The sequence below is a fragment of the Cimex lectularius genome, unplaced genomic scaffold, assembly GCF_000648675.2.
Source record: "Cimex lectularius strain Harlan isolate CLEC.00 unplaced genomic scaffold, Clec_2.1 scaffold152, whole genome shotgun sequence".
Taxonomy (NCBI): Eukaryota; Metazoa; Arthropoda; class Insecta; order Hemiptera; family Cimicidae; genus Cimex; species Cimex lectularius.
This window is the reverse complement of record NW_019392749.1, coordinates 243303-365886: the sequence shown is the minus strand read 5'-3', so window position 1 is coordinate 365886 and position 122584 is coordinate 243303. Positions and strand designations below refer to the sequence as shown.

At 32.0% G+C, this 122584-nt stretch overlaps 6 protein-coding genes, 1 long non-coding RNA gene and 1 pseudogene across 26 annotated transcripts in view; 6 read left to right on the top strand and 2 right to left on the bottom strand.

Annotated features, from left to right (window-relative positions):
- The first annotated feature begins 2454 nt into the window (after window positions 1–2454).
- On the top strand, window positions 2455–4001 carry LOC106672652 (annotated as a pseudogene).
- A 1935-nt stretch (window positions 4002–5936) lies between these two features.
- On the bottom strand, window positions 5937–18085 carry LOC106672638 (wee1-like protein kinase). 3 transcript variants are annotated; one of them, XM_014404218.2, is made up of 11 exons: window positions 17457–18085; window positions 14097–14244; window positions 13920–14038; window positions 12401–12607; window positions 12190–12338; window positions 11870–11998; window positions 11673–11800; window positions 11449–11598; window positions 11243–11312; window positions 10859–10951; window positions 5937–6285 (listed from the first exon to the last, which is right to left on the bottom strand). In XM_014404218.2, exons 1-11 carry the CDS (start codon window positions 17927–17929, stop codon window positions 6221–6223), a joined length of 1731 nt encoding a protein of 576 aa, XP_014259704.1. In that variant the 5' UTR covers window positions 17930–18085; the 3' UTR covers window positions 5937–6220. The 3 variants fall into 3 exon arrangements, with proteins under 3 accessions (XP_014259704.1, XP_014259705.1, XP_014259706.1); XM_014404219.2 differs by lacking the exon at window positions 10859–10951 and having other exon boundaries at window positions 17457–18079; XM_014404220.2 differs by lacking the exons at window positions 10859–10951; window positions 11243–11312 and having other exon boundaries at window positions 17457–18081.
- Window positions 18086–18341: 256 nt separating this feature from the next.
- Window positions 18342–20529, top strand: LOC106672639. Of its 2 annotated transcripts, none has more exons than XR_001341288.2 (3): window positions 18342–18607; window positions 18665–18870; window positions 19955–20529. It is a non-coding gene; the product is annotated as an uncharacterized LOC106672639 (long non-coding RNA). The 2 variants fall into 2 exon arrangements; XR_001341289.2 differs by having other exon boundaries at window positions 18652–18870.
- Window positions 20530–21764: 1235 nt separating this feature from the next.
- LOC106672647 (CUE domain-containing protein 2) lies at window positions 21765–28039 on the top strand. Of its 2 annotated transcripts, none has more exons than XM_024227222.1 (7): window positions 21765–21954; window positions 22085–22198; window positions 22261–22472; window positions 22538–22722; window positions 26203–26376; window positions 26440–26562; window positions 26624–28039. In XM_024227222.1, the coding sequence occupies exons 2-7, from the start codon at window positions 22107–22109 to the stop codon at window positions 26768–26770; spliced, it is 933 nt and encodes a 310-aa protein (XP_024082990.1). In that variant the 5' UTR covers window positions 21765–21954; window positions 22085–22106; the 3' UTR covers window positions 26771–28039. The 2 variants fall into 2 exon arrangements, with proteins under 2 accessions (XP_024082990.1, XP_014259718.1); XM_014404232.2 differs by having other exon boundaries at window positions 22051–22198.
- A 1682-nt stretch (window positions 28040–29721) lies between these two features.
- LOC106672622 (protein PAT1 homolog 1) lies at window positions 29722–41563 on the bottom strand. Its single transcript, XM_014404185.2, has 13 exons — window positions 41310–41563; window positions 41119–41212; window positions 37188–37261; window positions 35774–35821; window positions 34891–35007; window positions 34735–34821; window positions 34499–34658; window positions 33455–33702; window positions 33253–33387; window positions 33065–33184; window positions 32827–32982; window positions 32542–32760; window positions 29722–30375 (listed from the first exon to the last, which is right to left on the bottom strand). Exons 1-13 carry the CDS (start codon window positions 41346–41348, stop codon window positions 30115–30117), a joined length of 1758 nt encoding a protein of 585 aa, XP_014259671.1. The 5' UTR covers window positions 41349–41563; the 3' UTR covers window positions 29722–30114.
- Window positions 41564–41655: 92 nt separating this feature from the next.
- LOC106672621 (RNA-binding protein 26) lies at window positions 41656–62558 on the top strand. 9 transcript variants are annotated; one of them, XM_014404177.1, is made up of 22 exons: window positions 41656–41822; window positions 41896–42004; window positions 46842–46960; window positions 47025–47221; window positions 48202–48306; window positions 50111–50280; window positions 50491–50606; window positions 50711–50857; window positions 52037–52243; window positions 52501–52572; window positions 52639–52781; window positions 52843–53031; window positions 55296–55448; window positions 55525–55644; window positions 58874–58975; window positions 59045–59392; window positions 60239–60414; window positions 60557–60695; window positions 60996–61156; window positions 61218–61329; window positions 61400–61444; window positions 62191–62558. In XM_014404177.1, the coding sequence occupies exons 2-22, from the start codon at window positions 41946–41948 to the stop codon at window positions 62275–62277; spliced, it is 2967 nt and encodes a 988-aa protein (XP_014259663.1). In that variant the 5' UTR covers window positions 41656–41822; window positions 41896–41945; the 3' UTR covers window positions 62278–62558. The 9 variants fall into 9 exon arrangements, with proteins under 9 accessions (XP_014259663.1, XP_014259665.1, XP_014259664.1 ...); XM_014404179.2 differs by having other exon boundaries at window positions 41730–41826; XM_014404178.2 differs by having other exon boundaries at window positions 41754–42004; window positions 62191–62292; window positions 62354–62558.
- A 1646-nt stretch (window positions 62559–64204) lies between these two features.
- Window positions 64205–104781, top strand: LOC106672628 (copper-transporting ATPase 1). Of its 7 annotated transcripts, none has more exons than XM_024227209.1 (25): window positions 64205–64461; window positions 79924–80044; window positions 81581–81793; window positions 81857–82034; window positions 82123–82308; window positions 82603–82743; window positions 82822–82988; window positions 83297–83526; window positions 84357–84546; window positions 84616–84990; window positions 85143–85251; window positions 85603–85856; window positions 86632–86829; window positions 87306–87465; window positions 87528–87690; window positions 87755–87893; window positions 88185–88305; window positions 88389–88531; window positions 88601–88804; window positions 90282–90431; window positions 90504–90574; window positions 91733–91885; window positions 94545–94636; window positions 103537–103628; window positions 104654–104781. In XM_024227209.1, the coding sequence occupies exons 1-25, from the start codon at window positions 64400–64402 to the stop codon at window positions 104687–104689; spliced, it is 3948 nt and encodes a 1315-aa protein (XP_024082977.1). In that variant the 5' UTR covers window positions 64205–64399; the 3' UTR covers window positions 104690–104781. The 7 variants fall into 7 exon arrangements, with proteins under 7 accessions (XP_024082977.1, XP_024082980.1, XP_024082976.1 ...); XM_024227212.1 differs by lacking the exon at window positions 64205–64461 and adding an exon at window positions 74490–74594; XM_024227208.1 differs by lacking the exon at window positions 64205–64461 and adding an exon at window positions 79692–79822.
- A 5477-nt stretch (window positions 104782–110258) lies between these two features.
- Window positions 110259–122584, top strand: part of LOC106672635 (protein abrupt) — a 12883-nt gene continuing 557 nt past the window's right edge. Inside the window, exons 1-6 of one of the 2 annotated variants that reach the window (XM_014404212.2) lie at window positions 110259–110440; window positions 114093–114719; window positions 114796–114861; window positions 119464–119545; window positions 120744–120773; window positions 121567–122584. The exon at window positions 121567–122584 is cut by the window's right edge and continues 557 nt beyond it. In XM_014404212.2, coding sequence (XP_014259698.1) covers window positions 114120–114719; window positions 114796–114861; window positions 119464–119545; window positions 120744–120773; window positions 121567–122033 — 1245 coding nt within the window. In that variant the 5' untranslated portion in view covers window positions 110259–110440; window positions 114093–114119 and the 3' untranslated portion in view covers window positions 122034–122584. The remainder of the gene's footprint in view (window positions 110441–114092; window positions 114720–114795; window positions 114862–119463; window positions 119546–120743; window positions 120774–121566) is intronic. The other variant, XM_014404214.2, reaches the window with a different exon arrangement.

Below are 122584 nucleotides of genomic sequence, written 5' to 3'. Positions count from 1 at the left end.
GCTCACTACGTTCTACGAAACTTGAGTAAGAGCAAACCAAAATGAAAAACTAGCATCGTCACTATGCAACTCAAAACTCTTCGTCACCAGTTTTGAACCCAACCGAGAACCTTTGTTAACCAATCCATAAAAAGAAAATATCTTTGAAAAAAAAAAAAAGCTCTGGTATATGAGACAACATATATCGACTGACATGAAAGATGGTGTATGAGAGACTGAGAGACTTTTGGAAGTAATAGTAAGCTAAGGAATGTACACAAAATACTAATTAGGTTTATAATTGGCATAAAGTATCAAATTAAACTTGTTATTTTGCATTAATAGAGCTACTGCTTATACGTTTTGAGCCACTGAACATTTTTATCTTCAACAGTGCGCATACAAACACCCAATTGATTACATTAAGTACAGTTTGAGTTAGTTGTCAAACATGGTGACATAATGAGGATGTGAAATTATCAATCGTCAGTATGTGTAAAAAACACAACAATCAAAGCATACACATAACGTGATTGGAATGCAAATTTATATTCAAAAATAGACCAACGACAAGAAGGGATTTACAGTGGTACATGCTGATTTATCTTACCTACGAGTTTCCAGCACTGTCATGTCTAGAACATTTCTTCCATTTCAAATAACGACGATTTCTGTCATAAATAAATCATAGAGAAATAATGGCATTATATACAATCCATGACACTCACATCACGTTGTATCCAGGTACTGGGCAATGTAGTTCGTACATATTAGTATGTGGTACGAGGAATGTAAACTTCGAATTCGTCGGGTTGTCGGAGGTTCTGAAATGGTTCAACTATGTAATTATCGAGCGGAATTACAGTCATCGATATTTTCCCGTTGAACGATCATTTTTAGAAGATGAAGTTTTATTTTTTTTATTTTTTTTTTTACTTTTTGCAAATAATGGTTCTACTCTCAGATTTGTTCTTTGCAACGATGAAGATTTCAAACATTAAACGCCCATCATCAGAGTGAAGGAGTTACAAACATGTCTCTCGACATGAATTGTAATAGTGAACCCGCCGCCGCCGCCGATCACCCGGCAACGCGACGTTCCAATGAGAAGTTGGTTTTTAATGTCGCTCAATTTTGAACGTTCTCAAAACTTTTATTAAAGCACAGATAAATATTATCCTAATAAATACTGTAAGAAATTAATTTTAAATTAGTGATTAATTTGTAAGCCAAATATTATTTAGGTACATGTTTAAAATAAAAGGTAATTCAAAATCTATTTTATTATTTATGCATTTCTCTCCATGTTTATTTTTACATTTTTTATTTCAAATTTCCCACAACAATCTACACAGTTCCCTCCCTTTGTAAAACTGTGTAACAATGTTGTATTTAAATTTAAATTACTTTTCAATAGATGTATATTGTAAATGTTTTTTATCCACTTCCTCCAAAAGTGGCTCCTTTCAGCCACACCCCAGCTCCCATCCCAGAAACATAAAAAAATTTCAATTCCACCCATAAAAGAATTCCTCCCATCATAGACATCAAAGAAAGTCCCATGAATAGGTTAATGCACACAGCCAATTCTTATCCACACCTCTCATACCAAGATAATATTAGCATTTTTAAAAATCAATTAATTTCTGTACTCAAGATATAAATGTCTAGATCACTATTTTCATATCCATTTTATGTATTTCATTATCGTCTGTATACACACATAGCTCTGTTTAATATTTACAATTACATATCACTACTGTTATGCTAGTTACCTTGGATATTACTAATAATTATCAGGGCAGTTAGTAAGAGAAGTTCCAGGGGACGATTATATTTCAAATATAAAATCAGAAATCTGGTATAGATGGGAAAAAGACTGGCACGATGTTGGGGAAAATAAGCTTAGAGAAATAAAACAAACAGTTAAACCTTGTCCCCTGTCTGTCCTTGTAGCAATGAGATTATTACAACAAAACACATTCTTCTGTACTGTCCAATCTACTCAGCCTACAGACACCACAACCCTCTATAACATACTAAAAGACGATCCAGATACCATAGATCAAATTTTCCAATATTTTAAGACTGTTGATTTAATGAACAGGATATAAATTAGTGTGGCCTTTGCCATTTGTGTGGGCGGGAGGGGGGGTCAAGCGCTTTGCATATGGATGAAAAAGAATACCCTGGCTCTTGAGGGATGTGTATGTTTACAGCCCATGCACATCCTTTCGGAAGAGCCGAAACAACTTTAGTTCAGCTTCAGCAATAACGTCACGCTGTTTATAGAGTGCTCATCCCTCTGCAATGCGGCTGGACCTCCAGGCCTCCTCCTCTCTAGGGCCGTGGCCCCTCTGGTTCGTGCGGTGCAGAGGCTGCATTGATGGATGCTTTAAGGCAGCTATGCCTTTTAAAAATTTATAAAAAAAAAATTATCTTTTTCAGTTGTTTTGTTTGTATCCTATCAATTATGTCAACTTCATATATTTACAGGTATCTTTTATTTAATAATTCATACTTCCAATTAATTGTTATCGTATTGTAATTCTAATTCAGTTGTTCTTTTCCCCATGCTATGATTTTCCAAATTTAAAGTTTAAAAAATGTTTTAAAGGAAAATATGTAATTAAAAACAGAGAAGTATATAAATAAGAACCAATGTATGAAGTTTTCTTCTTTCCTTTGACATCAGAGAACAACCATTTTAACAAGTTTTCAGTTTTATTACTATTACTAATAAATTAGCTGACTATATTTTTCCTTTTTCTGTAATTTTGTTTAAACCTAATTATATGGTATCATATTTTTTATTTACTTATGATTTTTCAAGTGACAATTCCACGATTATGAATAACATAAAACAGAAATTAACAAAGTGCACGCTGAATGTTGATAAACCTGTACACTTCTAAAATCATTGAAATGATTTTAAAAATTTTGAATAAATTGAAAGGTAAAATTTGATAGTTTTTAATTATGAGTGTAACATAGGGTTAGGAACTAGATCTCATCACTTAAACCAGGCTTATTGGCATGTACATAGTAGTACATGGCAAATGAAATACGTTGATTTAGGTATTGAAATTGTATTGAAATAAATAGAAAACAGATGATTTTAATACTGGAGTTGAAAATTTTTACAGAAAAAATATGCAAGACCCAAAGCACAATGGCCAGGAACAGACTGATCTAAAAGAAATACAATCCAGCAAGACACCATTTGTTGAGGTAGTTTGTGTCGTTCTGTCTATAATTTTGATAATAATTACATTTCCATTTTCTCTCTTACTTTCTGTAAAAATTGTAAATCAATATGAAAGAGCTGTAATATTCAGGTTAGGAAGAATGAGGACAAAGGGCGCAAGAGGACCAGGAATCTTCTTCATCATACCATGTGTAGATGTGTTTATAAATATTGATTTGAGAACTGTGTCTACTTCGATTCAACCTCAAGAAGTTCTAACTAAAGATTCTTGTACAGTTTTTGTCGACGCTATAGTGTTTTACAGAGTAAAAGACCCACTTTTAGCCTGTATTAAAATTAGTAATTACTCTTTTGCCACTCAGCTCCTGGCAGCAATAACTGTCAGAAATTCACTGGGGAAAAGGACATTGAATGAAATACTTCAATTCAGGGACCAGATTGCAGATGAAATAGAAAGTGAACTAGGCATTAGAACCGACGCCTGGGGAGTCATTGTTGAGATCGTTGAACTCAGTGATATATCTTTGCCAATCGTAATGCAAAGGGCGATGGCAGCTGAAGCAGAAGCTACGAGAGACGCTAGGGCAAAAGTTATAGGAGCTGAAGGGGAACTCAATGCATCACAAGCCCTGAGGAAAGCATCAGATATCATTTCAGAAAAGAAAGAAGCATTGCAATTAAGATATTTTCAAACTTTAAGCAGTATAGCTACTGAACAGGATTCTACTGTTGTTTTCCCAATTCCGATAGACGTTGGAGATGTCTAATTATACCTTCAATATAATTGGGTTAATAAAATCAATTATGATGGTCACACTTATTCATTATTAAAATGATAATATTCACTCAAGCAAGGGTGTTGTTAAAAGTGTGTTAAAAGAGAAAAAGTTATGAACAATTATTATAACAGCAATAGGTAAATCCAGGAAAACAAGAAATATTTTGGAATATTATTTTATACATTTTCATTTTTCCATATTGCTCTAATGTAATTTCATTTATGATTATATAAGGAGGAGGTATAATTAAAAAGAATGGGTGAAATTGCAAGATCAGAATTTGGATGAGTATAATTATGATTGTATTTAGCCTTCAAGCTTTCAAGGCTTGCAAATACACGTTTCATCCAAATTGTATTTTCATTTGTTATTAACCACGTTACTATGACAAGAATTATTTTCCAAAAATGAAAATAATTTTGTGGTAAACAGCCTGACAGAAACCAAACAAAGAATATATAATGAATAATCCAATATAAAATTATTCTCCATATGCCATTAGTAGTTACAATCTTTATCTATCATTACCTATTTATTAACCCTCGTCTTGATTTTAGTGAGCCCCTGGTACATGACCAGACATTTACAGTTACAAATAAGCCATTTTTGTGTTTACCACCTGTTTACCAACCACGCCATTTACTTTTCTGTGTACAAGTTTATTTTAATTACTTATCCACTTTGAATGATTACGTACAAAAAAAGGAAAAATTATAGTAGAAAGTAGAAATGACTTTTTTCAATTACACACCCAAATTGAACAGACATTCTGTGGGTTGCCTTCTTTATTTACATAGAGCTGTGGAGAAACAACTGTTGTGTCATATAATTTATATCATGTAGATAAAATACAAAAAAATCTTTAAATTATTTTTAAGTACCAGAGAGCTATTTTACGTGATAAATTGGGTTCTGCTGGGGCCAACCAAACTGACCAAGCATAGCATGCAGTCAACATGTTATTCTAAAATTAAATTATTTTGAGTTATCAGCCATGCCAATAAGAAATATGATTTAACTCTGTAATTAATAAAACTCACATGAAATGTTACATCAGTGTAATTGCCGATTAGTTTTGTTGTGTTATGATACAATAAAAAAAAATGCGTGCCTTGTTTTTATTATTTAATTAAATATACACTATATAAATACAAAATATATTTAATTATATGAAAAAATTGAGGATAGCACACAAAACCAGAAATATGTAATTCATTAGGAAGTCACAAATTAAAAGGTTAATTTTTGACTAACTAATAACATATATTACTGTTTTGAGCCGGTCCTGCTTTTAACACTACGTGTATTTCACAGATATTTGATCTTATAACAAAGTAAATCACAACAGGTGAAACCCGTTATTTGACATTGGTAAGTTAACAGGGTTATTGAGAAAATATGACAAAATAATCTAAAGAAATTACAGCTTAAAATAGTTTATGAATGCAGTTAGGCAAGAAAAATGTTAGCATTTTGGCAAGAAAAAAAATCATCAAAATGTTAACATTTAAATCTGAAATTAAAGCAATGTAAGTAGTCAGACAGGTAACAATTATTTGCATGTTGATGTTTATAATAATTTCAAAAAAGAAAAAGAAAAAGACAAGAAACATTTAATTTTTTAAATTATATATTGATAATTATCTCCCTTTTTTATATTTTGGAGACGATATGGTACAAAGTTTGATTATTTATTAATATATTCTTTAATCATAAATTTTGTAAAAGTAAAAAAATGAATAATTTTTCTTTTTAGTATAAACATATCCACAAAAAGGAACTAAGTTAAAACTTTTAAAAGTTAATAATGGAATCAATTCATTGAAACATATCCATAAAAAATCATTTACGCACAAAGTGAAGTTAAAACACATCAAAATAAAACTATCACTTTTCTATGTAAATAAATAAGTTCTTGGGAAATAATTTTGTGTATTCATTAAATCACATAAAATTCTGAACATAAGGTGTTATTCATGAATACCTTACATATTTCTAAAAGTTGTAAATATCAATTCAAAAATAAAAATAAAAATGTCACTTACATTTCAAATAAATTCATCACAACACTTTTTCATAGTTTAACACTAACTTCAAATATTATCACATCCACAGGCTAACAAAGACATAAAAGTAACAATAAAGGCAATAATAGAGCAAAAATAAAGAATGGTAGTTAAAATAGTGTTGTGCTCCGTGATCGTTTTTCTTTCCAACAAATGAACAAGGCCTTTACCCCTACAAATGTTTGGAGTCATGAGTTTGGGGATTTTCTGCTTTTGCTTGTGATCTCAGGACTTCTATGTATTTCATAACATCCTGAAAAAAGAAAAGAAAAATTTGAATGACAGCATGAAAAATTATTTATTTCAAAAAACATTTAGGAAACAAAAAGTCAAACGAGAGTAAAATTTACGTTTAAAAGCTGTCTTGCTTAAAACTTTGTCCATCTATTAGCATTCAATTGAAGTTACATACAGTAAAACAAAAACATATATTAACCAAGACTCGTGTGTATAGTTGGGAAAGGATTAGGTTTATGTTAAATAATTATAATAAATTATAGAATACTAAATTAAAATTTGGTAGGTACGGACACTGTTTATCCCCCACACTGATCAAACAAATAGGGGCTCTACTTATGTCAGTATGGGAAAAATAGGTAATGTTATCTTAGGAGCCTGATAAAACAGGAAGCAGCATAACTATTAAAATTAAGATCTCAATTTGATCATGATCATGTGATTCTATAGTTTGGCTGTCTATGATCGTGCTGACCTGTCAATCCTTACTGTACCACCTTGTGATGAATAATATCATTCATTTTCCCCCCCTTTGCCACAATATCCATCATTGGGAATTTCCTTTTTTTTGCCAACCTCTTGCCTCTGCCCATCCCTACTCTCTACACTCTATTGTCTTTCTGCCAAGTGCCCTCATTTTTAGTTTTACATCGTTTACATGTTTACATTCACAGTAATTTTCTAATTTTTTGTTGGTGTGGTCCTTATACATATTATTTAACTCTGTACTTGTGTAGGTGTACGTATGTAGATACATACATGTACAGAGTTGAGGAGTAATCAGTAGTTATTTTGTTTTTTTAGTTCTTACTTGTTAAAATATACATAATAAATGCTTTTTATGGAAAAAAACTGTTTCTTTTTCTCCTTTTATTTATTTACTTCCGTTGAAAACTATAACATGAGAAATGTACTGTCAAATTTTGAATGGAATTGGTGCACCTCAAAAGGAGTAAGAGTGATTTAGTGATTTGAAGCAAACCTTTCAAATTTTGATGCACGATGCAAAATAAATCAGGCTGGGGAGGCCACATAGCGGCCGAGAATATAGACAGGTGAGGATGCCTTTTAACCTTTTAAAATCGGCCCAGAAAAGTTTATTCATTTTTTATGTTAAATTCTTTTTATACATGATCATATTTTTTTTTCTTCTTACAGACATTTAATATATTTTTACTTTTTATGTCCATTTTAGAGGGGTTACTTTCTTTGGTGAGGACTAACAGCAGTGTCCTCAATTGGTATGAAGGGGTTTAAAAATGCGTAAAATCTTTTTTGCTAGAAATGCGAAAATTGTCTGTTAAGAGAGGTGGTCACTATAGAGGTTGCCAGATAAGAGGGTTTCTCTGTATACTGAATTAAGCTGGTAAGAGCATATTGTTTTGGATCAAATGCCTATAGAGTATTGAGCATTATTATTCTAGTTAAATTTATTAGGTTGGTGACAAGACAAGAAATGGGAAATTGTGGAAGAGCTTAATGTTGACCACTCAACCGTTGTTCACCAGCAGGACCAAATTGGTAAAGTAAAGAAGCTCGACAAGTGGCACGAACTAACCAAAGTCCAAACCATCCCTAACTATATAACAGGTGGACAGGTCAGTGGTTGGACTAGGTTGAAGCACCAAAACACTTCATGAAACCCAATCTGCACCCAAAAAAGGTTATAATGATTGGTGTACTGCTGGGGTTGTTCACTCTAATTTCCTGAATTATGATGAAAATATCACAACAGAGAATTGACAAAATGCACAGGAAACTGCGTCTGATCCAGCATTGGTAAATTGTAAGGGCTGATTTTTCTTCACAATTATGCCAGGCCACCATGTGGAAACTTAACTTAGGATATGAAACCTTACCGCACCCTCCACATTCACCCGACCTCTCGCCTACAGACTTCCATTTGTTTAGGTATTTTGATCACTTCTTGAGGAATAAAAGTTTTATAGAAACGCTGAAGCTAAAAACACCTTTCAAGACTTTATTCAAATCAATATAAAGATTTTTATGTCAGCAGAATAAAAGCACTTATTAAGACCCGTTTAAACGCTCATGTAATTTAAACAATGAGAAGCGGACGTATGTGGGGGTGCCCTTTGGCGGTGACCCGGGTCGGTTGGCATAGTCACCAACAAAATGACATTGACTGAATGTCGGTAGGGCAGTTATTTAAAAAAAATAAAAAAAAAAATAAAAAAAAAATAAAAAAAAAAAGCACAAGCCGATTTGTGCAAGCAAACTTGCGCAAATGAACTGAACTAAACAGGCCGTTCAAACTAGTTTGTGCAGTTCTTCATTGGCATTTTTTTTTAAGTCAATGCCAGACAATATGTTATGCGCATTCGTTTTGGGAGAAAGGGTATCGTGAAAAAAAGGCCAGAGGCATCGGTAGGAATTGAACCCACGACCACGGGGTCTATGAGCCGAGAATCTCTCTCACTAACCACTCGGCTAAGGTCCCCCCCCCCCCGAATCGGCATCAAGTGTTAACTTATCAATTGTCAAATATTACATTTATATTGATTGCCTTATTTATTGATTTACAAAAATGGAAAAGGTTGACGAATTAATTCTTGCGACAGTTGCGATATGCGTTATCAAGAAAAAACAAGAAGCGTTATTGAAGAAAAAAGAGAAGATAGTTTAAACCCTGGTTATTAAAAAGAAATTTGTTTTCACATACGAATTTAATTAACGAACTACGCAGTGAACCTGATGAGTTTTGAAATTATCTACATATGGATGAAACCAGTTACCAGCAATTACTCAATTTAGTTTCACCATTAATATCACAAGGAGACACTGTTACGAGACGTGCAATTACCCCTCAGGAACGACTCTCAGCTACATTGAGATTTTTGGCAACAGGGAGAAGTTACGGGGATGTGAAATTTTCCACATGTATTTCCAAATCAGCTCTTAGTGCTATAATGCTTAGTGTTAAGACTCAACACATTTTTAAAATTCTTTTCTGTATGTGGTGTGTAGCGAATTAATTTTTTTTACAACCGTATCTCTGGTGGTTTCAGGGTAAACGGTCAGGAGTTTTTCACCCACATTGTCGTAGGCTTGAGATTTCATATTCAGATCAGTATATTCTTTTCTTTCCACAAACACAGAAACGATTTACATAACTCTATAAATTCTCGGAGAAACTCATTCTCTTTTTTCGCCATTTCAGGAAAAAACAAAGCAGGGCATCAAAAATAACCAGTAACAACCATAAACTATAATAATTATTATAGACAAACAGCTGATAACAAATGTCTGCTGTCCTTTGAATGATTACAACTGTCATCAAAGCGCAGGCGCTAGACTGGAAGATTGGAGCAATCCCGTTCACACGCTCATGCACCAACATCATGCAATTTTTTTAGCAGGACAGATTTTATTCAAGCCAAACATTTCAGCTTACACAAACGTCACGCTTCTGTTTACACACAAGATTTACTTGTGCAAACGTATTTGCACAAGTCAATTGGTGCAAATTGCATGAACATGTAAACGTGCCCTTTACAAGTTGGCAAAGATGGAAAATATCTCGAATAAATTTTCTTTATTTAATAAAAATTAAAAATAGTTTTGACTGCCTTTTCAAAACCTGCATTATTTTTGCACCAGCCCAATAAAACAATTCAACAAGTTCCATTCCAGACTTAGTAAAGTCAAAGGTGCTTGTCCATTTCAAATTAAGAGGAAAAAAGCAATACGTCTGAAACTTGTATGCTACAAGAAATGTGAAAATAGTGTAAAAAAATCTATGATATAGTGTGATAATTTATTTTAAATTACAATGATATTAAGTAACCATTTCTCCTTCAGTGAATACTGTGAAAATACCGAGTGGTCAATCTGATGTCTTAAATTTTTAAATGTGACATATTATATGCACTAATGTTAAACTCTTTGAATGTAGTTGGGCTAGTGATTTGAATAATAAAAATAAATAAATAAAAATGAATCAGAAGATATTGTGAATTTGATTAGTTAAATCTAATAAAATGGTAAATAAAAATATAATTGAAGACAATAGATAACATAAAATACAATATAGTTTAAACTGCATAAAAAATTTCTCATCCTTTGGGAAATAATGGATGAAAAAACTTTCTATGAAGTTTGATTATCCCGTTACATTGTTTAAAACCAACATGCACACACCCAAAATACTTACAGTACCAAGTACTTACAGCTTGACAAGTTAAAGAAGTATACTTGAATACTATTTTCAATAATTGAATATTTTATGTGGGATCAGAATGTGATCAGTATATGTTTGGATATAATAAATGTATAATTGTTATGTACTTGAGTCATTAAACAAAATCTATCTGTGACATCAATAAAAATAAAAGTTAGTTTGTAACATCAATATTTTTTCAATAATTAATTACAATTTTCTATTGACACTAATTAGAAGGATTAGATTGAGAAATTAAAATGTTTTTAATCCCTAGTACTCCATATAGAAATCATATATTGGTTTTTGTAATAATAATTAAACAAAAACTATCAAGTGGACAATTAACAATACTGCTCAATCACAGTGAGACTATCTGGTTTGCCCTAATTTTTCCTTGTGCTCTTACCATCACGGATCTTCTTTAACTTATCGAGCGATATAAGTTTCAGGAACTTGGATAGTTTTGCTTTGACTTTCAATTCAATTAAACATCTCTGTTCTGAGAAAAACAAAATAAAATGCCCAATTAAAAACCAAAAGAAAATTAAAAAAATATTTTAAATTATAAATAATTTTTTGCTTAGTATGAAATGTTTTCCTTTTGAGAGTTTAAAATATACCTTTGCATTATTAAAATTAATCTATATATGTTACTTTGAATTAAAACTATTAGGATTATTTTAAAAAAATATTTTGGAGTTTATTAATTTAAAAAGACAGTAACAACACAGACTGCCAATTTTCAAAAACCTTTTAATTAAAACAAAAATTAATTAATTATAAAATGTACCTGGACTACCTCCGACTTTAGTTGCATGTTCAATTTGCCTTTGAATATATTTTGCACTGCCCCTTAAACACTGCCAAAGTCATGATTAGTACAGAAAAAAAGGGCAGTCCAAAAATCAGATTTTAATTATAAAAAAGGTTCTTTAGGTTTGGGTTGTACAATCTATAGAACCTTTTCAAGTTTTAAAGAATATAATTTACACTTACTGCTAATTGTTGTTCCAGAAGTTGTATTTTCTGTTTTGCCGCTTTCAGCTCATGTTTATCCTTCACAGTTTTGTATATAGGTGAACTTAAATTTTGCGAAAGGAGATCACTAGCAGTTGGCCTAGTATTTGGATCTGGGTGAATCATTCTCTAATGGTGGAAAGTAAAAAAAAAAAGAAAGGTAACTTACAAATAAAGTATTAAAGCAAACAGATTTATAATACCTTAATTAAGTCATTGAAGTCGTTACCAAGGTTGGGAAATTGTTTTATTCTTCCTGAACGGATATTATGCCATTCGTCGCCATTTTTTGGAAGAGGTCCCGCACCAGCTGCTTGATAAAGTGTCAAGCCTGTAATATATAAACAACAGTCAAATAATGGCATTTCTAATAATATTTGATAATTGAATGTGTAAATACCTAAAGCGAATATATCAACTTTGTCTAAATGAGAATAATCGTCTTGAAGGATCTCTTTTGGGAGGTAACGACAGTCTCCTTCTTCTAAATCTACAACCTCATCGAGCCTGGTTACATGCCCTAAATCACCTAAAATCAAATATGAACAAATGATAGACACATAGTAAAAATAAGATTTAATTACTTGCTATTTATTTAATATATTTTGAAAAATTATTATTGTATATTTTCAAAATGGTTTCAAATTAATATTATTCACATCACCAATCATTTTTCAAATGTTGTTCAATTATTGCATATTTATTAATATATAAACATACCGATCTTGTATATGGTTTCTTCGTTTGAATTTTCATCATCACAGAATTCATCAATTTCATAAGGCTTATAAAACATTTTGGCATCTCTGTGGAGAAGGATATTTCCTGGTTTAATGTCCATGTGTGCCAGATTTTTTGAATGGATGAATCTAAAAGTAAATATCAGAAGAAATTTATTATAAACAAATATTTTTAATAATAATAATAATACCTTAGCCCTTGGGCAATGTGCTCTAAGATCTTCCTGAGCGTCCTTTCCTCCAAAGGACCAGATGTAATCAAGTCTTCGAGGCTACCCCCGTTACAGTATTCATTTTGCATAAAAAGATAATCGTTTTCAGTCCAGCTTGAATAATTTCTAACTATATTAGGGTGCTCAAGAACAGCATGGGCATATATCTCATTATGAGCAACTTTCCTAGAAACAACATATCAATAAATAAAACAATACCACATTTTCATGTAAAAATGGGTGTGCTCATAAGTTTTTTTCAGTTTTTCAAATTTCAACTCACTTTTATAAAGGTAATCCTTTATTACCTGTTACCCACGAAAGGGGTAGTTGATCCCAAAAGTCAGTCTAGAATAAACTGCAACGATATGGAAGCAGATAAACAACTTCATTTGAGACATTGCTTGCTATAATAGTTCGATTTCGGGCATATTGACACATTCCTGTCAAAATGTATGTGGAATTTATGGTGAAAATGTAATACTGAACATGTGAGTCTACAGTTTTCATAATAGAGAAAGATAAATCAAATACAAGCCTCATTTTGGAACAGCTAACGTACTTATTAAAAGTAATGACTTATTGATGGCTTTAAAGGATGAGGAGAAATTCACTGTAGCAAAGCTTTCAAAGATATTTCAAGTACATCGTCCAACATTATAAAGAACCCAATTCTGGGTTACAATGCAAAACTCGACTTTTTGGGAACCCTTTAGAAGGAACAAGACTGCATGGCTTGTTGCAGTTCACATCTGAATAGGAATTAATGAAAAGGGTTTATTTCTTATTTGCTCAATGGATGAGAAGTGAGTCCTTTGCAAAAATGTTTAACTCTGAAGGACCATTTGCAAAAAGAATGAAATGTCACTTATCAACGTCAATGGCAAGACTGTCCCCTTGTGTAAGGTCTTATTTCTGTTTGGTGGGATATACGAGAGATCATTTATTAGGAACTGTTCCCACACAATCAAACCCTTACGACAGAAGTATACAGTGGCCTCTAACTAAAGTTCTTGGGCCAACATTAAAGGAAAACATCCAGCCCTGACAACACCATGCCTCGCACAGCTGCATTCATTCAGAGAAAAATCATCCAGTTAGACAACAGTTGTTTGCATCATCCAAGACTCCAGACCTTTGCCCCTTCTAATTTTTACTTGTTCCACTTCATCGACAACCACTTCAAAAGAAAAAAAAATCTTTTCTTCTCATCCAAGTCATCAGACTTAGGGATATTTCTGCTACCAGAATACATATCTTAAATGTATTTGTATAATTTAAACAATATTTATAAATCCCAGGCCCTGAAGATGATCACAATAAAGATTGAAACGCTGGTACGATAAAGAAAATGTTTTTCTAACACCTACATCATACAAGACCACAACTCATAATCTCTAAATAACCATAAATTTATATTTTGTAAATTTGATCTTTTTTTCTGAAAAACAAAAAAAACTTATGCACCCACCCAAGATGAATATTGTAATAATCATACTCATTATTTATAGGCCATATGCTGCGTTTCACAGCATACTCAACACCATTCAATCTATTAAGACATCTAAAGACACAGCCATGATCACCCGAACCAATGACCTCCAATTCCAAAAACTCCTAAAATACAAAAACATTATATTCACCGCGGCTAAATTAATTTATAAAAGTTTATTACCTGCTGATATCTAGGAACATTAAAGTCTGTTAACCTTGGTTTCTTGAAATCCAAATGTGATGAATCTCTGTGAGTGGGACTAACACTATCTTGATTTTCATCTGATTCAAATGTGAAACTTTGATTGGTTGACGTCCGAAAACATTTACTGAAAAGAAACATAAATTAAATATGGAATTCATGTAAACATTACATTTTTTACAACAAATCTTTATTGGTTACATCTTTTTTTAATTACAAGTGGGCTTTAAGTATAACAACTACAGTTCAGTGTTGAAATTTGTTGTTGAACTGATTTTTGCCTAATTCTCTTAAACCCAATCCAATAATGTGGAATTATACTAGAACTACAATTTGCTGCAAATTAATTTGTAATTTTTTGTAGTTCCTATCACAACTATTTTTTTTCCAACTAATTAAGTTGTTGTGCCATTCTCAATAAAGTGGAGAATTGTAATTACAATCACTTTTATTTTGGGTGGCAAATAGTAGCCAACTAGAGTAATCAGTTTAGGTTCATAAACCAATAATTAGAAATAGTAGTTATAGTTGCAACTATTTTCAAACTACTAAATTTGTAGCAGAATGTTTGGCCCAATCCAATTGTAATAGAAGACAAAAACAAACCAATAAATGTGGTTTGAGTGGTATTATTAAGCTTTTCCAATTTTATTTATAATGTTATCACCAAAATAAGTGAAAATAGATATTAAAAAAATTAATTTAAAAAAAAATTAAAAAATAGCATCTGTTAGTTGATTGTTGTTACCATAACAACTACTTTTTTTCAACTACATCAGTAGTGAACTACTGTAGTTGTAGTTCAGGTTAACAAACCAATAATTTAAAAAAAATTATAGTTGCGACTGTTATAATGTAAAGAAGGTTGAGATGTAAAATTAAGTGTCAAGAGGGTGACTTGAAATCAATAATATCTAGATCCAGGCACTCAACCACTTGAGCTATAGTGAAAAATAAATACAATTATAACTGTTAGTCAGTAGTTAACTAATTTTCCCAACCGTAGTTGTTGAATTTCATAACTTCAATTGTAGTTACATATAGAACTTAAAGATGCAATTGTATGCTAGGAAAATATTTAATTCAGTAACAAGTATTTCCTTCTCTTGCGTTGACCACCGCTTGCATTCGACGTGGCCTCGATTTTATGAGATTTTCAATGTAGTGCTGTAGAATATTTCCATACTCCTCCAACAGCTCCATTCTTAATTCCTGAAAATTCTCTGGCATCACTGGGCAACTTTTACCCTCTTTGACAATTGTCCCAAAGGTGTTTGATAGGGTTTGTCGGGACTACATGCTGACACTCCCAACATTGAATTGAACCAGACCATATATCACGATTTCTGAATAATCATCGACTAACTGTCACTAATCACCACACATTGAATTGAAGCCCATTTTAAGTAGTCAGTCACCAACAATCCTAGCTGTGTGGTGCCTTGCATTGTCATGCATGATACAACCGTGGCAAATTAGTGGCACATAAGGAACAACTTCTTGAAAACACATCTTCCATATATAGTGCAGCTGTTATAGAACCCTTGATGAAATCAAGTTTCAACTTTCCAAAGAAATGCCTGCCCATCACCTCCACAGCTTCTCCAGAGTGAAAATATGGCGGGGATTTACCCCTCTCCAAATCCTCTCTCGACCATCAGAAGACCTCAAACAAACCCTTGACTCATCCGAAAACAATTTTAGTTCAATCTTGCTCTGACCAATTGGTTTGATTTGCAAAACTTAACCGAGCTGTTCTGTGCCTTGCCAGAGGTTCTGGACCAGTGGCAGGCCTTCTCGAACGTAATCCAGCTTCTGAAAGTCTGCTTTAAGATGGCTCCAGACTTGCGGGATTCACAGAATGCTGAGCAAAGGTTTGTCGAATCCCAACTAGTTCGGATGGGTGCTCAGTTATTCACCAAGCAACAATATTCGATGCCCGCCATGCTCGGCTAATTGTCTGTTTCTTGTCCACTTCAAAACCCAAATATTCGGGAAGTAGTCTGTTAATTCCCAAATGTATGGATGCTTTGAGTTCGACTACTTCCCAAATATTTGGGTTTTGAAGTGGACTAATGAAAGAACATCATAGCACTGTTTTTGTCGATTAGGAATGGATTGGGCCAATATCTTTGACTTTCTCGATCTGTATCAAGCTGAACCAATAATTCGGAACGCTTCTCTTCCGAATCATCAAAATCAGAACAAGGTTTTTGATGCAGGGCAACAGTACAATGTGATTGACTTTGTAGCCACTACAAAAAACACTAACTGAGGTTGCAAAAATTACAGTTTCCAGAATCCGTCATGATTGGTAATAATATAAGTTGAGTATATATGATGGTAGTAATAAATTGAGGATTCGCACTGCCCTTGGCAAATGTTTGGCATCAACAGGCATTCGGTGAATACAATAAAAAAAATAATAATATAAAAGTAATCCGCTCAACTGGCAGACGGTTTTTTTTCATGCCTTATATTGGAATATGTATTTTATTTTTTGTATTAACTGTATACAAATGTATACATATTTTGTACCATATGATTTCTGGCCCTTTCAAAAAAAATGTAAAATAAAAAATAAACTATTTTTCTATTTAAATATTTTAGAGTCTAATTTTACCAATTCACAAGGAAAAAAAATTAATCTGAACATTACTGAGTTAAGTTTATAAAGCATGCTCAGGTGCTAGATCCCATCAAAAGCCTGTGCTACTTCTAGGAACGCTCCCAAGCAATACTCTTGATTCTCAAGGGCAGAAGGAATTTAAAAAAAACTATATATATATAATTCCCAATTTGTAGTTGAATTGCTTTCTCGCAAACAAGGTGAATTTAATTGGTGACAAGTTGGTGAACACGAGTATTGAAGTAATTGTCATACGTCAAATAATAAAATTAATGCTCAACCCTGGCAGTTTTTTACCATGCCAGTGAAATGTTTTTTTCTATTTTTCATATTAATTGTCCACGTGTATATATTTTGTATCATATTGATTTCTGACACAATTAAAAAAATACAATTAAGTATTTTAGAGTCCAATATTACCTATTTACAAGAAGAAAAAAATCTGAGCACTACTGGGTTAAGTTTATAAAGCATGCCGAGTGCCAGATCCCATCAAAAGCCTGTACTACATCTAGGAACGCACCCAATACTCTTGATTCTCAAGGGCAGAAGAAAATAAAAACATAAATTCCAAATTGGTAGTTGAATTGCTTTCTGGCAAACTCGAGGTGAATTTAATTGGTGACAAGTTGGTATTGTTGTTAACAACAGCATTGTAATAATTGTCAAACGTCAAATAATAAAATTAAATTCTTTATGAAATCGTTTACCTTTTGAGCCTCTTCTTTGATTTGATTTCGACGATTTTCGACGTACTGAGAGGGTTGATAAGAGAGCTCGGGGAGACGGAGTTGTCTGTGAACGTAGCTGACTTTTCTCTCGGTGACAGGAAATTCCTCGGCCGAGCCGATCTCGGAGCAGTCTTGACGATCCTCTTGTAGAAATGTTGAAGGCAAGGCGAAGACGCCGTCGGTGTAGAGGTGAAGACCGGCTGTAACCTGTTCTTGCCGAACTGTGCCGGCGACTCGATCAATTTCATCGACCTTATCCTACGGCAAGGAGGGCTGTGCGGCGAGAATATGAGACCCAGGGATTTGCTCAACTTGAGCGAGTCGTCCATCGGAGGTGTCGCGGGACGATTGACGTCCATCTCGTTTCCATCCCCTTCGCTCACGTTCCCAACGTATATCGGCGGCGGCCTTTTTATAAAGTCCAACTCTTCGTCGCTGCACGAAAGATCCATTTATGCTCTTCGGTCTTAAACATAAAATACTCGAAATCAAACCGGTCCGAGATGTTTTACACACTGATAAACGAAATAGGACGAGAAAAGAATACGTCGGCCTCAGTTACATGACTTGTCGGGACGGAAGCGGCCATTAACGTACCTTAAAAACGGAGAAGGGGTGAAAAGCGCGGTATTTCTCACAGACAGATGTTTCTTCTTTCCATCGTTGCCAGATAAGAGCCACAGTCACGAAACGACTCTATTTTCTCACCTGCACTTCCAAGACCTCACAGACTTTTAATTCCTTTACCCTTTCAACTCATAATAGCACATTTTCTATTATATTATTAACTAATATTTAACCGGACTTTACAAATGTTTAAACATTATTTCGTCATCGACAGTCACATTATATAAAACCGTTTCTAATTTATTACTACTTTATTTATCCGTTTAATTGATCGATTCTGCACGATAGACTATTAATATTTAAAATAATTACCTTCATTTCACTTCTCGTTATTTAAACTAACACCCAAGAGAAATTATTCCATCAGAATCGACTGTTAAACAAATTGCATCGAACTTATTTAACGAATATTTAAAAAAATAATACCAAGATATTCTTTAAAAAATAATTTAAACTGTGAAAAAACTTCGGTGTAATTTTTCCCCATTGTTACATTTTGTCAAGTAAGTTTTAATATAACATTTTGAGTCCTCGACGTACATGCTAGTTGCAATTTTCAGGGTTGCCGGATCTCTAGTTGAGTCCAAAAAGAAGGGAGGATTGACGAAAGAAAATTGTTTTTTTGAGGTCGGAGATTTTTTCTTTCTGATGCAGCCTACAACTTCGCCCCCTGGTGGTCGATCCAATTTTAACGAATATTCCTCAAAAATGCATTTCGTCCTTGGAAAAAAATTCATTTTGAATTGAACATAAAAAAATTTAGAAAGTACACAACGTTTATTTTTACTTTATAAATAGTATAACATAAAATTAAGACTAAAAAAATAAGGATAAATTCAGCAATACAAAATCATATCTGCGAATGTTATGACACAAAGACATACATTTTCCAATTTTAAAAAAACTAACTCCATGTGAAATAACACATATATTTAAATATATACCCAGTTTCTGCTTTGTGTTTTGAAACTTTTTAATATATTTATTTACTTCACAGGCAAAACATATTAAAATTATACGATAGTTACAAATATACTTAGGACTACTATAGAGATTCAATACAAAACACCAGAGAAATATACAACGCTCTGGGGTAGAGTGAATGAATGTGCGAATGTAATTTATTAACGTGAATGATGTTGTTAGGCCCCATTTACCCCCTATATAAAAATAGTTGTGTGAAGGTGACAACGCTTTCACACAAAACCAACATGACACCATAAGAATAGCACTTTATGCCCTGAAGATGAGCCGAATAAAGGTCGAAACGTAGGCAGAAAAATTGAAAAAGGTGTTTTTCTAAACAGCTCATTCTTGGCCGCTCCTTACAACTTCAACAAATTGATTTATTTGTTTTACAGGCAAAGCCTATTAAAATTATACAATAGTTACCAATATACTTGGGAGAGCTAATATAGAGATTCATTACAAAACATACTCTTGGAATATCAAACAGTCTGGACTAGAGTGAATGAATGTGCGAATGTAATTTATTAGCGTGAATGGAGAGATTTATCCCCAATTCCCCTAAGAAATGTTGAGTACTCTGGGATAGTGAGAATGACTACTTGAATTGAATGTATTGAAATGTTAAAAAATATAAAATGTTTATTTTTATATTGATTATATATAATATTGATTATAATATAAAATTAAGACTAAATGAAAAAATAAGGCATAAATTCAACGATACAAAATCATATCTGCAAATGTTTTGATACAAAGACATATATTTTCTATTTTTTTAAAACTAATTACATGTGAAATAACATATATATTTAAATATATATCCAGTTTCTGCTTTGTATGTTTTAAAAATTTTTAAATTTTTTTATTTATTTGTTTTATAGGCAAAGCAAAAGAAACTAGTAGGATTAAAACGCGAGAAAGATATGAAAAATGTAAAATAAGAAGAGAGGACTGGCGATGACCAATGCAGTTTGCCAATGTTAAAACTAATTAAAGCAACAACTGAACTAGAATTACAATACAACAAAAACAATATAACAAGTATGGACATTTTAAGTATAAATTATTAAATAAAACAGCTGTAAATATATGCAATTAAAATAATTCACATAATAGCATTTCATTCTTCTTCAGGTATACCTCAAGGCTCTCATATTGGTCCACTTTTGTTTCTTGACTTTATTAACGAATTTCAACTACTTTTTTTAATTACTAAACTTCTACTCTTTGCTGATGGATTTAAATATTTAAGTTCATTAAATCAAGATCTGATCAAGTCATACTTCAGACAACCTTACTTCTCTGGACACATGGTCCTTTGAATGATCTTTAACTTAATATCTCTAAATGCAATTATATTTCCTTTTCTAGAATTACCTGATTTATTGTCTTAAATTTCATCTTATATTAATAATGAAACTTTTACTTAAGATTTAGGCATCACTTTTACTATCAATTATCCTTCAGATACCATATTATATCTAAAATTTGCTATAAAGCTCTAAAAACACTTGCATTTTTGCTATTCAAAATCTTTTAAAAGTAGATTAGAAATATTACTTATTAACTTTACCTCTTTTGTTTGACCAACAAGTGAATTTTGTTCTATTGTCTCCTCACTACTCCCCTCAAATCAATACTATGGAAACGGTTCAACACTGCTTTCTTAGGTAGTGCAACTGGTTCAGGTATACCTGACATACTCATATACATTTGAACCCCAATTTTGATTGACTCATACAACTAGGATCTCACAATATCTGTTCTGAACATTGATATTCAAGGTGCAATGTACCTAAATACGAAACAACCACTCTGGTACAATGTATGGTCTTAAAGAAAAAAAAAAGAAGAAAAAAATTAGTTGTTACTGCCAAGCTTTTAACCTATTTTAAGACCATGATCATAGCAGTCTTAAATATATCTACCCATTGACATATTTAGGATTTTTACAGGCACCTCATATTTCTTTGAAGACTGACTCACTCCTAACATCAGTCATTTAATGTTAGGACTAGTCGGTATGTGTATGTGTACGTATATATATTTTATGTTTCCAACATTTTAATTTGGTTATGTGTAATTTTATAGTTTATATTTGTATATTTGATGTATTTTAGTAAATTATGCTATAAGCCTGTATATGTAAATAAATAAATAGATTGCCGTGACAGGTGGTTTTTTGTTTGTTTGAAAAAAGGGAATGACACTTGCTCAACAGTAGTAGCAGTTGTCATCGGTGGTTGTTGTCCGCATGTATTATATGTTCTTTTAGCAGGAAATATACTAAATATAGATTTATTTAATACTAGTCTTGTATATTAAAAAAAAGTTTTATAATGTAAAAAAAATTGCCCCTTTATATTTAACGTAATATTTTTTATGTATATATATATTTATTTTTTCCCATATTTTAATTATTTTATGTATACTTTTATAGTTTATGTATATAGTATGTATATATATTTTATATTTTCCCAATGTTTTAATTATTTTAATATACTTTATTGTTTATCTATCTATATGTTACATATTTTAGTAAATTAGGCTATTGGCCTCCACACGTAAATAAAAAATAAATAAATGGACTGTCGTTGTTGGTGGTTTTGTTTGTTTGAAAAAATTGAGAATGACACCGCACTCGGCGGTAGCAGTTGTCATCGGTTGTCGTTGTCAGCATGCGGGAATCAGCTGTGTTTGGTAAACTGACGGAATTTACAGGCGAACGCTCTCTTGACAAAACTCTTTGAAATAGCAGCCATTTTCCAGCTTAGAGTTTGTTTGTTTCAACTTTACGGATCCGAATCGGCGTTTCATCTCAGAGATCGTCGGATCGTGAGAATCCGTCTGAAAAAATAAAATTTCCTCCGATCTATTTAAGGTATATCATCGGCAAATCTCCGTTTCGCCGTTGCCACTCTGATATCTTGGTCTCTGAAAATATTGATTTTCCCCTTTTACCTTTCTTTTTTGTTAGGAATCCTTTTAGGTTCAAAATAAATGGTTTTCAGATCTACATTACCGATAAAAGAAATGAATAAAACGGCAACCGAGGAAAAAGAGGACATTGTAAAAGAATCTTTATTCAGATTTCTAATGGAGCATATACCAAGTGCACAGATCAGGTAATTGAAGTTTATTTATATTTAGGCTGTTCAAATTTTAACAAGTTTACTTATTATACTAGCACAATCGATGAAATAGTGCTAAGCTACGTTGTAAGCATTTTGGAAGACCTGGGAGAAGAAACGACCGGAGACATCGAAGAGGCTTTCGATGCCGAAGGATTCTGCGAAATGATGGCAGCTTATTTTCCTGAATTTTCCAAAATCAGCCTTCCTATAGTGTGTGAGTGGATGTTCGAACTTGAAGCAACCCTTCGCAGGACGAGACATAACGGTTAGAAAAAAAAGAAAAGACGTTAATGTGTGATAACTTGAAATCTACTCAACTTTATATTCCAGGCGATTCGTACATTGAACGGGACCTTTCAGAATTATTGATTCCCATCTCTTTAAGCAGAAATCGAAACTCATCTTCGGAATGCTCAAGTGGAGGCAAAGGAAAGTCTCATAGGAAACACCAGATTTCAGAAGCCAGCGATGGCAGTTGTAGTTCCGACAGTAGTGGTGAATATTATGCTCATGAGGTAACTTGGAATTTAATTTGATATATATTTACAAATAAAACTAAAACGATATCTGAATTGTGAATAAGTAAGGCGAATTTCGGGGTAGAATTAAATTAGTATCCTGAATTCAGCACGTTTAGCATATACCTAACTCATAAGATGAACCAGGAGAGCATGGAAGAGGGCCTTATTTCACTTCTTCAAATTGACAGTGTAAAACTGAATAAATCAGCCGTTGGCAAAGATGATCAGCCTTCAAAAATAATTAGTGGGGATTTAGGTAAGGGATGAAGGTACGAGGGAAAAAATTTAAAAAAACCAACTACTTCCTATGTCTTGAGCTTTTAACCATCTATGACACCTTACTCAGAATTTTTGAGCAAAGTTTACAAAAGTGTTAACTTAAGAATGTCCCCACAATGAATTCAGAATGAGCCCATCTACCAATTTCGTGTAGGTAACATTCTTAAATGAGTTCTTAAATTGTTACCTCTCAGAGAGAACAGTAGCCATGTTCATTCCGAATTCTGGTACCCAAAATATCTTGTGATTCCCCAGGTTTTGGAGATTTTGGATGCATTCTCTAATTAATTTTGATGTGATGGCTTGAAAGACTGGAGTATACTTCCCTAACGAGTATGATTGCTCATAGTTTGTGCTTGTACAGAAAATGCCCGATCCAGTTCCTTCATTTGTTTTCGAGCCATCTACCATTTAATTTATCTGAATTACTCCTTAATTTTTGTTCCTTTTGTAGTCTGTTGAGCCTTTATAGGCTGTTGTAAAGAGTGTTTCCGGGATCATGTAATTAGTCCCCATTTATAAGAATGGGTGCCTGATCTTAATTATTGTTGTGTGCCTGAAGAGTTGTTCCCATCCAATTTGATTATTTACAGAGCTTAAATGAACTTTTCCTCGCTTCACCTTCCGTAAAGATTTCCAATGGAGGAAGGTTTAGCAGTGTTTCTTGGGCAATTGACTGTTTTGTTTTCATTGCCCCTGTGATAATGGGTTTGCCAATCATTTTATGCTGTCTAATTTTTTGGGTAGCTTCTTTTGTTGAGCTTTGGTCCACCAGATTAGTGAACCATAGGATTTGGGTCTTATTACTGACATATATAGTCAAAAAGCCATATTTGGTTTTAGTCCGTAAGATTTGCGTAGAATTCTTGTCGTCATTTGTATTATTTTACTTTTTGTTATGAGGTGTTGCAGGTGAGAGTTACATTTAATTTCTTATCTATGATTATCCCTAGGCATTTAACCTCATTTTTTAACTGCAGCATTTCATTATAGAAGAATAGGCCTTGTGTTTCATTGTAGCGCCTGGAGAATGACTAACTATACCGTCCAAAGCTTGGCAATAAAACAAAACCTTGCTGTTTATCTTGACTACAAACCTGATAACTGAGATCATTGAATTAGCTGGTTGATAATCTCCATAGTTGATTTCTGGGTTTCTTTTCCAGGTAAATGCAATTAGTGTAGTTTTTCAGAGGTTTGCTGTAATTACCCGTTATAAGCACCATTGTTGTACCATCATGGTTAGAATTCTTTGGTTTAGCTCTTTTAATTTTGAAGCAAATTTTCCCCAGACTAGTAAATTCAGTATATTTAATATCATTTATTATTTTTAAAAACTTATAACATGGTAAAAGGGGATTTTTCAAACATTAGGATTGGGGAAATAATTGTAGATTAAAAGATCTACAGAAAAAAACTGTTTTTGTCAAGAGCGAATATGTCTTATATAAGGACTTTGTGGGAAAACAGGCTAAGTCCTATTTTTCCATATTTATAAATATATTGTATTTGGCTAATTATATTACACAAGCTTATTTGTATAGTAACTAGTCAAAGAAGATAAGACTGTGATATTGCTTATTTCTTTAGAATGGCATAATTTATTATTCCATTATCATTTGGTCAATTGTTGGATTGAGATAATAATTATCCTATACAAGATGAATATAACTTCTGTGACCCCTTCATATATTTTTGGGGCATTTTCAGGAAAACTAGACATGTTAAATTTTTATTTTTTGTCTAGGTTCTCATGAATCTAAAAGTTTCTACCATCTCTCCAGAATAGCAGGATATGAATAGAAGCTTAATTATTTTTTATGGCAAGATACTCGTCAGTTGTCATTTTTTAAAGGAGTTCTGACAATAAATTCAATGCTGTAAACAACTTTTAATTTGGAGCAATCATTATGAAGTTATTTGCAAAAAGCAACATTTTTTTTGAAAAAATTAAATCTCCCAACTTATTCAACCAAGAACCAATTTATATATTTATCATTTTAGTTGATAGTAAATTAATTGTTTTACGTGTTTGAAAATTTCACAATTTCCTCAAATATCATAAACTAACAGGACGCTCTGGATGTAGCTCATTAAAATGCGATTCAGCCTGGTGAAAATTTATTTTGATCAGTTTGGTAATTTCTTATTATGATACTCGGCTTAGCCTTGTTGTTTCAGCTTGTCAGACACACTTCAGCTTCTTGTCATTTTTAGTGTTGATTTTTTTGTCAGTCATGATCTATATGTACTTATTTTCCACTGTGGCATCCTGATCGAATCTTTTATCACTGGTACAATTGGAATGTATCATGAAAATTAAATTTTTGACCCCATAGAATAATGTGCTAATGTAATTAAATAACTTAGTAACATAAATAAATGTAAGACTTTATAGGCCCTAACATGTTAAGGTTAAAAGTAAAAAGTAAAAGTCGACTTCTTTATGACCTTTGCACCGCGACTGTACAAGTCTATTGTGCAACTCCATTATCTAAAGCTCCTCGTAAGCTTAAGGCTTTTTACCAGATCCAAAGCTTTGTTAAGGACTCCCGTGTGTAACTTTTTATCCCAGGCTTTTCCTCACCAGGAGTAGGAAACTCAGTCGGCACCAGCCTTTGCATGAACATAGGACAAATTCCTTCGTTTCTTCTTCTTCCTGTCAATATCTGCATATGCTTGTTTCTGCTGCTCTGGAGTCTTCAGTCTTCAGTTAGCAAATTATTATTCTACACCTAGATTTAGTACTTCTGATATTAGCTTCTCTAAGCCTTTGATAAACTTTTTCAAGTCCTGGACTGCAATCCCATTGAACAAGGACTTATTCTTAAGCCCCTCAACCCATATTTCACAATTCAATATTCTTTTTGATTAATTGATCATTGTTTGGATTATGTAAGAGCTAGCATGTTTTCAGGCAATGTTTTCTAGGAAAAATGATAAGCATACCTGAATGTTCGGAAATGACCAAATTACAGTTCACCAATAAGAAAAAAAAGAGTTCAATGGTTGTCTAATTTCTGAAAAGGAACCCAATAAATTTAACAAGTCAACAACCGAAAAATAAGAGTAAAAAATAAATAAGAAAAAAATAATGAACTGTTATATTTCCTGCATTTTTTAATATACTAGTTATAGTTTAGAAAATAAGTATTTCCAATAAATTGTACATTTTTCTTAATTTTATAAATTTAGGATATAGCGGATTATGAAAAGATCCAGATTTTACAAGAAATGTTTCCGGGCTTATCTGAAATAGAAGCAAGGCACTGCTTAACTGTCGCAGGCAGTGATGTCGCAACTGCGGCCCAGCTTGTGTTGCACAGACAAGAAGCTGGGCAAACGCTTAATCACAATTCTATTATTCAGGTAACAAATATAAAAGTGTATAAAATAAAATTGTCCAGATGTTTAGAATTTAAAATGTAATAGCATGGAGGACAACACAAATCGTTGGTTGATGATCAAGAGTTGAAATCTAGGATCATAGCTAGGTACAGTTTTGTCGATAAGGATGATGATACAAGGGAACATCGCCCTGTTGCTCCAAAATCGGTAAATAATTAATAATCCTGTCAATAACAAAATGTTTTATGATTTATTTTTCTTCCATTAGGAACCAAAGAAAATGGTTAGGTATAGAGATAACAAGATAGTCAGCTTGAAAGGTGAAAGATTCACAGAGATTAAGAGGGAAGATGAGGAGGATTCTAAGAAGTGTACTCCAGGTATAAAACCTCCTCGACAAAATAAGTATCATTGATTGGGATTTGTTGAGTATGTCTCTGTTTTAAAATTCTCCTGACAATGGTTTTCTGTAGCGTTATCTGCTACTAGGCATATATTATTCATTCTCATTGGGAGATTCTCTAAGTTCAAACCCAGTCCCACTACTTTAGGTACACTGTTGGAAGTTTTTAATATTTGTGGACAATTTTCAGTTAAATATTTTCTAATTATTTTTTACATTAGTTAATAAGACTGCATAGTTTTTCGTAATTTATTTTATTTTTAGAATTAATTTTAAACTGTATTTAAAATACTTAAAAACAATGTAATTTTATTAATTTAAAAAATAAAATTTTAAAAAGTTAGTCCAAATAGTATGTCATCTCAGGCCCTATTTATGTAATTTTTAAATTGTAAAAACACTGTATTTATTTAAAAGGAAGATAGAAGTAATTTGCTGAAATTTGATATTGGTTTACACAATATTGAGCTTAAAATATTGCTCAATGTTGCAGATTAACATTATTAAATTAGTAAAGAATAAAACAACTACAGATTAATGAAAGCATTGTTAAGTACTTACTTTGTTTTTAGTATTTATAAATGAAAATAAATAAAATATTGTATCTGGTGTTACCAAATTGATTGTTGGTATTTATAATTATATGCCATACACAATTGTGATGTTACTCCCGATATCAGGGATAGTTAAATTGATATTTTACTAATAAAAAGGGCAGATTGATGTATGAATAATTTTTTTACACAGGAATTTATTATGTGCAGCTAGAATTTTTGTTACTGGACAAATCTTGTTTTATTTAATTTTTCATTTGTCTAAAAAAAAAAGTTATTTAGTACAAGAAGAATATCGAGTGTTTTTTATTCGTGTTATTCGATTTTCACTTATTTTCCAAGAGAGAAGATTTGGTATGATTTTACACCAATTTTCCATTTAACCCTGTTGTGTAGATTTCTTCTTTGACTTTTCTGTCCTTCATTGCTCTCATTATTTATTAAGGGTACCGTGACAGCAGATACAGTTAGGGTGCCCAATCGTGTGTGTATGTGGTGCTGTGTTAGATACCTGACATTTCTTAAAAAGTTTTAATCGAGTGAGTGTTCTCTGGTCTGACCCTTTGTCTCGTTCGATAGGTAGTCAGACATAAGGTAGCAGCTATTAAACAAGTCATTATCATAAATCATAACATGTTTTCTAGTTAGATTTAATATTAATTTGTCTTGCCCTTATAGTTCATACTATTAGTTAACAATTTTCAGTGGTATTTTTAAAAGGGTGATTAATACAATGATTTTAGTGTTAATGGTTGATTGAAATATATAAAAAACATTACATATGAAACAATTAAGAATGAATTCAATTCATTTTGAATTTTTTGGAATGGAAGGATTTCAAATTTGACCATATTTCCAGCTCTGACATTTACTCGACCAATTAACTGAATTATTAAATTCAATTCTATGTGTAATTTGTTCAGTATAAACTGCAAGACTTATTTTTCTCTTTATATGTTATTTTGCCTTTTAAATAAAAATCTTTTTTACGATCTCTCATTTTCAGTGTATAAGAAATTTATAGTGATCAAATTTGTTTAAAAATAACCTTTAAAAAAAGGTTTATATTAGGATATAATTATATAAAATATAAGTATGTTTTGATTATGTTGGTAATTAAATTTCCAATAATAGATAAAGAATATAAATAATCTCCTTTTATTAATAATCATAATAAAGAATTGCAATACAATGCTTTTATAAATTTAATAATTAAATTATAACCTAATGAGGTTTTTATTTTAAATGCCACTTAAAAACCTTTCAAAATGATCATTGTTTGTTTTAATGTGGTGTCGTACCTTGGCAAAATGATTAAGTTACAAGCTTTACATTTTCATGTTACCCATGTACTTCATTTTGAAAACCAAAACAAACAATGGAATGAATTAGTTTTAATTCAAGATTTATTTAATTTTATAATTGTACAAATAGACTGTTTCTAAGAAAAAAATAAAATACATATTTAAAGCAAATACGAATTATATACTTTTACAAAGAAAAAGCATCAGTATGCTTTTATTTATTTATTTGATATAATTTATTTAGGCTCCAAAATTATTATTGTTTTCTGTCAAATTTTAACTTAAATTTTGTTCAAGCTTTTTATTGCAAATTTTGTTTTGCAGTTAATAAGTGTTAATAAAGTATATTTGAAAACATGACAATTATTACTTTCAACTGTATCTCCTTGTCAGTTTTTCTTTCCTAAAAAATATAGTGTAGATGTGATAAATAAAATTATTTTAAAAAAAATTTGTTTTATTATTGTTCAAACATAAAAATTGAGATATGTCAGGGACCGCAGTAGCTGAGTGATCAAAGTGATAGACTCGGCCCCATACATGGTGTGATTAACCTGTAGTTTGGTCAGTACCGATACCGACACTTGAGTCTGCCTATTCTTGCTGTTTCACCACTAATATATGACAGACCAAAATAGTTTGAAACTGCACAACTGCAACTTTATAACTGTCATACCGATTAATGGTGAAGTCCAACCCAGGACTCTTACAGTTACGAGTTGGAAAATCCGAAGGTCCATTAAATTTATTAAATCAAAAATAATAAAAATAAAACAAAGATTTAATACGGTTTTATTTTATTCTTGTATATACAGTTTTACTAGCAAAAATAATTAAATATCAATAATATTGGATAGCTTTATGAAAACAAACAACTATCTAATAAATAATAAATGTTCTGAAATAAGTTTAGTTAAGTGGTTTTAACAGCAATTTACAAAATACAAGACAGCAATTGTTTCATTTATATACACACCAAATTAAATCAATTTAAAATTAAATTAAATTTCTATAAAAAAAAAAAAAAAAAACAAACAAAGTAAAAAAAATATGAACAAATTATCTCGATGACTATGGAAGAGCCCTACTTACAACCTGTACAAAAATGTTTTTCTTATTAACAAAGAAAAATAAATGAATGAAAGAAAATAAAACTTAGATTTTATGATTAAGGACCGCAATATCTTGATCCCATGAGGGGTTACACACACTCACTCTCGCTCAAGCGAACCACTTTAATTTTGCAAACAAAAAATAATAACTTGTTTTTGTTTTGTCTTATCAATATAAAATATAAAATTAATTAATATGATTAAAAAATTAAGCAGTTTGAAATAAAAAAGAAAAACTATAGAAATGGTATTACATTAGTAAAATACCGAAGTCAAAGGCCTATCACACTTACATATTATGATACAATTATCTGGAATATAAATCAATATATACTTTTACTAAATTGTGTGATGGTATTCTAAATTTAGGGTAAGTTTTATTCTTATTAACCTTTTTCAATGGTACTTAGGTTAGAGAGTGCTTTTTGCAAGGTGGAAATACTACCCAATTGGGAACACCTAGAAAGGTGCTTTGCAAGGGTTGGACCATGAATACCTACAACAGGCCTCTCCAGTTCGCTGGTGCAGCAATTCATCACCAACAGGTTCATAAATGATATCCAGTTCCTTGCATCGTTACTGTTGGCACTATTTGCTATGAGAACTTCAGCTCTTTCTATCATGTTTGCAATGACTGATATTCCAAGCTGAAAGGAAATGTTAAAAAACATACAAGTTAGTTACAGTTTATGCTTGTAATAAATACAATTGTAACAATTGTTTTAGAAATTGGGTGTGTGCTTAAGTTTTTTCCTTCCAAAGGTGATCCTTTATTACAACCCTCATTAGTGCTGAAACTGTTAAGAAAGGGTTTGGAATAAACTGTGACATGTACGACAAGGAAACATAAAATTCATTTGATGTATTGCTTGCTATACGAGTTTGATCTCGGGCATAGAATGGCAAATTCCTGCTGAAAAAATAATGTAGAATTTATGGTGATAACATACTAAGTGATCATTTTCGTAATGTAGAGGGACAATACAAAGAACAGTATTGTTGTGGAATGTCCAACAAGCTTAAAAGCAACGACTTATTGCTTGACTGAGTATGAGGGCAAATTAGGTGTAATAGAACTATTAGATTTCAGCTCGATCGCACAACAATAGCAAGAAGAATCCAAACTCTACATTGAGAAAAATGTTGGAAGAAGCCATAACTGATCATCAGGAACAAGGAAAATCACATGGCTTGTTGCATAACAAACCTAGATAGAAATAAATCAGAAGGGTTTATTCACTATTTGGTTACTGGGAATGAGAAGTGTTCTTTACAAAAACGTTACATCAAGGCAAGACTGCACCCTCATAAGGTTTTACTGTTTGTTTGGTTGGATATTTGAGGCAAATTTAACGGGATCTGTTACAACCAAACCCTTACGACAGAGATATACTGTGGCCCAGTTAAAGCATCCATCTCGGGGTAGCTTTGAAGGAAAGCCCTGGTGAACAGACACATCGTGTTGCTCCGTAACAACACCAGGCCTCACACACTCAGAGTAAAATCGCAACAAAGCCCCCACCCGCCCCTTCTGATTTTTACTTGTTCCACTCCCTAGACAATCATTTAAAAGGTAGGGAAATTTTGATTGAAAACGCTCTGAAAATGGGACTTATACATTTCTTCACTTCTTACTCGTCAGACTTCTACAACAACAGTACATTTCTGCTAACATAACATAGGGAGTATGGTATAGAAAACGAAATAAATAATATTTTAGATTAAAAAAAATTAATGTATATTTTGCAAGTTAATTACTGTTATCTTATGAAAACCGAAAAACTTAGGCACATACCCTATATATATTTTTCTGAAACCTACATCACACCAGACCGCATCTCACGATTTCTAAATAAATATCGATTAACGGTCACTAATCACCCCACACATGTTATTAAATATTGTGAAATTTATTCATGGGCCAGTCAGTGGATGAGTGTGTATTTTGGTCATTTTGCACACTTATTTGGTATGTCACAACGGCTTACCAGCATATAAAAACCAACGACTGAAAATTACCAGCCAACCAAACTTGTCAAGCTGTGTATACTTTCTAGTTTTCGGCGCTAATGCCATGCCAGACTGTCAAGGCCCATTTAGGCATACCTGGTGCAGTGAGTGTGGGCACCTGGAGGTCTCTTTCCTTTTGTTGGACAAGAATCCACCGCCTTCAATACCGTTCTATAATCTACCCTTCTTTTCCACTAAATACATCTTTCCTCATGACAACTTGAACACTTAATCAAAGTCTAGCGATCGTGACGCACACTTTTACGAATTCAGATGACATTTGTCTCAGCATTAGCTCTCACGAAAGGTGCGGTCTGCCCAGGAGACCATTTTTTCATTTGTCACGATCACAAGACTAACTTGGAGTATACCACCTACAACACGAGTGTTTGACAAGCTAGCGTCACACGCACGGTATTATTCCAGTCTTTTAACGCCGCCGGTGACGATCCCCCCCTTGGGTGGAGAAGGTGACCTTCTCCCTTCGACCTAAAGAGTCACCTGTCTTTGCAACGCGAATCTTACGGGCATTCATGTAGGTGTGTCAACCTGTTCTTGGTCTTTAGCTCTTGTTTTAGAAATGCCAGTGAAGAAAGAGAAGTCCTTCCCTCTCTCACTTGTACTTAAGACTTGGTTCGCATTTTCCCTCATTTTAAGGAGAGGTCTTGATCCGTTTCTTAGGAAATTGAATTCAAAATTGAATGTTATTTATTTTCAATTTTGACAATTTTTTTTACCACTTGCAAACTATCTCATCAATTAAAGTGGAAGAATTAGTTTTTAATACAGACAGAAAATCTTACTTTATTCTGGAGAAGGAACGTAGCATCTTGTGTCAAACTTGTGCTCAATTCTACAAGAGATTGTAGACTACAGGTCGATAAATATTGCCTCACTGGTGGCAATGCACTTAGAAGACTTTGATCGGTGTCCTTCTTTGCAACTGCAGGGAGTATCGTGATGAACTTGTCAACGAGAGGTGCTGATATTTCAATGTGAGGTAATATTCTCAATACCAATGTCTGAAAAAAAGGTTTTTTTGTTCAATTATGTTCACTTCTGATGTTACATTGATGATAAAATATTACCTTTCCTTTTCTAATATTCAGTACAGCAACCAATTTGTCGTCTTTTAACAATGTGTTGACTGTTTTTTTAAACAATTCAACTGGGTTAACCATTTCTTCATTATGGTTCGCCAACGGTGATATTGCCTCTTCAGCTTGCAGGACTGTTGAAAACATCTGAAACACAAGAAAGGGGAAATCATAAAATGACTTCTTCTTAACTACTGAAGAAATCTTCACCTCAAATAAGATATTTTACATGTTCAATTTCCAGAAGAATCTGCTTGACTTTCTTCGACGTAGAGCTGATGCTTGCACAGTCAATGTTCTCCACGATGTCGGTGTCAATGATTTTTCTTGGCGCCATCACACTTCCTACCTAAATAATAAATTTAAATTAGCCAGTAACAATATTTGTATATATTTTAATGTAAATAGTTAACTTACTTGTAATTTTCCTAAAGAATTTTCAAACTGTAGTGGAGTATAAGTTGGTTTTATTAATAATGGAATTTCTCTGTTATTTTTCAGTGATGAGCCTAATTTTCTATTGTGATTTCCAGAATGTGTAGTCTGATACATCTGTTTGTTTGATTATAAGAAAAACAAATTAAAATCTTGCAACACAATTTACAATAAGTTTAATTACCATGAAATAATAGTCATCTTGAAATGGTTGGTTTGTGCTGATTTGCATCGTCTGCAGGGAAGCGAGCCAATTTCTTTCCCTAAGCGTCATAAGACCTGCATATTCATCATCAGACCGACTTCTCCTCTTCTGCTGCTGCTTATGTAGCTGTTGTTGAATGCTTGGGGATATAATACGATTAATGTCGAAAGGATGAGGAACTCTGACCATCGGACCTGACAGACGATTCCAAGGATTAGCATTCCAAGCTAGAAATAAATTATTTTTATTTTCTGAGATCAAAGAAAGAAAAAAGTACAGAAGACTATAGTTAAAAACTTGACCAAAAGAAATTTGAATGACCCTTTCATGAATACAATCCCCTCCAAAATTTGTTAATCTTTCCCTTAAGCATTCATTTCATTAATTTGACAATTATTTCTATTTTACAGCAGTTTAAAATTTTACAGAAGAGTTCAAGTCCGATTGGTACTACGTATTAGGCTCTTTCTACTTCTATACCTAAACTTTCTATCTTCATAGCACAAAATTCAATTACAAGTTTCTGCTAGTAAAATCTTGGAAAATTTTTTTTGGTGAGAAGACCAAACTATCTAGTCAGATCTCTTTATCTAATTTATTCCTTGTGAAAGTACCTGAGGCCTTTTTACATCACATTTTTTAAGGGTCAAGGCTCATGTATTGATCATAAGGATGCAGCATTCTGTGATAGTGTGAAGTGAACTACTGATCGGTTTGGAAAAACCATTCATTTGTAAGGATTCCAGTATTCTAGCAAAATAAGGAAAATAATGGACCTCAAGGTATAGAAACAATAATACAGCTATCTGCAAGCACACATAAAAATAAATAATATCTTGACCGCTCCTCACGACTTCAACAAATCATATAAATAACATGATAAATTATTTTGTGGTCTTTAAAATGGTCTAATTTACATATATTTACACCATTTGATGAACTGGGTGAAGAGTAAATGTAAGGAGGATTAAATCAACTTTAATTAGTAAATAACTAATGTAATAAAACAAATAATTAACTCACGTAAAACAAAAGAGAGATTTGGGATTTGAGGGGGTGCCACCTGGAAGGGTAGCAGCAATGATCCTTTGGACAGTTGATTGTTTAAGTTATGGCTGTGCGGTGGCTTAATAAAACCAGGGCTCCCTTGGTTTGATCGCAGCTGAAGAACATCTTGGTTGTTCTAATAGGACAAAAAGTTTGATTTATAAGTAATTTTTGTAAATATAAACATTAATACAAAAAAGCAAATAGCTTACCAGTATTATACGTCTTTCTAAATCTTCTAATCTCACACTACTAGGTTTTATTAAATTCCTTTCTATTTCTTCTACTGTACACATTGCCTAAAAATAGTTTCCACATACAATAAAAACAATAAATAAAAACATATAATAATATGATTATTTACTTACATTTACTCTCAAATTAGGCAGCATAATTTCATCATTAATATGGTTGGGTGTTGGGGCGCAAAAGCCTGGCGGTGGCCTCATTTTTGGCTTAATGGGTTCCAGTTTCTCGTCTTGTATCTAAAAAGAAAGAATAGTAGTTAAAAAAAAAAGTGGATGGGCTTCCTCACATATTGTGCATGTGCATATGTTAATCTGTATGGAATAAAATTCATAAGGGATCATATAGAAAGCAACCCACATAATCCTTGAAAATTGCACAGCAATCCAAAAAATGGTTTCAGAGGTATAACTGTGTAGTACACGATTTTATGTTTGTACATACACATGCGTTTATCTGATTGGTATAAAATCATAGGGGATCATCTAGAAAGCAACTTGCATAATCCCTGAAAGAATCTGAAAAATAGTTTCAGAGGTATAGCTGCTTATGCAGTCGATATCGTTGATATGGTTGCGATGAAATTTATAGGGGACTATCTGGAAACTAAGTCGCATGACCCCTGCAAATTTCATCAAAATCCGTGGAATGGTTTCAGAGATTGAGCTGAGTATGGGATTTTACGTTTGTGCATGTGTTAAGTGATACTGTTGATAAGATTGGGATGAAATTCAATGGGGTCCTTCTAGAAACCTGCACAATCTCTGAAAACTTCATAAAAATTGGTCTCATGGTCTCGGGGTTTTGCCGGTTACAAAAAATTGACCACAGACAGACAGTGGTTACAGTCATGTAACCAAATTTGTTTAGAAAGGTTTAACACACAAATGCTAATAGAAATTTTTATTTTGGAAGTTACAAATTTTTTCGACTTCCCGTTTGAATATAAGGCTTCCCTACTTTAGATAGTTGTACGGCAAAGTAATAGTCAAAAATCATTCTTACCTCATCATCCAAAATGAATGCAGCAATTTTTGCACTGAGATCTCCATTCTGAAAAGAAAAAATTTAATAGAACAAGAATTTATTTATGAATGAATTTTTGTCTGAGTTATGTAATGTTTACCATACGCTCTTGTATTATTCTGGCCACCTTTATTACAATATCGAATAAAAGATGGACAATTGAAATTAACAATGTTCAAAACTCGGTTTTAAGTTCCAACATGGACAAGTCTAGTAAAGATTCAAGAAAGTGAACGTAAGTTTCAAGCTCAAATTTTTTTGTAATGATCAAAATTGAGACTTGAAACAGAATTTCAAATTGAGACTAGTTACGATTAGAAAAGACATGTTAACTCCCATTTGTTATAAGATTTATGATTTATACAACTTAGTGCATGTTGCCTTTGGTGAACAATAAAAAAAATATGGTGTGAATTTTTAAAATGAAAGTATTGTATTCAATTAGGTAATAAAAGTAAAGTTTCCATTCATATGAGAGCTTAATGTCCAACTATCCATTGGGTATGGCTGGGGGCAAACTATTTTAAAATGATATTTCCAAATTATTTTCAATTAAAATTTCATGGGTTTGAACCCAGAACAGCTAATGTGGCAAATATGAGTTGTTTGCCCTGATCACTCGGCCACCATGGTCTACTAAAATCTAAAATTCTGTTTTGTGTACAATGATTTCAAGAATATTATCAATATGATACTTTTTACTCCAATTCACAATAATTGGTCAAATAACAACTAAATTTGTACTGTTGTTAAGAAAATAGAAGAGCAAAAATAATAGTAGCATGGCAATTTCCGATCATTTGGTCCTCACAGTTTTGGTCTGTCAGAAATATTTAAGCTTTTGCCATATTCAGAGGTGGGTTTATGTTATACAATGATATACATCCAACATGAATATGGCAAAAAGCTAAAACATGCCTGGCTGATAAAACCCAGAGGATAAGCAGGTCAAAATGATTGGAAATGACCCAAGTTGCAGGTTAAACTAGATCTCAGGAAGAAATGCTACAATTTAACAAAAAGTGTGCTGGTTTGTGCCTTAAAATGGTCGGCCTTAAATCTAGTCTGTATAACCCTCCTCCTCAATTAATTTATTATTGTTAAACTAAGAAAAAATAATAAAAAGAAACATTTTGTTTTTGTAAATCCGAATTTAATGTTTAATAAGCATTTCATTTTCATTCAACAAAAGAGTTCCATTAGCAGTTCAAGTCCGCGAGTGTCTTAAATGATTTATCTGAAACAATAATGTTAAAACTAATCACTTCTTTAAAAAACAAATAAAATAAAAGAGACTAAATGAAAAACAAGGTATAAAATGTTTATAAATAATACACAAGTAAATAAAGCATTGGACAATAAAACAAAATTAATAAAATTATTATTTATTCACCTCTGCTATAAGCGACCGTCTCGAAAGCTCAGCAATCTCTGCCAACTTTTCATGGTCCTGTTCCCAATCGCCAGCTGCAAAAATAACCGTTTATTAATTGAACAATATAGTGCATCATAAATCAATCGTATTGGACACTATACAGGCACTGTGAGTTTAATGAAGGATTATCACAACATGCTCTTTTGACCTATGATTTTATATGAAAATATTATGAATTTTTATAGACAACACCATAAAAAATATCCACACCTACATGTATTTGTAAAATTTAAACAATGTTTATAAATCCCAGGCCCCCTTATCTCAATAAAGATTGAAATGTTGGCACGATAAAGAAAATGTTTTTCTAAACCTACATCACGCCAGACCACATCTCATGATCTCCAAATAATAAAAAAATACTATTATGCTATCGGAGTTGCAAACCATTTTATTTATTTTTTAAAATATATATTCAAAGAAATATGCACAATTCATAAGCTGGTATCATCTTAAATCATTCTTTAGATAAAGTTTGGGTTCATCAATAAAAAAATGTCAAATTTGCAATACTGTAAGATATGGAAATATTTGATTTTATACAAATTGGTGAAAAGGTATTTAAAAATTAATTAAGGCTTTTAGTTGAGATAAAAAAGATTCGAACCCACGATCTTCGGCTTGATACGCTTTTTATCTCAACTAAAAACCTTAATTAATTGTAATATATTAATTGGTCAAGCGGACCACGAAATTAGTGAATTTGGTGTTTAAAAAGTTTACCAATTCTTCTTAAAAGCTACATAATTACTTGATTGACTCGTATGTTGGGTGGGAGGGGAAAATTACAAAAAGCATAACTATGTTCCCACAATTTGAGGCATCATTATTATTATATTATAAATTATATTTATATTTTAAAATTATATAAAGTTTTTGTAAACAGACACAATATTTATATACTTGGAAATTGTTCAAGGTTCTCTAAAAAGACCGGTTGTTTTTAAAATGATCTTGTTTGTTTGTGCTTCAGTTTTTTTGTTATTGGTTTGATTGTTACTCAACCTTTCTTAACGAAAACACTAATATCTAATCTTTATAAAGATTATAGTAAACCCTAATCAATTGGGGACAGATTGAAGTATTCAATCTGATAGTAAAAGTAACGTAATTACTGTCATTAACATCCTTCTACTGTTAGGTATTAAAATCAATGGAGTAAAACCACTTTACCATATTTTGTCTATATTATTCACAATTAAAACTCCATGGACTATAAACCCAGAACCATTAGTGTGGCATATGAATTTGACGATGTAACCACTTGGTCCCCTAAGTTCATTAGTAAGTAGGCTACTGCAGGATAGCTTTAATTTTTATGTAGCAAACTATATGTACCAGCAGCAAACTAACCAAGGTGACCCAACTATATTTGCACTTGGGCCGTTTAATCGCTAACTACGTTATTGCATCTGTGTAGTGTTGTGCTTCATTCTGTTGTTTCATGCCTGCCCCTTCCTTTAGGCAGAAAAATATTGACAAAATAGTGTCAAATTGTTGTACTAACTTAATTCTCTTTTCAAAACTTACAGAAATAAGAATTTTTCAGATTTTTGACTTTTCTTCTGTTTGGAGTAGCCTAATTTTGATTATTTCAATGAATAACATATTGTTTTCTATAGTAATTTCAATTATACTTTAGCAAAAAAACATTGAATTTACAGGAAACATTACCAACGTCACAAACAGATTACCATCCTTTTCTTAGCTCTTGACAATAGCCTCAAGCTGAAAAACTTTGAAACGACCAAGTCTTAAATTGAAGAATCATTTTAAAATTTTGAAAAATAAGGAGTTTTTATACCACAATGTGTGTGTGTTGCACTACACTGTTGCATGTCAGGACCCATCTTTACTCTTTAGTCGGGAAAATTTGTACTCTGTATTCTTTTCACAATAAAGATTCAATGAGTACAAATTAATCCCTTCATCATTCGAAACTTTAACGCATATTCCATACTCTCCAGACTTCCTTGCCAACATTTTGTCACCCTTTCAACAATAGCCTCCAGGATAAATTTTATTTCACAACATCAAAAATAAGCGTTGAAGCAGTATAAATGAGCCCTTCTTCTGTGGAAACTTTACTACAATTCCATAGTTTTCAGACCCTGCCAACAACACTTTAGCCCTTTTCTCAGTCCTTAACAGTAGCCTAAGCAGAAAAACTTTTAAAATAGAAAAAGTCTAACTTTAACTTAAGAACTTTCAAAAATAAGCATTTTTTTTTTAATATAAGGATGTTGAGATGAGCATTGGTGTTGTATTGCACAACATTACTGTATGTTTAATACCATCTGTAGGAGGTACCCATTTGTTCAGCTTCTTCCTTTTCCCAAGTCATTGTAAGCTAGTGTGAATTGTTTCAATGCTTACGTTGAGTACTCTGGTGAGCTCTTGACATGTTTGACTCAATTAAGTTCGAAAATTTCCCTTAAGTAGTCATTCAAGACAGAAAGTCTACCAGACTGTGGCTTATCTTCAATCCTCTCAATTAAGTTCCAGAAGCAAACTTTTTGACCCGGTTTTGGGCTTATTGTTTCATCACTGAAGTGCAAATTTTACATGCTGCTTTGGCTGCCCCAGTACTACTTAAATTTATAGGGTTTTGAAACCATAAGAAAGAAAATATTTTATAATTTACAGTGAACTGTTCAAGACAATTTTTCTTAATAAATTGAAACATTATCTTCTTGGTATTACATAAAGTAAATATAAATGTCGATCAACAGTATTAATAAACTTTTTTGGTTGTATGAAATGTGCATAAATATTGTGTTGCACTGTATGTTTGTATGTCGAAGCATCCTGGAACCATAGTCAAGAAAATTTGTAAAATCAGCAAAATCTCACATTGAAGTTGACTCTTTTTTCAAACTTTCTTTCAAAAATAAGGATTTTGTATATCACAAGTAAAAAAAAAATCATCTTGTCTACTACAATAGCCAAGCATTAACATAATGTATGTTGTTGAATTTTTGGGGGGTAGAGGTATGGTTCAAAAACTTCAGGGGCAACAGTGGGAATCGAACCCTTGACCGCAGGGTCCAAAAGCAGAAGTCTGGATTGCTAATCACTCAACAGCTATTGCAGTCTGCACAATAAGGATCAAATGAGTTAATCCTATACAATAATTAGTGAATACTAATTACTGAAACTTTCCTTAACTCTTGAAATTTTTTGAAAAACCAATGTTTCAAATCCCAGTGGAAACTTTTTACAACTTAAAAAATAAGCAATTTTTGTTTGTTTTGTTTTTGTCATGATTTTAAAATGCGTGTCGGTGTTGTCTTGCACTACATTGTTATATATCTGGAAGCATCTTTGTCTGTTAAATTTGGAAAATCGACAGTCTCGAATTAGAGTACTTTCACAATACACTTTTCACAACTTTCTACAATAAGATTTTTTTTAAATTGTGTTGTGTCTACCAATTTACCAAGCATTAATATAATGTATGTTGAATTTTTGGGGAATAGTATAAGGGTCAAAATCTCCAGTGGCAATGGTGGGAATTGAACCCACAACCACAGGGCATACAAACTGAAAGTCTGATGAGCTAACCACTCAATGGTTACTGCAGTCCGTAGAATAAGGATCAGATAAGTGAACCCTTCTTCAATTAAAACTTTACCACGTACTTCATACCCTCCAGACAGATTACCCAACTTACCTCAATCTTGAAAAACTTTGAAAACCAGCAAACTCTTTTAACTACTACAAATAAGGATTTTACGACCTTGCTTTTCGTTAGGAGAAGGCAAATTTAAATAATTTCAATGAATATACGTTTTTCTACTTCGAATGGACTGAGAGGAATTTATGGACCTCGGGTATCTGGTATGCGGAAGTGTTTTATCTATAAAATAATAAATAATAAAATACTTACTGATGACACTGTCTCCGAAAGTTTCGTCGTTGAGCGCATCGTAATCCTCCTCGTCCTCTTCCGACGGTATTCCGTCGTCCATGGCGTCTCCGCCCTTTGGATAAAAATAAAAATTGGAAAATTAATTAGAATCGTAGTCTGTTTTAAAATAATCCAAAAAGGGAGAAAAATGGAAAACAATTAATCCTCACCTCTAGAGTGGTATCGAAACCGAAGAAACTATCCGACATTTCGGACTTTCAATCGACTAAACTTTATAAAAAAACAAAACAAAAAAACAACGTATAAGCTGGTGTAAAAACGAGCCGGTGTATTATCATCCGATGGGACACTTTATTAATAAAAGCATAACAAAATTTAAATTAATACGACTATTTCGTACGGTTTAAAGAAATACAAGTCAGTAATCCTCCGAACCTCAAAAGGGACGAGAGTCGGAAAATCACAGATGTAGTGAAAACGGTGAGAGGTGATGCCTTCTGAACTGTGAGAATTTCCATCCAGAAGGCCGTGGCTCGGCGACGTTTTTTCCCGAGAAGAAACTCGTTTCCAATCCGGACGAGAGATAGCGGGCCGAGAAGCTCACAAGGCGAGCCGTTGTTCTGTGGAAAAGATCGAGACGTAGAAAAGGACGAGTCTCGAAAGTGTGTAGAAACGGCCGAAGGAAGGCAGTGGATGCAAGGATCTTCTTCGTTCATCGTTGTGTTGGTTATTTTAGTTTTAAAACTTGGGCTAAAAGAAATATTAAATACGCCTATTTTTTTCTTCTCGCTCCAGATTTGGTTTTTTTCCCCCCCAACGTTGAGTTTGGAAGGTCTCAATAAATAATGATCATCGAAGACCCGGAGGGTTTTAAGGCCTGGCTCACGTCAAAACTAGAACCACTGTGAGTTTTTTCCTATTTAGGACATTTAGTAGTCTTTAATTAACAAAAAGTACGTTTCTAGGAAGTGAGTGATACATTTTGCTTTGCGTTTGTTATCTAAGTTCTAAAGGGACTTTCCTGCTAACTTTCAAAATATCTTTTATTTATTATGTTCTTCTTTATTATTCTTTTTATCCTTATCAGTATTGTTACTGAAGGAGTGTTTTAGATTCTTTTCACTTTGCACTTTAACACCCGCGTTAACGTGTGTTACAATTCCACACTCGTTTACATTTCATTTTCAACAATGTTAAACTCAAAAAATCACATCGTCCACGCGTCCAAATAAACATTTAAAACAATCCAGGACATGCACACAACATAAATGCATAGATAGACCTGAAAACATTTCAGTCGTTGACACACGTATAGTTGTGGACAGGCATATGTTAAAAGTTTCTCGGTGTGCTATCACTAGCTTTTTACAGAAAGCGGATGAGAGGACCACCCTTGACGAGAACCATGTTTGCGAATTCTTACAAAACATGAATGTCCTGTATATCGTTAAACTGTAATTGATGTATTTTGTTTTCCATGTATTAAAAGATTGATAAGTGTTTCGCATGTATAGATGGTGATGGAATATTGAGTATGACATGGACCCACACATAGCTTAGTTGTGTAGCTTGTACATTGAGGTAGTCTATATTTAGAGTGTATCGCCCTACTTGTGTGAAAACGTTTTTATGTTGTAAACTGCATGTTAAAAAAGGGCTGAAATCACTGTTGATAGTCCTGGAGACTAATTTCATTGGGAAGGTCGGTTAATACCTTGTAACATCACTAATGCTCATATTAATCAAATGAAACTATTTGTTTGGATAAAAAAATGTTTCCTGATGTTTAAAGATTCTTGCGAAATTTGGAGATTGTGAGATGTGGTCTGGTGTGATGTAGGTTTAGAAAAACATTTTCTTTAAACTCACACTCACTGTTTCACGAAACACCATTCCTGTGAAATTTCATCTCATGATTGGGCATTCGTAGCAGGAGGGGAACATCAGAAATCATTTTTGTGCATTGGGGTATTGTAGGTCAGGTACATCATAAATTATTTCCTTATTTTAAAACGTTTTTATTTTTAAAATTCTTTATGAAATTTCACCGCAAGATTGAGCATTAGTAACAGGAGAGGAAAATCAGAGGTAGCATATGCCAGGTACTATAGCATATTTTTTTGTTTAAAATTATTTTAAGAGTTTGGGAGTTGATGCAGGATACAGTTCTTTCCTTCACTGTGGCCTAAGCAGGTCTATTGTGAAACCTATATAATACTATTGTGTGTAAAATAGTAATAAAGTGCACTTGTAGTATATTAGCGTAATATCTGTAAAATAAGAAAAGTAGTCTTTATTTAGAGTACCACATCACCCTATTTGTATGAAAACGTTTTTATGTTGTAAACTTCATGTTAAAAAAGTGCTGAAATCACTTTCGATAGTCCTAGAGAATAATTTCATTGGGCAGGTTGGTTAATACAACAATTGAAATATCACTAATGCTTACATTAATCAAGTAAAACTATTCATAAGGATAAAAAAAAATGTTTCCTGGCATTTAAAGATTCTTTTGAAATTGCATCCCATTGTTCTTTATTCTTCTCGTGTAGAATTGTGTGGTATTTATTGACAGTTAATTAATGATTATTTCATCCCAAGATTGAGCATTGGTAGCTGGAGAACATCAGAAATCATGTTTATGCACTGGTGTAGCATAGATCAGGTAGTACAGTAAATGATTTGCTTATTTTAAAACTGTCATAAATTACACTTGTGTTTCATCTATAAAATAAGAAAATAGTCTACTTAGAGAACATTTATGCATGTGGGGGAGCATAGGTCAGCATAGTACTTCGTTACAACTTATCCAGCTATCTAATGATGTCTCAAGTTTGTTATAGAGTGAAGTAGGTAGTCTTTATTTAGAGTATCACATTGCCCTACTTTTGTGCAAGTTGTTAATGTGTTTTACAAAAAAACTGCATATATTGGCCAAAATCGCTGTTGAAAATACTAGAAGTCTCCATTCAATCAATTTTGTTGGTTCCTTTGGCCAGGATGGAAAAACTATGTTTAATCGTACGTATTTACATAGAAAAAGAATGCATTTAAGTATGTGTGAAGGTTTGAGTCCTTAGATTATAAATTATGTTTAGGGTTGAAATGACCTAGTTTTCAACAGCCACTTGTCAGAACAGACAAGACCGAGGTCTAATCTTGTACTGCCAAAAACAGTATGGTAGGTGATTCTGGCAAGTAAATAATCAGATTAATTCCATTTTCAATCATAGTAATATAATAAGAGTATTAGTGAAATAAAATTATTGTAGGGATTAAAAAAAAATTACTCGCATTTAAAATAACTTATGAAATATCATCCCAAGAGTAACAATCCAGGAGGGTAGGCCAGGTACTACACATTTTTTCTTTTTTAAAGGGTTTAAGGGTGTTGCAGAACACAGTTCTTTCCTCCACTGCGACCTAAACAGATCATTTGTGGAACCTCTATAGCTTATAGCCAGCCATACCTTGAAAAGTATTCCTTATAAAACTAAGCACTTTCCTTGGTGCCTCTTCACAGATCCCCTTTCATATAAGAAATTTCCTGCCGAAATGGCTGTACACCACAAATGGGCTAACACTTTACATTCACGAAGGATATGTGCCTCCTGACATAGCCGGCATGTTTCCATCTCATACCTTATTAAGAGGGCAGTGGCCGTTGTAGAGGCCTATAATTCTTAAATCCTGCCTGCAGAGAGATATTTCCATGTTTTAAAACCATAATAAAGTACATTTGTATATGAGCGTTACATCCATAAAATAAGAAACATAGTCTTTATTTATAGTACCGCATCACCCTACTGGTGTGAAAAGTTTGCACATGTGTTTTATGGAAAAAAAACTGTACTGACTGAAATCACTGGAGAGTAATTTTGTTGGATCTTTGGGTAGGAAGAACAAAAACAAGGTCCTAATCTCATGTACTTCTTACATAGAAAATAATGTATTAAGTATGAGTGAATGTGTGATTTTGCTTAGATTACTATGTTAGGGATTGAAATGACCTAATTTTTTATAGAGTAGGACAGACAAGACCAAGTTATAATTCTCTAAAGCCAAAAACAGGGTTGGTGTATGACGTAATTTCACTTTCAGATATTGTAAAATCACTACTATTCATAATAATCAAAGTAAGACCACAAAGGTTTTTCCTGGAGCGAATAAGAAAACCACTCAATATGAGAATTATATCTGTGAGTCTCTTTGAATTATGTACAAAACACGAATGGTCCTAGTTATAGTTGTTAAATTGTAATATTATGTGCTTTGTGTTCAAATTTATTGCATTAAATATATTTACCATGAATATATGAGGATATAATATTGAGTACTATACAGATATACTGTTAGTCTAATTTTGCTGGGCAAGACGGATAAGACTCCCAAACAAATCCTAGAGTAGTGATTCTAGATCAAGCTGAAATACCTAATCTGTTACCCCTAAAGCCTCTTTCTAATTGTCAAGACAGATAAGTCTAACCCAAGATTACCGGTATCACTAATGATCATCAGATTGGAGTTGGTGATTCTCACAAGAAATCCGTGCATTAATTGCTAATATATTTAGTCAAGCTGAGTTCTCACTCTCTCAGACTTATTATTTTTTAAAATATTTGAAGAAAAAACTCAAATGCGGACCACAAGCATCATCACTTGTTTGCAAATAGTGTCAATACCAGCATAAAGTTAACTAATGTTGTAATACAATGAAATAGAATAGTTTCAATCAATAATATAGGACAATTTGAAGCCTGTTTTTAAATTCTATTAATAATTTTTTCACCATAAAAAATAAAAATTAATAAATACGTAAATAACTTGGAACTTGATAGTTGTCCATAATAACTAGAAAATGAATAAAAAAGAAATAGACAAGTACTACATTATGGGTCAAGGAAGGACTCCAGGATCCCTTTTAAAATTATTTTCAATTAAAAGTACACGGGCTATATTGGGATTCGAACTCAGAGCCACTAGCAATACAAGTCATTATCTACCAAAAAGTTAAGAAACTTTTAGCCTAAAAGAACAAAAAAAAAACAGTTAGATTCATTAGACTAGAACATTCCTGTATTAATTACTGCTTTTTGTATAGTTTTAATTGTAATTTATTTACTTTTATTTTAGATGTTTTCTCTGGAACAACATCAATATGTACTTTATGCTTAATTGGTTTTAGTAATAAATATTTTGTACTTACACTTATCGTTTTTATGTGCTCAAGCAAAATTGATTCAATTATTCAAATTTGTGTTGATTTTTCTTTCTATAAATTTCTTAATGCTCATCAACAGATAGTTTTATCGTACTAATTATTATTATGATATAATCATAAGATATTTATAGAACAAATCCTCTCTGAACTTGAAATAAGTAAGAATGATCACTCCTGTAAAAATTATGCCAATTTATATTTTAAAGGCTGAAATTTTGTATTTGCTATCTTCATATATTTTAAATTCAGAGATCAGATTTAAACTGACTTACATCTGATGATTGTAATTGATGATTAATTACTATGGCTGACATGGCTGTTCTGCACATGAAAATCTGGTGTAAATTACTATTATTAAATATAATAATAGTTTAATTATTAATGATATTATTTAAATGACTGTTATATTCCACAATTACGCAATTATTTAGAATTGGTCTATCTCGTAGATAAAATTTTAAATTAGCTTCAATTTATATAAAACAACAACACATTTTTAAAATTTGTCATTTCTTTGCAGTTGTGATGCGGATCCAGCAGCATTGGCAAAATATGTGTACGCACTTGTTAAAAAGGACAAACCCGTTGAAGAACTCCGGGCAAGCATGTTGGATCAGTTGGAAGTTTTTTTACAAAGAGGTCTGTTCTATATGACGTAGTTAATTTCTTCAAGAAAATATATAATTTTCTATGTTGTTTTCAGAAACACAAGGTTTTGTGAATCTTCTGTTTCGTACTTTGGAAACTCAATGTTTTGATCCATTGACGGATCAACAGACAAACAATGTTCTATCACCGATTGCATCCAAAACTTCAACAACTGATCTTGATCTGAGAGAAACATTCCCTTCTAATCAACAACAAGAAGAAATTGAAAGAAAAAGAGATAATAAAGAATCGGTAACTATTTATTTATTTTTACTTGTTAAGAGTATGATGAAATTTTTAATTAGGTGGTGTTGTATATTATAATTGTAGGGCTTATGCTGGTCGGCCTATAACAAAACCACCATATTTGTTCATTTCAACAAAGTTATAGCTTGGCAATTTTCTTCAGATCATTTTGGTTTAAAATACGTCATTACTGATCGTTTTGATCTGTCAGATGGGTTTCAGTATTTCGCCAACTTCAGTGTGCAAAAAAGATTTGACTTCACAGAATCACACAGACAAACTGAAGATGGCAAAATGCTGAAACACTTCTTGTCAGGCCAACCCAGTAAGTACAGTCAGACCAAAAAAACTAAAATCTATCAATCAATTTTATAAAATTTGTGTGAATCGGAATCAACTTTCTTGACTCTTGACAGCTAAGAATAATTTGTCTCATGAAAGAATTAATAATACAAATTAATAATTAATACAAAATTATTTGGAGATCATGAGATGCGGTCTGGTGTGACATAGGTTTTGAAAAACATTTTCTTTATCGTGCCAACTTTTCAATCTTTATTGAGATCATCTTCAGGGCCTGGGATTTATAAACCTTGTTTAAATTATACAAATTGTATAATACAATACTCCTTATGAGGTAAGGTCAAATTTTGAACACAATTGGTGCAACATAAGAATAAGAGCGATTCAAAGTGAAATAAATGAGGCTGGGGGTATCATGTAGTGGCCGAGGCTCTAAGGGTATGCGTTTTAGCATCTGCAAATCACTCCCAGAATAGTTGACTGCTTATAAGCTTAGAGGCTAAAATAAACAGTTTCAAAAGATTTTGTTAGTTGATCAAAGGTGGATATCACAATGGTGAACATAATCACACAGATAATATTACAAAACAATAGGTAATTTGTTTACTGGCTGTGTTATACAAGGGATTTTTATTTTATACATTGTAGCTGTAATTTAAATTGATATATTTTTTTTATTATAGAATACTGCTCTCATCACTGGCACACAAAACAGCTTTGGTGTAGCATTGCTTGCAACTGCTGCTGGCCGTCGTGATTCAGACAAACATTTACGAAAGAGCGAATCAGTAAGTAACGACATTTTTTTCCCTGCATAGTAATAGTAGAATAATTGTAAATTAGATCACCAAAATACTGTAAAACCTCCATTATCTGGGGTAAATTAATTGAAAGGCAAATTAATAAAACACGTTTACATATATTGCTATTATGAATATGTATTAAACAGAAAAAATTTCCAAAAAGGTAAAAAAAAAAAAAACGAAAAACGGTCTTCACAGTAACGTTACTTAAGCTGGGTTTCCATTGCTCAGAAAAATCACTTGCACAACTAAATGCGAAAATCACTCACGAAACACTGTCTCTGGTTTTTTACCATGAGATGGAACATTTTGCAACCTAGAGGCGAAACAAGGTGAGCCATCAGTTTGTGCAAGAGCAGCATGCTGTTTATAACTAAACCAATAACTGCATCAATGTTTACTATTATGGCAATATTTTTTGTTGTACTTTTTGCCTTTGTCCTATTTTGATGGTCATTTTCTTTTGCTTCCATGCATCTTCTATCTTATTCTTGTTATGAGGATGTGTATCTTTACCTTCTCACAAAACTTGGTAGCTGTGATACACTCAGATAAGTCCACCAACCGTCCTGGTTCAATCTTATTCTCGAGACATGGAGAGAAATAAACAATGTGAAACACTTGTGTGAGTGATTCTCATTAACTGGCCTGGGACACTGAATCAATTCCAAAAATACACCCAATACCCAACAACATGTTTTAAAAGAGGAGATTTCTTGAAGGTGTCGTTTTGGAACGATATTCGTAATGGAGAAGAATTAGTACATCGTTCTAGAATGACGGTCATAACGTTCAATGTAAACGGACCAGTGGAAGTTTTATAGGAACAAACAACAAAAGGAGGTGTTATTTGAATCAGAAGTGACTTGTTGCTATGCAAAATATGTACCTGCATGCATAGTATACATATATGGAGACCTGAGACCTGTATAATTGGATTCCAAGATAATCGAACCCTGGATAATGGAGGTTTACTGTACTCAGATACAAAATAACCTGGAATGAAGATTAAGCAACAATTATACAACTCAGTGTTCTTTTACCTTGTATGACTATTTAGAGATCATGAGGTGCGGTCTGGTGTGACCTACAGGTTTAGAAAAATATTTTCTTTATCATGCAAATTTTTCTATCTTTATTGATCATCTTCAGGATCTATATTGATTTATAGGATTTATAAACATTGTTTAAATTATACTTATAAGATAAGACTATGCATTTATGCAATGATGGGGAAATTTTATGTTAAATCAAAGTATATGTATTTCAAAGTGTGTTTTCTGTGTAGATGTATCACTGTTGTGTGTCTTGTTGAAAGTGTTAGTGACTTTACTTTTACTTTTAAGATTTAATTGTTTGGGGGACTATGGTAGTTGAGTGTTCAGTGTGATAGACCCCATGGCTGTGGGTTCACTTCCCACTGTCACTCCTTACCTTTTTGCGAGCTACCCTTCCTTTAATATACTACACTACTTATGCAAGAACATAAGGCATCCATTAAAATAAAAAAAAATAATAATAATATAAAAGAAATTACCACTGTTGTTTTTAAATTCCCTTCTTATTTATTTTCTGACAAATATCTGCTTGATTTAAATATACAAATATGTCAACCTAAAGTCATTATTCGACAAAGGAACTGTTAAACTTAACATTTATATTTCAAAGTTTTATCAATTATCTTGGATGTTATTAAAAATAAAAACGTAAAAGATTATAATGCACTAGGAGAACTAGTATTCCCATCACCAAAAATTAATTAATTTCCTGCTTTCTTCCGAAATAACAGGACAAAGAGGATAGAAACAGAAGATTGAGGAGAAGAGGATCGTCAGTAACGCCAGAAAGGAGGAGGTCACGTTCAAGGTCGTTTGAGAGGAGAAGGTCTCGTTCCCGTGAACGAGACAGGGGTAGAGCTTGGAGAAATAAGAGCCCTCCGCCTCGGAGATATGAACGAAGGTTTGTACATTTTACCTATTTTATCTGATCACACTCACTATGATTTATATATTCCTAATATTACATTTAATGTGCATTTCTCTTTCCGGTGATTTTTTAAACTAGCTTTCATATAATAATAATTGACTTTTTATTTGTTTTTATTATCTTTATTATTTCTTTCAAGTTTTTCTTTATGATATAATAAATTTTTTTTTCTTTTCTATTCAGACGGTCATATTCAAAGTCACCTACACGAAGGTTTTCAAAGTCTAGATCACCACAAAGCAAAAGGATCAGGTTTAGAAACCGTTCGCCACCAAGATCTCGTTCAAGAACACCTTTAGGTAAATATCATAACAACAATTATGTAATAAAATATGCTATATTTAAAAAAAATCTTTAAAATTGTAAAGGAAAGTTTTGTGCAATTTATTGACATCCTTTTTAGTAGAAAACCGTGAGCGCAAAGATGTAGCTGCGGGAGTTTCTCCTAGAGATAACAACCATGGTGATACAGACCTCAGAAATATCCAAAGCGTTGTTGCTGTTCCACCTGAATTGCAGGCATATCCAAGACGCTGTCGAGACTTTGATGGTATAACGAGATAAACCAGATTTTTATTAGGTTGCGTTAATGATAATACCGATATTCATGCATCGGTTAGATAAATGTAGAAAACACTTAACAGCAGAAACTCATTCACTGTGAAATACACTCAATCGCACTTACAGCTTTCAAGAAATGGTTCAAATTAAGTCAGTTAATAGGACATCAGTACTGATAATTAGTTACACTTCTCTACTTTTGTATTAAAGGGCATATTTCACAACCAGTAACAAACCTATTACATACCCATAATGATGACATTAAGTTTGATTTACATTAATGGCCAACAATTTTTATGCATATTTAGAACAACTAAATAATTTTATGTTTATCAATTGTAAGTAAGTGAATATAACAAGAAAATCTTACTAGATCACCTTATCATTAACAGATAACCATAAATTGTGACATATTTTAGAGAGGTCTGATAGGTGATTAACCTGTAGTTTGGTCATCTTTGATTGTGCTTGGCTGCCTGTCCTTGTATCCAAGTATTTGTATTGCAGACAAAACCCAGGTAATGAGATGATCAAACTATAGGATTATCATCTCATAGGCTCAAGAAGAAATCACACCTACAATAATTATGTTGTAAGGTAGTTACCATGTTAAAATTATCCATCTTGACAAACCAAAAAAATAATAATAATAATCATAAATAAATAAACCCACAAAAATGCATAATTGTATTACCTTAAATTTAAATTAAAAATTAATTTATGGCCATAATTGTTAATTAATGAACAGTGGGGCTACAAGATTGATATGCAAGTGAAAACCTATTTTGTATTAATGATATTAATCTTGCTGTAATATTTTTTAATGTGTGGAATGTTAAATTATAGTTATATATGAGTTAAATTTTGTCAGACTAATCCACTAACATAAAATCCATTAGTGAAATTTTTGTTAGAACTGTTACTGATATTCTCAACATAACAACTTATGTACTTAGGTTTTGCAATTTTTCATTTCTAAAAAGGCATAATTAAGCTTTACACTGACCACCTTATCCTCGAGGATGTCGGTGAACCCATTAATTTTCTGGAAATTTATTAAAATTTCTCTTGTCCCCTTCATAATGCATGATCCTAAAAAGAATAACAATATACTTTCAAAATTTTCTCAATTTGGCAGAAATGAACAAAAAATATATTTCTTTTTCAGAAAAAGGATTTTGCATGCGTGGAGACCTTTGCCCTTACGATCATGGGACGGACCCCGTGATCCTCGAGGATGTTGGTGTACCTATGTACAACGGCGGGCCTCCACAGCAACCACCAATAATTCCTCAGGTGCCACCTCCTAATTTAATGCACCATCCGACCCCACATCCACCGTTACAAGCTCCACCGCCAATTGGTGTTAACATTGGTAAAGGAAATACTTTATTTTGATGGGTGCATGAAAAATCTCCTTTTGTTTTTTGATGTTAAGTTATTTTTCTCTATATCATGCACACATAAACATTAACATGTGTACATGCATGGCATGTGCACAAGTTCACATACACCTACACACACATTATTTATATATTGAGAGAGAGAAAGTGAATCTGTATGTGGTTAGTCTTAATTTTATTTAACTATCTGCTGAATTTTAAATGATTATGCTTGTTTCATTACTTTTAGAATACAATCCTGATGCACCGAGTATGGAACCAAGAGTTTGGGGGAGACAACCACCTTTTCGTGGTGGACCAAGTATATATTTTCTTTACTTAAATAGTAATATTTACATTTTTATATTTTATTCTAAAAATTGCTTAGTGCTGAGAGGCATGACAAGAGGGACAATGGGACGAGGTGGTTTCCCTCTGCATCAGAGAGAACTAATAAACGTCGTTACAGCTGGAGGGCCACAGTTTCGGCACCAAAGACCAACACTTAATCAGACATCCGATTTTACAAATGTAGTGATTTTGGTTTAAATATTTTGAATTGTTACTAATTGACGTTTTAATTAATTTATAGGGTACAATGTCTGCCACCATGAATAATGGAAAATCTTTTGATTACAATCGTGTAGGAGGAAACAGAACCCAGTTTTCAGCTAAAGGTGGCAACACTACGCTTCAGTTGAAAAAAGTTCCATCTGGTGTTAATAATATAACGCATCTCAACAACCACTTTTCCAAATTTGGAAAGATAGTCAATATTCAAGTATGTCAATTTTTAATGTGTTTTAAGGCCAAGTAAGCAGGTAGTGTAGTAATTTCAATGTCTTTCTCATATACAGAGTAGTAGTGTCATGTACAAAAATTTGTCCAATTCTATTTATTTCCCCCCCCCCTAACTGAGATCTTTACTTTTAAATCTTTTCTTTTACAAAATCGTCATTCTAATTATAATGCCGTAATATAACAAATTAAACAGTATTCTTTTATAGAAAATAATCTATTTTAAGATTCAATCAATGTAATTGTATCATTTTGAGGCCTGCCTAGGGGATAATTAGATAAAAAACGGTCTTGTACAACAGGGTATATTTCACTTTCCTAATAAAAACATTAACAGCTAATAGCTAATGAATACATAATTATTGTCATGTAATAATATTTATAATGGATTATTACTAATACTATTAATGTGAGGAATCAGACTTTTCACGGCAAGCCATGATATTGTTGACCAGGTAGGGCATTGAAGGAATTAATATTTACCATTATTAATTATTGTTATTATACATAACAGAAGTAATATTCATATACACTACCATCCATAAATATTGGCCCATCTATAAATTTTGGTGGGGTTTACATTCCATGGCTAAAAAAGTACAACTAGACATATTCTTCAAACAACATATAATATAAAAACTCAAAGCAACATATTAAAAATCAGTCTCCTCAATACAGCCTCTCCAATTTTTTATTGCTACTTTATAAAGTTTAGGCAATGTTTGTGTTAGTTTTTGAGATTTTCTTCCATTTGTCCAGCAAAGGTTTCCAAAAATGGAAGTAAATTTCTTGCCTAAAAAATACAAATTTTAGAAATGTGTTTGGGATCGTTGTCATGCTGGAATGTAAATTTCTTGCCTAAAAAACTTGCCCCCACATGGCAACATTTCATTTTTAATGATAGTGAAGTATTGTTCTTTTTTCATTGTCCCCTGAACTCTGTAGATGTTCCCAACCTTGTAGCCACCAAAACATCACAGATCCATGTTTTAAACTGCCAAATTAAACATGCATCAGACATTCGCTCTCCTGATGTTTTGCGTACAAAGACACCCTTCACCTTGCAAAGCCAAAAACTTCAACTTTGATTCCTCACTCCAAAGGACATTCCCAGTTTTCAGTTATCCATTTTTGTGTATTTTATTATCCCATTCCATTAGATTATTTATTTATTTTATTGTTATTTTTCTTTTTTTCTCTTTTCTCTCCAATGAATACCAGGAAATGGAGGAGTTCCCCCTGTGCATTGCAGCTGTTTACTACAGCTTATTGTACTATATTACTGGCTCCTTTTTTTGGGGGGGGGGGGCTCGTAGAACATTTATGAATTGAGCCCCTAGTGTGCAGTGTTCTTCCACCGAAGAAACTAATTTTTGAAGGGGGTTGGGACCAATTCCAGTCGCTGAGATCCGATCCTGCCCCATACCTTCATTGATGAGTGCCGGGTCCATTTCTTTCATTTGCGGCTATCGTCCCCTTAGATATCGGAAAAAAAAGTACAGAGGCAACGGTGGGAATTGAACCCACAACCAAGGGATCTACTAGCTGAGAGTCTGATGCTTTAACCACTTGGATACCGCAGCTCCCTAGTTCTTTGGTTAGGGATGGATCTTTTGATTTTGGCATTGAGTGTTTTTTTACTGATACTTGTTCCATGAGATGTTATTCTGTCCAAGAAGTGAAGGAAAACTAAACTCTGAGAGTCCGAGAATGACAGCTTTTTTTCCTTATTAAAGTAAACAAATGAGATTGTTTAAGCCCAGAAAATACTCCATTTGTTATTCCTTTTGATTTCTTGATATTTTAAGTTTAAAAAAAATTATACATAATAATTATAATTATACATACCATAATTTCTTATAGTTGACTAACTTTTAAAATTTTATAAAAAATTGGGTTGGGGTGGGCAAATACTTAGGAATGGTAGTGTATGTAGAATAAAAATCAATTTTACACATTTTATTTTTGTTTCAACTTATAAATTTCAAAATAAATATTCTAGATAACATTTGTCTGAAGATATTTAGAACAGTATATTCAATTTTTTTGTTCTGGATTAATTCTTTACATTGAAAAGTAATGCTGAGTTGTAGTAATAAGTTTAATTAGTTATATTTATTGTATAAAAGGCTTTATTGCACGGTAGTTTCAAAATATCGTACAACTTTCACAAAATAGTATAACTCAAGTTTTTCCGTCTGATGTGGGGTATAATTACCTTTTATTTATGGACAATTTATTACTTAGGTTGGAGTTGATGGTGATCCAGAATCTGCTCTTATTACCTTTTCAAATCACACAGAAGCAAACATCGCCATCAAAAGCACTGAGGCAGTACTCAATAACAGGTTTATAAGAGTGTTTTGGTACAATTCAACAGTTAATGCCAACAGTGGTGAGGTGAGTAGTTTTTCTCTGTTAAACATTCTTTAACTATAACAAGTAGCTCCCCTATTATGTCTTGTAATGTGTACAGAGTAAACAGGAAAATATCCCTCCAGCAACTCGACCCTCTGTATTAGAAAGGCTTGGTGCTCCACCTTCCAAAGTATTGAACAACATCCAGCTTTCTGCTATACAGCAACAAGAAGAGAAGGTACAAAAAAGGGAGGAGGAAAATGCTTGTGTCTATTTACATATAATGCTTGTGAAAATGAATTTTTTTGAGTTGATTTAATTAAACTAGAAACTGCAAACGGTGAGCACAAGAATAAACAAAATAAATTCAGTCTCACTCATATTTTGACCCTATAATCAAGTATATTCGTTTCAAACAAAAGTTGTTACACATAATATTGTGAAAAATATCTATCATTGTTGCTAATACAACTAAAATATACTTATGAAAAATGATAATATTACTTAAAAGGTCTGATGTTATGAAAAAATGGAGCGTCAATTACATTAATAGCATAAACATTTGAATACCCAGGACTAACTCACATGTGAAGTTTAATTTATTTGGCTCAGATGAAATAGGAAGTTTCATTTTCGTTTTAAAATGTTTCATTTATGTAAACTAAACAAATAAAAAACAAATTAAAACTGCTTTGAAAATAGCACAGGATGCTGAAACGTTGCAGTAGATGGTAGATTGAATTATTTTTATTGAAGAATAAAATAGGAATCCTTATTTCTTAATGGAAAAATAAATCATTTGACTCACTTGTTCTGCTTCAGAAATTTCTGTATGTTAAAATTACTCCATAATTTAATTACGTTTAACATATAGATTATTATTATCTACTTAAAACAATTGTTTAATTAAAGCACATCAGAATGCTTAAAATTGTTTTATTTTTCTCATGCTTGGTCTCCCAGTCATTGTTCATATCATGGCAAAAGCCTCTTATTTTGCCATGTTGAATCCGGGGTAATTGAAACCCAAAACATTCTGCATTGCTTTCTTTGGTTCAATAATAATTTTTAAAAATTAGACTTGTAAAATGTACAAAGTAGTTGTAATGGCAAACTTGGGAAACTTATTATTTAATTGAAATTATTAAGGGCAATACCATATATTTAACAGATAATTTATTAAAAATCCAAAAATGTATGTACAGATATTACATGTACAAAGTTAAATTTCAATTTATTGGTTCCATAATGGCAAATCTAAATCTGGTGCATAAGTAACGAGATATGTTATATATTTTGATGAATTACCACATTATTCAATTTAGTTTTACCAGTTGTTAAATGCAATATTTTTCCAACAAGCATTTTGAGATCTTCCACACAAAGAGACATTACTACTTATTAAATATGGTTTCATTTTTTAAACGGTTATTTATTTCATACTGTCATATGGAAATATAGATATACAGGGTGAATTGCTACTCGTGCTACAAACTTCTCCAGTAGATTCTTCACCCTAAAATGAACAAAAAAGTTCATATTGTCCATGGTCCGATTCTCAACCATTTCAGAGTAATTTCGCTTTTTATCGATTTTGAAAGATATCACGTCCTGGCGTCGGAAAATCGTGATATCTTTTAATCTAAACATTTCTCTGAAAATCTAATAGCACCGTTGAAATTCCCGTTAATTTTTCAATAAGAAGATGACGGTGGCAAAATGTTTGGGCTAATTTTTTGTGTTTTATTTCAGCCAGAACTACAAAAAGAGTGGAAAATTGTGTAAATCGGAAAGTGTATAAAGTAATCCAGAGTTTCTAATTTTAGTCTCAGAAGGCAGCAAATTTGAGGAAAACTACCTGATTTAATAACGCTTCCAACGCACTCGTCATTTTCTTATTTAGTGGTTGTGAGACCAAGATGTTGATGACAAAAAGAGAAAAAATGGTGGTTCAAGGATTGCTAATGTTTGAGAGTGACTTGCTACTCGTGCTACAAACTTCACCAGTAGATTCTTGACCCTAAAATGAACAAAAAAGTTCATATTGACCATGGTCCGATTCTCAACCATTTCAGAGTAATTTCGCTTTTTATCGATTTTGAAAGATATCACGTCCTGGCGTCGGAAAATCGTGATATCTTTTAATCTAAACATTTCTCTTAAAATCTATAAGCACCGTTGAAATCCCCGTTAATTTTTAGAGAGAATCAAAATCATAATTCCATTGAAATTTTTTAATTTAATTTAATGCCCATTTAGTATGTAATGCTTAAGAAGTTTACAAACAGCTAGAAGGTCAAGGAAGAAAGACCCAAACGTTTTGCCACCTTCATCTTCTTATTGAAAAATTAACGGGGATTTCAACGGTGCTTATAGATTTTAAGAGAAATGTTTAGATTAAAAGATATCACGATTTTCCGACGCCAGGACGTGATATCTTTCAAAATCGATAAAAAGCGAAATTACTCTGAAATGGTTGAGAATCGGACCATGGACAATATGAACTTTTTTGTTCATTTTAGCGTGAAGAATCTACTGGAGAAGTTTGTAGCACGAGCAGCAATTCACCCTGTATATGGTATTGGTAGTAATGGAATTAATAATTTTATACTTTGCTTAGGTTGGATAATTATCGAGATCTAAATTTTTAAAGTGATTGATGACTCGTTTTTAATTAATATTGGTTTTGTTAATTAATATTAATTTTAACTATTCTTAGCTTTAAAAATAAGTTATATAACATGTACATATATAAAAAATTTTTATTTATTTTTTAACTATTCTTAATTGCATTTAAATATTTGAATATGCTTCATCAATTTCTTTAATTACATACCTTTTACAGCTCACAAATATCAAAAAGCTGATTTTTTATACAATAAAAACTAAATTTTATTAGACTACATTTAATTGGTTAAAAGGTTTTTTTCTTTGTTGGTATGCCACTGAATTTAATTATTGTTGTATGATTAAAAAAAAAAAACTACATTATATGCTTCAAGTTAACTTTAGTTCTATTTGACTTATACTGAGAAATATATTTTGTGGAGCTTTATTAAAAACTAGTTTCTTTTTGTTCTGACACAATGGCTGTTTAGTTTAAGCCTTATAATATGTAAATTAAATATTTAGTTATTTACTCCTTTAATATCCTAATTAGGTTGAGTGGATTTTTTTAAAATTATCTAACTAAATTTATAATTTTATTATTTATTAAATATTTCATACAAAATTAGTAAAAATATGGTTTAATTATTTTATCATTTAATTCAAACTGTTTTATTGATTGAGTGTTATATTTCGAACATCTAGAAAATTTGTTGCTTCAAACAAAAAATAATTCCATTCATTTTTATTGTTTTTATTATAATTTTTTTAAATCAATTGTCAGCATTGAATTGTTCCAATTGGCACACACATTCCTTTTCTAAATAATTTGTTTGTTTTTGTTTTCTTCAAAATTGTAGGTAACATTAGTTAACAACAGTTTGAGCAAGACACTTTATATACCATCAGCAATGAAAAAAGAACACGCAAACATGGATATCCAGACTGAAAATAAAGAACAAGTAACTTTTCTCAATTTTATTTTATGATGTTGTAATTTGTTGAATTAATCGATCGATTGATTTTTTAAGATAAACACAGAAGTAAAGAAGAAACTAGAAGAAATAACTGCGGCAAAGAAGAAACAAGAAGAAGCTAGAAAGGCAGGGATAAAACTGAATGCGGATTTGAGGAAAAGAAAGCAAGAACTTCTTGAAAAACAACTGAATCAACAAAAGCTACTTATCCAGAGAACGGAATCGCCAACGTTAGCTCCACAACAAAAGGCTATTTTAATTGAAACAATAAAAACTCTTCAGGAAAGCATCGAGAACATAAGGAAAGACTTGGCAAGCTCAGTAAAAAACAATTTAGTCAAGAGCTCCAAACGAAACACTATTAAAGAACAACTAGCTCAAATTAAAAAAACTAGAGAAGAGGTTAGAAAATAATAATTTATATCCAATATTTGAATGCCATGGTTAATTGCCCGTCCCATTAATTTACATTCACTAGAGGGAAAAAAAACTGACAACTGAACAGTTTGGAATCAAGTCTACTGAAATATATATGATATATGGAAATTTGTCATGATATATAGGGTAGAATATATCCTGCATAGTCTAGAATGTAAACTCTTAGTAAACAAAACTGGTTGGATGATAATATCTATAAAAAAAAATTGAGAAAAACACTTTAAAATCAAACAAATCCTTCAACCATATAGTTTTGGAATCTATTTAGATTTAAGCTTGTTTTTTAACAATTTATTATCTCACTCATCACACCCAATAAATCTTATTACATTTCTTAGTTTTAAAATATTTTGTGTAGTGAAGGGTCAGATTCAACTTTATTTTCACATAATACTACTGAAAACATTCAATATTTTCTTTTTACCATTAACATAAAACAAAAGTTCAAAATTTATAAAATTTTGTCACAATGGAATAATTAATAACTCCATTATGTTTAGTGGTCTAATTGATCACATTACTTCTTTCAATTAATTATTCTTTTTATGTAAGGTCTGTTGAGATGAAAAAGTTAGTGTCACGAACAGGATTTGAACCCACGACCTTCAGCTGGGGCTCGAATCCTACTCGTGACACTCACTTTTTCATCTCAACCAAGACCTTACATGAAAAGAATAATTAATTGAAAGAAATAATAACGTTGAGAGATAAACTTAGTTGAAATTTTCTATATTTTAATAAGTGCACCTATGAAAATTTTAACAATGAATGGTCTGCAGTTAAGTAATTATTTCATTCATTCTCACTTAGGTCCAAAGAGAACTTCTAGATGCAGAATTAGATTTAATTAACAGGCAGCATGAAGGAAAAAACACTGATGAGCTAAAGAAAAAAGTTGCTGATTTGAAATTGAGGGTAATAAATTTAGGCCTTTTCCCCAAAGGTCCTTACCGAGGTAGAAGTTCTTCTACACCCCACAGAATCAGGTACATAACAATTGCTAAATACATTTTATTTACTTGCTAATTATTTTTTATTTACATTGTACATACAAATTTACACAATGTTTAATAAACTTAAAAATACTTACAGTTTATAAATAATAATATTTTTTTTGTCAACTGATAGCCGAGGGAGAGGGCGAAGTGGAATAAAACATGGAACCAGTGTTTCTTTTGATCACAATGTAGTCGACCACAGGCCTACGAAACTTTTAGTATCAGGATATGAACAAGACGACAAGGCTGAAGTTATTAAACATTTCGAGGTGACAAAATCCCATCATATTATATTATTTATATTTGGGGGAGGGCATCGGTGGCCACAATGGTTTAGGCGTTGACACAGTGCTCATCACTGTTCCCGTTCTAATCCAGCAGCCCTGCATTCGAACCTGTCATACTTACAAATGGTCTTTTTTTCCAAAACACCGGCACACCGAGGGTCCATATAACCTCGTAGTTGAACTAGGGTAGTTAACAAGGGCAGTTTAAAAAAAATCATAATTTAACATTTATTTACTAATAACATTTCTTACATTATTTATAATTACAAATTAATTGTTTAGCAATATGGTGAGATTGTGGACTACATTTCTGATGATGCCACACCGTCTTTAGTCTTAAATTTCAAGTTAAGGAAAGATGCTGAAGTTGCATTAACCAAAGGGAGGAATTTCCATGATCGTTTGTTATCTGTAACATGGGCCACACATAATAATAACATTAGGTTTGTTAATCTTTATTCATACGTATAAATATTATTTTAATGTAATAAATTTATTGCATAGAAGTAATATGGTTTCTAAACCTGCTACACCAATCCATCGTTCTGTCATGGTCGTGGAAGAAGAAGAAGAACTGAGAACTGATCTTCTAGGAGTAGATGAGGAGGATGAAGAGGTACAATTTTAATCAAATTACTTTTAAAAATTTTCATTTAACAATTACTTATTTTTTGTGTTTTTCCTAGTTCAAATACTTACCATCACCTACATACTTATTCCAAGACGAAGAGGTACAATTTAATTATTTTATTTTTTCATTATTATTATCCATAATACTGTATAGTTTATACAGCCTACTCTTGATAATTCGAAACTCAAGGGATCTTAAAAATAATTTGAATTATAGAGAGGAAGGAAAATCAAATTATCAAAAGTTGATCAGCATTTTTACAACTTAAAACTTGAATTGTACATATATAAAACATCTTTTTTAAAAAAGGATTGAACTCCACACTCACCCCATCATTTATAATCTCTATATAAAACAGTAAAAATGATGAAAAAGTGGAAATAGATACCACCTGTAAAATTGAACATTGTTATGCATTATTACAAAAATTAATGCAGCAGTTTAGGTTTCAATGTGACCTGGCGGCATCCTTTGTGTAAATGATTTTCAAAAGACAACAGTACACAAATAATAAACAGAACACTGACCGCCGAGCATAACATACTAGAGAAAATTCAAAGAAACTTTAGGTTATAAGGAAGTAAATAATACATGGAAATTTAGAGGAATATTATAAAGAAAAAGTTAAAATTACAAAGTGGGAAAGTGCCTTCATTTCAATAACGATCTTTCTCCCCTCTTATGAAAAACATTCTGTCTTACTAAGTGTATCACAATACACAGATTGTTTTTATTTACAAAAGTGACTTATTGAAGAGTTCGTATTATCAAGAAATTCAATTATCAAATTTCTAATCAACAAAAATCCACTTTATTATGTACTATTATTATTTATTTATTTTTTAGTGCCAATACTCTGCCAAATCACCGACATACATAATGCAAAGCAAGGAAGAAGATGAGGAAGATGAAGATCGATCTTGGAGGCGATAGGTTTTATACTGAAAAGTAAGCAAATAAAATTATTTTGTTGACAATAAAGAAATGACAGTGACCTTCTTCATTGCAGTGTAAATTTTATCCTGCCTTTTGAAAACAAATTCAAAAAGCATATTCATTGGGTTAGAATTGGAAACTGAACGTGATTAAGTCTTAAAATATGTACTTTTTCATAGAGGAATGTGAATTTTCTAATGTAATATTACTTGTAATTTTTTTCTGTAATATAATATACATATTGATTTCAGTAAATTAAATATATATATTTTAGCACTTGCCATGTTGATGATGTACATAATTTGTGTATTGATATAATAAAGAGTATTAGATAATTTACAAGTGGACATTGCTAAGGGGATTTTTTTAGCTTTGAAAGAATAATTTTTTGTTTAAAAAAAACTGATTCATGATAAATAACATTTGTAAATGTTCAAGGACAGTTTTTAATGTTGTAATGTTTATATTTAACTCAAAGGGTAAAAATTTAATTATATTTTCCCCGAGTTATGTGAAGAATATTGTTTAAATCATTTATATTTGTATGAGATTTTTTTCTGGCAAGTCCAGACCCAATGAACTATTCTACAATTTATATGTATAACTAACCAATTCTTTGGTGCATTTTGGAAGACTTTTCCATTTATGTAAGACTTATTTCCTTTGTAAATAAAACACTTTTTTTTCTCGTAATGAAAATTTGTAGATTTGGTGTTACCTTAATTTTTAAGTGAAAGAGTATAATTTTGTACTTATATGAAATTTGAATAAATTCAATCATCGTATTGAAAGTAACAATTTCTCTACCACCACTACTCCACCTCATATTACAATGAGAACATTTACAGAAGAGGCAAAATAAAAATTTGAAATGTAAAGTAAGATGTGAAAGTAGTTAACAATATTTCAAGTAGAAAAAGTGAATGTGAAAAAAGTGTGAAACCTTCTACCAATCACAAGTTGTAAGCTTATTTAAATTGTAATTAGAAGGCAAGTATTTGTTGTCATCAATTGTGAGGCAAAACTGCTTAATTCGCCATTGCCACAATGTTAAATTTAATCCTTTAAAAATGCCTTTATTCACCATTGTGTTGATGATAATTTGGAGGTCGTGAGATGCGGTCTGGTGTGACATAGTTTTAGAAAAACATTTTCTTATCGTGCCAACGTTTCGATCATTATTGAGATCATCTTCAGGGCTCAAAGTGTTTGTTTTCCGTGTAGAGATCATTCTTGTCTGTCGTGTTGAGAGTGCCCAGTGGGCTAGCTGACCTGATCTGGCTTTGTGAACATTCGAGACAAACTTGGATGTTGGGGAAAAACGAAGAAATAACCCTCCTACGACTTTAGTGAGCTGAAAGTTAACGTTAGTTGAGATTTGGGATGAAATTGCTTGAGATTTGGTTAAACAATTATGAGCATGCCAAGAAGATAAGACGTGTAATAAGAGAGAGTAGGTAACACCCTATTAAAGATTTTCAAATTCAATTTATATTGTTTTATGTTCACCTTCACACGCAAAAGGGATTTTTTTAAATTATTCTTTTTGTTTTCACACCCCAAATCTTTTTATAAAAAATATAAACGTTAAAATTACTGAAAAGGCAAATACATAAAAAAAATATAAAACATTCAGTGTGCCAATTTTTTCTGGATTGTTTTATCCAAATTTTTAACATTTGCCACTAAAATAGTTCAGTGTAGTGAAACATTAATAAAACTCAAGAGAATATTTTTTTTAAATGATAGATTTATTTGCCTTGTTTGTAAAAAAAATGAATTAACGATAGATCACGTAATAAGCATGCTGTTTTTGCAAAACAAATTAAAAATATTTATTATGTAATAAAAGAATGTAAGATAATGATGCAGCCTTGCCAGTTAAAAGTTAGCCTTCTTTACCGCCATTACAATGCATACTTGTTATTGCTATGATAAGAGATAACAAAGCAGAGGTTAAATCATTGTTACATTAAGACAGAAATTTAAATAGTTGTAGTTTTTGTAAATCACAAATTTTCAGTAATAAATTTTAATTTCGAAATTAATTGATAATAATGATTAATTATAAGTAAATCGACTTGACTTTGAGCTAGTTGCTGAACCAATAACTGCGACAATGGCAACTGTTGATTCTTTTGATCTTCCTAATTTGTCTCCATGTCCAATTAAAAATGAAAGGTAAGATATATTTTTTTAATGATTATTATATTTGCAATTACTGTTTTTATTGTTATTGCATTAAGCAGTACAGCATATAAAAATAAGAAAGTATGATGTACTGTACTGTTAGGAATTCAATTGTATTTGGAAGTTTAATGAACTTATTTTGTTTTATCTTGTTTAGATAAGTAATTATTTCCCCTGATTTAATTTTTCGATTTGTACTTACTAATAATTTTTAAGATATGTTTTTAAAATTAAGTACATGTAAATGTACAACAGTACAAGGACAAGGAAGAAAAACAAGTTAGTAATCTGCCGGAATTAATACAGTTTAACAATGATAAGTAGTGTCTACCCAGTCAAGGGCGTAACTGTTAAGCAACAAAATATCATAAGCAACCTATTTTTATTGTCTTTCACATTTCTTATTTGGAACTTAAGATAATTGCCTTGTGTGTTGAAATAAATAATTTGGGTAGTTTAGTGGGTCGATATACAGGTGAGGTCCTCGCCAACCCCCTCGTATTTGTACTTCTTTTCCTGTCTTGGTCTTCACATGTATTTTTCAATCTGCATCCATTTAAGTGTCTTGATCTGTTACTGATTCTCTGCTTTTGTATGAAGACTAAGTCGATATGTTAAAATGCTAGGCTCTTGTTTGTACCTCAGGTTGTCAAGTATAGATTAGACACTGTACAAATAATACATATACATCATCACCCTATACAAACATAGAAGTCTGATCATAGTCACTCCCCCAGAGAATCAATATTCCTCAGAGCAGGGTTGACCCCACTTCATGGTCGCTAATACTTACTTTTCTTTCCAGACGTCACACACTCACCCCAAAGTACTCAATATTCTTTGGGGTGGCATTAGCACCTCTTCCTTTCATGCTAATAAATTATATTCATTCCAATAAATTAACATAAACACAACACAAATACACATAAACCTCTATGTACATTTAAAAATTCCTATAGCCCTGAAGTACCGGAACAACGATCTGTGACTGCTGCCGTACCTTAAGACCATGTATGTCAAGCCTTCTATAATTAAAAAGATGCTCAGCCATTATTTTATCCTTGTATAACACAGTGGCTTTCCTTCCACAAGGAGCCTGTGAATTATTCTTGTACGACCTATGCGCAGTGTTGTCAGTTTGGCCTTTTCTTTTTTAAAAAGCCCGTTCTCTGTGGTCCCGTCTTTCTTAATCTGCCACAGTTTTGCAGGGTTATTTTTATTTTTCGGGCCCAGTGGTTTTTCCATTCTTCTTTTGCCATGTTTGAAATTGATATTTTTAAATCTGCTGGGTATACAGGTTGGGAAACTATGTGGGGTCTTCTGGCGACATACTGTACTTCACTTTTCGAGATTTATTCAATTATTCAAAAAATAAAATAACGCCAGGGTTTTATTATTTATTAATTCTAATTATTAGATAATCTATATTTGTTTAGTGGCCATTCTTGACCATATTAATTATTCCAATTAAAAATTCAATTAAAAAAAGAACAAGATTTTATTAAAGATTCTTATATTTGCCATTGCCATTATTGTTTTATGCTGTTATTCCTATTTTATGTAAAGTAGAGAACATAAAAATGACCAAGTGTCATGCTTAACAGTATTAAAATGATGAAGAGTTGACTCATACGATCCGTTCATCATTAAGCAATGAACCTTTCATGGAAACATTTTTATTTATTGCACCATTAAAATTATTTTCCCTTGTATCAGGTTTCAAACTTTTTTCATATTTACTTATTTTTTAAAAAGGCCTAGAGTACAAAAGCAAAAGTAACAAATAAACAAGAAAGTGAAAATTCTCATTGAGTTTACAAGCTTATTTTACAAAGGAGTTATCAGCTATATGAATTCATTTAAATAATTACACATTCCAACTTTTATCGTAGGCATTTTTAACCCATTACATTGCCATGTCAGGGTGAAAATGTTCTCATTAGAACCAGTTTTTCAAAGAATAGTCTATTTCTGGATGAGTATAATGAGGGCCATTAGATTCCAACAGGATAAATACAACAATTTTAAATATTCGTTAATACCATTTCATTCAGTGAATATGTAAGTAAAGTTTTCTATTGGGTATTAGAAAAAATTAAATATTTTTTCTTTCAAAATCAATTATTATAGAACAAAAAACAAATTTTTTAGAAAGCGCATGATTCATAATCTGTTTACATGTCACTTTGTTATCTCACGTCGTGATATGTAAAAAAATGAACTCATCAGAAATTATTTTATCATTCCCCAAGGAAAAATTTTTGAATAAAACTTACTGTTTATTATTGCATTGTAGGAAAGCATTATTTGAGCGTTGCTTTGTATATTTTAGTTGATTTATTTATTTATGTTATCTTTATCATTTTGTATATCTATCCATATTTCAACCTACCTTGCAGTCCTCCGGGAATTCCAGTTTTTGTAATTTATAATAGGGTGTTGACAGTCCATATACTGAGGTAAGGCTCCCGGGGCTTCCAACAGTTATGTCATTTCACCTTCCAACATAATCAGTTCCTAAATCCATTCACATTCCCACTCACTCTTAAATATATTCAAAACAAACCCTGCATCCTCCAATAAATGGAACAGGGGACTCAGATATTTGCTTCTGTGCTCATGCACAATTCTGATATAGGGTGGCATTCCTAACCCTCTCTGTATGGAGCTAAGGAATTGCGTCCTTCAATTAAGTGGGACACATCAAGCAACCTTTCTCTGCATGCCGTACACATACGTGGGTTTTGGCCCAATAGTAAGTGTCCATGTACCAACCTGCACATTATATAGGTGAAGATGACCTTTTTTCTAAGAGAAGTCCTCCAAGGCCCACATATCGACTGTACTCTTGAAGCAGTGCTCTCCCTGCCCACCGACAATGCCACTTTATTTTAATCATGTTTTTTATTACTGGTTAAATAAAATAAAATTAACTGCGTAAAGTTATTTATGTCAATTTACATTGGTAAATGACTTCTATAGATTTGCTTTCATTAATTTCGAATTTTACCAACAGTTTTTTTTTCTCTCAGTAATAATTAGTAGAGTAGTTTATGTTATTTAAATTAAACCAATAAGCTATTTCTGTAAATGTATCATTCATATTGAAAATAGTTTAGATTTTTAAAATTAATTACTAAAGCATGATTATATAATATAATATATATAATAACAAATTTATTAATATTAAATAATTTGTAGCGAGGTTGTTTCCTATCAATTTGGTCTGCCTAAGCACTCTACTATGGTACCTTTTGCCGTAATCAGTGGTGGGCTAGTGTATTTTCATTTAAATTTGTAACACATTGGCAAGATAAAAATGTGGTGAAATTCTGACATGGGCTTCACACTTCTTTTTTTTTAACTTATTCAATTGTACAAAAACAACCAATAGGGTTCAATTCCCACTGTCGCCCCTGTCCTTTTTTTCCTACCCTTCCCTCACAACAGTATATCATAAAATATAAATCTAATATATTTCAAAGCTAAGGCCATTAAAAAGAAATTAACTAATTTAAAAACCTAGGATTTTATTATGTATGAGTAGAGCCCAGTTTATGAACATGGTGATCACATGTTTATCTGAATCATACCTTTGTGGTACAATGGTTCAGATTTTATTCTGTATCATTTTGCATTTTTGAAGAATATTGCATAAATTTGGATATTTGAAGGATATTACAATTTTGTTACATTTTTGGTTATTGAAAAAATAAAAATAAATTATGCTATTAAGAACATGAGAGGAAAAAACGAGAGCCTAAAATTTAATTAGGATTTTAGTTAACTTGCAGGAGCAAAAATGTAAACAATTATTCAAAAATTGTGAGATACGGTCTGGTGTGATGTAGGTCTCAGAAAAAAAAAAAAACCAGAAAAAAACAATGTAAACAATCTAACACAATTGTAGTGTCATGAAACGATTGGCATCTTTTTTAAGGCCCCTATTTCCAAATCTTCTAGGTGCAGTTTTTGCCTTTCCTGAAAAATTACTTCTAAAGCAGTCGGGTTGTGATATGTATATACCAATTATTACTTTTTTAAAAATTATTACTATTTTTTTTTAAATTAAGGCTTTTTCTTAAGATGTATTGATCTAAGATCTAAGATGCATACTGTTATTATAATACATATGGTAATAATATACCTAATTTAAAACTCAAAAATAATCAGTTTCAATCTTGTTTCATATTTTCAACTTTGTAAACCTAAAAGATGCCAAAAGTGGAAATTTTTCTCAAATAGTGTTGGATTTTTCCTTTCAAAGCAAAACAGAAATTAGTAAAATCCCCGGCAATGTAGGAATTATATTAAAAGATAAATTACAAAAAATCCCTGACAAAATCACCGGATTGACTGAGTTCGGGAAAATTAATTAAATCTTACATTCATTAAATATTAATAAAGTAAAAAGAATAATTGATTGAGAGGAGGAATTGGTGTCTCATGGACTAAAGTCACAATAGCTAAAGTGGCAGAGCACCAGGATATAAAGCCGGGGGGTCGGGGTCATGGGTTCAAGTTCTGTTCATGGCACTAACTTTTCATCTCAACCTACTTTACATAAAAATAGAAAAAATAATCAAAATGTTGTTGTTGAAAAAGTTAATTGTTAGTCGGGTGTTGTCTTTGACATTCATGCTATTCATGCTCTGTATTTTAATATTTTTACTGCATATAATATTGCTTATTTGAGATTTTATTAGTGCATATTTTTATTGAATATAAATCGAGGTTCTATTTATGACTAATTAAGGTCATTGACTTAACTGCTAAGATAATTACTGTGATAATGGTTAATTTTTAAAAAATCTTCCTAATGTGTTTCGGTACCCAATCAAAATGAATTTTTTTAATTATTTATTTATTTTTTAATAAAAATACAAATACAAACTTAAACTTTATACTGTACAAACTCATGTAAAACAAATATGACTGAACTACAGGTTCACCCTACAGCCCTCAAAAGGAAGTCACCACAATTGAAAAAAAAAAATATTTCAAATATGTAACATCATTGATTGCTGTTTGTTTGGCATTTTGCTCAATTCACGTTATTATGTTTTTAATTATTTTAACGGGGATTATAAATAATGAAATAATTTTCCCCATACATGTCTTCTGGCCATTCTAAACTTTCATGAAATTAATCCAGTTTAGTGGTCATAATTGACCATATTAATTGGACTATTTAATGAAATTGTTATTGTATATTTTTTTTAAACTAAAAAATGAACTAAACTATAGTTGGTGATATTTTTATTCACTAATAAAACTAAAATTGTAAAAAAAAGTCTGATCTTATCATTCACGTTCTTGACCTACAACTGCTTTGAGATTTTCTTTTTCTTTCAAGGCAAAATATTTTTACACCTGCATCTACGTGACAGTTTTAACTTTAATTAATAATTTTGTCTTACACTTAAAAGTTTAACAATCTTAAGTGTATGGTACAAAATTCAAAATGTAATGAGTCCTGCCTTAATTTAATAGATACAAGGAGTGGGAAGTGTGAAGATTGGTTATACAGAGATTTTCAAAAGTAATGACTCTATGACAATAGTAAAGAGTCACAAGCTAATTAAAGTACCTAGTTATAATTTTATGTAAAAAAATAAGGAGGCCAATTTGAAAGAAACAAAATCACTCAGTTCCTTCATTATGCTGTTGAAGAACATACACCCTTCATCAGGATTCTGAATTTTTTTTAAATCATTTACAAGGTTAACAAAAATGAACATTACTACAATCCATTATATTTAGTGGTCTGGTTGACCAAATTACTTGTTTCAATTAATTAATCTTTTTATGTAAGGTTTTGGTTGAAAAATGGCAAAAAGGAGGGAAAATTTGAAAGGTTGTAGATTGAGATGGGGAGTCAGTGTCTGAGTGGATCGAAGTCACGATAACTCAAGTGGTTAGAGCAGCGGTGTATTGAGCTGAAGGTCGTGGGCTTGAATTCCGCTCGTGACACTAACTTTTTCATTTCAACCCAAACCTTAAATGAAAAGATTAATCTACTAAAATATTGAAACTTATGGTTTTAAGTGTAATGAAATTAAGAATTGAGTTTACAGTGAACAAGATCAGCAACCTGTCCATTCTATGTTGTATTCACAGTATTACATTTCACTATTTTAAGCAGTATTCAGTATTAGTAGTAATTCTAAACAAATAATTATAAATGTATAAAGTAAACACAAATTACACTGTACTAGCCATTAATTTAAACACAAACAAATGTAAATTCAATATCTATACTACAAAATGTTAACATTTGTATTAGCCACCTGGCTCATCACCCACCCAGTTCATTCATAGATACATGATTCAACTACAAGTTTTCGGTATCATAGACTCTTTGGAAGCCTTTTATTCTTTACAATAATTTTCATATAAATTTACAATGCAATGTTGGGATTTGAACCCAGGACAACAAATATGACAAACAGATGCACTTACAACTCGGTCACCACCACCATCTACATAATATACTAAGAAGAAGAAGAAAAGAAATTGGACATTTGTTTTGTTGTTTATTTCAAACTATATGTATGCAGTTTTATTGTTATATTAAGTTTAATATACTTATTTTATTGAAAACCAAATTAAATGAGATCATAAATTCATGAGTTGTAATAAAAATTATTTAATTATGATGGTTTGAAAGAAAATTCACCAAAATATTGGAAAATCACTTAGTGATAGAATAAATTGTTAGTTAAATTTGGATCTAAATAGACACTAAAAGAGACTTCTGAATTTCTGATCTCATTTAATTTCGTGTACATTAAAATAATTACATTGTAATTAATACAACGATAAAAATATAGTTTGAAATAAACAACAAAATATGAGTGCCCTTTATGTGGATGCTTTATGGGATAATTTTTGTCTTTGAATTTATATGAAAATGTATTGTAAGGGGGATTATTAAATGGCGATTTGATGAATTTTATTAATTCAATTGTAACATTGCATTACTGATCCTACAGATTATGTTTAAATATGTTTAAATTCATTTAATTAGAAGAGCTTAATGATTGATAGAAAAATAAGTAGAAAATTGATAGGAATTATCCTACTTTATTGAATTATCTAAGACTTTCTTAGATAAGCTATTAATGTGGAAAACGGTAATTTTTTATGACAATAAAAATATTTTTAAAAAATTATAAAAAATGAACACTTCATTTTAACACATACATACTCATTCTTCCCACCTTCTTTCCTCAAGTGTGCCCTTCTCGATTGACAACACAGACACTTGACTGAACTTGTTCTTTTGCATATCTACAATAGGTCATAAATCTCATGACATAAAAATGGCAAAAAGAAGGGAAAATTCGAAAGGTGGGTTAGGATGGTAAGTTGGTGTCTGGGAGGATTGAAGTCACGATTGCTGAAGTGGTAGGGCAGCAGCGTATCTAGCCGAAGATCGTGGGTTCGAATCCTGCTCATGACACTGCCTTTTTTATCACAACCAATACCTTATATAAAGATTAATTAATTAAAATAAGTTATTTGGTCAATTGGACCACAAACTCTAATGGCTATTTTAATATTTGGATTAGATTATGGGCTTGAAAAAAAGTGGCTTTCTTTGAAATTATTAATTCAGTTATTTGATTATATAATAATTATTATATCTTATAAGGATGGATTAATATTATATTATTTTTCATATTTCACACATTTTATGTGTCAATCTAACAAATTTCATTTAAAAATAACACAAAACACATTATATAATTTGAAAAATTAATGGATAAGCAATTATTATAAAACTAATAAACATAGCACTTTATTATATGTGCATTCTAAAGAAATAAATATAAATAATAACTAAAATAGAAAAATAGACAACAAAAAGAAGGACAAGGCAGGTAAGGCCAAGATGTTCAATACTCCAGGCCAAATTACATTTATTGATGACACTAAAAATGCAATAAAAAATATGATTAAAAGGAAAGCATGATTGTCAGGACTTGTAGAGAAGCTCTGAATAATAGAAGAAGGATTATCTTCACTTGGCTAAAAATAGAACATATGAGATTGTCGCAGACACTTACTTTTGGCTCAAAGCCTGCAAATGTGACCACTATGGGACAAAGAAAGATTGCATGGCCAATTAAAGGATGTCATTCCTGGGCTCAATATAGAGACCTAGCAGGAATGCCACAAGATATGGGGATTATGTTGAGCTTGGCAATAAATATTTGGGTCCCCTGTTCTAATTTTGGGGGATACTGGTGTGAATTTTTAGTACTGCTAATGCTAGTAAATGTGTAACATAATTACAAGTTTACAGACCTTTGAAAAATCTCACAATTTAGAACACTTAAAGAGTTTGTTCATTTAATTAATTTCAATTAAAAATTAAATATAAGTTGGAGAAAAAAAATCAACAAGTTTCTGCTCTGTTCCAATAACATTCACCTAGAAAGCCTTTTCAAAAGGGAAAAAAAGGAAGACAAATGATAAGTGCTCTTCTTCAAGATACCGTTGGCTTTTTATAGAAGTTTTTTGACACTTTGACATTAAATTAAAATTTGACTCTCAAAAAGACATAAAATTTGTAGTTTTGTTGGACAAATAATGCTTTACCTTAAAAACATGCTAATTATTAAGACACGATAACTCAAATGGTTAGAGCAGTGGCATATTGAACCGAAGGTCGTTGGTTCGAATTCCGCTCGTGACACGAACATTTACTTTTCAACTAAAACCTTACTTAAAAATGCTAATTAATTGAAAAAACTAATTATTAAGGTTGAAAGAAGCCAGATATTTCATGGTAGTTTAATTTATTTGAAGATAGGGGGCTATAAAGACTATCTTCAGAATTCCAAGGGGTTTTTTATCTCAACCAATACCTTACATAAAGATTAATTAATATTAAAATAGCATAGAATATGTCCTAATTTTGTTTTAATAAAATACTGAATTAAAATTTTAAATAAAACTTTTTTTTTGAACATATTGTACAAAAAAATTATTCTTTGTATAAATATTAAAATAGCATAGAACTTGCTATTGTTTCGTTTTAATCAAACAACTGAATTAATAGCAATATTTTTTTAAAGAAAATTATATTATCCCTGGATTACTGCTAAGGCCCATATCTTAATGGAAATATTAAAATAACATAGAACATGTTATAATTTTGTTTTAATCAAATAACTGAATTAAAAATTACAAAGAAATCAACGTTTTTTAAAAAGAAAATTGTATTATCCCTGGATTACTACTATGCTCATATCTTAATGCAAATATTAAAATAGCATAGAACATGTTATCATTTCCTTTTAATCAAATAACTGAATTAAAAATTACAAAGAATTGAATTGATACAAAGAATTTTTTTTTTTTTTTTTTTTTTTTATTAAGAAAATTATATTACCTCTGGATTACTACTTAAGCACATATCTTAATACAAATATTAAAATAGCATAGAATATATTAAAATTATAAAGAAAGCTTTTTATTTATTTATTTTTTATTTGATTTTTTTTTATAAAGAAAATTATATTACCCTTGGATTACTTCTTAAGCACATATCACATATTTTAATACAAATATTACAATAGCAAAAAAAAAATGAATATGAAAATGAAATATTAAAATAGCATTATATTTTCGTTTTAGAACATGATAGATTAGTCAAGAGAATTATAATGCATTTTCCTTAGTAATGATGAGGATGAAATGTGTGTAGATCAAACAAACGGTTAAATCTGTCAATAAAACTTCGATAAGCAATTTGTTGTGAAATAACTCAACTTTTACCAACTTTAACGGGTAAATTACATTTGTTTTAAATAAAGCTTTTGAAGAATCTAGATTATTCGGTTTAAATAGGTGATTGTTCTTGCAGAATTAATGAATGTATCCGTGCGTGACTCTCACTCTCTCTTCCATTCTCCCCACTACGAATAGTGAAAGGTACCGAAAGTCTCTGAAAATTACACTCACCGTGTTCTAATAGTGTGTATAATTCTTAAAAATGTGGTAGTGTAATGTCATTTCTTAAGAGGAAGCGTGCCTCTATACGTTCGTGTATTTCGTTGTTTTAAAAGTCGGTAGGTCTTCAAAATGGTCCAGTGGCAACTTTTACCGCTCAGGTAGCAAAAAAAGCACACAATTCATAAACGAATGAACGAAAATAATAATAACATCTTTTATTGCAAAAAAAAGAAAAGTTATAAACATTACATAATATATAATTTAAAGTAAATTTACGGCATAGGGGTCCGACTGCTGGAAAACGATTTAAGCAATATATTGCCCGAATTATTTCGTTTTACTTAATCATGTAATATATTCTGCGTATTTTGTATATGATTCCATAGATCCGACAGAAGAAATCGTATTATTATTTGTTTTTGTATTTTATTTTATCTGTAACCGAACTAGAATAGGCTGACAATAATCAAAAGCAATTATATTTGAAGTGACTAACATATTTGTTAGGTTTATAGTACGAAAACACTTTTATTATGAGTACTTTTGCTTCATCACTAGTTTTATATAAAGCAAAAAAAAATCCAATTAAGATCACTCTTAATTTTTTAAAATTGTATAATTACAAATTAGTAAATGTAAATTCTAGGAAATAGAAAAATGTAGAGAAACAACAAATTTTTAAAATTATAATAACAATGCACATTATTTGTTATAATCCAATAATGTACAATTAAATACATACCATTACGGCATGGAAAATTCCGTCTGCCATTGGTGAATGAAAACATAAATGGGCAACAAAAGTGCAGAATAATACAAAATGTGGATTGGAAAAAAAACTACCTAAGAACTTAAATTAAGGAAAGAGAAAAAAAACTGAAAATGTGAATAAATAAAATAAGAACAATTATAAAGAAAACAAGTTGAAATTAAATTGTAAAAGCACTAAATATTCATTTCATTGATGTAAAAATATCTTGTATTGGCATGAGTGTCTACAAAATCCGACAAGTGAAGTTTGTCCTTTGTTTAACTTGTTAATTAATTGGTCTCGGGAAAGGGAACTGCTGCCTAGGTAGAGTATACGTATTTCATTTAAGATTGTACATTGTGCAATGAAATGGAACACATCCTCTCTGACCTTAGAGTTACATAAATACCAGGGGGTGTAATTTAGCCAAAGCAGTTCACATTTCATTTTAAATACCCACTGTAGGTCACTTAGGTGTGCGTACTGACTGGACTCAGTCAAGTTGTTGCCATTACCATTAGCAGTCCATTAGGCAAAGAGTTAGACTGAACAAGTAATTATAACTAACTTCAGACTTCATTGCTAAAAATGTTATAAAACTGAGCTTCACGGAATCTCCTTCACATAATCAATCAAATCTGAATAGATTATTTTCCAGCCAATATTTGTATATTCTTAATATCATACAGTGAGAAACAGAATTAACAAGAGCCCTGTATAACAAAAAACGCTAGTGGATACCAGAGCAAGCCTCACAGATTTCTCTCAATGTGAGTACTCATTGTTGTAAGGAGAAAGTAAAAAATAATATTCCATTTGGGTATACTATTTATGTTCACATTATGAGGGATGGAATATTTGAAAAATAGTGTGCCAGCAGGAGAACCAGAAAGTGTTGTGTTTGTAATAATTAATAATTATACTTTATAATAATTAATAAAGGCAACCAAACACCAGAACCCAGAAAACCTACACCTAAAGAATGAGATTTTCCCCTGATCTTGCTGAATTTCAGGTTAAGTAATGGAGAATCAGGAATTGATCAAACAAGTCACTGCAGTTGCAGAAACAATGAACTTGGCAAAAAAGGAAGACATTGAAGAACTAAAGAGTCACATTAAAGACTTAAAAGAAGAAAACAAAACATTAAAAGCAGATGTGGAAAAGCCTAAGGAAAGAGAACCAACAAAATAGCAGGAGGCTAGATCTTCTAGCAGTCACATTAGAAGAAACAATATAATAATTAAAGGTCCAAATGGAATAAATACTTCTCAAGATGGGGAAGACTTCTGTGAAGAAGCATTAAGCATTAACGTCCAAGGAAAAATTATTATTATTATTATTATTATTAAAGATTAAAGATAGAGATTAAAAAAATATTGTCATTAAAGCAACTTAGTTTGACTTTTGTTAAAAATCACAATAAAATAAACAATTAAAATAAAAAGGTCTAGAGGACAACCAAAAAGTGGATGTGGTGGCTAAGGCTGGATGTCTCAACCTCTGGATTTAAGCAATGTGATTTAACTGCCTGATGCTAAATATGCAATAAAATGATTTAAAGAAAGTAGCATCGGCGAGCCTAATCGACATAGAAGCTCTCACGTTTCAAGAGCATTGTCGATAAGTGGCCCCCTGTGGACCTGATTTGTACAAGAAGGATTTTCCTTACCCGATTAAGAATAGGCCATGCGAGGTAGACAGATACTTTTGGGCCAAAACCTGCAATATGTCCAGCATGTTGTTCAATGTGTCCTATGTAATTAAAGTGTGGAATTCCATGGCTCTACATAGGGAGCGCCTAGGAATGCCACCAAATTGAGAATTGTGCTTGAGCAAAGCAGCATATGTCTTGGTCCACTGTTCCAATTCTTGGAGAAAATAGTCGTTTTATTGTATATAGGGACAGGGTTAGGGATAAAAGGGGCAGCCTAAGGCCTTCTTCACCTCAACCTGAGTAGATCTAATGTGCTCCCCTGTGTTTTATAATTCACTGGCCAGCTTCAGGTTGTTAATCAACCTCCATAGCCTTGCCAGCGGCTACTTAGTAAGATCTTGCTTGTGGTTTTGTCCTGTCCTGCAAGAACCTGACCTACATAGTTTATTGTACATAGTAATGATAGTTTTATGTCCCTAGTGCATGTTGTGAATGGATGTATTTATTGAAAATATAATGTGAGAGGGCCGAAGGCGAAGGTATTCAGTACCCCATTGACCCTCATTAGGTTAGTTATATAATAGGTTTAATATTGACTACTCAACCATCTTAACTAAGCGAATGATATGTAAATAAGTATCTTAGAGTAATATCTCTCTGTGGCAAAGGTTTTACTGGTATGTATGATTGTCAAATTATTGAAGCCAAAACTATGTAGGACATTGTCAGTGTTGATGGTGTTTGCACCATTTTATTAATCATGTTGTTGGCAGTGTTAAAGGACCAGATAATGCAAGCAAGTTCAAATATGAAGTTTAGTTTGGTTTGGTTTTCAGTTATTCGATATTCTCAGAAGATATCAGAAAGGAAATGTGTCTGACCAAAGCATTCAAAAGATAATAATTGGGCTGAGATTATCGTGGTATAATTTAACCACTAGTGAGTAGTTATGCATTGGAAAATTATGTTCTGGATTTATTCTCTTGCATTTTCTTGTTTATAGATGTTTGAGTAAGGTACTAGTATACAATGCCAATAATTCCTTAAGACGTTTCTCATTACCTAATGATTATTCTCCTTTATTCCTATATTTATACAGTTTATCTCCAGGAATTGACCTTGATTGATAAATTATTTTATAGCCCATGTTTTTCATTGTTTACAGGGCCTTCAATAAAACGTAAATATGATGTACCTTAGAATATATCAGAGGAAATTTTAAAATAATGATAAAATTATTAATATTATACATACATTTTTGTATTATAATATAAAAAAAGTAAAGCAATTCTTGACAGGCAAGATGATTTAACATCCAACACCAATTGGCTGTTGCAGGAAGAGGAGTGAAACCAATGTACAATAATTTTTTTATGCTATTATCAATTAAAAAGCCATAGACTAGAATTCAAACCTAGAACTGCTAGCGTGGCAAATACCCCTTGTATACCCTAACCACATGGCCACCAGTCTCCTGATTTTTTTTTTAAATTTCATTATTATTATTATTTTGCGATCAACCACTAGGGTCGTAAATTTTTTTTTCCTATCAATACTTATAGTTGTCATGCTGAACAGTTCAATAATATACTAGAGCCCTTGAAATTTATTGCATATAAATTGATGGAAAAGCATTTTGATAATTGAAGTACCACTTCTTTTGATAAAGTACTGTTTTGTATAAGTACTTAATATATATATTAAGTACTTATACAAAACAGTACCATATATATATATATTCCACAGCATTTGATTAAATTTTGAGAATTCTTCCCTGAACACTGAAGATGACGAAATATAGAAATGGTAGACCGAACTAGCAAGTTTAAGCAGACCAAAATATTTGTTACTAACGACTAAATTGTAGGTTTTACTAAATATAATTGTGAGATTTCCTTATTTGGATCTGCAGAGTGATGAACAGTTTGATCATTTCCGATCATTTAGTCTGCCTATCCTCACTGTGTTTACCCAAGTGTTCCTTGGTAAAGAATTTTTTTTTGTTTATTAGGTTCTGTTAAAAAAAAAAGATTGGTTGGATCACGCTAATTGTTTGATTTGCACATACACATTCGTAAATGCTTATTTTGTTGTGTTGATTTTTTAAGGTTCTGAGGATGGGCCAACCAACATGAAATGTACAAAATAAATAAAAAGGTTTTTTGTCAAGGAAACTTTAAAAACTTAAAATTTAAAAGTCACTTTTCCACCAACCATCTGAATTTGAAAAAGTGAAACATTCAACAATAAAATAACAATTGTTTAATATCGTGTTGGTGGTGACATTTTTATGCTTTGTAAGATTCAATTCTTATAATATCTATCTATCCTTTGTACAGCAGTACAACAGCTTGGTATTTACAAAGTAATTATTTGTGTTTGAAATTCACAGATCTAATTAATATTTATTCGACTGCCGTTATCAGTCCAGTTTTTCATGTTTACAAATTATTTGTTTTATTAACAAAAATAATGTTCTTTGCTACCGGTTTTCCTTAATAGTTTTATCTCTTGCACGTAGGAGTTGGTTATTGAGTTAATAACAAGTAATTTCAACACAATTGCACTATATTGTGTTTTATGAACTTTTTCCCTATGTTAACTTACATAATAAAAGTTTTTGTACACATCTATTCTCTATTGCAGATTAAACTCTAACAGTGAAAGCATCATTGAATAGCACTTCTCAAAACATTGTTTAATGATAAGAAATAATCTCCGACTGTTCAATACAATTTTTAGGGAATAACAGTTTTATTGACAATATTAAGAAATTTGATATCAGCTTCTGAGACAATTTTAATCTTTTATCTGACTAAGGCCATTATCTATGTTTTATCCCTACCGAACGGTTGTGTAATATAATTCATATTTTCTTTCTCATTGATCTTTTTAACTTTAAGTAGACAATCCACAATGGAAGAAAATAAACCATTACTGGATGACTTAAGTATTTATTCTAGTTCTTACTTTGACAGGTAAACTAACACGTTACCACTATTATTTTCCTCCCACATTTACCATTAGTTAAAAAATTAAAATTAAACACAATTAATTATTTTTTGCTTCTGTGTTTTAGTGATGAGCAGGATGAGGAAGAAATGGAAATTGTTATTCTGGTTGAGGGAATGACTTGCCACTCTTGTGTCAAAAGTATAGAAGGAACAATTGGAAAAAAGAATGGTGTAATATCTATTAAGGTACTATTTCATTCTAATGCAAATAATAATAATAATTATAATTCACTAAATAATATAATAACCATAATTTTTAACAAAACTTATTTTGTAATTGAACCATGAACTTATTCTGTGATCACACTAGGGGTAAAATATTTTTGATTCTGAAATTATATCTGGACACGAGGTAGGCAACAGAAAGACAAATAAATGTACAAATAATATTCAGGCAACAAATTGGAGAATAATGTCTCCCATTGGAGTTGGAGGACTAGAAATGGTGGCTTTGCAGTATTACTATATTTTAGTGTGAACGTATTGTATACAGACCAATTTTTTTTTCAAAATGGCTGGAGGTTTTCCAGACCTTATGGAACATTTGATAGTTTCGAAGATTATCATACGGAAATTTGTTTAAAAGGCATGTGAAAAAAGTCAATGACCACAATCCAATGAAATATGGCAACCGATACCTTCCTTCATTCTCAATTTTAACAATTCAAACTGTTAAATTACTACAAATTAATGGGACCATATAAAAAAATATATATCATTAATAACAATAGCTGCATAACCACCTTACTTCACTAGCCATCTGTAAATGTAATAAATTGTGATGTGTTCATGCATCAAAGTGTCTAGACCATCGCAATAAAAAGTCTCTGAACAAAACAAGAAATTCTTTAGTTTAATTAATAATATAGATAATTATTATATATAAACTCCTGCTCAAAATTAACGCACCACCTTAATTTTTAAACAGAAATTCTTTTTAGAGAAATCCAGCTAAATCTCTTCATGTTTATTCTCTTTTTTATGCTTCACAATCCCACAAAAGTAAACAAGAATTGTTTACAATCGTGTTAATCCGCTTTGAAATGGATTTGGTAAGATACACAAGAGTTTCCTCCTGGTTTATTCCTCAGTTTCACTGCATCTGCTTAACAGACACCATTTCTTTTGGAAGTTTAAACNTGAAAATTTTTGACCTTTTCAGTCTTTTTTATGGAATATTTTTTAATAAAGTTTACCGTCCTTTTCTGCTTTTCATTTTCATTTGTAATGTTTTATTATTAATAACCTACAATACTAAAAATAAAAATAACGTTCAAAAAACACCTGAGAAAAACATATGGTGAAATATTGAAGTGGTGCGTTAATTTTGAGCAGGAGTGTATATCTACAATAGTAGTTTATCTCTTAGTGTCATTATTGCAAGAACATACCTAAGAATATTTAATTTATACATACCTACACAAAAATTCCTGAATCATTACTTTATTATTCATCATCAGATTCAACACCACAAATGATGTCACACTGTATCATTTCTATCAGTGGAGTTTACTTTAAAATCCTTACTCATCGCTAATGTACACTTAAATTAGTTAGATATAACTTTCCGTAGAGTTCTGTATTTATTTTGTCATACAATTTTATTTATTAACCCCTAGCTACTCGTTAATGAGTTAGGGATGGTTAGGGTTAATGAGTGAAAGTGAAATATGCATAACAACAATTTTTATTGCCTTCCTTTAAAAAAAATTTTTTTTCTAGGTTTCCCTTGAAAATAAAAGGGCTTATATTAAGTACAACCCACTTTTCACATCACCAGAAGAATTGAGAGAAGCAATTGATGACATGGGTTTCGATGCTTTTCTCCCGCAAAAAAAGCAGCATGTTGTGTTCAAAATTGACAATTCTAGTTCTGACTTGGAAAACTCTATTAAAGATGAATTTTCCCTCCAAAATGGCATCAACTCTGTTGAGGTAAAATATAATCTATTACCTTCAAAGAAATTTGTTTAAAGACAAAATTTTATTTCTGTTTAGGTTTTTTCTGACCCAATGTTTGCCCAAATTTCATACGATAGTTCAATAATAACAGTAGATCAATTACAAAGCAAGTTACAGAGTTTGGGTGTTCCAGTAAACATTGATAATAACGCTTATTCATGTGATATATCTACTACTAAAATGAAATGTAATTCATGTGTTAATAAAATAACTGGTAGGTGCATTGGGAAAAATAATAATTATTATTATTATTATTAATATATAGCCATTATTGTTATTATTATTTTTTATTGTTTTTTAAGGTGTGTTATTAGGTAAAGAAGGTATCAAATCAATTGTTACAAGTCTTGAAAGACAAATAGTTTCTATTATATATCATCCATCAAAAGTTGAACCTGAAGATATAGCTAAAGAAATTGCCAGCCTGGGTTTCACAACTCAAGTTTACCAGGTTAATGGAGAAAAAATTGATTCACAAATGTCTAAAGGTATACCACATACAGGATATTGAATTACATAAATATGACCATCAAATTTTCTCCAGTTTAGTTTCAATGTGTGGTGTTTAGTGACCGTTAATTAATAATTGTTTGGAGATCGTGAGATGCGGTCTGGTGTGTTTAGTTTTAATGTTTTATTTAACTATACCTTTTTGGTTTAATGTTTTATTAATAGGTGTAGTTTAATTGAACTAGAACACTTTTTTTTGCAAATAAAAAGCCTTATATTATTTATAAAATTTATAACTATAATGCTATTTGCCTATAAGAAAACTATTTTAGTTAAAGAAATCGCTGGTAATAATGATGAGAAATTACAAATCGATGACTTAGCAGACATTAAAAGGTGTAAGTTACACATTAAAGGAATGACATGTGCCAGTTGTGTTGCAGCAATTGAAAAACATTGTCAAAAGGTTAACGGTTAGTTATTATTAAATTTATTATTAATATTACAAATAAATTGTAAAGATAATTATTTTAAAAAATATAAGTTTACAGGGATTCAAAGCATCCTAATCGCTCTCCTTCCTGCCAATGCTGAAGTCAAGTATAATCCCTCAGTAATTGACCCACAAAAGATTGCTGATTCCATAACTGAGTTAGGCTTCCCATCTGAAGTTTTAGAAAATGGTAACTTGCCAAATGAAAAAGTTATTGAAATAGTGGTGAGTATTTTGTTTTTTCAAATTTATTTGTTTACCCTTTGTTACATTGGACATTCTGAAAAAATTCAGTAGAAAATTTAGTTTCTTTTGTTTCTCTTCCGTTTTATAAATAATTACAATGGCATATCTGCTAAGGAAAATGTTTTAATTCATCATAGGCAAACAAGAATGCCCTAGTGATTAACTGGAATAGAAGTTAGTTAGAATCACTCACGATTTAAAAATAAATAAATTAAAAAAACTATTAATTACAAATAAGGCATGCTGTTCATTTGTAATTACATTTGTATTTAAAAACATTGTTGTAGATTAATGGGATGTCATGCGCATCGTGTGTAAATAAAATTGAAACTGGTGTGAAGAAACTGAAAGGAGTGTATTCAGCCTGTGTAGCACTTACAACAAAATTAGGCAAATTTACTTATAATCCAAATGAAACTGGTCCAAGAAGTATTTTAGAAGCAATTGAAGGCATGGGATTTAATGGAAATATTATTTCAAATAAAGACAAAGATTCACGAAGATACTTTGATCATAGGTAATTGTTTCAGCCCTGACTTATTACAATGTAGAAAAAAAAAGGAAAATTTCAATAATAATGCAATTTTTTAACAGAAATTTACTGCATTTTATCTAAGAAATAGAATAAATATGTCATTTTCTCGAGCTTTTTAAAACCATAAATAAAGCTTGTATGTTTAATATTAATAATTTTTTATTGATTTATTAAAATATTTGAGTTTAGAGTCTTTATCTTTATATTTTTTTAATGTTGCATCAAATACTTGAATAAAAAACAAAATGAGATATTTTTTACTAATCTTTTTCAGTTTCTTGGGTTTCTTTTCAGAAACTAGACAACCATAAAACAATTTTTTTTTATACTGATTTCGGGAGCATCAACCTCCCCTCATCAGGCTATATAATAAAAAATATATATATTCATATTGTTTTTTATTATGTAGACTGATGAGGGGAGGCTGAGGCTCCCAAAATTGATATCATTAAAAAGAAAACAAATTTTATTCCTGAAAAGAAACCCAAGAAATATAAAACGAGATCTGATTATACAAAATATGCAGATAGTAGAAGATAGAAATATGTAATTAGATCGCAACCAATATATCAAATTTTTATGGCAAATTTCAGTATATTCTTTTTTAGGGGAACTTGTGTAAACAATTTGTTCATATATTCTGTAAAGTTATCATAAATACATAATTAAAATTGCATTATTATTCAGTGGACACAATTTAATGTAATTCAACATGACATGTTCCTTTTATTCAAATAAGTCATATCAGTCAGTATGTGTAGTCATAATTACCTGATTTATTAATTTTTCTTTTTTTAACACCTGATTTGCAGCGATGAAATAAAACGTTGGCGAAAGTCGTTCCTAATATCCCTTATCTTTGGTGGGCCTTGCATGATAGTTATGCTGTATTTCATGATTGAAATGACATTCAAACATAAAGGTCATGACCAAATGATCTATATAATGCCAGGATTATCTCTTGAAAATCTATTGCTTTTTAGTCTTTCAACCCCTGTGCAGGTATATTTGAGAGGAAAAAAATATATATATCCCTGAACAATATTAATATATGTTTATCTTCATTTATAGTTTATCGGTGGAATGAACATGCACAAGGCTGCAATAAGGGCTATAAAGCATGGTACAACAAACATGGATGTTCTTGTTTCTCTAGCTACAACTATTGCGTACGTTTATTCTGTCATCGTCCTTGCCTTCGCCATAATTTTTCAACATAAACTCAGTCCACAAACTTTCTTTGATACTCCCCCCATGCTGTTCGTTTTCATCACAGCCGGACGTTGGCTGGAAAGTATTGCCAAAGGAAAAACATCAGAAGCATTATCTAAACTTCTGTCACTAAAACCAACTGAAGCAGTGTTAGTAACTGTCGGTTCTAACATGGAAGTCCTCAGTGAAAAAATAATTTCTGCTGATTTAGTTCAATCAGGAGATATTTTAAAAGTGAGTGAATTTTTACTATGTACTATTTATTTAGCTCATAATAATACAACTCATTATTAATTAATCTTATTTCAACAATTTTACAAGTCTTTGTGTGAATTTTGGTTTATCCCGTTATATTTCTTAAATTAGTTAGGACATTCATTTTACAGGTTTTGCCTGGTACAAAAGTGCCAGCAGATGGGAAAGTAATATTCGGACAATCTGCATGTGATGAATCGCTGATAACAGGCGAATCCATGCCAGTAGTTAAACAAAAAGGTAAGTTAAATTCAAATTATTTTTGTGTCAGGGATCAAAACAAGCAACGCTATATAGAAATTTGTTTCTTTATTGACTTACAATATTAATATTAGTTATTTTATCAATCATTACAATTGTTCTAGTGAAAGTTAGTAATGACGAAATAAATTTTAAATATACATAGTTAACTTCACTTTTGTTGATTACCCTGCATTTTTTTTTTTTTTTTTTTTAGAAAAATATTGTCTATTAACTTTAATAATTAGTATAAATGAATCTTAACTCTAAATTGTGCTTAAGACTTACTTGATGTTTGTCTCTATTTTTTTATTTTACATGTACGTTTACATCTATGTTTTTGTTTTACAGGAAATTTAGTAATTGGTGGAGCAGTGAATCAAAACGGGCTTCTTCTCATTTCTGCGACTCATACAGGCGAGGCTTCAACTCTTGCACAGATTGTAAAACTGGTAGAAGAAGCACAAACAAGCAAAGCTCCAATTCAGCAGTTAGCTGATAAAATAGCTGGTTTCTTTGTGCCTTTTGTCTTATTGTCTTCTTCTTTAACAGCAGTTATTTGGATCATCCTTGGCTACATCAACATTAATTACCTTCATTTTAGGGTATTACTTAATAATATTAATAAATAATCAGTTAATTACTAGAGATTTAGAGACACGAACACAGAACAAACTTTGTATACTTATTCAATTCACTAGTTTTCGTGGTCCGCTTGACCAATTAATATCTTTCAATCCCGCCCGTGACATTGACTTTTTTATCGCAACTAAAAACCTTAATTAATTGAAAGATATTAATTGGTCAAGCGGACCACGAAAACTAGTGAATTGAATAAGTTAAAATGAAGTATATCTTCACTAAAGCTCTCCGTGGCCATTTCAATTGTCGCCGAGAATCAAATAGATTACACGACATTTGAAAAATGGCAAAAAGGAGGGAAAATTCAAACAGTGGGGTTGAGATGGGAGGTTAGTGTCCGAGTGGATCGAAGTCACGATAGCTCAGGTGGTAGAGTAGCGGCATATCTAACTGAAGGTCGTGGGTTCGAATCCCGCTTGTGACATTGACTCTTTTATCGCAACTAAAAACCTTAATTAATTGAAAGATTTGTATACTTATTTGATTTAAGCATTATCGGTTACAAATTACATCAGGTTTCTTGATCTGTGTTTTTATTGAAATAAATAAAATAAGTTTTATTCTTCAGGATATTTTCTTAGTTGTTCTTAAATTTAGAAACTGTTTACTCTCGACAGTTTAAAACTAAATGATTAATTTTTATGCAAAGTTTTTATATGTGATAACCCCTCATATTTTTAAGTCCTATTATATTCATTTATTGTGAATAATATTGTTGTTTACTGTTGTTAAATCAAGCCCGAAGAATTGGAGGGATTTTCAGAGAGTGAACTAATCTTCCAATTTGCATTTCGCTGCGCTTTAAATGTTCTTGCAATTGCTTGTCCTTGTGCTCTTGGACTTGCTACACCAACAGCTGTGATGGTTGGAACAGGTGTGGGTGCTCTTAATGGTATCCTTATCAAAGGAGCAGTTGCTCTCGAAAATGCACATAAGGTATTTGAAATTTTTCAGACTTGGAAATGTTTTTTTTAATAATTTTATTAAGACCACCTGCATACTTCTGACTTTTATCTAATATCTGTTGGATCCAAAAATTTGATGTTCGCTTAATTATACAGTGAGAATTCTTCATATTCCTAACCATAATGTTCTTCCTATCCTTGCTGTTTTGGTCTTTCAGTGAATCTCAGTATTTCATAATATTCAGTGGTGGGTCATGGTAATGTCAAACACACCTAGGATAGCAAGGGTAGGCAAAGTGGAATAATTGGAAATGACCGAACTACATTAATAAATTTAAACACTAGTACCACATATCCTATTTAATTTTAAGCCCAGGATCTAGCGAAGGAATAGTAGGAGTCGTATAACTGCAAGATAGTCAGAAGTGTGCAGCATGCCTTAAACTCAGAATGCCTTACCCAACATACAATAATTAAAACTTACTTTAATAATTTGTGTTATTCAAGGTTAAATGTGTTGTTTTTGACAAAACTGGAACAATAACCCGAGGGATTCCGTCTGTTTCAAAAATTTGCTTGTTCATATCAGATGTAGAATTTTCTATAGAAAAACTTCTCTGTTTGGTTGGAATTGCCGAATCCAACAGCAAGCATCCAATAGCTGGAGGTAAGCCATTTTAAAATTTAAAAAAATATATATGTTAACATAACTCTGACATTTATTTACAGCCATCGTTGAATTTGTTAAAAGCACGATTGAATCAGACATAAATGGAAAATCGAATAGTTTCAAGACTGTATCAGGTTGTGGTTTAAAATGTGTTGTCTCTCATTTTGAGAGTATGATGGAAACCGCACGGTCTTCAGAAAATATAAAAAATTACAGAAATTTGTAAGGGCCTTTCGCATATTTATTAGAAGTAAACATATATTAATTTTTAAGTAACTTTTTATAGACCAGTCAATGAAAATTTGATGCTGAATGGTGCTCATGTAGATCCAGTATATATGAGTGGTAACACATCGGTATGTAATATACCTGAAGGAAGATTGCTCAATATTCAGCAGCCGGGGGAGTTCCAAGATTCTTACGAGGCATGCATTTTTGTATGATTGTGTTACCCTATTGTATTCAGTCCCTTCAAACAGTTTGAAGAATAAAGGATGTTGGTTATTTACCTTTCTTTTATATAATATTATGATCAATAATATTTTTATGGTTTCACTCAATTTAAACCAAATTTTTAAACCAATTTTTACTTATCATAAGACTTAAACATTCAATTTCTTATTAGTTAACCAGTTTTCCTCTTTTTCCTCAATACTATACATATTTATATATTTCAAAATATATATTAATATTCATAGAAATAAATATCTAAACAGGTATTGATTGGAAACCGAGATTGGATGAAACAAAATAATGTTATAATTTCATCAGTTTCTGACTATTTAATGTCTGTTGAAGAAGATTTAGGACGTACTGCAGTTCTTTGTGCTGTCAATGGTACTGATCATTAATTATTTTATCAAATTCATATAAACTATAAATTATATGTACCAATGCATTGTTCTTTCTTTTACATTCAGGCGTCATCACCTCTATGTGGAGTGTTACTGACACTGTGAAACCAGAAGCACATTTAGCTGTTTACACATTAAAGAAGAAAGGGATCAATGTTATTTTATTGACTGGTGACAATAAAAAGACTGCTGTTGCAATCGCAAGACAGGTTGATATTCGTCTTATAAACAACAAATTAATAATTTTTCGTTTTTACCTCATTTTTAATTATGTCTAGGTCGGGATTCACAGGGTATTTGCTGAAGTTCTTCCGTCTCATAAAGTTGCCAAAATTCAACAGTTGCAAAATCAAGGATATAGAGTCGCTATGGTTGGCGATGGAGTAAATGATTCTCCGGCTTTGGCCCAGTCTGATGTCGGAATTGCTTTCGCCTCAGGAACTGAAATAGCCGCTGAAGCTGCTAATGTTGTGTTAATGAGGGTATGTCTATAATAGATTATAATTGTTTAGATTAAGTATTTTTCCTGTGTAATATTACTGCGAGAATTATTCCTTCTGAGAGGGGATGAACTTGTTTACAATCATAATGGTCTGGCTATCGTTCCTTTGGTGTGCCAAATTCATTTCAGCTTTACACTATTTTCTGTGGTGAGTAAATTTTAAAGTTGAAATCATTTGAAGGATAAGCAGACTGGGATGATTATAAATGACCAAAGATAGCTCATCACCCCCCAGAGCTAAAAAATACAGTGAAACCCCTCTTAACGGGCACCTTTCTTAATAGACAATTTTTGCATTCCCAGCAAAAAAGATAGCATTTGTACATATTTTAAATCTCACTATAACGGAATTCGTACATAATATCAGTTATGGACAGTGCCCATTAGAGTAATTCACTCCTCTAGTATGGGCCTAAACAGCGAAAAATATTTTTTTAAATTAATTACGATCATTTTAAATTATTTGAAGTCAAAAATGTTTCAGTAAGGAAGGCTAAATATGGGCTATAATATTTTTCTGAGTAATATCAAAGACCGAGTTGTTTAAAATTGTTATTAAAAACTGTTAGGAAATTCTACATACTTTACTTTTGCACATTTATAAGTGGTACTTTTTTCTTTGTTCATTTGAATATGTCCTGGTAATCCCTTTTTGGGAATTACATAGCTACATTTTCGATAGCTTCTTTTTTGCGCTGGAATATTCAGTTTCAGACATTGACATTTTTTTTTATTTTCTTCCTATTTTTCCAGAAACAACTTTGTGTTTGTATGTCCTGTTTCTTCTTGAAAGCTTCTCTTTCATGGCAGAGCCCAAAATTCTTGTCTCTCTGCTCTAACATGGTTGTCTCTGATTGGTGAAAATTAGATTACCTCCTTTTTTGGTTCATTATTAGCCACATGGTGCATTTTGGCTCTCAAGTCTCAACTGTACTTTGTGCTACTCCACTTTTTGCAACTTGTGTAAAACAAAAAGAGCTATTTGTTGTATTTTTGTTTGTTGTATTTTTAAACATAAATTAGATGAAAAATTAATTGCCAAGGTGAACAAATTAAGATTGAATCATGAGGATGAACTATCTTTATTTATTAATTTAAAAAACAAACTAAAATTTATTTATTTTTAATTGTAAAATTATTTTTATTTATTTATAAGATATAATGTTATGTAAAATAATATTGTGAAACATGCACAGTATGATATTTAACTTGATTTTTAAAAAAAATTAAATTAAGCCCTTCTTGAATGGGCAACCTTCAATAACAGACAAAATCACCTATTTCTTGCAGGTTCATTATACAGGGGTTTCACTGTACAGATTGTACTTTTTTTATAAACATTGCAAAAAGAAGTTTTCAAAAATCAATTTTAGAACAAACTTTAATTTTGAGTTGTCATTTTATTGCAATATATGTACTTGATATTGGTGTATTTTTTATGTGTTTATTTATTGTAGAATGATTTACTAGATGTCATTGCTTGCCTTGATCTTTCAAAAAAAACTGTCTACAGGATAAGAGCTAATTTTATTTTTGCAAGCGTATATAATATTGTCGGCATACCTCTTGCTGCAGGGGCGTTAAGCAGCTTTGGATTTACATTAGTCGTAAGAATAACAAAATACTTTTTAGAAGCATCAAAATGATTTCTGTTTAATAAAATTATTTATATTTTTTAGCCTTGGATGTCTTCCGCTGCTATGGCTTGTAGCTCAGTGTCAGTGCTGTGTTCTTCCCTTCTACTTAAACTGTAAGAATGTTATATTTGAAAAAAAAAACTCCGTTATTAAATATTTAAATATAATTATTTAAAAAACTTACATTAGGTAAAAAGAAATATATCATGATTAGCATTAAAATATTTATTTAAAAATATGCAAGCAGAAAAGTATAGTTAATAACAGACTTTTCTGCTTTTATTATAAGAGACATTTTATAAACATTACCAATCATTTTATAAACAAATATTTAGAGTTTTAACCCATAAGAATAAATAATTTCTTGGTCCCTTTTGATTTATTATGACTTAGAAAAAAAGTAATATCATATAGGGGGCCGGTGATGATCTCAGCTGTTTGTCAGTCTCTAAACTTAATTGCAGAATTTGAATTTCTTCCATAATTCTGTTGTTGGTCTTAAAACATTTTCTCTCGCCACAGTCTTTCAGCAAATGTGTTGGGATTTCCTCTGCCTCTTTTAAAACTATACCTGCTTATACTGATCTTTCCCAGTCCATTGCAACACTGCCTTGCAAAAAAAGAGTTAATATTCTAAGCCTAATCCTAATACTTTCTGCAATGTTTTCTTACCTTACAATATTTTTTGATTGATTGTATTTAGTGAGATATCTTACCTTATCCTTATTCAGAATAGGTATTTTATAGTTGATTTCCTATTTTTCAAAGGGATTCCTATCAGCAAATACCAGCTCCTATTTTTGCACTAACATCTAACCCAATATAATTTGACTATGTTTTATATTTCCAACTTATTTAATTTTGTCTTATTTAAACCATCACCAACCTGATGACTTGATTTAATTTAGTCTTATTGCCATTGAATCAGATAGTGTTGAAGTCATTGGTGCCGAGCAGTTGCTCTGATTTCTCTCTCTAACTTGTATTTTTCATGTCAGAGTTCATAGTACCTCTTCTCTTGCATATTTATTTTTACTCCCTTATTGTGTTGATGTTATATTGCTTATAGTTTTCCTTGTTAATCTACCTGGCATTTAATCCAATAATAAAATTTTGCGCGTGTGCCATTTTAATATATTTAGAATTTATAGTGTCTTGTCTTCAAAGATTATAGAATTATAAATTAAAAAAAAAAAAAAAATTACAATGAAATGTTACAGGAAAAAACAAGAACTTACTTATTGTACTTCTTTTTTTGTTTTTACTTTAAGATACAAAAAGCCAACTGCTGAATCCTTGATGACGGCAGAATATAGGCAAGCAATGGCTGCTCAAGAAGAATTGGATTCAATTTCAGTTCATAGGGGAATAGATGGAATTGAAAAACCATCATTTATGAATGCCAGCATGTCCAGCATCAGCAGGTATGATATTTATATGTTAATAATGAATTAAACAGCAAGCAATGTAGTTGCATGTATTCAATAATCCAAGTAGAATGTAGATGTCAGAGGGTGCTTTGTGTATCAATAAGTCCTATAATCTATGAACTTGTTATTGCTTAGGTAGCAATGGTTGTGTAGTAGGTCCTAAAATATTTTCGCTTGCATAAAATGTGAACAATTCTCGTATTAAGTCGCATTCCGTACCTGCTCTCTGTCCAGAGCCGACTATTATACCCTTCCATTAAATGGAAACATTTCTAGCTATATTTTTTTATATGCTGGATTTTGGTACCATATTGGCTTTCGTTCAGCAGTAAGTGTCAACTGTTTATGGACGATTAGGATAATCAGTATTGTCCTAGAGAAATTACAGTCACTTTGCCAGAAGATATTTCCGGGAGTCTAGTTATATTGACAAATAGTAATCACACCTGTGAGACGAAGTCCAGGTTTGGCCAAAGTGGCAGCACAGGCTGGACAATGGGCTCATTCTGACCTCAATAGTCAGGTAAAAGTACAGAAAAATAAAGTCCAACAGCAACGAATTAAATAATTTCAAGGGGACTCCACAAAGGGTTTCAACCCAATGTGACTGTGACTTTCGGTGAGCAATAGTTTTTCTTCCTTTTATTGCATAAATGGCAGTTCATAATTCATCTTTAATTTATGCAATAATTGTGGACTCAGTACTCTTGGGTAGTTTTGATTTGGAACTCTTATCTTCTAAAGAAAGATTCAAATAAGTGCCATGTGTCTCAAGTCCAATGCTTAATACATTATCAAAGTTTATTATACAACTTTTAATAATAAATGAGTGTAAATAATTAAGCAAGATATCAATAAAATGTCTGTCATTAAACATTTTAGTCTGATTTAACCAGATATTTTTATTCTTATCTATAAAATTAGCATAGCTATTAAATGTTTGATTTATCAAAAATAATGAGGTCAGATATGTTAGGTTTATACATTTTATTTACTAATTTATTTATTTTGTACATTATGTTATAAGCATGCACTTTATTTTTAAAAAAAAATTATCTTCCAACAAAGTTGATAATTAGCAAGTTTTATTTATATTCCACATCCAAAATCCAATGCTTAATATATACAGGGTGAATTGCTACTCGTGCTACAAACTTCTCCAGTAGATTCTTCACCCTAAAATGAACAAAAAAGTTCATATTGTCCATGGTCCGATTCTCAACCATTTCAGAGTAATTTCGCTTTTTATCGATTTTGAAAGATATCACGTCCTGGCGTCGGAAAATCGTGATATCTTTTAATCTAAACATTTCTCTTAAAATCTATAAGCACCGTTGAAATCCCCGTTAATTTTTAGAGAGAATCAAAATCATAATTCCATTGAAATTTTTTAATTTAATTTAATGCCCATTTAGTATGTAATGCTTAAGAAGTTTACAAACAGCTAGAAGGTCAAGGAAGAAAGACCCAAACGTTTTGCCACCTTCATCTTCTTATTGAAAAATTAACGGGGATTTCAACGGTGCTTATAGATTTTAAGAGAAATGTTTAGATTAAAAGATATCACGATTTTCCGACGCCAGGACGTGATATCTTTCAAAATCGATAAAAAGCGAAATTACTCTGAAATGGTTGAGAATCGGACCATGGTCAATATGAACTTTTTTGTTCATTTTAGGGTCAAGAATCTACTGGTGAAGTTTGTAGCACGAGTAGCAAGTCACTCTCAAACATTAGCAATCCTTGAACCACCATTTTTTCTCTTTTTGTCATCAACATCTTGGTCTCACAACCACTAAATAAGAAAATGACGAGTGCGTTGGAAGCGTTATTAAATCAGGTAGTTTTCCTCAAATTTGCTGCCTTCTGAGACTAAAATTAGAAACTCTGGATTACTTTATACACTTTCCGATTTACACAATTTTCCACTCTTTTTGTAGTTCTGGCTGAAATAAAACACAAAAAATTAGCCCAAACATTTTGCCACCGTCATCTTCTTATTGAAAAATTAACGGGAATTTCAACGGTGCTATTAGATTTTCAGAGAAATGTTTAGATTAAAAGATATCACGATTTTCCGACGCCAGGACGTGATATCTTTCAAAATCGATAAAAAGCGAAATTACTCTGAAATGGTTGAGAATCGGACCATGGACAATATGAACTTTTTTGTTCATTTTAGGGTGAAGAATCTACTGGAGAAGTTTGTAGCACGAGTAGCAATTCACCCTGTATATTATAGAAGTTTATTCAACACTTTTAATAATATGTTTATTTAATCTTTGTATTAAAAAAAATTTCTTCTTCTACAATTCTTTATTGAAAAAAATTCATGGTCCATTAATTAAACATAACTAAATAATTTTAGACTGATTTTATCAAATATTTTGGTTTGTATCTGTAAAATTAATATAGCAATTTTTTTTTTAAATCAAAGATTTTATAAAGGTTTATAAACTTTATTTATCAATTTCTTTATTCTGTACATCTATGTTACAAGCATGCGTACTTACTTCGTTTAAAAAAGTAATCTTCTTATAAAGTTAAGTTTTATTTATTTTACCAAATCCTGGCAAAACCTTGGAACAAAAGAAAGGTCACACAACACATTGTACAGAATGCTTTAATCATACAACAAAAATAATTTTTGTAGGTTCTTCAATCGCCCGAAAGAAAATAAAGAAGGGAAACTCCTTGATAATATTAACGATAATGATGAAGAAGTTGACTATGTGCGAAATAAAGGTAATGAACTTTTAGATTAGCCGATTACTATAATTTTATAAATGGGTATAATATGTAGTAGACAGTGACAGTCGATTCTTACATTTTAAAAAAATGTTAAATTAAATTATCATTATAATTTCAGTACTACTAATTATTATTTAACTTAAATTGTTTTGTCTCATAGATACCTAATTTTAATGTTTTTGTTTTTTTAATTACTACTGTTATTTATTTAGAATGAATGATTTTGGTTCTCACAGGGGATCTTATAGAACGAATATAAACTGCTCCTATTCATCCAAGGAAGCAGTTTCCTGTCATTTAGGATGTTTGCTGTCCACTTTATATCGGACTGATCAGCATCTTAAGGACAAAAACATAGATAAAATTAGTAGTTGTTTTTTTGACCAAGAAAATGCTATTCACTCCTGTTACAAATTGTATTATAAATATTTTATTTGTAAATGTAATATTTTATATTTGTACAAAATGATAACATATTTTTATATTAAAAAATAGTAGAATTTCTTTATATTTACACTCTTTTAATCATATTTTTATAATGAAATGTAATGTATGATTTTTCATTGTATTTTTATTTGATTTTTAATGAGTACTTATCACAAATAACATTACATTTTATATTATATGATTTAGAACAAAACTCATTCCAATGTGCAGTTAATTTTGTTATTAATTTTTTTCAGTTGTATCAAACTATTACTTTTGTTTTTAAATAAATGTTATGTTAATTTTTACATATTTTATTTATTTACATTTTCAACTACAATATTACAACAGGTGCTGATTATGTTCTGCCATTAACAAAGGTATTTCAGGCAATAGTCATTTTTTAATTTTATATATTTTCTTTTTTATATATACATAGATGTTTTATTTTTTATTTGTCTAGAAATGCATTAGGCTATGTTATTAATGATTACCATGATTGTGCAAATAAAATGAACTAAATAAGATCCTGTTTGTACCCCCCAACTGATAATATTGATATAATATTGAAAATATTTCATTTCCATGTTTTCATTACTACCATTTTTGGAAGTAGTAGAGATAATAATTCAAATAAACATAAGTTCACTTTTAATTAGCTACAAAATATACAGTTAAAATCAAAATTTAACTGGGCATTTCTATGCCACTCAAACCCTTGGCATTCATCCATTTTCCACAACCTCACTCTGGGAAGATTCGTAGGTATACCAGCCGAATGTGCCATCCTTGACCATGGTTTTTTTTTTTTTTTTTTTTTTCCAACTTTCCAACTCTCTTTTGGATATATATCTGGATCATGAGATAACTCGTTGAACTTTGAGCATCTAGAGAAAGAAAAAGTGGAGTGAGAGAAGAAGAGTGAGAAAAAAAGAAATATATAATTTATTTAAACATTATTGCATATATAGTTGTTAAATATTTAATGTAATTATTCAGAAATCGTGAAATGCGGTCTGGTGTGATGTAGGTTTCAGAAAAACATTTTCTTTATTGTGCCAACGTTTCGATCTTTATTGAGATCATCTTCAGTGCCATTCTTGTTGAGAGTGCCCACACAACACGCAAGAATGGCACAATTACACAGAAGACAAACACTTTGAGCTCTGAAGATGATCTCAATAAAGATTGAACGTTGGCACAATAAAGAAAATGTTTTTCTGAAACCTACATCACACCAGACCACATCTCACGATTTCTGAATAATTATCGATTAACGGTCACTAATCACCAAATATTTAAAGTATTTAAAAACTTGTGATTTTAAAGTTTATGATGCACGTAACATAACAAAAAGTTGAAATAGATAAAATCTTAGTTACCTGAATAACTTAATTTAACAAACAATTAAAATAACATCTACCTAATATCAAAATTAAAAACAAATAATAATAAGTGTAACAAATAATAAAAGCAGTAATAAGAAAAGAATTAACTCTCCTGCGGATAGACCGAGTTGCTTTTTCGCGGAGCACAAGTTAAGAATCCTTAGCCAGCAACCAATAATTATATAAAAGTACTATTTATTTAACGTCTAAAGTCTACTTCAGATCACTGGTAAACTGATATACAGCAATTATGTTGATTTTGAATTGTGTGAACAAGTACTCAGAGGCCCCTTTCAAGTTAAAAAAAATATATGTATATATAGTTTCGGTCTATAATTCCTCGCTTATTGAGGGTTTGTAATTCTTTTACTGATAAATATACATAAATAATTTATTTAAACTTCTTCTAAATTCTGCATCATTTTGTTTTGCAGATTATACTGCCCTTAAATTTATTTGATAATAATCTCTCGAAATTCTATACAGTAACCTTAAACAGAACTCTAACTTAATATAAAACTGGTTTGCATCAAATTTGTTGTTAATTAATATGACTAAAATATTGTTAATACAATTTTTCCATTATAAGTCATATAATTAATAAATTAAATCTAGGTGAATTATATAATGTTTCACTTTAAATTTTATATAAAACAGATAAAAAATGTGCCCGTAAAATTTGCTAACCCACATTATTTTCTAGGCATCAGCTTGATAATAATTTAAATTTTGAAACTCGTATATCACAACCTTTAATTGAAATTAGAAAACTATGCTTTAATTTTAATTTAATTCAAATCAACGTTTTAAAAATTTTTTCGTTATTTTTATACTGATTGTTATTCAGATATCATGAGAGTGCCCCACACACTCAACACGACATGCAAGGATGGCACAATTACACAGAAGACAAACACTTTGAGCCCTGAAGATGATCTCAATAAAAATCAAAATGTTGGCAAGATAAAGAAAATGTTTTTCTGAAACCTACATCACTACCGACCGCATCTCACGATTTCTGAATAACTATCGATTAACGGTCACTAATCTCTACACATTTCTACTGATTACTAATTTATATAAGCTCAATTATCTCCAGAGAAGACAATCTATGGATGGTTATTAAATGGATCATTCCTCCTCCCGGGCATGAGGGTAAACTGCGTCCACCCACACATATTACACTTACACTGACATAAGGGCTACCATCCCTAGGCAGGTTCTTGAGATGAACTAAAAATCTCACGTTCTGGGATTGGCGACCCAGTATGTACATAACTCCGCCACACCTAACACTTGGAGGGGTGAAGGTGGGGGACTTGGACGGTGTCTGGGCCTCCGTCAGCATGCCACCACTGAAACACAGGCCGATGCTCGCGGCCAAGGGCCTCGGAACCCGAATATAACAAACGCACATTACCATGCACAAAACACAACAAATACAACATACAATTCTCATCTGGAGGGGGGGTCTCCTGGTCTCTTTGGGTGTCAGTGAAACCTGCTCCTGTGAGGGTACCGGAGGAAAACTGGGTTATGGCACTCCCGGGCCGCGAGGTAGTACAGGGACCCGAACCCCGGACTAGCCACCGGGGAGGTTGTCCTATCACCTCGTGTATAATGTTGTGGTGCCTAGTACCGTCAGCTGGCGACTGGATGGTTACCGTGCTGGGCACTGCAGTGGGCCCTCCTGAGGCCACGCAGGGTGCGGGCAGATCGGAGAAGCACCCGAATGGTCCGGGGGATCACCTTCAAAGGCCGAGGATTACACTCACATGGTACACATACAATCTTACAGACAAAACACAAAACCAATGAAGATGAAAATGGTGAAAAAAAAGGAACAAGGAGTAAAAGTGCCTACTCTGCCAATGCGGGCCCGACCAGCCCAACACCCCCTCCCATCTCAACACTCCCACCTCTCCCCAGGCCTTTCCCAATCCCCCTGAAGGATTTGCCTCATGGGAATCCAGAAGACCCCTCTGCCACCCAGACCCATATCCCTCCATCCCTTGCACTCCCTTCAACCCCCCCACCACAACCATCCACTCCTCCTGCCATGATAGAGGATGACCATTTCGTTGCCGCAGCTGGGAAAAGGAAAAGTGTCCCCAACAACTCACCGAAAGGGACGACAGAAAAGAAAGCAGAGAAACATGTGCCTGTGACTCCCGAGTCACCGGAACATAAAAAGAGAAAAGAAGGTAACATGGACACAAAGGAAAAAAAAAGAAATCGCGGAGTGGTGCCTCGTCGCTGGGTCTCGGCATAATGGGGATTACACCCCTCTCTGAGACGTACCAAACAAGATACTACAACATAACAAGGAAAGAAGGAGACTTCAAGTCCACATGCCCTTTCCTTCTGGAAATAAAAAAGACCGTAGGAGTTACAAACTCCATCACAAAGAGCAGAGAGGGCAAGCTCTGCATTGGTATGATAGGAAAAGAAATGGAAGAAAGACTATTGTCATTAAAGACGCTTGCTGGCAATGAGGTCGAGGTTGCCCCTCACCAAAGGTTGAATACCTCCAGAGGGGTGGTAGTATGCCATGACCTCATGAACAGCACCGTCAATGATATTCAAGAAGGCCTTGGGGACCAGGGTGTGTTGGAGGTGAGGAGAATGAACACTCACCGGAAAGGACAAATTGTCCCGTCGGCGGGTCTAATCCTCACCTTGTACCGAGGTGCCCAGATGAAATAAGGGCGGCTTTCTACAAATTGAAAATCCACCCTTACATCCACCTTCGCAAAGATTCTACCGTTGCCAGAAGTTTGGCCATATCTCCCTGCGGTGTAAGTCCCAGCAGGAAGTTTGCACTTGCATGAACTGCAGGGGGATGCCATACGGCTCGATCCGCCAGCTGCCCTGTTCTCTCCAAAGAACGAGAAATTTCAAAAACTCAAAGTATTAGACAAAATGAGCTTCCGAGAGGCCAGGGCAGTGGTCGAAAGTAGAGGCACTGTGGGGACATACACCCAAGCTGCAGCTCGTCCCGCTCCTGGGCTGAGGGTCCCGGAGCAAACCCTGGCGGCTGCTCCTCCAAAAGGAAAAGCCGCCAAAGCCCCCCCCCCCCAATGATGGTGGGGGCAATAGAAAGGGTGGCTGATGCCACCCTCCCCCAGAAGAGGATGGTAACGTTCTTCGACGGAGAAGAACCTTGCAAATTTTAAAGTAAATGGGTTAGAGAGAGGCGTATCTTGTCCTAAGCCAAAAAGTATGTCTCTGAAATGACTTGCCAGACCTCCGCCAAAGAAGTATGGGACAGGGTCAGAGCACTCTCTGGCCGATCCAGACCTCCGTCGGTACCGATATTGACCACCGATCGCGGGAGTGTGACGGAAGCCTCGGAGGTTGCCGAAGAACTGGCGCGGCATTTCGCCGCGGTGTCCAGTTCCGAGGCATATTCCAATACCTTCCAACAAAGGAAAACCGAGACGGAACGCACTGAGATCGATTTCGGCGGCAGAACCAGTGAAGCATATAATATGCCTCTGACGATGGGAGAGTTCGAGTCGGCGTTGGGGCGCGCCCAGAATTCAAGCCCCGGATGTGACCATATCCCATATGAGATGCTTTGCCACCTTCCTCAGAGTGCGAAACAGCGCTTGTTGGACCTGTTCAACAAAATATGGGATTCAGGCTCTTACCCCGATAGTTGGCGAGAAGCTCTTATTATACCTATCCTTAAAGAGGGCAAGAACCCAAGCCTGGCTACGAGTTACAGATCGATTTCCTTGACAACCTGCTTGAGCAAAGTACTGGAGTCTATGGTGAACGGCCGTCTGACCTGGCACCTGGAGACAAAGTGATTTTACAGCCAGTATCAGGCGGGATTCCGTAGGAGTCGCTCTGCGGTGGATCATGCATGTCTTCTCGAGGGACCTTCAGGACACGTTCTTGAACAGAGAGCATGCTCTGGCCGTGTTCTTCGACCTCAAGAAGGCGTATGATACAGCGTGGAGATACGCGATTCTACGGAAATGTCACGATTTCGGTCTAAGAAGCAAATTACCACGGTTCCTCCAGAGTTTCCTGGAGAACCATAGGTTCCGAGTCAGGGTGGGAACTGTGCTCTACATAAGGAGAACGGTATCCCTCAGGGTTCGGTGATGAGGGTTGCACTTTTCTTGGTGGTTGTGAACGGTATCACTGACGGCGTCCCCCCGCAGATAAAGAAAATGCTCTTTGTAGACGACCTCTTCTTCTACTATTCGGGTAAGGATCTGGCGGAGGTCGGCGGTAGGATGCAGTCGGCGATAAACGATGTGGCTGTCATAGCCGAGGAAACCGGGTTTACCTTTAACACTTCAAAAACGGTGTGGGTTCACTTTTGCATATTGAGGAGGGCTCATAGCCCCCCTCAACTCTGCCTGAGGGGCACACCTGTGAGGTACGTGGAGAAGGTGTGGTTCCAGTTTGATCAGAAGTTGAGATGGCAGGCACACATCGACGCCATCGAGGTCCAGAGCAGGAAAACCCTCTCACTGTTGAGATTTTTTTGTCACTTTAGGTGGGGAGCGGACAGGGAGATTCTGCTAAAAAAATTTGACTCGCTGGTTTGTGCGAGGATCTTTAATGGAGGTATGGCTTATTCCTCGGCCCGAAAAATGCCCCTGAGAAAGCTCGACAGGCTCTATTATCAGGGTCTCAGAGTAATCTTGGGAGCATTCAGGACCAGCCCCTTGGCCAGTCTGTGCTGCGAGCTGGGGGTCTTGCCTCCCGATTCGGAGAGAGCAACTCACCCTCCATTACGGGGCCAGGTTCTCGGCCAAGCCGGAGCACCCCCTGGCTATGAAGATCCTCCACTGGCCGTACAGAGTAGTTTACGACAGGCTTCGCTCGCGGACGCGACCCCTTGGGATTCACTTCGGTGAGTCCTTAGGGAGGGCCGGATTGGCGCTAGGGACGGTGTTTCGGTTGGGCCACTGGCCGACACCCCCTGGACCTTTCTGGCTATACTCGTCTGCGACGATCTGGCGAACTTGCCCAAATCGTATACACCGCCATACCTCTACAAGGCTAAGTTCCTAACTTAGCTTCTAATTTAGAAATAGATATGCCGGTTTCCGTCTGATTTTTACAGAGGGTCCAAGACCGGCGATGGTGTGTCGTGTGCTGTGTATAGCGAGGGAGTGGCCACCTTTTGGTCGTTGCCCCCTCATTGCAGCGTATACACGGCAGAGCTGTATGCAATTTGGCACACTCTCGAGGTAGTGCAGACCGGGGAGGGCTCAGCCTTCCTTGTATGTACCGACTCTCTGAGCGCTATCTGGGCTATACGCGACAGGTTCACTGTGGACCCTCTCGTCGTGCTCTTGTTAGAGAAATACGCGGAGCTGGAGCCTCTCGGAAAAACGGTGGTTGTTGTCTGGATTCCCGGACACGTCGGCCTGGAAGGAAACAAACACGCGGACAAGGCGGTGAAAGCCGGTACGTCCCACCCTCTGGATCAGACCATCGTGATCAGGCCCCCTGATGCTAAACACGCAGTAAAAAAATATAATAAAAGAAAGATGGCAGCATCAGTGGGCGGGGTCGTCGGAGAGGCTCTTGCGAGTCAAGAGCATGACCGGTAGATGGCCCTCAGAGAACCTGAGCAGGAGACGAGGGATTGCCCTCACCCGACTGAGGATTGGCCATACGCGGTTGACACATGGACACCTACCAAAGCTCACGCAGATGCCCCTTATGCAGAGAAAGGTTGCTCGATGTGTCCCACATAATAGAGGCATGTCATGCCTTGGCTCCATACAGAGAGCATGTAGGCATGCCACCGGACTTAAGAAGAGTTCTCGAGCACGGTAGCGAATTTCAGAGTCCCCTATTCCGCTTTTTAGGGGAAATTAATTTTTTTTATTGTATATAATATGACTTATGTGTTGTGTCTATATGTTTTGTCTGAGTGCATGTATTTATTAGCATGAATGGCGAGGGGTGAGGGTGAATATAACATCATCATCACCCCTCGAACGATGAAAGCGTATAAGTGTGTGTTCGGGGTCGATGGCGGAATATTTATAAAAGTACTCCACGGACCCCAATCAAGATTAGTTTGAGTGTAGGTCGGTGGAGGAATATCAAGTACTCCACCGAGCAAACAGAATGAGTGTATTGTATGGATGTATTTATGTGTATGAATGTATTTATTTGTATGAATGTAGTGTTTGAAAGTGTAAATAGAATATTGACATATTGACTTAGTTTGGGGCTGAAATGACCTAGATGTCGGAAGCCCCAGTTTAAAATAATAATAATTATTATTATTCAGATATCGTGAGATGCAGTCGGGTCTCACGATATCTGAATAACTATCGATTAACGGTCACTAATCTCTACACAATAATAATAATAAATGAGTGTAAATCATTAAACAAGATATCAATAAAATGTCAGTCATTAAACATTATTTTAGTCTGATTTAACCAGATATTTTTATTCTTATCTATAAAATTAGCATAGCTGTTGTTTGATTGATCAAAAATAATGAGGTCAGATATGTTAGGTTTATAAATTTTATTTACTAATTTATTTATTTTTTACATTATGTTATAAGCATGCACTTTATTAAAAAAAAAAAAAAAATTATCTTCCAACAAAGTTGATAATTAGCAAGTTTTATTTATATTCCAAATCCAAAATCCAATGCTTAATATGTGTTATATTATAGAAGTTTATTCAACACTTTTAATGATATATTTTTTTAATCTGTGTATTAAAAAAAATTTCTTCTTCTTCTAAAATTCTTTATTGAAAAAAATTCATAGTCCATTAATTAAACATAACTAAATAATTTTAGACTGATTTTATCAAATATTTTGATTTGTATCTGTAAAATTAATATAGCTACTTTTTTTAAATCAAAGGTTTTATAAAGATTTATAAACTTTATTTATCAATTTCTTTATTCTGTACATCTATGTTACAAGCATGCTTACTTCATTTAAAAAAGTAATCTTTTATAAAGTTAAGTTTTATTTATTTTACCAAATCCTGGGAAAACCTTGAAACAAAAGAAAGATCACTCAACACATTGTACAGAATGCTTTAATCATACAACAAAAATAATTTTTGTAGGTTCTTCAATCGTCCGAAAGAAAATAAAGAAGGGAAACTCCTTGATAATATTAACGATAATGAAGAAGAAGTTGACTATGTGCGAAATAAAGGTAATGAACTTTTAGATTTGCTGAATACTATAATTTAATGGGTATAGTATGTAGTAGACAGTGACAGTCGATTCTTACATTTTTAAAAATGCAAAATTAAATTATCATTACACTTTCAGTACTACTAATTATGATTTAAGTTAAATTGTTTTGTCTCATAGATACCTAATTTTAATTTTTTTGTTTTTTTAATTATTACTGTTATTTATTTAGAATGAATGATTTTGGTTCTCACAGGGGATCTTATAGAACGAATATAAACTGCTCCTATTCATCCAAGGAAGCAGTTTCCTGTCATTTAGGATGTTTGCTGTCCACTTTATATCGGACTGATCAGCATCTTAAGGACAAAAACATAGATAAAATTAGTAGTTGTTTTTTTGACCAAGAAAATGCTATTCACTCCTGTTACAAATTGTATTATAAATATTTTATTTGTAAATGTAATATTTTATATTTGTACAAAATGATAACATATTTTTATATTAAAAAATAGTAGAATTTCTTTATATTTACACTCTTTTAATCATATTTTTATAATGAAATGTAATGTATGATTTTTCATTGTATTTTTATTTGATTTTTAATGAGTACTTATCACAAATAACATTACATTTTATATTATATGATTTAGAACAAAACTCATTCCAATGTGCAGTTAATTTTGTTATTAATTTTTTTCAGTTGTATCAAACTATTACTTTTGTTTTTAAATAAATGTTATGTTAATTTTTACATATTTTATTTATTTACATTTTCAACTACAATATTACAACAGGTGCTGATTATGTTCTGCCATTAACAAAGGTATTTCAGGCAATAGTTATTTTTTATTTGTCTAGAAATGCATTAGGCTATGTTATTAATGATTACCATGATTGTGCAAATAAAATGAACTAAATAAGATCCTGTTTGTACCCTTGAACTGATAATATTGATATAATATTGAAAATATTTCATTTCCATGTTTTCATTACTACCATTTTTGGTAGTAGTAGAGATAATAATTTTATTTTTTTTTCAAGTTTCCAACTCTCTTTTGGTGTCACGATCAGCCTTGAAGTTTGTAAATATCTGGACCATGAGATAACTCGTTGAACTTTGAGCATCTAGAGAAAGAAAAAGTAGAGCAAGAGAAGAAGAGTGAGAAAGAAAGAAATATATAATTTATTTAAACATTATTGCATTATTGCATATACAGTTGTTACAATATTTAATGTAATTATTCAGAAATCGAGAGATGCGGTCTGGTGTGATGTAGGTTTCAGAAAAACGTTTTCTTTATTGTGCCAACGTTTCAATCTTTATTGAGATCATCTTCAGGGCTCAAAGTGTTTGTCTTCTGTGTAATTGTGTCATTCTTGCGTGTTGTGTGGGCACTCTCAAATGCTGGAAAGAATGACAGAACTGCCAGACCATCATGCCAAACATATTGTATGCAATAAAACCATTGGTCAAATAGTTGGTCACAGAAGAAACATGGAAAAAAGAAAGGGTCATAATGACTCACCTGCGGATAGACCGAGTTGCTTTTTCGCGGAGCACAAGTTAAGAATCCTTAGCCAGCAACCAATAATTATATAAAAGTACTATTTATTTAACGTCTAAAGTCTACTTCAGATCACTGGTAAACTGATATACAGCAATTTATGTTGATTTTGAATTGTATGAACAAATACTCAGAGGCCCCTTTCCAGTTAAAAAAAAATATATGTATATATAGTTTCGGTCTATAATTCCTCGCTTATTGAGTGTTTGTAATTCTTTTACTGATAAATATACATAAATAATTTATTTAAACTTCTTCTAAATTCTGCATCATTTTGTTTTGCAGATTATACTGCCCTTAAATTTATTTGATAATAATCTCTCGAAATTCTATACAGTAACCTTAAACAGAACTCTAACTTAATATAAAACTGGTTTGCATCAAATTTGTTGTCAATATGACTAAAATATTGTTAATACATTTTCCATTATAAGTCATATAATTAATAAAGTAAATCTAGGTGAATTATATAATGTTTCACTCTAAATTTTATATAAAACAAACAGATAAAAAATGTGCCCGTAAAATTTGCTAACCCACATAATTTTCTAGGCATCAGCTTGATAATAATTTAAATTTTGAAACTCATATATCACAACTTATAATTTAAATTAGAAAACTATACTTTAATTTTAATTTAATTCAAATCAATGTTTTAAAGATTTTTTCATTATTTTTATACTGATTACTAATTTATATAAACTCAATTATCTCCAGAGAAAACAATCTACAGATGGTTATTAAATGGATCGGTGGCAATAGGTCGATGCAGTTGGTTCCTAAAAGAATGATAATATGGGAGTGCTTCAGGGGAGGATATTAGGCCCATTACTAGTCCTGCTCTACGTTGCTCTAGCTTGCTGCCTACTTTACTGCCCCTGATTGCTTTTTAACTAATTGTGCTGATCATTCCAACTTTGTGGTAAAGCCCATTTTCTCTACACTACTTTATATCCAACGATTGCAATATTTGATAAAGCAAGCCAGTGGTGTATTATTAACAAGATTGATTTGAATCATTCTAAGTACTCATGTGTAATATTCAGCGAGACAAGAACCCGAATCCTCTCTCCCTTTAATGTTTCAGAATGGGGGGAGCATGAGGTTTGTGTTGCATTAAACTTAGTCAACCACACATGGCCTATTCTTAATCGGGTGAGGATGATCGCTCTTGTACAGTTTAGATTCTCCAAAGGCCACCTATTGACAGTGCTCCTGATACATATGTGAGTGCTTTTCTGCTCCCATTTCTTTTAATCATGTTTTCCGGAGATTGGGACGTTCTTTTTGTTACCCTTTAGACCTATGTCTCTTGAGACCCAAACAGCAACCACGTTTTGCTGGGATACTCCAGTTCTTGGTATCTTTACAACAGAGAGCACCACGAGATTGTGATGGAGGATTTGTCATGTACAGCAAATTTTATACTTTTCATTTTTATATTTATGTAAAATATAAAACAAATAATTTTCCACCATCTGAAAATAAATAACATTTGACTATATTTATCATTTAAATATTAATTATTAATACTTAATTATTAATTAATTTTTAACTAGCTATTATAAACTGATTACCTATTATAAATTATTTATGTTTCAAGTCTTTTTTTTTTTTTTTAAACCATAAAACCACTAAGGGTCATAGCTGTCTTAAAGCATCAACCAATGCAGCCTCCCCACTGCACGAACCAGAGGGGCCATGGCCCCAGGAAGGAGGAGGCCCGGAGGGCCAGCCGCATTGCAGAGGGACGAGCACTATATAAACAGCGTGATGTTATCACTGAAGCTGAACTAATGTTGTTTCGGCTCCTCCAGAAGGATGTGCATGGGCTGTGGACATCCACATCCTTCAAGAGCCGGGGTATTCTTTTTCACCCATTTCAAGTCATTACAAATTTAAAAAAAAAATATTTCTAAAAAGTGGACATTTTCATTATATTAATTTTAATTATTTCAACAAATGTTTATAGCCACTCAAAAATATTGATTAATTTAATTTGTATTCCTTTTTATTATTATAATATATTGCATTTCTTTTTTTTATTTGTTGGTATGCTTTGATATAAAAAATTAAATTTCATCTGCAGAGTGATGAACCTATTATTAAAATAAATCCATATTTGCTTAGTTGTAGTAGGTCATAATTAACCATATTAATTATGCTTTTTATCTAAGGTTTTTGACTGATATGAAAAGTTGGATTCGAACCCACAACCTTTGGCCCCGAGGGGATTGAAGTCACGATAGCTGGTGGTTGGAACAGCAGCGTATTCAGCTGAAGGTCGTGGGTTCAAATCCCACTCGTCATACTAACTTTTTCATCTCGGCCAAAACATTAGATAAAAGAATAAATAATTGAAAAATTGGTTTGGTTGTTATTTAAATTATTTAACTTGCACTTCTGTACATGTATAATAATACTGTATAGCTTTAATATAATATGTATAATATAATATACTATATAATAATACAAACATTTATATTCAACATATAATAATATATATAATATAATATGCTGTATAATAATACAAACATTTAAATTCAACATATAATAATATATATAACATAATATGCTGTATAATAATACAAACATTTATATTTAAACATATAATAGTATGTATAATATAATATACTGCGTAATAATACAAACATTAATATTTAAAAATTTTTGTAAATTGGATTTTTTTGTGCTCTTTTTTCAACCAAACTAACTTAGAAAAATAAAATTAATTTCCAATTATTAAAATTGTTTAAATAATTACTAGGTCAATTATGACTACTAAATAAACATATGGATCAATAATAATAATAATATGTTCCTAGTCTGACTCCATTATTATTATTATTATTAGCCATACAAGCCTACGGGGAACTTTTAAATTATGGAACAAAATTCACAATTCTAATTAAAAAAAGAAACAGAAATAAATTTTATAATTTTATTAAATTTTATGCAATTTAAAATGGGAATTTTGTATGCATTTGGCCTTCCGAATTAAGAATTTTAAAAAGAAAAATTAAAGCTTGGATGGCAATAGGATAAATAAGATTACGAGTGAATGTTTGGAGTCAGAGCTTTATAGCACTCAGAAGGGATATAGCTAACCTAAGATAGAAGGTTTGGATGTTAGGGCGTGAAATGACCTTAGCCGTTAAAACGCCCTTAAAAATTAATAATAATAATAATATAATGACCTGTTGATAATTTGTTGAAGTCGTGAGGAGCGGTCAAGAATGAGGTAGTTTAGAAAAACACCTTTTTCATTTTTTTGCCATTTCGACCTTTATTCTGGTCATCTTCAGGACCTGGGTAAATTACAAAACATATCTTGATTGGGAAAAATACAATTTGAGATGTAAATATAAATTTTGAACCAATTATTTCATACTCACATAAAGTGTGGTACTATCTTGTGGTGTCATATTGCTACTTTTACACAAAACCAATATTATACCACTAGAATAGCACCACACGTAATGTGAGTATGAAATACTTGGTTCAAAATTTATATTTACACCTCAAATTGTATTTTTTTCCAATCAACATATAGTTTGTAATTTACCCAGGCCCTGAAGATAAAGGTTGAAATGCCCAAATAAAGGTTGAAACGCCAACAAAAACATTAAAAAGGTGTTTTTCTAAACTACCTCATTCTTGACCACTCATAACGACTTCAACAAAATAATAATAAACTTAATTTGCCTTTTTAGGCTAGCCCATATATATGCATAATTAACATATATAATTTTTTTTTAATTAAAAAACTGAAAAAGCTATATAACTACCTCCCTACACAGGGTATTGGGTATTACCCTTTTGAGGGCTGACCTAAAAAGGCAAAAATAAAGCTCATTATTATTATTAATTTTTAAGGGCGTTTTCTCGGCTACGGTCATTTCACACCCTAATGTTTAAACCTTTTATCTTAGCCATATCCCTTCTGAGTGCTATAAAGCTCTGACTCCAAACATTCACTCATAAATTAATCTATCCTATTGCCATCCAAAGCTTTAATTTATTCTTTTAAAATACTTTGTATGGCCAAATGTATACAAAAACTCATTTTAAATTATACAATTTATTCCTGTTCTTTGCTTAGAATTTGGCATTTTTGTTCCAAAATTTAAACATTTCCCATAAGTTTGTATGGTCAATAATAATAATAATAATGGAGTGACTTGAAAGCTCATTATTATTATTTTTTAAGGGTATTTTATCAGCTAAGGTCATTTCACACCCTAACGTTTAAACCTTTTATCTTAGTCATTTAAGGTTTTAAGTTGAGATAAAAAGTCAGCTATCGTAACAATAGCTCAAGTGGTAGAGTAGCGGCGTATCATGCTGAAGGTCGTGGGTTCAAATCCTGCTCGTGACACTGACTTTTTTGTCTCAACTTAAAACCTTAAATAATTGAATGATATTAATTGGTCAAGCGGAAAAACTAATGAATGGTCTTTTATCTTAGGTTAGCTATATTCTGAGTGCTATAAAGCTATGACTCCTAACATTCACTTATAAACTAATCTATCCTATTGACATTGAAAGCTTTAATTTATTCTTTTAAAATACTTAATTTGGAAGGGCAAATGTATGCAAAAACCCATTTTAAATTATAAAATGTATTCACTATTTTTCGTGGTCCGCTTGACCAATTAATTGAATAAAATTTATTCCTGTTCTTTAATTAGAATATTGAATTTTTTTCCAAAATTTAAACATTTCCCATAGGCTTGTATGGTCAATAATAATAACAGTCCATTTATGTTTAGTGGTCTCATTGGCCATGTTAATTATTTCAATTAATTGTTCTTTTTGTCTAAGGTCTTGGTTGAGATGAAAAAGCTAGTGTCCCGAGCGGGATTCTAACCAATATAATAATAATATTGAAGTCACTTGAAAGCTCATTATTATCGTCATTATTATTAATCTAGTTGAAAATGATCTCTAGTTTGAGTGGAATGTTCGATTTAGAAGTTAGTTTGGTTGAAAAAAGAGGGAAAAAATGCTGCCGCTTCTGTTGTAGATGTCGTTGGGGGTCGTCCTTTGTCAAGTCCCTCCCCACACGCCACCCGACCCTCTCTCCGTTTCTCCCATCTCTACTCGAGAAGAGAAAAGCTTCCCCTAGTTTTGACGCTACCGACCCTTGGGGTGAATCCGTATTTATTTATCCCGACGTCTGAATAAAGGTATTTTAATGTTATTCACCATCGGAACTCAGCCCACCACCGGAAACGACGGCGTTTAATCCATTGGAGCCCGTGTAAGTGCCAACTTTTCATCCACAGAACCATTTTATTATTATTTCTTAACAAATTACAGGAATTTGTCTCTTGTGCAAAGATTGTCGCCATCTTAACTTATTGATGCTTAATAGTTTATATCCGACTTATCAACATATATTCACTCCCTATAAGAATATATGCCCCCTTTCTTTAATTATAAAACATATTTTATATTACTATAAATTAATTAGTCGGATCGATTGTTTTTAATTTTTTTTTCCATTCGTTTACCAACTTTTTGTTTAAAGTTTAGCTTTGTATTGTTTAATATTTCTACACCGATGTCGGTCTAATTGTGTTATTTCCAGTTATGTTCCACCTTCGTCCTTGTTGGATAAGTCGTGTTATGTATATATTATACATATATAATACACATTTTTTTTGTGTAGCACCCATATATGTATATTTGTTGTTTAGCTACTAACATAACTATGACGGAAGCTATTTCGACTTACTTCCTAAACTAGCAGGCTCTAGTGTACCTGTACTGTAAGTAGATATTAATAGAGGCTGTTCGCATATTTGTATTATTTAAAAAAATCCCATTTTCAAAATAATTAACAATTTATTAAATATTTTAGTCTAAAAATGATAAATTAATGTAAAAAATATTATTCGCCTTTGTCCTACTAAAAGTATTTTGGTAATACAACAGTAAAAAAATGCAATGTTTTTAATTTTTATTAGGAATTACTTAAAACTATTAACTTGGAATTATTATTTATTTCCCCTTAAAAAATAACATATATATACGTGGGGTCAAAAATTATCTCTTTTTGTTTAATATCAGACTGAAGAAAATTATTTACTAAAACAATGAAGTCGAAATTTAAAGTTTATTTGAAAACTTAATATAGTGAGATTTCTTTTTGGGGTCTGCGGGATGATGAACCAGTAGTTTGGTCATTTCTGATCATTTCGGTCTGTCAGACACTACAAAACCTTTGCTCTAAAATCATTTCATAAACTTTAAACAATTGCCCTTTTTAAATTTTAAGAAAGACATATATCAGTATATGCCAAGGGGGACAAAAATTATTTAGACTTATTAATTATTTTTTACTTTACAAGGTTATTTGAAAACTTAATATAGTGAGATTTCTTCTTGAGGTTTGCGGGATGATGAACTCATAGTTTGGTCGTTTCCGATCATTTCGGTCTGTCAGGCACTACAAAAGTTTTGCTCTAAAATCACTGAACTTTAAACAATTGTCCTTTTTATATATAAAAAAGACATATATCAATATATGTAGGGGGGACAAAAATTATTAACACTTGTTATTTATTATTTCCTCTTGGGGTCTGCGGTGTGATGTATCTGTAGTTTGATCATTTCCAATCATTTGGCCTGTCAGACGCTATAAAAATTATGCTCTAAAATCATATCATAAACTTTAAACAATTGTTATTTTTACATTTAAAAATACATGTATCAATGTATGCAAAGGGGAACAAAAATTATTATCACTTGTTATTTATTATTTTTACTTTACAAGACTGTCTGAAAACTTAATACAGTGAGATTTCCTCTCGAGGTCTGCGGGATGATGAACTCATAGTTTAGCCGTTTCCGATCATTTCGGTCTGTCAAGTGCTACAAAAGTTTTGGTTTAAAATCATTTCATAAACTTAAACCAATTGTACTTTTTATATTTACAAAAATACATATATCAATATATGTAGGGGGGGACAAAAATTAGTAACACTTGTTATTTATTATTACCTCTTGGGGTCTGTGGTGTGATGTATCTATAGCTTGATTATTACCAATCGTTTGGCCTGTCAGATGCTATAAAAATTATGTTCTAAAATCATTTATCTATAAAAATATTTCTATATCTCTTATCAATTGTATACTAAATTGTATTTTATAATTTAAATTTTACTATTAACATTAAACCATTTTCCTTTTAACAAAAATTATGTCTATGTATATAATACACAAAGCATTCACACAATTATTATTTATACTTCAAAAGTATATTTGAAATCTTAATATTGCGATATTTCCTCTTTAGTTCTGTGGTACGATGAGTGTCGTTTCTGATCATTTTGGTCTGTCAGACACTACATAAGTGACCTAAAATTATTTATTCACCAGTAAAAAATATATATTCGAATTTTTATTCTAATTTATATAGAACTATTAACTTCAAACAATTGTCCTTTTTTATTTACTATTTAAAAAAATGTATATATCATATATTCAATAGAAAATATAATTTATGCTAAATTTATTTAAAACTTAACATAGTGAGTTTTTCTCTTTAGTTCTGCAGCATGATGAATGTAGTTTGGTCATTACTGATCATTTTGGCCTGTCAGAAACTATAAAAATTTTGCTGTAAAATAATTTATCAACCTGTAAAAGAAATTGTTTATGTTATCTAATTTTAAACATATTCTAGTAAAAATTTAATTAAACTTTTAGTCAATACATCTGCTAATATTAATTTTCACCAATAGGTCACCCAGAACAACACAACCACTACAAAAATCCATCCACTGTACATGGTGAAATGGAGAAACACATCTGACGGACCAAAATATTGAAGATACGCAGACCAATATGGTCTGAAATGATCAAGTTTCATAATATAGAATATAGAAATTTACTGCAAAATATTCTGATTGCTAGAATGGATGGTTAAAAAAATTCAGATTGATAGTTTTAAAAAGGATTTGCAGACTTGTTATATGTATTAAAAATAATTATGTCAAATTGACTACATTAAACCTTTTAGAATTTTGTAAAGAGCCTATTAGCTATATGTTATTTCTTGCAACTTAATCTGCATAGATCTCTCAAATTTCAAATATAAAAAATTGTCAATTATGTGATATTTTTTCTTATTTTTAGATCAAACAAATATCTTAGGTTTTCTACGTTTAATCCCTGTAAATTCATTATCAATCAATCAATCACCCCTTGGATCCGTTGCCCTGATGGAACAAATTCTCACTTCATATTTTGGCTATGTTAGATATGTTGCGGCACAGTATGTTTACATATCAATTAGCATTCGTGACAATCTCAACTGGAGGGGGATCATGTGATAGTTTATCCATCAACTGAGACATTTTGATATTTAATTTCTGAACAAGTTAAACTCAGAGATAACATTCTCCCAAAAAGAAGGTGGTTTGGTAATTAACATGCATTAGGTATAGGTTCACTGAAAGGCTGATATGAATGGAACAATTTTTTTTATTGTTCCTCTACTTACATTCCCTGTATTATATAGCCTGTATTATATATTAATGCCAAGTCACAGTACTCAATCCCCTTGGTATCAATATGATGAGGTTTTTGTCACAATCAGACTTCAAACTAAAACTGATAAATGCATTAATCGGATTAAATAAACTAATAAGAAGTGAAAACAATAAAAAAACTAATGTTTTTAAACCTATTAGAATTGAATTTATGTATAATAATTATGAATTTTCTATTAATGTTAAAGGTGTTAGTATTTGTTGATATAGAATTTAAATTTTAGTACATCTTTTGATAAATGTACTGATAATTTCTCTTTTGCTAAAAAAATTAATGATGGATGAAAGTTACACCAACATTTGATTATTAAATATATGAACATGTATAGTTACAATATTTTCTTGCTGTTGCAGTCTTGTTGGATTTGCGTGACTAACAAAATGGCGTCCAGTAAGGAGACCCAACAGTTTTGTGTTCGTTGGAACAGTTACCAGAGTAATCTCCAGTCGGCATTTCCTAAATTGTTGACAAACGAACATTTTGTCGATGTGACACTGGCATGTGAATCGAGAATGGTTAAGTGCCATAAAGTTGTATTGAGTGCTTGCAGTGCCTATTTCGAAAAGCTTCTTGTCCAGAATCCTTGTCAACATCCTATTATATTTATGAAAGACATGAAATATTGGGAGGTTCAGGCTTTGGTCGATTTTATGTACAAGGGAGAGGTGAATGTTACACAAGACGAGCTTGCCTCCCTACTGAAAGCAGCTGAAGCCTTGGAAGTTCGAGGTCTTTGCGGACAACACGAACAAGGAGGGAACAAACTCTCCCTCCCCAGGGGAATCGAGGCTGCTGCTGAAGGCATGATTAAGAAAAGAAGAATGGAAAGTGAAGTCAAAGATTTAAATAGCGTGTCAGGAAATAACGATGAATATTCAAACGGAAATCACCAACAATCACCTGTAAACAAACCAGCCAACACTCTGGAACCTCCAAAGACTGAAGCATCTCAAACTCCTACAAGCTCTGGAAGCACATGTGTATGTATTTATATACTTTAATACAGTAGAGTTTTATAAGACAATGTTCTGAAATTAATAATTTTTGCTCTTGTAGGTGAAACAAGAAATGAGCGTAAATGATAGTAATTTATTTGAGGATTTGGATGATGACTTTTATCAGGTAAGTACAGTTGATTTATCATCATACATTTAAGAATGCAATTTATCCCAGTTTTAGGTTTATATTGGGTGAGTGCAAAAGTTTTTTTTTTAGTTTTCTCAAAAAAAGTTAAACTTCCAAAATATTAATGAATTTTATTTTTAATTCAAAACATAATTTTCTTCATTGTCTATGACATACTGCCAATATTCTGGGAGCAGAATGATGACAGACGAGAAGAAATCTGTAAGTCAATTTTCAGAGTGTTTTTGTTCAAAAATTCCTTACCTTTTCAGAGTTTGTCAAGGGAGTAGAACAGGTAAAAATCAGATGAGGCATTGTCTCGAGAGTACGGTGGGTGGGGTGATTGTTACTCACCTAATTTAGCTCATTATTTACTCTGTGTGAGGCCTGGTGTTGTCAGGACAAGCAGTTTTCCTTTTAAACTGCTCCAAAGTCACTATAGCTGGGCACAGTATACCTCTGCCAGAAGGGTTTGGTTGTGTGGTAACACCAACAAATTATTCCTTGAATATTCACCATATAATACGACCTTTTTACGACTGTTTTTAGTTTCACAACGTAATCCAGAGATCAGATTTTTCTTTCTATTGTTTTTCAATGTATTTTAAATCTCTCTTAATAGCTCTAGTAGAGTTAATTTGCACTTTTTCTCCAATGCTACTAATAAGTTGTCACTTTTAAGCTCGTTAGGCCTTCCACATCGAGGCTGGTCTTTGATTCATATCTTTCCATTAAGAAACCATCAGAACCATTGTTGACACACATTCGGTTACTATGTTATCACCTTAAATTCAGTATACCTTTCAGCAGGCATAATGCCAAGTTTGACTAATAAAGCAAGTTACTGCCTCAACTGAATTTTATCAGCTTTCATGTCGTACGCATCGCAGTTTATTGTAGACTGTTTTTGGTATCACCTACCCCGTTAAAGTCCCCCCTTAGAGCAAGGAGGCTAGCAGATAATAAAGGATCACCTTTATAAGGGAGAAATTTGAAATTTGAAAAAACCGAAAAAACTTATGCCCACACCCAATATATGCATAATAATTTAGTTTAAAGTATTTTGACCTTGTGTCGTTTCTAATATAAATAAAGTAAAGAAGAAAATCACTTGAGATTATTAATAATAATATAATTCAGAAAATATTTACTTGCTGTCATAAAAATTGAAACTTTCATTAAGGCCACAAGATAAATGTCCAAGTGATGATTACGACTTGATTTACCTGTTTAAGTATGAGTGCTTGTACATATAATCTTTAATATAGGAGTACTATGAGTATGTTACATATCACGTGTTTTGAATAAATGTCTGGGTTATTACTTTATCACTCAACCTGTGGAATTAATTTCAAAAAATTCCTTCACATCAAAGTCATATTTTACATTCAATTCATAATGCTTTGTTAGATTTATTTCTAAATAAATATCGATTAACAGTCACTAATCACCACACATTTATTTCATATGTTAACATTGTTATAAACCCACTGGTAAATTCTTATAATAGTAATGTTTTTATATCTCATCTGCAAAATTTTGTCTATTGTAAACTGGAATAATTTCTGATGCCCTGTGACATTATTTGGGTAATTAGTTGAAGAATGATATAATGTAAAGTTAATAAAATGACAAATTAAAATTACATTAATAAATAGTTATGCTTAAACATATATGAATAATGTAAAAAAAAAAAAAAAACCGTGGTTTTTAGTGACATTAGTTAATGATTATTTGGAGGTCGTGAGATGTGGTCTGGTGTGATGTAGGTTTAGAAAAACATTATCTTGCCAACGTTTTGATTTTTACCGAGATCATCTTCAGGGCCTGGGAATTATAAACATTGCTTGAAATATACAAATACATATAGGATGTGAAAAAATGAATCTATACAATGCTAGAAATTTTAGACTCAATCAAAGTATTTGTACTCCCTCAAAGTGTTTTTCTGTGTAAACACTGAGTGAGTACAAATACTTTGATTGAGTCTAAAATTTCTCGTGCCAATGTTTCGATCATTATTGAGATCATCTTCAGGGCCTGGGATTTACATTGTTTACATTTAACAAATACATGTAGGATGTGGAACAAAGTGAATTTATACAATGAAATTTTTTTTTTAATTTAATCAAAGTATTTCTACTCACTCAAAGTGTTTCTCTTCTATGTAATTGTGCCATTCTTGCGTGTCGTGTCGAGAGTGCCAGTGAGATATTGCTGTTTTATGTTTATATATGTTGGATTTTGAAGGGGTGGAGAAAGAAGTCGGTATAGAAAAGACATTTTTGTATAAGGCGTCGGCTTCTTTGAGGTGAAAATTAGGCCAGATTATCCTTTCAGGATTATATGGAAGGGGATAAATAGGAAAAGGAAAGCTAAATTGTTGAAAAATTAGACTATGTGAAAAATGTTTGATGTGTGGAATGTGATGTGATGATATATGTACATTATATTTATTTGAATTCGAAACGTTGGCATGATAAAGAAAATGTTTTTCTGAAACCTACATCACACCAGACCGCATCTCATGATTTCTGAATAATCACTTGATATAATTTTACAACTGTTAAAAACTGGATGGCTTAAGAATAATATATAAGTTAACTAATTTCTTTTATCAAATCTGTTTTTAAAAAACTTTTAGTCAATAAATTACAAAATAGTACTGATATACATTCAGTTTCTTAATTTACTAAATCTAAATTTCTCCGATATGCCTTCAGGAAAATCTAACTTAAGACTACGTTGTTCATTAATAAAAATGCTTACAAAATTTCTGGAGTGGGAGAGAGTGCTGATGACAATTCTAATAGCAACACCTGCTTCCTAGCATTGTCATCACCTTATTTATTTAATAAAATAGTTATACTCGTATATAACTTATATGAATATATGGGAAATTTGTATATTGTAAATGTTAAATTTACAAAAAATAAAAAAAGTGTACAGCCAAACTTCCTATAAGCAGACACCACTCTTAAATGTCTGCTTATTTGAAGAGTTCACATTTAAAAAATTATTAAGTTCATTAACAGAATCAGAATGACAATGTTTTACGGCCTTCACTTTTTGTAAATGATGGTTCTACTCACAGATACGCTTTTTTACAATGATATTACTTGAATTACAATGATAGTTGTTTCAAGCATTAAAAATTCTTCATCAGATTGAAGGAGTTACATCGACATGAATTGTAATAGAAAACCTGCCAATGAGACATTCCAATGAGAAGCTGGTTTTTAATACTCCTCAATTTTGAATGTATTAAAAATGTGAATTACAACAAACTAAGTATTATCGTAATAAATACCATTAGGATAATGTTTAGTTGTATTGTTAATCATATTTTTCACATATTCAAAATTATGCGACATTAAAAACCTCTCATTGGAATGTTGTGTTGGCGGCGGGCAATTGACAGGTTCATTCTTTCAATTTATGTCAAAAGACGTATTTGTAACTCCTTCAAATTCATGACAAATGTTTAATTGCTTGAAATCCAGATCTTTGCAAACAACAAATCTGTCAGAATAACCATCATTTTCAAAAAGTAAATCTACATACTTACCCCACCTTCATCATTTCCCTTATGGCCTTTGTAGCCGAGGCCTGGACCTGACTACCCCCTCAAAAAACCTAGACACTTACAAGCCAGTTGGCACTATTTCATTGCTCAGGAACCTAATCTGGTTACACTTTTTACCTTTTTTCCACTTCTCTATAATAAAAATAAAAATATTATATGTATTAGAAAATATATGTATCTAATATAAGAACAAAAAGTCATATTCTTTATTATCTATATAAGTAAAAAAATCCGGTAGATGGAACGAGTTGGGCGAAACCCATTATAAGGATAGCTTGGGTCATACTGAAGCCCGATGAGCAAGTAGAGTTTCCTACAATGTTGATCCCCTCTAATTTTCAAAGAAAATAAAGGGAGCCAAGAACGCACCTGGGCGTCCTCCTTACTGAATGTGTACGTGAAAGTAAAAAAATGAATTCAAATGAATGAATATATGTAGACTCCATGTCGGGTCTATCAATATCCTTGTGGCGGTGACTATATCTGCGAGTCACCGCTACTGGAGTACCCAAGCTGAGTGACACCACGTAATTACTCATGAAAGGTCTCTTGGTTGCTAAGTATTTCAGTCACTAAGAGATTCGAGTATCTCTGTGTAAGTAGGCCCTAATTTTTTCTCCTCAAAGGGTTGTACAACTTTGACCTTTTCTCTGCCAGAGATAATCTTTTTGCTTTTGCACTCATATCTCATGTTTTATTTTGACACAATCACAATCTGAGAACTGGTTAGTGCTAAATGCGTTTGAGATGGTTGAGGGTGTTTAAATTACTGAAACGAAAAAAAAAACAACTACTGTTTGCCAGTAATGCAAAATAGTCATCTGCCGTATGTGCAATTCTGAGTTGTTTTTCTTTCTGTTGTCTGTTTACTTTTTTTCAATGAAAAATCTATAAACATAGTGCTTGGTTTATTAGAAGTACTTTTCTTAGTAAAATAAATGGAATAATTATTGAAAAAGTTTGACTGCACTAGTAGAACAATCATGTATGTGTAATATAATTTTTATTTGTAGGATGACAACTCTCTACAGATTGACGAAACTGGATCGGCTTATTCTTTGGCAGGACCGTCTGTACAACTGGACAGTTCCCCTGGTAAAAATTTTTAACCATGCTCTGGTTTTTTATTTATTTTCTTTAGATATAAATAAATATCACGTGTATTAAATTTGTCATTTCATTTTTTATAACGTTTTATTTAAAACATATAATTGCAAAAGAAGTTTTTTTTTCACCTCTTACATGTGTATTAATTGGTATTCTGTTAGCATTCTATTATGTCTATAAGTTAAATACACAAAGAGAGGGGATCACTATTTCTATTTAGATAATATTGTTTAGCTTTTTTTTTTTTTTTTTACTTATTTTCAATTTATTTGCCCCACATTGTTGGTACTGCCTTCTGTTCACCAAATGTATTGATTCCTTTCTTTCTAAATGACCGTGAAACAATCACACATTTCTTTTTAGAATAATTTGCACTTAATGCAATTGGTTAGATGGTTGCATTGTTGTAGATGGTTTAAATTTGGCCGCATTTAAAATGGCTAAAGGCCAAAACACACCTGGCAGACCGAAAAAAAAATTCAATATATTATATTTATCCCAAACTTTACTGTTACTAGCTTCATTGATAAATGATTGCTAAAAAATACTTTTGGGGTATTTAGTGGCTGAGTGGTTAGGGCGCCTAACTCGTATTTTCATGTTTCATTGCAGTTTTTCTTATCTTTCATACTATTTCATCTATACCAACAGCAGCCCAAACATGTATTTACGTGTTGTCAAGAAATGAGAGATAATAACATTGAATATTTTCATTTGCTAATTATGATTTCGTAGCATCTCTAGGATCAACTGTTCAGACAGTCCAAATGTTAGAATTTAAGATTACCGATAGCAGAAATTTTAACAGTGCATTAGTAGGAGGGGAGAAAGAGTGATAGAACCAATTATATTTTGTGATCATTTTGTTTGTAGCATCTTGGTAATATAATGGTTGGAAAGGATAGTTCTACTCGCAAACTGGAGAGTGGGTAGAACCTTCTTTTCCAACCAGTGATTTGATATGCTCACTCAACCTCAATTATTTCTATCTTGTAATATTACCAAATTTTTAACATGGCCAAAGGAGAAACAAATCTGACAATGATTTTGAACAATTTAATTTGGCACTACTTTAATAGCAGATTTTTTATTTTATTTTTGTGTTGGTTCCTATATTTTAGAATAAGATTTATTTATTTACTAAAATCTTCACTCAATTTTATTTTCTATTTGGTCTTCAATCTAGGCACTGAGGCCAGGAATGTTTCAGGACAAGGTATTTTTCTTTTCCATTTTTGTTAGTAATATTCTTTAATGTTATTATTTAAATGTTTTTTGGAAAAGGCTGTTACTAATTTTTTCTAATAAGAATTATTTGTTTCATTGGTTGCATGCTATATGTTTATAAGTAGATTATTTATTTAATCCTAATATGGGTATATAAGAGGTCGCTTTAACCCATGGTATTAGGAGGTAAAATGATGCTCAGTCATGTTTGGCTTTAAATGCTTTATGTTTTGTAGAAACTCACACATTGCCAAAATCTTTAAAATTTGTTTATTAAAGTTACATGTTTTTAATGTTGTCCGTGTACATATTACAATGTTTGAAGATATCTGCATTAAAAAAAACTTGCCTAACATTTGATTAAAATTTTACATTTATTGTTTATTTTTAAATTTAAAGCATCATTATTCATTTTTCATTTTTAAATTGTATTATGCTTTAGAATGATTATTGTTAAGGACCAAGGGATTGGTGTTTCAGCTTCAAATTTTAATTTTATGGTCATGAACAAATGGTTAAGGTGTTGTAAATAAATATCTTTATAGACATAGATGTTATTCCAATGAAAATTGCTTATACATTTTCCATTTATATCGAAAGGTTTTTCAATAAACATTGTATAAAAAGGACTCTTTTCTTATTTTTGTTTATTCAAATTTGATGTTTATTAAATGTATCCTTGTAGTGTTTACAAAATCTGCATGATTTAAACCTAAACAATATTTAATTTTCATAAAATTTTATTGTCAAATGATGATGTTTATTATTAAATTTGTTGACAGAAGGAAATCATTGGAACTTGAATAATGGCTACCCGAATGTGATTTTAACGGAATCCGGTTCATCTAACTACGGCACCCCATCACCAAACAATGAGACACCCGGCAAAATTCAGAGGATACGCAGATCTGATGCTGAACTTCTTAGTGCGGCAGATTCAATTTGCAAAGGTATGACCTTCCAGAAAGCATCGCAGACCTTCAACATCCCCATGTCAACGATCAGGTTTTATATGGCTCGTAAAGGAATGCTACCAAGCAGGCGTAGAGGGAGAAGGATTTCTCAGGGTATGGAACAAAACATGCAATCACACCAATCGACACCTCCACAGATGCAACCACAACCTCAACAACAACCACAGCAACAACCACCCCCACAACAAATAGCTCCACCTTCATTATCCTACCAACAAATCCCAAACCTTCAAATGCAAAATCCTTACTTCAAGCCTGAGCCAAGTGGATATTAAAACAAACTCAAAAGTATTATTCCCAATTACCGTTTCTATTTAAAAATTAAATTCACAACTATAATTTTTCTTTCTGTTGGACTTAGTGAATTTATTAAATTTATTTTGTATGTTTTGTCGTTACAAAATTGTTTAGTTCTAGACTTGCAGAAATACTTATATATTCATATTTTTTCCCTGATCTCTTTGTAATTCTTGGACCTGGGTCACATAACAGTTTTGCTATTAGTTGCACATTGCCCTATTCAAGACTTCTCAGGAAATACTACTTACGTGTAGCTTAGCCTTTTTTACTATGAAACATACAAATTGAAATTCATCATTATTCCTAGAATGGATAATAATTATGTTTTTACATATTGAAATCTTGTATAAAAAGATCAAAAGTATTATAATCTTGAAGAGTCTTGGTCGTTTGTGAAGTTTTCCATGTTTTAATGCATGTTAGACTTAATTTTCTTTGGAGCACTTGTAAAAACAAGTCAATTGTGGTCATAGTACCCTTTCTTTATAAAAAGTACATATAGTGAATTATTTTTATAAAATTATAA

Excerpts from the sequence above, each read along its gene's own strand:
- LOC106672638 (XM_014404218.2), bottom strand. The coding sequence starts at position 17,929 with ATGGATCTTTCGTGCAGCGACGAAGAGTTGGACTTTATAAAAAGGCCG. Across the intron at positions 14,245-17,456 it reads TCAAAGAAGAGGCTCAAAAG|TAAATGTTTTCGGACGTCAA; the intron begins GTAAACGATTTC and ends GTTTCTTTTCAG. Across the intron at positions 6,286-10,858 it reads GTTAAAGAAGATCCGTGATG|GATGTTATGAAATACATAGA; the intron begins GTAAGAGCACAA and ends TTCTTTTTTCAG.
- LOC106672647 (XM_014404232.2), top strand. The coding sequence starts at position 22,074 with ATGGTTTTCAGATCTACATTACCGATAAAAGAAATGAATAAAACGGCA. Across the intron at positions 22,199-22,260 it reads ATACCAAGTGCACAGATCAG|CACAATCGATGAAATAGTGC; the intron begins GTAATTGAAGTT and ends TTATTATACTAG. Across the intron at positions 22,473-22,537 it reads TCGCAGGACGAGACATAACG|GCGATTCGTACATTGAACGG; the intron begins GTTAGAAAAAAA and ends TTTATATTCCAG.
- LOC106672622 (XM_014404185.2), bottom strand. The coding sequence starts at position 41,348 with ATGTCGGATAGTTTCTTCGGTTTCGATACCACTCTAGAG. Across the intron at positions 33,703-34,498 it reads AAATCTCTCTTTTGTTTTAC|CTTGGAATGCTAATCCTTGG; the intron begins GTGAGTTAATTA and ends ATTTATTTCTAG. Across the intron at positions 32,983-33,064 it reads TTCTTCTGGAAATTGAACAT|ATGTTTTCAACAGTCCTGCA; the intron begins GTAAAATATCTT and ends CTTGTGTTTCAG.
- LOC106672621 (XM_014404177.1), top strand. The coding sequence starts at position 41,946 with ATGATCATCGAAGACCCGGAGGGTTTTAAGGCCTGGCTCACGTCAAAA. Across the intron at positions 48,307-50,110 it reads ATTTACGAAAGAGCGAATCA|GACAAAGAGGATAGAAACAG; the intron begins GTAAGTAACGAC and ends CCGAAATAACAG. Across the intron at positions 61,330-61,399 it reads TAGATGAGGAGGATGAAGAG|TTCAAATACTTACCATCACC; the intron begins GTACAATTTTAA and ends TGTTTTTCCTAG.
- LOC106672628 (XM_024227209.1), top strand. The coding sequence starts at position 64,400 with ATGGCAACTGTTGATTCTTTTGATCTTCCTAATTTGTCTCCATGTCCA. Across the intron at positions 64,462-79,923 it reads TGTCCAATTAAAAATGAAAG|TGATGAGCAGGATGAGGAAG; the intron begins GTAAGATATATT and ends TCTGTGTTTTAG. Across the intron at positions 87,894-88,184 it reads AGTTCCAAGATTCTTACGAG|GTATTGATTGGAAACCGAGA; the intron begins GCATGCATTTTT and ends ATATCTAAACAG.